The 123,301-nt window shown below is 50.8% G+C and overlaps 5 protein-coding genes, 1 non-coding gene and 1 pseudogene across 12 annotated transcripts; 2 read left to right on the top strand and 5 right to left on the bottom strand.

Moving 5' to 3' along the window:
- Positions 1-21,576: 21,576 nt before the first annotated feature.
- Positions 21,577-22,161, bottom strand: LOC101289582 (60S ribosomal protein L14-like; annotated as a pseudogene).
- Positions 22,162-32,624: 10,463 nt separating this feature from the next.
- CERS4 (ceramide synthase 4) lies at positions 32,625-64,000 on the top strand. 3 transcript variants are annotated; one of them, XR_007476245.1, is made up of 12 exons: positions 32,625-32,784; positions 55,989-56,162; positions 58,370-58,487; positions 58,774-58,892; positions 58,989-59,046; positions 59,446-59,496; positions 59,853-59,945; positions 60,166-60,294; positions 60,545-60,651; positions 60,986-61,032; positions 62,389-62,545; positions 62,834-62,984. XR_007476245.1 is itself a non-coding variant. In XM_004277312.4 (11 exons), the coding sequence occupies exons 2-11, from the start codon at positions 55,990-55,992 to the stop codon at positions 63,008-63,010; spliced, it is 1,182 nt and encodes a 393-aa protein (XP_004277360.1). In that variant the 5' UTR covers positions 32,626-32,784; position 55,989; the 3' UTR covers positions 63,011-64,000. The 3 variants fall into 3 exon arrangements, 2 of the variants coding, with proteins under 2 accessions (XP_004277360.1, XP_033256881.1); XM_004277312.4 differs by lacking the exon at positions 60,986-61,032 and having other exon boundaries at positions 32,626-32,784; positions 62,834-64,000; XM_033400990.2 differs by lacking the exons at positions 32,625-32,784; positions 60,986-61,032 and adding an exon at positions 42,049-42,215 and having other exon boundaries at positions 62,834-64,000.
- Positions 64,001-81,634: 17,634 nt separating this feature from the next.
- CD320 (CD320 molecule) lies at positions 81,635-91,554 on the bottom strand. The gene is given in 8 exon segments (XM_049707318.1): positions 81,635-85,735; positions 85,811-86,182; positions 86,342-86,411; positions 86,414-86,500; positions 86,781-87,014; positions 87,378-87,503; positions 91,444-91,476; positions 91,518-91,554. Coding segments are annotated over 7 exon segments (867 nt in total). The 3' UTR covers positions 81,635-85,735; positions 85,811-85,902.
- On the bottom strand, positions 90,341-98,593 carry NDUFA7 (NADH:ubiquinone oxidoreductase subunit A7). 2 transcript variants are annotated; one of them, XM_049707349.1, is made up of 4 exons: positions 98,471-98,593; positions 97,966-98,015; positions 94,562-94,711; positions 90,341-91,621 (listed from the first exon to the last, which is right to left on the bottom strand). In XM_049707349.1, exons 1-4 carry the CDS (start codon positions 98,519-98,521, stop codon positions 91,567-91,569), a joined length of 306 nt encoding a protein of 101 aa, XP_049563306.1. In that variant the 5' UTR covers positions 98,522-98,593; the 3' UTR covers positions 90,341-91,566. The 2 variants fall into 2 exon arrangements, with proteins under 2 accessions (XP_049563306.1, XP_004277362.1); XM_004277314.3 differs by lacking the exon at positions 90,341-91,621 and adding an exon at positions 92,965-93,183.
- Positions 98,594-98,624: 31 nt separating this feature from the next.
- Positions 98,625-99,767, top strand: RPS28 (ribosomal protein S28). The gene is made up of 4 exons (XM_012535828.3): positions 98,625-98,726; positions 98,821-98,868; positions 99,355-99,488; positions 99,694-99,767. The coding sequence occupies exons 1-3, from the start codon at positions 98,688-98,690 to the stop codon at positions 99,475-99,477; spliced, it is 210 nt and encodes a 69-aa protein (XP_012391282.1). The 5' UTR covers positions 98,625-98,687; the 3' UTR covers positions 99,478-99,488; positions 99,694-99,767.
- A 181-nt stretch (positions 99,768-99,948) lies between these two features.
- Positions 99,949-113,250, bottom strand: KANK3 (KN motif and ankyrin repeat domains 3). 4 transcript variants are annotated; one of them, XM_033400988.2, is made up of 11 exons: positions 113,143-113,250; positions 109,262-109,378; positions 107,195-108,475; positions 107,011-107,110; positions 106,610-106,807; positions 106,414-106,501; positions 105,717-105,933; positions 101,646-101,788; positions 101,315-101,515; positions 101,144-101,242; positions 99,949-100,214 (listed from the first exon to the last, which is right to left on the bottom strand). In XM_033400988.2, exons 2-11 carry the CDS (start codon positions 109,293-109,295, stop codon positions 100,137-100,139), a joined length of 2,439 nt encoding a protein of 812 aa, XP_033256879.1. In that variant the 5' UTR covers positions 109,296-109,378; positions 113,143-113,250; the 3' UTR covers positions 99,949-100,136. The 4 variants fall into 4 exon arrangements, with proteins under 4 accessions (XP_033256879.1, XP_049563305.1, XP_004277363.1 ...); XM_049707348.1 differs by lacking the exon at positions 113,143-113,250 and adding an exon at positions 109,886-112,141; XM_004277315.3 differs by lacking the exon at positions 113,143-113,250 and having other exon boundaries at positions 106,414-106,498; positions 109,262-112,141.
- Positions 113,251-123,177: 9,927 nt separating this feature from the next.
- Positions 123,178-123,294, bottom strand: LOC117195764 (small nucleolar RNA SNORA40). The gene has a single exon (XR_004475586.1). It is a non-coding gene; the product is annotated as a small nucleolar RNA SNORA40 (small nucleolar RNA).
- Between the last annotated feature and the right edge of the window lie 7 nt (positions 123,295-123,301).

Below are 123,301 nucleotides of genomic sequence, written 5' to 3' on the forward strand. Positions count from 1 at the left end.
TTTTGCCAGTTTGAGAAAGTGGCATCTCACCATTGTCTCAATTTGCATGTCCTGACCCCCGGCCCATCTGAGCATCTTTTCATCTGATTTTGGTGACTTGGATTTGCTTTTTTTTTTTTTTTTTTGCGGTACACGGGCCTCTCACCGTTGTGGCCTCTCCCGTTGCGGAGCACAGGTTCCGGACGCACAGGCTCAGCGGCCATGGCTCACGGGCCCAGCCGCTCCGCGGCATGTGGGATCTTCCCGGACCGGGGCACGAACCCGAGTCCCCTGCATCGGCAGGCGGACTCTCAACCACTGCGCCACCAGGGAAGCCCGGATTTGCTTTTTTGTGTACTGCTTATTCATACTGTTTAACCTTTATTTCCTTTTGGATTGACTTCTTCTCAATTTGTACATGCTGTTTGTCAGCTGAATTATTGATTTCAAAATTTTATGGTATCTTTTGTCATCCAGAGTTTCCAGTCTTGCCTAGGGAAGTCTCTTTTGTCCTCAGATCACATATATAGCTACTTAGATTTCCTAACCACGTTCTTATTTTTTGTATGTGAGTACTGAATCTATCTGGAACATATTTTTGTTTATTGTATCAGCTGAGGGTCTACCTGTTTTTTTTCAGACGGTTTGATAGCAGTGTACCAAAGTGTATTCAAGATTGGGTCAATACCATTTAAAAAATAAATCACGCTATTCCCTGGGAATTAAAATGCCACCTTTTTCATGTATGTTGCGACACCTTCCTGAATTTTCGTGATTTTTTTTCCTACTCATCTATTTAATTAGTTCCATTTTAACTATTTCAATTGAAGTATCCCCCTATTTTTTTTTACATTTGTGTTGGCTGGTCTTCCGTATAATTTTTATCCAATTCAGGAAAAATAATTATGCTTTCCACACTGGGATGCTGAATGTAATCGCATTAAGTTTATAATTTTTGGATAACGTATTTTATCGATATTGACCCATCAAAGAAATGCTATGTCTTTCCATTACTTCAGATCTTGCTTTATCTTCTTTAATGAGATTTTATGATTTTTTTATACAGTATCATATATACTAAATATAGTACAATATTTACTGTTGATTTTAGGGTAATTGCTTTTATTATATTTAAGCAATTTCTTTTTTTTTTTAACTGTTACTTCACTTTCACTAAAAAAGACTGCTGAATTTTATCAAATGTTTCTTAGTACATATTAATAGGATCTTGTGGGTTTTCTTGTTTAATTTGATAGAGTGCTTTTTATTGGAACTCTCTGGAATTCCGGAGATAAAGCTGACTATATCAGACTGTAGCTTCTCTTTTGGACAAATGACAATGTTTGATAACATTTAGAATTTTTCTGTGTTCTTAGGTGAGATTGATCTGTATTTTTCCATCCTGTCATTATGGTTTTGGAACTGAAGCTGTGAAATGCATTCATAAAATGAGGTCATAGATTTACTGGGTGAGTTTTCTGTATTCTTCTATGGAATAGGTTGAATAATTTGGATTATGATTATGATTATTTAGAGAAACTTTCTTAATAATCACCTTTCTATAATATCTTTTATGTTCATTGACCTAATCAGATGTTCCACTTGGGCCAGTGAGCAGAATGTGCATTTTTCTCAGAAATCATTGATTTCCTCTAGGTTTTCCAGAAAGTTGCCCGAGCGGCATATAGAATCCTCTTATTTGACTGTTTGCATCTATGCTGACACCTTATCTCCTTAGAGATCCCTAATCGTGTTTATTACCTCCCCCCACGCCACCCCACCCCACCCCCGCTCTGATTTTTACAAATTAATCAGGCTTGTGAGAGGTTGTCTATTTCATTGGTTTTTGTTTGTTTGTTTGTTTTTGCGGTACGCGGGCCTCTCACTGCTGTGGCCTCTCCCGTTGCAGTGCACAGGCTCCGGACGCGCAGGCTCAGCGGCCATGGCTCACGGGCCCAGCTGCTCCGCGGCATGTGGGATCTTCCCGGACCGGGGCACGAACCCATGTCCCCTGCATCGGCAGGCGGACTCTCAACCACTGCGCCACCATGGAAGCCCTATTTCATTGGTTTTTAAAGAATCCACTTCCTTTCTCACCCTGTTTGACCTTCCTCCCCATTTGATTCATTTCCGTTTTTCCTCTCTATCTATTCCATCTTCCTAAGTTCTTTTTGTTCTTAGTCTAATTTGTTAAAACAGTTCCATCATTTTTGTTTTCTTTTCCTCTCTCTCTCTCTCTTTTTTTTTTTTTTTTCTTTTGCTGATCTTAGTTCCCGGATTGGGGATCAAGCCCGGGCCAAAGTAGTGAAAGCGCAGAGTCCTAACCACTGGACCGCCAGGGAATTCCCACATCTTTGATTTCTTTAACAATGGGATAATTAAGGCTCTGAGCATTTCTCCAAGATCAGTTTTATCTCTTTCAGGGATTTTGATATAAAATGTTACTTTCACTGTTTTCTGAATAGTTTACCAGTTCCCTTTTGGCTTCCTTTGTCATTCAAGGCATTGTCCTTTGTCACTGCTGATCTGTTTGGGGCAAGGAGGGTGACAGGAGGGTATGGGGTGGAAGGGTGGGCTTATGAGAGAGCTTATGGGGGATCTTTGCCCACTTCTTTCTTTTACTTCCATTCTAGAATGTTACCCATCCTAGAGAGTTTAGTGTGTGTCGTTTTCTTTGTTTCTGATTCTGCAAGATGTATATTGAGCTATGTGCCTGTGTTTTACATTTGATGTAAAATGATGCTGTGCTCTCTCATTCGCTCTCTCTCTTTCTCCCTCTCTTTCTCATATCTTCCCTTCTCTATTGGCATTTTATTTTCTGATTAAATCAGAATCTGCATTTTTTTTCCTTGAGATATCTTTCACGTACTATAAAATTCACCCCTTTTAAAGTGCACAATTCCGTGGTTTTTTATTATATTTGCAAGGTTGTGCAACCATCACCACAATCTAATTCCAGAACGTTTTCATCACCCCAAAAAGAAACCTCATACCTCTTGGCAGTCACCCCTCATCCCCTCTCCCCATTGCCTCAGGCAACCATGAATCTACCTTCTGTCTCTGTGGATTTGCTTGTGTGGACATGTCATATCAATGGAATCACAACATGTGAATTTCGTATCTGGCTTCTTTTACTCACCGTAATGTCCTGAGGTTCGTCCATGTTATACTGTGTATCAACACTTCATGGCTGGCTCATGTGTCATTGTATGGAAGGATGGATCACATTTTATTACCCTTTCATATTTGATAGACTTTTGGGTCGTTCCCACTTCCTGGCTATTAGGAGGCACTTTGTTAGGAAGGTTTATCCAGGTTGCTTCATGTGAGGCGTGTCTGTTAACTCCAGCTACATTCAGGACTTCTGGCTGTGCATCTCCCAGCTTCACCATCCATCTACTCCCCCAGCAATGGACCCCAGACCCCTTCAAATCTCTACCAAGCAAAACAAGTATGTGATGAACTTGATTATTCCTCTTTTTTATTTTTTAAAACAGCAATCTGCTGTGTTATTGGTCTACTCAGTATATCTTCTGCTATTTCTCTGAAGATAATAATTCAGTGGGGTTGTGTTGTGCTTTTTTTTCTCCTTCAATTGTTTTTATTTTCCTGAGTTTGTTTATTTTTCCTGTGTTTATTCTGGTCTCTACCTTTCATTTTGGAGGTTTCCTTAAATCTTATATTTGAATGTGAGGTCCAGCAGCTGAAATGGTAGGGGGTTCATGTCAGTGGGGAGTTTCATTGAAGGCAAACTTTCCCAGAGGTCCCCCCACAAACGTCAGTCGCTATAGGTCTTTTCTCTGAAGCCATTTGGTTTCTCCAGAGAAGACTCACAGTCTCCTGTGTGTGTGGGTAGGAGGTGGGAGGGAGTACCCTTGGCTTTCTTGCGGCCCAGCAGGGAAGCGCTTGTGATCTTCTCCAGTATGGAAGCTGTTAACCTAAAACAATAAAACAGCCAGTTATTTTACAAGCAAAATGGGTTTATTCAAGAGCAGCAAAGAATTGCAATTCGGGACATGCAACTATGATGAACCACATGCAACTCCAGTAAAACAAAGGACACTCTTTTATAGAGGAGAAGGGGAAGTTGGGAGGGAATATTGTAAATAAAAAGGCCATTGGAGGAAACTGGGATTAGAAGTATAGTGGCTTTTCATTGGCTGAGCTGTTGCCAGGCAAGGAGAAATCTTTCTTCTCCCTGCTGGGTAGTAAAGTAGTGTCACTTCCTGCCAGAGATGCAAAGTATCTCTTCCTGCTGGAATTTGTATTGATACATGTGCATGGGAGCGCCCCCTTCTGGCCTCCCACTTCTATTTTAGTGAGGTTTCCCATCATTAATTTTCACAAAGTTTTCACCCCATCCCTTGCTTAAACATGGTTCCTTTTCTTCCCTCCTCACGCCTGGTACCTCCCATTTGGGAGCTAATTTCACAAGAGAATCAATTTCCTACCCCTCAGGAAATTCCTACCATTATTTCTTCAAATATTGTTCTTATTGATAACAGCTATTTATTGCGCACCATTCTAGGTCCTGGCAATATAACACTGAGCAAATCAGACGATTTATACCACTTGGAGCTTGCCCGTTCTAGTTCCTTGTGGAACCTTCTCTGTTGGAATACCTGGATTTATCCTCCATGTCCCTTAAAATTTTTCCTGTGGTTCCCATTTCTCATTAACTAGCCTTATCTATAATGGGTTATTTTTCTAACCATCTGTTTTGTTTCATAATGGACATTTTTCCATGTCCATAAATTTAGACCTCATTTTAAAATTTTTCTCATTTTTTTAAATTGACCGTATAGTATTCTATTATGTGGCCGTAGCATTATATACTTAGCCAATATTCTATCGATATTATTGGACATTTAGGTTGCTTCTAATTACTTACTCTTATGATAACATATATACTTATATACATATAACTATATTGCATAAGTATACATTATATATAGATATATATTACATACATCTATATTATATAACTATATGTAATATATAATGTATAAATATAATTGTATATGTATATAATTTATATATATAACTATATGTTTATGTAATATACATATATTATATATATATATAACTTTTATTAAGTCTTTAATAATTTTCTTAAGATTGAATCCTAAACGTTGAATTTCTGGGTCAAAGGCCGTTTATTCAACTTTTGGATACGTGTGGTCACTCACCTTGCAGAAACGTCCGTCCACCAAATAGGCAAAGTAGGGACTCCAGTGAATGACACCCCCCCCGCAGATTCCTGGAAAACAAGCACCATTCTGGGGAGATAAATTAATGGAAAAATTCATGTTCAGTGGCCAGAATGGCCATGAGAATAGCCCAGGCCCTGGAGACACTGTCCACAGCTCCAGACGGGAAGGATGGGGCTGGTGGGATTGGAAAATGGTTGTGCCTTGCTGGGTAAGGGACACAAGAAAGCATCTTCCTAGAACCCAGTCAAAGAGAAAAGAACTGTAGCTGGAATTAGGGGGCTTAGCCATGGCCGGAGAATCCGCTCTGGTGAACTCTGCCCTTCTTGTGCCATTCACAGACCAGATGCCTGGCTTCCCCTCCACGTCTGGGGCTTTGATCCAGGACAAGGAGAAGGCCTCTGAGTCTGGGGCAATGGGCAGGCTGGATGAAATCCCCACTCATTACTCTATAGCTCTAGGCTCTCAGGTTCAATCTTCATGACTCTTGATCTCCCATCTGGAAGATGCAAATAATAATAATCCCTAGGGTCCCCATAGGGATTCGAGGTTACATTTGAGTGTCAAACATCATACATCAACAATAACAGTCATGAAGTAATACTTAAGAGTCAGAATGTACTTTTCCTGTGCCAGGCGCTGCCTTTCTTCTTTATGTATATTATCCAACTCACGCGACAGCCCCTCACAACTGGTGTTGCTGTCATGCCCATCTTGCACAAGAGTAAACTTTGCGTTTGAAAGAGGTTGAATAATTCACTGGCAGAGCTGGAATTTGAACTCTGTCCTGCAATTCCACAGCCCACACTCTGATTCCTGTGTGCTCTTGCCTCTTAGAGGGCACACTTTGTTTTTGCAATCTACACAAAGACAGCCTGTGCCCTGGCTAGGGCTTCCTGCCTCTTCCATGGGGAAGCTTAGACACATTGTAACTAATTATAATCATGATCATCAACCGCTACTATGTCTAAACTTCAGTGGGCCCTGAGAAGATCCAGCTTGTGGGCGTGCAAAGCTGATGCCTTTTCTGATCTCTAGGAACCTCTGGGAGGTTGGTCTTTCCACATTGCAGCCCCTGCCCTGCCCACCTGCTCACCTGTGCCTGCAGTTTGTGGTTCGGCATTGATTTCCCACTAAAAGTGCCCTTTAAAGATGTGGTACAGGGCTTCCCTGGTGGCGCAGTGGTTGAGAGTCCGCCTGCCGATGCAGGGGACACGGGTTCGTGCCCCGGTCCAGGAAGATCCCACATGCCACGGAGCGGCTGGGCCCGTGAGCCATGGCCGCTGAGCCTGTGCGTCCGGAGCCTGTGCTCCGCAACGGGAGAGGCTGCAACAGTGAGAGGCCCGCGTACCGCAAAAAAAAAAAAAAAAAAATGATGTGGTACATATATACAATAGAATACTACTCAGCCATAAAAAAGAACGAAATAATGCCATTTGCAGCAATGTGGTTGCAACTGGAGATTATCATACTAAGTGAAGTAAGTCAGAAAGAGAAAGACAAATACCATATGGTATCACTAATATGTGGACTCTAAAATATAACACAAATGAGCCTATCTATGAAACAGAAACAGACCCACAGACATAGAGAACAGACTTGTGGTTGCCAAGGGGTGGGGGGTGAGGGAGGGATGGAGTGGGAGGTTGGAGTTAGTAGATGTAAGCTTTCATATATAGAATGGATAAACAAGGTCCTACTGTATAGCACAGGGAACTATATTCAATATCCTATGATAAACCATAATGGAAAAGACTATGAAAAAGAATGTATACATATATGTGTAACTGAATCACTTTGCTGTACAGCAGAAATGAACACAATATTGTAAATCAACTGTACTTCAATTTAAAAAAAATGTTTTTAAGTCTCTTTAATCTGCCTGGGAAAAGATGAGGGGAGGGCGAGGATGGGAGAGGGGCCCTTGCAGGCAAAACTCCTCCCTTCCCTCCCTTCCCAGGTCCCCTGCCCTGAATCTATTCTCTGACCAGGTAACCTTACACCCTCTTTTGGGAAAAACTATCTGCCTCCTCTTTACCCTGTTCCCAGCTAGCCAGATACTGAGGTTTCTCTGACATGGAGAGCCTCTGTGATCTGGGTGCCAGCCGAGTTGCATAAACTCAGGTATCTTGGAAATCAGCCCCAGCCATGCCCAGCCCCCTGGGCAGATCCATTTATCTGCCGATGGACACTCGGGTTGCTTCCACCTTTTCGGCTACTGTGGATAATGCTGCTATCAACATGGTGTACAAATATCTCTTGGAGGCGTGTTTCTGTTTAATTCTTCTCCTAAATACTAGCATTTTACAAAACCGTTCCGTGCTTTTGAAACGAACGGTGGAAGTTGGACACCTTTACAAATTCACTGAGGTGTGCTAACTCAGAGATTAGCATTGTGGACTGCCCAGATTCAGCTCCTGGTTCTGTCACTTCTTCTGTGACTCCAGGCAGATCATTTAACCCTTCAATGCCACCTCAGCTTCCCTCCTCATCCGTAAAATGGGGGAGAATTACAACAGCTGGTTTCCAGATCTAAACGTGGTGTTTCAGTACATGCCAAGAAAAAACACAAACACAGATAAAGCACTCATCATAGTGCATGCATCTAAGCCGCTTCTATTAGTGTGTCCCGACCTGCTTCCTCCCACGTGGCAGCTACACAGGGTCCCATATCGTGGAGGGGCCCTTGTTTTTATTTAACTGGACCACAGTGGGCAAACATTCATGTTTTCCTACCACAAATTATGTAGCAAGGAATCTCTTCTCGAATTTCCTTGCACATGCAAGTTTATTTGCAGGATGCATTCCCAGAAATGGGATGGCTGGGCTTCCCTGGTGGCGCAGTGGTTGAGAGTCCGCCTGCCGATGCAGGGGACACGGGTTCGTGCCCCGGCCCGGGAAGATCCCACATGCCGCGGAGCGGCTGGGCCTGTGAGCCATGGCCGCTGAGCCTGCGCGTCTGGAGCCTGTGCTCCGCAACGGGAGAGGCCAGAACAGTGAGAGGCCCGCGTACCGCACAAAAAAAAAAAAAAAAAAAAAGTGGGATGGCTGAGCCGAAGGGCATGTGCATTTCACAGTTTTATAGCTGGCCTCTGATTGCCCTCCTCCGAGGCTGTGCCCGGGGCTGGGTCACCCCTGCAATGACTGACGGGCTGGGTCCCCACAGTTCAGCCCACACCTTGTCTTCTCAAACTTTGCTCTTTGCCCATCTGATACCAGAGAGGCTTAAGAGAGCATGTGAACGGGCCTGGGGACAAGTGAGACTCTGATGTCCTGGGGGAGCAGGCGCATGCGCGCGCACTCGTGTGTGTGTGTGTGTGTGTGTGTGTGTGTGTGGTGATCAGTGCCTAAGACCAAAAGGAAGGAATGAGTGAATCACCCCGAAGCCCAGCGAGTTCAGCTTGCAAAGTGCTCTACGTCCCCAGCTAAGAAGCGTGAGCTCTTTTCCGGGCTCTAGGACAGCTCTGGGGGATTCTAAGTGGGGATGAGGGATGCCATCCTGTGTCTCTCAAAGCCATCTCTCTAGCTGCTGGTGGCTGGTGGGCATGGGGCTGGGCTGAGTCAGGAGCACCAGGCAGGAAGCTGGTTGAAAAGCAGAAACAGGGGTCAAGTGTCTGGATCCCTGGGGCAGGGACCCTGTCTGTCCCGGCCATTGCAGTGGCTCCAGGAACCTACGGCCCGTTGCACGAAGGGGCTGATACGCACTTGTTGATGGAATGAAGCCAAGCGTCGCTGGTGGAGTGAAGAGGGGACATCTCCATAGAGCTGGATGGTCAACCGGCGGCAGGGGATGAGGGAGAAGTTGCCATTTAGGAGGATGCTTGGGCCCTTACCTGGGTCGGTGGACAACGTTGAGATGGGTTCTGGGGACATATCTGGGAGGGCGAAGGACATGTGGGTCTCAGGCTCCCTGAGAGACTTGTGCTGCTGTGGAGACAGGAGGGAAACAGAAGACACAGGACACACGTGCTAGCTCAGGACCAGGGAACAGGTGTAGCGATACAGGGGTAAAGGTAAGTGGAGTCACAATGTGAAAGACCATATTCATCATGCGTTTGCACGTTCTGTATTTTTTGATGCTTTGACATCCGGGGGCCCTGCTGATCCTGGAGACAGGCTCCTCCCGAGATTAGCTAATTCCTAGAGATAGTGAACAGCTGCCTCGGAGAGCACACCTTTCTTTCCTTTGCAAACCAGCCAGTGCAAAACTCATAAACACAACCACGTCCTTACTGGGCTCTCCACTCTGAGCCAACATTCCCCTGCTCCAGTCACCCTGAGGCTAAGTGCCAGGCGACTAGGGAGAGCCCCTATGCCACAGAGTTGGCTGAAATTATTCAAATAAGTCAATCCTGAATCTTACCCTGCTCCGCCTTGCCTTTCCCTTAGAAACCAAAATAAGGGGGGTGGGGAGGGGAATGGGAAGATGATGTTGGTCAAAGGGTACAAACATCTAGTTATAAGATTAAAAGGTTTGGGATCTAACGTCTGGCATGGTGATTATAGCTAATAATACTGTATCACATACTTGAAAGTTGCTAAGAGAGTAGATCTTAAATGTTCTCATCACGAAAAAGAAATGGTAACTATGTGACAGGATGGCTATGGTGGTAATGGTTTTGCAGTTTACAAGTGTATTGAATCAACATATCATATACCTTAAATGTACACAGTTACGTACCAGTTGGATCTCAATAAAGCTGGGGAGGAAAAAAATTCCCTGAGGGCAGCTGCAGAGCCTAAAACGAAGTGCAAGTTTCTTCTGAGCATGCGGCTCTGGGCAACTGCACAAAGCTGGTCTTGGAGCTGCATTTTACACACGGCAAAGCAAGGAAGCAATTTGGCTTGAGTGTGCCCAGCTGGGCAGCAGCAGAATCACCAACACTTCCCTCTCGACACGGCATCGGGCTGCATCGTAGAGGCTTGAATGAGCTTCTGCAGTTCGGTCCTGGGCGTCCAGGTCTCCACTGACAAACTCCATAATTACAACTTGCTGTGCTACAACTTGGACTTCCGTTTTGTAAGTCACCTGGTTGGAATTGATCAAGAGGCGCTGGAGGTTGGGGTAACCCAGAAGCGTTTGTTCACACGTGGTTTCTTTCCTAGCACTTTTTGTAAAGAGAAAGTCTTAACGACATAAATAAGAAAAATCTTATTTAAAAAGAAAAAACTGAAGAGCTACAAAAATGTCTCCCTTCAGGGTGAGTAGTTGCTGGGTTCCATGCCTGAGTTTTGTGGCTGGGTTCTGTGGCTGGGTTTCATGTTGGGTTCTGTGGCTGGGTCCTGTGGCTTCATTCTATAGTGGGGGTTTGTGATTGGGTTCTGTGGTTGAATTCTGTGACTGAGTTTTCTGTTGGATTCTGTGGCTGGGTTCCACTGTTGAGTTTGTGGCTGGGTTCTGTGGCTGGGTTTTATGTTGGGTTCTGTGGCCAGGTTTTATGGCTGGCTTTTATGTTGAGTTCCACAACTGCATTTCATGGTTGTGGGGTGTGTGTGTGTGGTTAATCTTACATTTGTTTACTTCTTTTTTATTTTTATTCATGGTTGTGTTTTGTTGCTGGGCTCTGTGGCTGATTTAGGGCCTCAAGAACCTCTACAGCTTCTGCTCTCTTACCTGGGAATGTTTCAAGTTCAGGTGAAGACACTGCAAAGACATTTTCCCCCTAGTTTGAAGAAATAAATTAATGAAGACATCCACAGGCTGGATCAGATTTGAACTAGGTTAAAAGTGACCTCTCTTAGGAGCAAATGTTTTCATCTCAAAGGAAAAGGCAGGTACCCTGAGTTTGAGGCCAGAGACTGGGCACAGAAACCAGGAGAGGTTTACCTGGGGTAGGGATTGGACCAGGATGAGTACTGGCTTTTATTTTAATTAATTAATCAATTTATTTGGCTTCATTGGGTCTTTGTTGCTGCGTGTGGGCTTTCTCTAGTTGCAGTGAGTGGAAACTATTCTTCGTTGCGGTACATGGGCTTCTCATGGCAGTGGAGCACAGGCTCCAGGCGTGCGGGCTTCAGTAGTTCTGGCTCACAGGCTCAGTAGTTGTGGCTCACAGCTCTAGAGCACAGGCTCTGTAGTTGTGGCACACAGGCTAAGTTGCTCCGTGGCATGTGGGGTCTTCCCGGACCAGGGCTCGAACCCGTGTCCCCTGCTTTGGCAGGCGGATTCTCAACCACTGCGCCACCAGGGAAGTCCTGACTACTGGCTTTATTAGCACTCTGGGTACAAAGTGCTGTGGGTTTTGCTGTCCTGCCCTCAACCCTATTTTTGCCCAAATATTTTTATTATTAAATATAATATTTAACTTACATTTAATATATTATTATAATTAATATCCTAAGATAAACCATACATTATTTATATATTTTAATACATAAATATATAAATAATATCCTGTTATTTTGAAGGTGTGACTTTTCAGAACATGGGATTTTTCAGAAAAAAATTCCTGATGTATGAGCACCTACTGTGTGCCAGGCACTTTCTAGGCACAAGGACCCTGCTCTCCTGGATGTGACTGACACTCCAGGGGGATGGGGCGGATTGCATCCTTCAAAAACAGGAGTAACAATCTCTCCCATGCCACTTGCTCTTCTTTAGTGTGAACTTGACACCCCTGGACAAGAAGTGGGGTCTAGGTCTCCTCTTGACCCTGGGCAGAACTCTGTGTCCATCTTAACCAATAGAGAGTGGTGGAAGTGACAGTACACCACAAGGCTAGGTCATACATGGCAATGAGGCTCCTTCCTGGGATGCTCCCTTTTGGAACCAGCCTCCATCATGTGAGGAAGCCCAAGCCACATGGAAAGGCCATGGGTACGTGTTGCAGTTGACAACCTCAGCTGAGCTCCCGGCCGGCAGCCAGCATCAATCACCAGACAGGAGATCCAGGAACCTGGAAGTGACCCCAATCCCAGCCTGCCTGTGACCCACTGAGAAACCTTGAGCAACAACCAGCCAGCTTGAACAATCATCTACAGGAAGACACTGGAACTCACCAAAAGATATACCCCACATCCAAAGACAAAGGAGAAGCCACAATGAGATGGTAGGAGGGGCGCAATCACAATAAAATCAAATCCCATAATCGCTGGGTGGGTGACTCACAAACTGGAGAACACTTATACCACAGAAGTCCACCCACTGGAGTGAAGGTTCTTAGCCCCACGTCAGGCTTCCCAACCTGGGGGTCCAGCAATGGGAGGAGGAATTCCCAGAGAATCAGATTTTGAAGGCTAGCGGGATTTGACTGCAGGACTTCGACAGGACTGGGGGAAACAGAGACTCCACTCTTAGAGGGCACACACAAAGTAGTGTGCGCATCTGGACCCAGGGGAAGGAGCAGTGACCCCATGGGAGACTGAGCCAGACCCACCTGCTAGTCCTATACACTAATGATGAAAAATCTGAAAGAGAAATTAAGGAAACAATCCCATTTACCATTGCAACAAAAAGAATAAAATATCTAGGAATAAACCTAATTAAGGAGACAAAAGACCTGTATGCAGAAAACTATAAGCCACCGATGAAAGAAATTAAAGATGATACAAACAGATGGAGAGATATACCATGTTCTTGGATTGGAAGAATCAACATTGTGGAAATGACTATACTACCCAAAGCAATCTACAAGTTCAATGCAATCTCTATCAAACTACCAATGGCATTTTTCACAGAACTAGAACAAAAAATCTCACAATTTGTATAGAAACGCAAAAGACCCCAAATAGCCAAAGCAATCTTGAGAAAGAAAAACGGAGCTGGAGGAATCAGGCTCCCTGACTTCAGACTATACTACAAAGCTACAGTAATCAAGACAGTATGGTACTGGCACAAAAACAGAACTATAGATCAATGGAACAGGATAGAAAGCCCAGAGATAAACCCATGTACATATGGTCACCTTATTTTTGATAAAGGAGACAAGAATATACAATGGAGAAAAGACAGTCTCTTCAATAAGTGGTGTTGGGAAAACTGGACAGCTACATGTAAAAGAATGAAATTAGAACACTCCCTAACACCACACAAAGATAAACTCAAAATGGGTTAAAGACCTAAATGTAGGGCCAGACACTATAAAACTCTTAGAGGAGGGCTCCCCTGGTGGCGCAGTGGTTAAGAACCCATCTGCCAATGCAGGGGACACGGGTTCAATCCCACGTCTGGGAAGATCCCACATGCCGCGGAGCAACTGAGCCCATGTGCCACAGCTACTGGGCCTGCGCTCTGGAGCCCGCAAGCCACAACTGCTGAAGCCCACGTTCCTGGAGCCCGTGCTCCACAATGAGAAGCCCGCACACCACAACAAAGACCCAACACAGCCAATAAGTAAATAAATTTAAAAAAAAAAAAAGAAAAAAGAAAGAGGAGCATTGTGTGCAAAAAATGTAGAAATGTCAGGGTTTTCCTTTCTAATAAGGAAAACAATAGCTTTTCAGAAGCTTACCATCAATGTCCACTTCCATCTCATTGGCCACACATGGGTCACATGACCACTTCAAGCTCCAAGGAAATCTAAGGACATTTGCATTTTAAACTGAGCATACTGTTGTCCCAGACAAAATCAATGTTCTTTAGGAATTAAGAAGGAAAAATGAATTGCAGGCAGGCAGCCCAGCATCTTTGCAAAAATAACTGCAAACAAATTTCAGGGGTGTGGCAGTCAGCCTCTAAGATAGGCCCCCTGTGACCCTCACCTCCTGGTATTCAAGTCCCCCCCCCCATATTAAAGCAGAGGTGGGATGATCTGTGTGACCAGTGGAATTCTGTAGGACAGTCATATATGGCTAGGTCATAAATGACATTGCAGCTTCCACCTTGGTCTTTTGTAGGGGTTGGCAGGGTTTCTTCTGTAAAGAGCTAGATAGTAAGTATTTTGTATAGCAAGGGCCATGCAATCTTTGTTGCAACGACTAGACTTGCTGTTGTAAAAGCAGCCATAGACAACATTTAAGCAAACGATCATTTGTGCCAATAATGGAAGTTTATGTATAAAAACAGGCAGTGGGCCAGATTTGACCTGCAGGCTGTCGTGTGACCACCCCTGGTCTTTTGGATTGCTTGATCTGGTGGAAGCCAGCTGCCATATTGTGAGGATGTTCAAGCAGCCTTGTGGAGAGGCCCAGGTGGTGAGGAGCTGAGGCCTCCCACCAACAGCCAGCACCAACTCTCCAGTCACATGAGTGAGCCACCTTCAAAGTGAATCCAGTCAAGCTTTTAGATGATGACATCTCTGATTACAACCTCCTGAGAACCGCCTCGCCAGACCCTCCGAGCCAAACTGGATCAGGAAACTCCCAGACTCCTGATCCACGGAAATTGGAAAGATAAGAAATATTTATTGCTTCTTTCAGCCACTATGTTTTGGGATAATTTGTTACACAACAATTGCTAATGAATACAAAGTGATCTGAAGAGTTAAATATCTAAAAATCGAACTACACATTTTCATGGGACTAAAAAAAATTAAGGAAATAAAAGTAAATGGATTTCAAATCTCTGAGGTTTCAAATCTCTTTCTAAGCTTAAGAGTAGTGGGAGAAATGGGAAAGGAATGTACTGGGTTATCTCTCTTTAAAATGTAAAGAGCTTGGGACTTCCCAGCTGGTCCAGTAGTTAAGAATTTGCCTTCCAGGGACTTCCCTGGTGGCACAGTGGTTAAGAATGTGCCTGCCAATGCAGGGGACACGGGTTCGATCCCTGGTCCGGAAAGATCCCACACGCCTCAGAGCAACTAAGCCTGTGTGCCACAACTACTGAGTCCGCGTGCCACAGCTACTGAAGCACACGTGCCTAGAGACTGTGCTCGGCAACAAGAGAAGCCACTGCAATGAGAAGCCCGTGCACCGCAACAAAGAGTAGTCCCTGCTCACTGCAACTAGAGAAAGCCCGTGTGCAGCAACGAAGACCCAACACAGCCAAAATTAAATAAATAAATACATTTATAAAAAATGAAGAGAGGATTTGCCTTCCAGTGCAGGGGACACGGGTTTGATCCCTGGTCGGGGAACTAAGATCCCACATGCCACAGGGCAACTAAGCCCCCACGCTGCAACTACTGAGCCCACGTGCTCTGGAGCCTGTGCGCCACAACTAGAGAGAAGCCCACACACCACAAAGAAGAGACTGTGCCACAAAGAAAGATCCCGCATGCTGCAACGAAGATCCCGCATGCCACAACTAAGACCCAACACAGCCAAATAAATAAATAAAAGAAAAAAATATCTAGTATATAACCAAACATATTTAAAAATAAAATAAAATAAAATGTAAATAGCTTATATGAATCGATTTTGATGAATCGTCCAACCAAGAGATGGAGAAGATGAACAGAGAAATCACAAGTATCCTGGTGAAAAAAGCCAAACAGCGGTGCTGATACACCAAGGAAAAGACAGTCAACTTTGGGAATTCTCAAAGATACTCATTGCTGATTAAAAATGCAACATCTTTTTGTCTGTTTAAACCGTGACTTTTAAAAAAAATTGCAGAATATTGCTTTGGCTTGCAGCTTTCAGTATAAATGACAGCCTTCTGGAGAGCATTTGGCAACATGAACCAAGAATCATAAAGTGTTTGTCTTTTTCAAGCCAGTATTTCCACTTCTGAGAATTCATCCTGAAGAAATAACGAGAAGTAGGCAAGTATTTACACATAACCATACTCATGGTAGCGCTTTTTTTAAAATTTATTTTACTGAGTTACAGTTGATTTACAATGTTGTGTTAATTTGTGTTACACAGCAAAGTGATTCAGATATATATATAAATATATATTCTTTTTCATATTCTTTTCCATTACGGTTTATCACACAATATTGAATGTAGTTCCCTGTGCTATACAGTAGAATCTTGTTGTTTATCCATTCTGTATGTATTAGTTTGCATCTGCTAATCCCAAACTCCCAATCCACCCCTCCCTCATCCCCGGTAGCATTATTTTAATATTCACTTAGCACAAAGCTTACAGTGCACAGTTAAGTAAACTGCAATATAATAACGTGATCAAATCGGCTAGGCAGTCATTAAAAATGTGTTTAATGCTTTTAAGTATACGGAAAGATTATTCTAATGACACAGATTTTTTTTAACAATATGGAAAGTGTTTTCAGACAGTATTCTAAGAAAAAACGATGCATGCAGGTGGAACCCAATATTTTTTTCTAGATTTTTTTGTGATTAAAAATCCCATTGCCAGGACTTTCCTGGCGGTCCAGTGGTTAAGACTCTGTGCTTCCACTGCAAGGCGGCATGGGTTGGATCCCTGGTCGAGGAACTAAGATCCCACGTGCCGAACAGCACGGCCAAAAAGAAAAAAAGTGATCCCAATCCCTGTGAAGCAACAGGAATTCTCACTCAGTGCTGGTGGGAAGGCAAAATGATCCAGCCACTTTGGAAGATGGTTTGGCAGGTTTTTATAAAACTAAACATACCCTTACTATATGATCCAACAGTCACCATCCTTGATACTTACCCAAGTGAGTTGAAAGCTCTGTCCACACAAAACCTGCACACAGATGTTTGCAGGTTTATTCATAATTGTCAAAATGTAGAAGCAACCAAGATGTCCTTCAGTAGGCGAGTGGATAAATAAACTGTGATATATCCAGACAAGGAAATATTGTTCATCGTGAAAAAGAAATGAACTACCAAGCTATGACAAGACATGGAAGGATTAATTATATTTTAGGAGAAAGAAATTTTTTAACTCATTCTATTTTCAATATAATGGAAACAATAAAATATTCAGGAGTAAATTTAACAGAAGTGTAAAACTTACATTCTGAAAACGGCAAAATATTGTTGAAAAAATTAAAGAAGAGACATACCATGGGTAAAAAAAGACAAAACATGGAGGAAACTTAAACGTAAAAGAAGCCAATCTGAAAAGGCTACATTCTGCACGATTCTAACTCTATGACGTGGAAAAGGCAAAACTATAGAAAGAGTGAAAAGATCAGTGGTTCCCAGAGGTTGAGGGGTAAGGAGGGATGAAGAAGTGGAGTGCAGGGGATTTTTAGGACAGCGGAACTACTCTGTATGATGCTATAATGGTGGGTGCATGTCATTATACATTTGTACCCATAGAATGAACGATACCAAGAGTGAACCCTAAAGTCACCTAGGGACTTGGGATGGTTATGATGTGTCAATGTAGGTTCATTGATTGTAACAAAGGTACTTCTTCAGTGCCATGTTGGGAGTGGAGGAGGCTGGTCGCGTGGGGCTGGGTACAGGGAGTATATGGGAACTACCTGTACTTCCTACTCAGTTTTGCTGTGAACCTACGATTGCCCTAATAAATAAAGTCTATTAAAAAAAATAAAATCCTACGGGGCTTCCCTGGTGGCGCAGTGGTTAAGAATCCACCTGCCGATGCAAGGGACAGAGGTTCGAGCCCTGGTCCAGGAAGATCCCACATGCCTCGGAGCAACTAGGCCCATGCACCACAACTACTGAGCCTGTGCTCTAGAGCCCGCGAGCCACAACTACTGAAGCCTGTGCGCCTAGAGCCCGTGCTCCGCAACAAGAGAAGCCACCACAGTGAGAAGCCTGCGCAGCGCAACGAAGAGCAGCCCCCGCTCGCCGCAACTAGAGAAAGCCCGCACAGCAACGAAGACCCAACGCAGCCAAAAATTAATTAATTAACTTTTTAAAAAAGGGAGCAGTGCAAGGGAATTTTGTCAAGTGATGGAACTGTTCTATATCCTGACTGTGGTGATGGTTATACACATGTTAATATGCACAGAGCTACATAACAAAGGAAAAAGTCAATTCTGCTTTACAATAAGTTAAAAAATTTTAATGCAAATAAAGAAAATCCTGTTGCCAGATCCTCAGCTGTCCTCAGTTGGCCCATAAGACCCTGTTGTGTTTGGGGCTCTGAATCAACGTGTTATGTCTGGACCTGCTCCAAGCTAGAGGTTCTCAGAAAAATGCAAAAGACTGAGTATCTTGCAAATGATTTCTGAGGTCTGAAGCCCACCCAGGGGCCCTTCCTTTTGGAGCTCCACTTTGTCCATGGGACCCCAGGTCAAAATCTAGTGACTCTTCAGATCCACCAGCACCTTATTCACCTGTGGCTCTTCCCATGATTCCACCTCAGCAATGACCCCCTCAGTCACCCTGACACTTAGCCAGAAATTGGTACATCTTTCTCTACTCCTTCTTCCAATCAGTCACCTAGATCTGTTGGCCTTACCTCCTGAATGCCTCCCAAAACTTCTTCCAAAATATCTGCCCCAGAAATATAGCTGACAAAGGACCCATGGTTCAGCATATATAAAAAGCTCCTACAAATCAACAAGAAAAAGGCAGAAACCCCAAGGGGGAAATGGGCCCCTCACAAAAGGTCATCTCCAAATGGCCAATCAATTGAACCATTTCTTGTGGAGGCAGCAGGAAAAGTGGAGAGTGGGTTTTAAAAGGAAATAACTTTCTGAGAAGTACCAAGGAACCAGCTATAAGGACTTTGTTGAAGTTCATAAGAGTGGAAACTTAGAAGCCACTAGAATGTCCATTTGTGGGGGAGTAGAGAAATGGAAAGAAAAATAGTCCTGTGATGGAATATTATGCACAAGTGAAAAGGGGAAAAATATCTCCTCTCATCTCTGTCGCTACATAAGTGGATCTCAGAAAGATACTGCTGAGAGACTTCCCTGGTGGCACAGTGGTTCAGAATCCACCTGCCAATGCAGGGGACATGGGTTCGAGCCCTGGTCCAGGAAGATCCCACATGCTGTGAGCAACTAAGCCCATGCTCCATGACTACTGAGCCTGCGTGCTGCAACTACTAAAGCCCACATGCCTAGAGTCCGTGCTCTGCAACAAGAGAAGCCACTGCAATGAGAAGCCCGCGCACTGCAACGAAGAGTAACCCCCGCTCGCCACAACTAGAGAAAGCCTGCGTGCAGCAACAAAGACCCAACACAGCCTAATTAATTAATTAATTTTTAAAAAATGAAAAGAAAATACTCCTGAGTGAAAACAAAAAATAAGTTGTGTGATGATAGTACAGTGTGATACTATTTATATAAATTAAACACACACGTGTGTTGTTTCCAGATACATCTCTGTCTGTGGAAGTAAATACACATTATGGAAGTGGTTGTCCCTGCTGGGAGTGCAGTGATTTTATTCTAGGTACTTGTGTCTTTCAAGTGTGTCTCCCCCACAGTGGTCAGAGAGATCATGTCACTGTAGATCCAGAGTAGAATGTAACCTGATGATCAATGCAGCCAGGCACATCAGTGTGATGGAGGTGGCCAAAAGGACCAGAGGGACTAGAGTGAAGATGGCCCTGATGCCACTATATGTCCAGCATATATAAAGAGCTCTTACAAATCAACAAGAAAAAGGCAGAAATGTCATAGGAAAAATGGGCCTTTCACAAAAGGTAATCTCCAAATGGCCAATAAATAAAAAGATGCTTGACATCATGAGTCATCAGGGAAACGCCAGTTAAAACCAAAATGTCATGACACCTACTAGAATGGCTAACGTGAGAAAGACCATACCAAGTGACGCTTCTGCACTGCTGGTAGGGGAGTAAAACGACACAACCACTTTGGAAAACTGGCAGGATCCACAAAGCTGAATCAACATCTACCCTATGGCTTCTAGGAATAAAGTCAAAGGAAATGTGGACTTACCTTCACTGAAAAACCTACGAGAATATTCCTAACACCTCTGCTTGTAATAACCCCAAACTGGAAACCATCTAAATGCTCAATAAAAGGATGTGTCAATAAACTGTGATGATTTCACAAAATGGAATACTATATCGCAGTGATTCTCAACCCGGGGTGATTTTTACCCCTAATGGGCCATTTGGCCACATCTAGAGACATTTTTGGTAGTCAGAACTTGGGGGGAGGGGCACGTGTTACAGTCATCCCGTGTGTAGAAGCCAGGGATACTGCACAACATCCTACAATGCATGGGACACACCAAGAAGCATTCAGACTCAGGTATTAGTAGTGGTTGAGAGACTCTACAACAATGAACAAGAACTATCACCCAGGGCTTCCCTGGTGGCGCAGTGGTTGAGAGTCCGCCTGCCGATGCAGGGGACGCGGGTTCGTGCCCCGGTCCAGGAAGATCCCACATGCCGCGGAGCGGCTGGGCCCGTGAGCCATGGCCGCTGAGCCTGCACGTCCGGAGCCTGTGCTCCGCAACGGGAGAGGCCACAACAGTGAGAGGCCCGCGTACCGCAAAAACAAAAAAAAAGAATTATCACCCTGCCTGAAAGAAGCCATAAAGTCCAGCCTCTATGGGAAAAGAATCTAAAAAAAGAGTGGATATATGTGTATGTATAACGGATTCACTGTGCCGTACACCTGAAACTAACACAACATTGTAATTCAACTATACTCCAATAAAAAAAATTAAATAAATAAGTAAAATAAAATTGGATACCCAACCTCAAAAAAAAAAAAGTCCAAAAGACAAGCAAAGTGATTCTATGCTATTCAAAGTCAAGTTAGGGGTTACCCTAGTGGTGGAGGGGCGCAGCGGGCAGAGGGAGTGACAGAAGAAGACACGGCAGAGGCTTCAGAGGGCCGGTGATGTTCTGTCCTCGATCGGGGTGCTATACAAACATGTTCATGTTGTGAAAACTTGGCAACGTACATTTGTGACCTGTGCATTTCTTTTTGGCATGTGTGCTATATTTGAATAAAAAGTTCTAATAGTTAAAAATCCCCTCCTTCCTTCCACCCCGCTGCCCTATTCAGGTCTTATCAACTTTGTACTAGGTGATTGCCCCTACCTCTCCCCTCTTCCCCAGCCCGTCCTCCAGACAGCAGCCAGGGGAGTTCCTAGGACACACTTATAAGACCATGTCCCTCCCTGCTTTAAACCCTTCCATGACTCCCTATTGCTCCCAAGACTAGATCCAAGCCTTTAAGGACTTTCTTGGCGCCAGCTCTGCTTCTTCTGCAGTCTCGTATCTACCTGCCCTCTCTGCTCCTTGCACCATTAACGAGCATCTCAGAACATGCTGCTTCAAACCTCCAAGTCTTTGCACGCACTGTCCTCTGCCTGACAGCCTGACTGCCCCGACACACTCTTGCCCTCCAAGGTTCAGCTCTGATGGCCCTGCTCATACCTAGGGGTCACGAGGCTTTTAGATCAGAGATGATTTTCGGGGTTTTGGGGTTTTTTTTTTTTTCAGTTTTTCCTTTGTCTTTTTTTTTTTAACATCTTTATTGGAGTATAATTGCTTTACAATGATGTGTTAGTTTCTGCTGTATAACAAAGTGAATCAGCTATACATATACATATATCCCCATATCTCCTCCCTCTTGCGTCTCCCTCCCACGCTCCCTATTCCACCCCTCATTTTTTTTTTTTTTTTCAAAAAGAACCTTTATTCTGTTTATAACAGCCTCGTATGCTCTCATGCTTTCTTGCCAGATACCTTTGGAGCAGGTGACTTCTTACCCGTAGCGGTCATCTTTTTTGCTGGAACCTTTGCAGCAGCTGCCGTAGCTGCCTCCTTAGCAACAAGTGCTTTCTTGGGAGAAGTCTTCAGGGGAGCTGCCCTTTGAAGTTTCTTAACTTCAAGCTTGATTAGTCTGTTCCTCATTTTCCTCGCCTTCGTGACTTTATAGCGATCAAAGTCTGTCATCCTGGCTTTCTTTTCTCTGGCTTCAATCTTCTTGGCCCACCTTGTGGCTGCCCACTTTGCCTTGTTATCTGCCTTCTCCCAGGCTTCTCGACAGACTTCTGCCGGGCACTGTGTGGGAACTTGAGGGGGCAGTCAGTGAGCTGCAATGCAGTTGAAAGGCATAGCCTGTCTCCTTACTTGAGTTCAAGGTCCATCCACCAAAGCCCTGTTCTGATCAATAATATCTACAATCGCGACCAGCCTCCCGGCATGAGACCCAAAGGAGACGTAGGCCACCCGGCCAACCTCCACGAAGCGCCTGAAACACCATATTGACAGCATTCGGCGAAAAGGAAAGACCACCCCATATTTTTGTTTTGTTTGTTTGTTTGTTTTGGGTTTTTTGCCAGACTTTTGGGATCCTACATCCCTGACCAGGGATCGAACCTGTGCCTCCTGAAGTGGAAGCACAGAATCCTAACCGCTGGACCACCAGGGAAGTCCCCTGAGATGATTTTCTTCTAGTCAACACACACACACACACACACACACACACACACACACACACACACACACGATTTGTAAAATACAAGAGAAGGCATTGAGTACTACACAAAAGCTTGATCGCTCACCTCAGGACCTGTTTCTCCCTCTGGGACACCCCAGGGCACTCCTAGACTGGGAAGAACTGAGAAATCCTGGGCTTTGAACAAAGACTGCCCCTCTCCCAGTGGGTAAGGGTGAGGCAGGGACCCCAAAGGTCCCAAGCTTGAGCCCTGCCCCTCTTCTTTACCTGCAGCCCCAGTCCCCACCCCTCCTCTGCCCAGCCAGCTCTCAGCTCCCTCCTCCCACCACCATTTCCGGAGGATTCCCCACCCCCACTCTGTAGAGTAGCAAAAGGGGAAGTGGGGTTGGATGGGGAACTTTCCAGGGAGGCGAATTTAGGTCAGTCCCACCAGCAGGTCACACCACCAGTGCTCCCACAGACCCCTGGGAGACTCAACCAAGCCTGTCTCCTGCTACCCCTGCCTCTCAGCCCATAGCCTCACCGGAACAGACACCAGGCAGGCTCACTGCCAGCAGAGCACATCACCCAGGTTCCAGCCCCAGCTCAGCCATTCACAGGCTGTGTGACCTTGGGCAAGTGCCCTAACCTCTCTGTGCCTCAGGTTCCTCGCTTGCAAAAGCACAGGAGTACGCATCTCACGGGGCTGTTGAGGGATCAGATGAGTTCATTTAAAATAATGACTGGGGCTTCCCTGGTGGCACAGTGGTTAAGAATCCACCTGCCAATGCAGGGGACACGGGTTCGAACCCTGGTCCGGGAAGATCCCACATGCCGCGGAGCAGCTAAGCCTGTGCACCGCAACTACTGAGCCTGCGCTCTAGAGCCGCCGAGCCACAACTACTGAGCCTGCGTGCCTAGAGCCCGTGCTCCGCAGCAAGAGAAGCCACTGTGATGAGAAGCCCGCGTGCAGCAACGCAGCCAAAAATAAATAAATAAATTTATTTTAAAAAATAAAATAAAATAATGTCTGCCATGTAAATTCCCCGTGATGGTTTCTGGCTAATGTTATTATTTTGAATAGGCGAGAAACGGAGGACAAGGCCTGCATTTGAGAAATAATCAGTAAATGCAATTTTCCCCTCCCCAGTCCTCCTCTTTTTCCTCTCGCTGCTCCTGCCCCAGCAAGCTCTGGAGGCCAAGCTCAAGGTCTGAATTAATCCTTCACCTGCTGACCTTCAGCCCCATCTGTCCAGCAAAGTTGCACAGCGGCCTCCCTTGCTTGGGTGCTGAGGGCGGTCCCTGCCGTTTGGGGGCCCATCCCCCCTCCTCTTGCCCTCGTCCACAGAGGCGGGCAGCCACGGGGCCTCCTACCACCCCACAGCTCTACCCTGGGCTGACACTAGGGACACGCAGACAGACACAAGGAATCTCCAGTGCATGCCTCCCACGGACACCTGGACATCTCCTGTCCAATCCAGCCCCTTCCCTCCCAACCTGCTGGTGTCCTGCGCTCCCCACTCAGGGACACCCAGCTGGCTACCAGGCCACAGAGGGACATCGTGCTAGGTGCACAGTCAAAGCCTGTCCTGCAATCTCCCTCCCACCCCTCTCTCTTTCCTTTCCCCAGTCCCTCCAGTATCCAGACACCCTCCTCTCAGAAAACAGGCCCCTTTCACTCTGTTCTCTCCGTGCACTGCCCATGCTGAGCCCCGTGACCCTCCAGATTGCTAATCAGAGCATGATACCCTCCTATGAAAACCGACTGTGGCTCCAGGAAGTCTGAGCCCCAGGGCCCCTAGGCCTGAGTGGACAGCCTCCCCCAGGCTGTCCCCTTGGGTCACACTGGGCTTTTGTTTTCAGTGGAACCCCCTCTTGCCCAGCCCTCTGCATCCCTGCCCACCTGTCCCTTCAGCTGAGGGACATTCAGTCCTTGGGAAGGTTATCCCGACCTCCTACCACATCCTGGACATCCTGCTCTCACCCCCGCCACACACACACACACACACACACACACACACGCCATGTTGACCTGGAATTACCAAGGGGTCTCCTCATAAGCTTCAGCTCACAGGCCCCAGAGAAAAGACCCTGCAATTAACACTGGCACCAAAACCCCAGAGCGAGGAAATAAAAGGGTTGATTGGAACGAACCATAACTTTCAAAACAGAGTCCAAATTATGACAAGGAATTCATTCACTTTATAGTGAACAAGATGTGGGTTATAACTGAAACTACAGGTAACTCTTGAAACAAATTCATTGGGTGCTTTTTTATGGAGGGTGGGGCATTCCCCCCCATGAATTTGTATTTAATAATTCACATGTAATCTTCCAATAGCATTCTGGAAAGAGTCATTTTGGGGGACAGACAGACACACACACACACAAAGAAAACAAAACATAAAAAGTGGGAGGGTATGGTGAGTTGAATTGTGTCCCCCCCTCAAAAGATAGGCTGAAATCTTAACCTCCAGTACCTGTGAATGTGACCTTATTTGGAAATAGGGTCTTTTAAAAAGATATTTATTTATTTCTTTGGTTGCGTTGGGTCTTAGTTGCGGCTCGTGGGCTCCTTAGTTGTGGCATGCAAACTCTTAGTTGCAGCATGCATGTGAGGTCTAGTTCCCTGACCAGGAATCAAACCTGGGCCCCCTGCATCAGGAGCGCGGAGTCCTAACTAATGCACCACCAGGGAAGTCCCTGGAAATAGAGTCTTTGCAGATGTAATCAAGCTACAATGAGGTCATCTTGGGGTAGAGCGGGCCCTAAATCCAATGACTGGTGTACTTATAAGAGAAATTTGGAGAGAGCAAAACACACACACAGAGAAGTGAAGACAGGCAGAAACGAGCGATGCTGCTGCAAGCCGAGGAACGCCGAGGAGTGCCGGCAGCCACCAGAAACTAGGCAGAGGGAGGAAAGATTCTTCCCTAGAGCCTTTGGAGGAAGCGTGTCCCTGCCAACACCTTGATTTTGTCTGTTTGTTTGTTTGTTTTAGCCGCACGGTGAGGCTTGCAGGATCTTAGTTCCCTGACCGGGGATTGAACCCATGTCCCCTGCAGTGGAAGCACAGAGTCCTAACCACTGGACCGCCAGGGAAGTCCCTTGATTTTTGGATTTTGAACTTTCAGAACTATGAGAGAATATGTTTCTATCTTTAAGCCAACCAGTTCACGATAGCGTGTTACCACAGCCCCAGGCAAACCACACACAGGTCCCAGGGTCTGATTCATTTTGCATTTGAGTCATGCTCCCTGGAGCAACCAATCCTGCCTTTGCCAATGGCCCCCTTCTCCATGTTTAATTATGTCTTGGACTGACCACCAAGTCTTTCTTTGTCAATGACTTATCAGCGTTTTTGGTCCCTCTCTATAGCCTCTTCTGTCTACCGATTGGAATCTCACCAGGTTGCAAGATTTGTCATATCATTTTGCGATCGACTTGCAGTGTGTTAGCATTGTGTTTTTGTGGAATGTTTATAATATCCCACAAGCAGAGAATGACTGATTCCCACCCTACCCCCCCCAAAAGTCATGTCCCATGGGTGTGGCTCAGTTCTGGGAAAAAACTTGGAGGTTTGAGTGGGGACCAATTTCCTAAATTATCAATTTAGTAGGAAACAGTTTTCATATTGTGACAGTTCTAATGTCTCTCCATATTTCAAAACTATCCTCCTTGAAGATGTGACAGCTCTAGGGATCTCCCCAAAACTGCATCTAAAAAGATGGATGACGCAAGTGCTCTTGGGACAACTGGGAACACAAACCTGGATCCCTACTTCACACCACGCCTCAACATAAATTCCTGATGGATCAAAGTTTTACATGGGAAAAATCAGATCATAAAAGCACTATGAAGAAAACACATGGGGACTTTTTTAAAATAATAATTTGAGAGTAGGTAAGGCTTTTTTTTTTTTTTTTTGGCTGTGCTGCAAGGCACGTGGGATCTTAGTTCCCCGACCGGGGACTGAACCCAGGTCCTTGGCAGTGAAAGTGCTGAGTCCTAACCACTGGACTGCAGGGAATTCCCTGTTAGGCCTTTCTAAGAAAAATAAATGAAACATAAAAACCGCAAAAGAGGGTTTCCCTGGTGGCGCAGTGGCTGAGAGTCCGCCTGCCGATGCAGGGAACGTGAGTTCGTGCCCCGGTCCGGGAAGATCCCACATGCCGCGGAGCAGCTGGGCCCGTGAGCCATGGCCGCTGAGCCTGCGCGTCCGGAGCCTGTGCTCCGCAACGGGAGAGGCCACAACAGTGAGAGGCCCGCATAGTGCAAAAAAAAAAAAAAAAAAAGTTCACATAGAGTTACCATGTGACCCAGCAATTCCTCTTCTGGGTCTATACCCAAAGGAATTGAAAGCAGACACTCAATGAGATAGTTGTACACCCATGTTCATAGCAGCATACTTTACAACAGCCAAAAGGTGGAAGCAACCCCAGTGTCCATCAACAGATGAGTGGATAAACAAAATGTGGTCCATCCGTGCAATGGAACAGCCCGGATGAACCTTGAGAACGTGATGCTCAGTGAAGTAAGCCAGACACCAAAGGACAAATACTGTCTGATTCCACTTCTAGGAGGTCCCTAGAGGAGTCAGATCCATGGAGACAGAAAGTAGATGGTGGGGGCCAGAGGCTGGGGGAGGGGGATGGGGAGAGTGTTTAATGGGGACAGAGTTTCAGTTTGGGAAGATGAAAAGTTCTGGAGACGGATGGTGGGGATGCTGTACAACAAAGTAAATGCGCTTAATGCCACTGAACTGGACACTCGAAGTGGTTAAAATCGTACATTTTATGTTACGTCTATTTTAACATCCATTTGAAAATATCAAGATGCAAAAGAATGAATAAGGTGCAAGTTATTCTTTCAAAATAAAGAAAGAAAAGAAAAGAAGATGTTCATTTCTACACAGAGACTCTTTCAGGAAGCTGAACCCGTGAATTGAGCTGCTGGGGGCCTGGGAGACAAACATGGTGGGAGAAATTTGACTGTTATAGGAAAGCCTTGGGCAGCTTTTGAATGGTAGATATTTACTGTTCCAAAGCGGAAACGTTTTAATCAGAGATTGTCATCTCCTATTTGAAAAACGCTTTTAAAATAGTACTCCTGGGCTTCCCTGGTGGCGCAGTGGTTGAGAGTCCGCCTGCCGATGCAGGGGACGCAGGTTCGTGCCCCGGTCCGGGAGGATCCCACATGCTGCGGAGCGGCTGGGCCCGTGAGCCATGGCCGCTGAGCCTGCGCGTCCGGAGCCTGTGCTCCGCAACGGGAGAGGCCACAACAGTGAGAGGCCCACATACCGCAAAAAAAAAAAAAAAAAAATAGTACTCCTGGGAATCCCCTGGAGGTCCAGTGGTTAGGGCTCCAGGCTGTCACTGCCCAGGGCCCGAGTTCGATCCCTGCTCGGGATCCCGCAAGCCGAGCGGTGCAGCCAAAAGATAAATGAAATGAAATAAAATAGGACCCCCAAGTTCCTCCTAATCAAGTCTAAGAGAGGGGATGGTGTCTTCGATCGGTGGGTATCGGCATGAGGGCTCCCATCCTGGCTACGTCACCGCGGGCAAATCATCTCCCCTCCCAGAAAGATGATCAACCACCACGTTTTCCTCGGGACCATCCTGGTTTGAGTCCAGGCACCAGGTGGTTGGTCCCAGTACCTCAGGGCTCAGAGGTTTTTATCTGCTGAATCGCACAGAACTTGCGGGCATGCAGGTGAGGATGAGGGGAAATGGCAGGCTTCTCAGATGCTCTCAGGGTGTCGGAGCACCGGGCAGGAGTCAGGAACCAGGGCTTCCCGTGAGCCGGAAGGTAAGGGTGAGTGGTGAGTGGTGCACACGCAATAGGTACGGGGGTCCTTTCCCTTGTCTCACCGACGGCGGGCCAGGCCAGCCCTGACCTCCCCAGGGACAGAGATGAAGGGGGAAGGAGAGAACCAGCCCTGGGGGAATGGGTGAGTGGAGAGTCTGAGTGAAGGAAGATGAGGGTCCTCTGTGCCCCCACCCACCCAGCAAAGGGAAAGAAAGCTGACAGAGAATAAGAGATCTGAAGGAGCTGGCTTCCAAGACAACTCCTCCCCGCGGCTGTGTGGTCTAGGGCAGCTTCCTGCACCCCTCTGGGCTCGAGTCCTCATCTGTGAAATGGGAATTTTCACTGCACTTGCTTCACGGACATGGCTGCATAGGTTCATTTCTGTAAACCTCTCAGCACAGCGCCTGGCATCAACCTGACCGTGGAACTCAAACCTGGTTATAGCCTCTGGGACTCCGGGAGCTGAGAGAGGGCTAGACTGGTGGCAGAGGGAAGCTGGGTGCTCTGAGCACCTACTCTGGGCAGGTGAGGACACAGGCATGGAGCCAGGAGGGCACTGGGGTGGGGGTAGAGGGGAAGCAGCGGGATTAGAGAGGAGCTGGACGCTGTTCTGGGGGGGAAGAGGGTGAGATCCAGCACCTGCTGGGCAGGGGAAGCTAAGGCTGCGGTCTGTCCCTGCTCAGATGCATGTACACAGGCACCCACAGAAACCTAGACAGACAATGGACACACAGACACCCCCAAAGACGGACTGACACACAGATGGACACACACACACCTAGACACACACCCAGACAAATACACAGAGACACACAGAGACAGACATACACATACACTCCCAGATACACAAGAAAACACAGAGAAACACACAGAGATTTAGATGGACATAGAGACACACAGACACATCCAGACAGGCACACCCAGCAAGCGCTCTTTCTAAGCCTTTTCTCAGGCAAACTCCACTTCTTGCCTTGCCTCCCTCCATCCTCTCTGCCTTTAATGAACATTTATGAAGCACCACTGTATGCCGGGCCGTGTTCTAGGTGGCACAGGGTGGGTTTGATTAAGAACCAAAAGGCCACATGGACACACAGGAAGAGTATTTCAGCAGAGGGAACAGCCAGTGCAAAGGCCTCTCCTGTCCCCCATCCTCCCCCATCCCATCCCGTCCCCCAGCCCTGACTCAAGCCATTTGGAATGGGAGGAAATACGGAGAGAGTGGTCCCTGTAGGATCCCCCTACCCCAGTTGGCCTGGTTATCTTCCATTCCATAGAAGAGGATGCCACGGGGTTCAGAGAGGCTGTGTCATATACCCGAGGTCACACAGCACAAATGTGGGCTCAGAGCTGCCGGAATTGAGGGCCTCTGTCCAGCCACGGGCCTGAGACAGCAGACACCTGCCCAGTGTGAGGGGCTGGAGTGAGAGTCACTAAGGTGGACACTCCAGGGCACGGAGAGGCAGTGACAGACAGAGAGACATCTGGGACTTCAGTCCCTACCCCACCAGAACAGGGGAGCAGCAGCCCCTGACACCACTAGAGGGGGCAAAGGGTCCCAAGGAGTGGGTGATGGGGACACATAGCAGGGGTTGTGGGTCTGACCTGGATGGGTCCTCAGGATGCTGATTTGGAAACAGCGTCAAGATAGGAGGGGGTCTGACCGTGCAAGCAGGTCTCTGGATGGGAGGTTGGGGCTCTGTCTGAGTCTCCTATTGCTACAGTAACAAATCATCACAACATGGTGGCTTAAAACAATACACATTTTACCTGACAGTTCTGGAGGTCAGAACAAAAATGGGTCTCACTGGGCTAAAATGAAGGTGTCAGCAGGGCTGGATTCCTTCTGGAAGCTCTTGGTGAGAATCTGTTTCCTGGCCTTTTCCAGTTTCTAGAGGCTGCCTGCATCCATTGGCTCGTGGTCCCATCAGCCATGTTCAAAATCAACAGTATAGCATCTTCCAATCTGTCTTTCTCTGACTCTCCTCCCTCTCTCTTATAAAGACCCTTGTGATGACATTGGATCATTCCCCCCCCCCCCCAGTCTCCAGATCCTTTAACTTAATCACGCAGGCAAAGTGCCTTTTGCCTTGTAAGGTCACATATTCACAGGTTCCAGGGGTTAGGATGTGTGGGCATCATTATTCCACCTAGCACAGGGCCCATCGTCCAAGGTCCAGGGTCCAGCCTCCAGTCCTGGCCATGATGGCCCCGGGGTCTGGAAAAGGCCAACGTGCTTGGGACCAGCCATCTGACTAGGGGTGCAGAAGGGACAAAGAAGCCCTCAGCTTATTACCTGGATCAGGGCTTATCAGCCTCCCCAGTCCTACTTTCCTGTCCCACACTCAAGCACAGAGGGTATGAAGGTGTGGAGGGGAGGAGGACGCAAGGGGCTCCCCCCGCCTCCCTAGGATCCCCCTTCCCACCACCCAGACACCCTACATTGGACTCACCAGCTTAGAAATGGCTCCATCTCCCCACTCCCCACAACCAGGCCCTGGCTCCTCTGATTCCCACAAACCCTGGCGATTTTACCACTTAATCCCTCCAGAGTTCCTCCCTTCACTCCTGTCTGCAACTCCCAGACCACAACCCAGCCACTCCTGCTGCCGTCTCATTTTAAATCTGATTGTGCCTCTCCTCAGAGAACCCTGGAGGGCCTTTAGTGACTGGTCCTGCCCTACTGTCCTCTCATGACTCACCGTTGGACCCTAACTCAGCTAAATCCCCCACCCACTCATCTCTCAGGTTACAGATGTCATCTCCTCCTGGAAGCCTGCCCTGAACACTCCATGCACACAGATGGAGTGGGCTGGGGGGTGGGGCCAGAAGGGCATGGAGTAGCCCAGAAGCAGCCCATCTGCAGAAGGTTCGGCCTGCATCTCTTCCTGCCAAGCTGAGCCCTTCCTCCAGCCTCCCCACCTTTGCCCATGCTGTACCTCCCACCTGAAATCTCTCCCTGACCCCGGCCCACCCAAATCCCCTATTGAGGGCCTCCCCTCCACGTCTCCAGGAATCTCCTGCTTCTCCTCTGGGGTCTGGACCACCCCATTCCACCATGTCTCTGGTGTCACTATTAATCCAAATGGCTGCCACGTTCTGAGCACCCCCAGGTGCAAGGCGCCGTATACCACAGTCCTAGTCACAACGCTGAGAAAAGAGGCTTTATCATCTGCCTTTTCCCTATGTGCAAAGGAGCTCTTGGAGGGCCGGGAAGAAAATAAAAGGGTGAACGTGGACAGAGGGGTTCTGAGCGCCAGGCTGACAGCTGAGCGAGAAGGACGCACACATTTGAAAAGAGAAGGAATAGCCCAGCAGAGGGAATAGCAAGTGCAAACACTGGGAAACTGGATCAAGATGGACAGCTTCATCCACACTTGCAGCAGAGGTCTCTGCTGCCCTCCCCCTTTCTATGTGTGGAAATCAAATCTCAGAGATGTGAAGCAACTTGCCTAGCCAAAAAAAGCCCGGGCTTCCCCCACCTTGCCCTGGGTCTGCTTCAGGGAGAGACATTGTCCAAAGGTGAAGCCACTTGCCCAGACGACGTGGGGTTGGCCAGCGGCTCTGGAACCCCCTTCCCTTCAACTGGCGACAGCTGGACCACGAGTCCCTTAGGTGCTGCTCAGGTGCTCACAGACCACCTCTGCTTGATGCGGGATTGTCCTGCGTTCATGGCTCGCCCAGACTCCCCGCCCCTGTGCGCTGGAATCACCTTCTGTTCCCCCCGACCAGAGGGAGCCTGGGGCTTCGCCACCCCCCACTCCGGCCTATCTCCCAGCCTTATCGTCCCAGCTCTGCAGCCTGCCCCCTGCCCCCCCACCGAACCGCACCCTTTGCCCAGCTGCCCTCCACGCCTCCCAACTCCCAGGGTGGTTCCTTGGGTTCCCAACTCTGAGGTTGGACCCATGAACCACGAATTGGACCAGCTTGACCTGAAAGCTGGGACAGGTCCCCAGACTTGGGGCACCGGGGGTGGCCTCTGAGGCCTGGAGCGGAGTCCGGGCCTCCGCCACAACGACCAGCGGTGCGCTCGGGCGGATCAGGGCGTCCGTGGTGTGTTGGCAGATGCGCGGTTGGATCAGAGCCGCGCCAGAAGAGGGGACCCGGGAGGGGGCTGGGGAGGACCTGCAGCGAACGGAAGAGAAACCGGGGCTGACTGAGCGCTCAGCGGATGGTGGTAGGTTCAAAGGCAAGAGATAAAGCACAGGAAAGAAACCTGCGGCTGGATTCCTCCAGAGAGCTCAGCGGATGGTGCCAGGTTCAAAGGCAAGAGATAAAGCACAGGCAAGAAACCTGCGGCTGGATTCCCCCAAGGCGCGCCTCGGTTGCGGGGGTGGGGGCGGGCGGGGCTGGAGGCGGGGCCCTGTAGCGCAGGCAGCGGGGTCCAGGAAGCGGCCTAGTCGCACGGAAGGGGCCGAGCTCCGTTAGGACCCCGCGCCCCGCTGGGCTCAACCGGTCCCCGCCCCGGCCCCGCCCTCCAGGCCCCGCCCCCGATCCCGCCCCGCGCTCCCCTAAAGCCTGCTTCCCCGCCCCCGGCCGAGGCGGTGCCCGGAGCAGAGTCCGGCTGCGTCGTGCGGGCGATACGCGTCTCCTTCTCCTCTGCATCTGCGCCAGGCGCGCTCTCTCCCGCCCCGCCGCCGGCCCCTGGTGCTCCCGGCAGCCTGAGCCCCCAGGTAAGCGAACCCCCTGCGCCCCGAACGCGGACCGGAACGCCACTCTCGCGGAGAGCTCCGGCCCCGCCTCCAAGGCCATGGCGCCCGCGGCGGCCCCCAGACGCATGCAGTCTCCCATCAACTCGCCCGGGACGGCCTCTCGGGGCTTCCCATCTGGTCCCAGGCCCGGGCCGCCTCCCCGATAGAGCCCAGCTCCCCCGAGGGCCCGGGCGCCGCGAGCGCCCGAGGACGGGGCTGCGTAACGGGCGGGCCGGAGTGGGGACGAGCCTAGCACGGTGACGCGGGGGAATCCGGATGTGTGAACGCGAGGACCGCGACGGGGGTTGTCGGTCCGTCACCAGAGAATCCATACCTAAGGGGTGCCACCGACGTGCCAGGTCTGGGGATGCAGCCGGGGCCGTGGCCTCGGAGCCCGCAGCGCGGCCGCGTAGACGGCTGCGACCCGCGGAAACAGACACAGATCATTCCAGACATGCTAAGTGCGGGGAAGACAACACATCTGCGAGATGGGTTAGGGTCAGGGAGGCATTCTCGGAGAAGGTGTCATCCGGGCCTGAGGGGACCAGCCAGCGAGGGGTTTTTAGGCCCAGAAAACAGCAAAAGATTCTGAGGCAGGGCCCAGACTGGTGTGTTTGCTGAGCGGAAAAGAGGCCAGCGTGGCTGAAGTGCAGTTTGCTGGGGATCCGAGGTGAGAGGAGGTTGGCCCCCGGGGCCACGAAGATAAGAGGCGGATGTGGATTCCGTTCTCAAGTCTGTGATGACCACGTAGGCTTAGAACAAAGTGAGTGACCGGATCCACTTGTGTCTTAAGAAGACCCAGCAGCTGCTGTGGCCAAAAGAGACCGGAGGAAACCCTGGAGGAGGCTGCTGGTTTGGACCGGACAGGAAGGGGGGGATGGAAAGTGGGTGAATTTGGGTTCTTTTTGTCAGAAGAACACTGCCTGTATTCCCTGCCTGCTCAAAAGTGGGGCAGGAAGGAAAGTGCATGGAAGAGATTTCTGGCACCGGCAGCTGGGAGTGTGGAAGGATAGGAAAACTGAGGGAGAAACACATCTGAGGGTGTGAAGCTGTTGTGACTGAGTCCGATTTCCAAAACCTGTGAGATACCACCTGAGGGGGAAGGTGCCTGAGGACCTGACTCTGAACCCAGGCCAAGTCCAACGTGACTGAGTGCAAGGGGGCAACCTGGATCTGTTGTATGGGGCCACCTGAAATAGAAATTCTGGAGGGTAGGGTTGTCTTTGAAGCCCCCCGACCCCACCCCAAGTCCCTAGCCTCAACTCAGCCCCCTTCCAGAAGGAGCTGCTGTGAATAAACTTGACAGTGGTGGGAGTGCCCAGAGCCTCACTCAGCGCAGCTGGGTCCCTGTAGGCCCAGCCAGGCTGCAGGGAGGAGGCAGTTGGGACCTTCCTTGCCTGCCCTCCCAGCTCACCTACTCCCAGCTGGGAGCCTTGGTCATTGAATTGGCCTTGGGGCCCCAGAGAAAGTTTTTTGGACTTCAGTTTTCCCATCTATAAAATGGTTCAATAGTACCTGTATCTGGGAGTGTTGTTCTGATCAATGGAAGTCTCAGCTTTGAAATAGGAAAGGACTTGGCCAATCCCAGGGCCAGCCTTACGCCTCGGGGGATGGAGGAGGGCTGCAGCACTGGTGGGAGTTCTGGGCCCGGTGAGCCTCCATTTCCTGCTCTGAGAAATGGGAGGAAGGCATAAGGGCGTCCACCTCCAGAACCCACAGTCTGCAGACTGAGTTAGGCGTGTAAAGTGTTCAGTTGGCCGAGCGCCTGGTGTGATATGGTCACTGGGCACAGGAGCCGCTGGGATGAGTGTAGCTGGCCGTGGGGAGCTGGCTAGGGCTCACTCCTCCCACCACCCCTGGGATGCCCACAGGAAAGCAGGCACCAGGGGGCACGCTCCTCTCTTATCTGGGTACCACAGGGTTTCCCCTTTCCGGCTGTCGGGAAGCTGCCTCTGACCTTGTCCTGCCGGTTTGAATGTAGTGCTCTCAGGCTAGTGACTTCACCTCCTGGTTCAATTTCTTTACCTATAACATGGGAATAATAGCAGTCATCACCTGAGAGGTGTCCGGCTGGTAATAAGCACCTGTGAAAGCAGAGGGGATGCCCGGGTGGAAGCAGGGGGAGCCCCGAGAAGTGACCTGATTCAGCCTCTGGAAGGGTGGGGGAAGCCTTCTTGTAGGAGGTGACCATCTGCCAGGTTACTGAGGATTTTTAAGAGTTCATGGGCAGAGAGACCAGTGAACAAAGATGTGGAGGGGAAGCACCACAGCATGCATGGGAGGAGCTGCAGGCAGGAGCCAGGAACTCGGCATGGGAGTGACTGCACTGGTCCAGACCCTGACGAGGCTGGACCAGGTGCAGGTGTGGATGAGAGAAGTGGGTGCATCCTGGATAGACTTGAAGTTGAGGATGGGGTGGGGATGGAGTAGCCACTGATGGGTAAGCAGGTTCAGGCGCAAGTCAGCAGTCTATTTCCCAGCATCTGGAAATTGTGATGCCGCTAGACACCCAGGTGGAGACCAGGTTGCGGGGGGGGGGGGGGGCGCTAGAGCTTGGGAGACATCCCCACCCTGGTGGGATGGATTGGAGAGAGGGTGGAAGGAAAGAAACCAGGAGTGGGTGTCAAACCAGAAGCCAAGGGAGCAAGGCCTTCAAAGTGGAAGATGAGATCAGTCTCTGAATCCCCTGCTTGAATAATTTCTCCCCATGGCAGGGGTCTTACTCCCTTATTTGGTTGCCGTTCCTTCCCCAATGCCCAAGCCATTCAGACTGGGCTTCTTTTTGCTATCCGTGAATCGGCCCCTCAGACCCAGCCTGGCTCTGACCAGATTGACACAGAGGAGGCCTTTCTCCTCCGTCAGTCTGGCCTTTGTACCTTTGTTAATATGATCCTGTCGCACCAGTTCTCCACACTGAACCAGCAGGATCTCACCTCTCTCGCCGCTTCCTCCTAGGCTCCCCAAACCATATTTTGCTTCAGGGCCCCATGACTGTATCCAAGGAGGGGTCAGGCCCCTGCCAGCGACCCCCTGAGGATCCCCCCCACTACCCTGTGCTTGGCCCCAGCTCCCTCCCACCCTGTCATTGATTCATTCAGCACGTACTTCTGAAGCACCTGTGCTGGGAGGCACTGGGAACTAGCAGTGAACAAAATGAAGCTTCCCTGCCGCCCTCCACCCCCCCCCCACCTCATGGATGGAGCCGACGTTCTGGGAGGGGGGCAGCCGGGAGAGGGAAGAAACCTGAAGGATGAGAAGGAGCCAGCCAGGTGGACATCTGGAGGAAGAGCATTTCAGGCAGAGGGACTAGCATGTGCAAGGGTCCTGAGGCACGACCTGGCCTGGCATGTTGGCGGTATAGCCGAGTGGCCACTGTGGCTGGAGCAGAGTGAGCCATGGGGAGAGTGAGGAGAGGGGCAGATGAAGAGACTGAGGGTCCTCAGGGCCCCTCAATCCAGCAATTGCAGACCCTGGTTGGGCCCTTGCTTGAGGGGTGCAAGGTTGTTGGGCCCCACTGCTGTGCAGTTTGCAGGGGTGTTGCTTTGGTGTGTTGTCCCCTGTGTGGAGTGGTCAGTGCACCCTGAAGGCGGAGGAGGCTGGCAGGAGGAAGGAAGAGGAGGCCAGCCCTTTCCTGGTGGGCAAAGCTTCTCCCCTTCCTCCTGCACGTGGCGGGGGGCTCAGCTGACCTGGGAGAATCCCTGGAGGGGCTGGAGGGAATGGAAGGAAGTAGCCAGGGAGAGGGTGCTGATGGAGACAGAGAAGGGGGCCAGGGAGGCGGAGGAGGTGCAGAGCCCAGAGCTGGGTGTTGGGGCAGGATGTTCTCAGGGAGGTGACCGGAGATGGTAGGCAGGGGCCTGGCTGGGCCTTGAAGATGAGCAGCAGAAACCAGAGCAGGTGTGTTTTGAGGATGGCCCCCTCCACCAGCCTGCTGTCACTCCCCTTCCAGGTGTAGGAGAAAAGACTCAGCATCCCTCCTCATCCCACCCCCCACGCCCGTGGACAAGGACCTGGTCACCTGGGCCTGCTCACCCTTCCCACCCATCCCCCATCCAGGTATGCACCAACCCCTCCAGTTTCAAAGGCTTCACAGAGGGGATTCGGACACTTGGGTGCCAGCATCTAGATCAGTGGTTCTGTGGAGCCCAGACGCTGTGGCCTGGACCGTTCCCCGACCCCCTCCAAATTGGGGATGGGTGCACCTAAGGGCACCTCCCTTTGGCCCTGGCTCAGCATTTTTTTTTTTTTTTAGGCTGCGCTGCCCATGGCATGCGGGATCTTAGTTCCCCAACCAGGGATCGAACCTGTGGCCCCTGCTTTGGGAGCGCCGAGTCTTAACCACTGGACTTGCCAGGGAAGTCCTCTTGGCTCAGCTTTGACCGTGATCCTGGCAGGAGTGATGGGGCCACAGCTGGATCAAGGCTAACCTATCAGGAGATGGCAGGGGACAAGGGCAGTGACAGGAGGGGAGAGCAAGCAGGACGAGCTCTGGAAACGTCAGCCTCTGGGTGTCATTTCTCCATCTGAGCTGTTGGCTAGGGCAGGTCTAAATATAAGGTTGTCACCTCCCTGCCCTCACCTCTCTTCACTCCCCGCTCTGTTCCAGCCCCAGGGGCCTCATCTTCTATGCCTTGAATCAACCAGTCTTGGTCCTGCCTCAGGGCCTTTGCACAGGCTGTTCCCGCTTCTTAGAATGCTCTGTCCCCACGGCCTCCTCCCTCATCTCTCTTTTTTTTAAAAAAATAAATAAATTTATTTATTTATTTTTGGTTGCTTGGGTCTTTGTTGCTGCGCGCAGGCTTTCTCTAGTTGCGGCGAGCGGGGGCTACTCTTTGTTGCCGTGCGTGGGCTTCTTCTTGCGGTGGCTTCTCTTGTTATGGAGCACGGGCTCTAAGCGCACGGGCTTCAGTAGCTGTGGCACACAGGCTCAGTAGTTGTGGCTCGCGGGCTTAGTTGCTCCGTGGCATGTGGGATCTTCCCGGACCAGGGCTCGAACCCATGTCCACTGCATGGGCAGGCAGATTCTTAACCACTGCACCACCAGGCAAGTCCCTGGGCCACAGATTTTAAGGCAGTTCTTGGAGGAGGTATCAGGCTGTCCTCAGGTGTCTGCTTCCTCTAACGTTGTTCTTCTCACTGGCAAAGTAGTGACTCTGAATTCTGAAATGGTCGCCTTTTTTATACAACCAAATTCACGTGACTCTATAGACATGTTGCAGTTTATGGAATAGGATGCATTTATTTGACCTCAGAGCCTGTATGAAGAGCCCAGGGAGCAAACCTGAGTTGTGGGTCCTGGCTTCGGTGAAGTTGACTCTGAGGGTTAAGGATTTTCAGGATCTTTTCCAGGGGTACAGCATGAAAGTCTCGGTGATTGAGTTGAAAGAATTAGGCAGATGCTTGCGGTGACTTCTGCTAGCCAAATAGGCTGCAGGTGCTTGCCTGTTTCAACCTGTTTCAACCTATGACAGCATTCAGCCAGGACTCTGAGATGAACCAACTGAAATTTTGGAATTCGCTGAAAAGTCATGACTTCGGACCTTGGGAAGTCTAAAAAGGACACAAGATGGCTTCCCTGGTGGCACAGTGGTGGCCAGTGCAGGGGACATGGGTTCGAGCCCTGGTCCAGGAAGATCCCACATGCCGCGGAGCAACTAAACCCGTGCACCACAACTACTGAGCCTGCGCTCTAGAGCCCACGAGCCACAACTACAGAGCCTGCGAGCCACAACTACTGAAGCCCACGTGCCTAGAGCCCATGCTCCGCAACAAGAGAAGCCCCCGCAACGAGAAGCCCGCACACCACAAGAGTAGCCCCCGCTCGCCGCAACTAGAGAAAAGCCCACGCACAGCAACGAAGACCCAACGCAGCCAAAAGCAAATAAAATAAATAAATGTATAAAAAAATAAAAAGGACATGAGGCATTTGCATACAAGGCTTGCTCATACATTACCTAGAGATTGGTCACAGAATATTTAGAAACCATCACTGCAGCCATGGCTTTCATTCAGAGTAGTTCTTTACAGAGAAACAGAGGCTAGCTGTCTCTCTCTGATTACTGAAATATTCTCTGATCACTCCCCTTTGTAAATGTTACCAGCATTTGTTTGTATTTTGCCTAGACATTCTCCACTGCCTTACCCATGCTGATTTAACTTGGCTGCTCTGAGGAGGTAATTTTTGAGCTCGAGGCTTGAGTTGGAGCTGGTGGTAGACACCCACAGGAAGTGGAATTTGTTGATTGCCTCCCCTCCAGATCCCTCTCTCCACTGGGGAGACAGACACATCCCTGGGCAGTTACAATGCAGAATAACCTGGGCCAAACAGAGGGACCACAGGCTCTCTGACCCAGCCTGGCAGTCCTGGAAGACTTCCTGGAAGCAGTGACAGGCAAGCTGCTTACTTGAAAGGTTAGGGGAAGGTGAATAGTGATCCAGGTGGAGGAAACAGCCTAGACAAAAGCTATTGCATTGGCAGTTCCCTGCCGGTCCGGTGGTTGGGACTCCACACTTTCATTCCCGAGGGCCTGGGTTCGATCCCTGGTCGGGGAACTTCGATCCTGCAAGCTGAGCAGCATGGCCAAAAAAAAAAAAAGAAAAGAAAAAATTAGGCATCTGGGTACTGCATTACAGCGATGTTTCTGAGATATGAACAGACCCTGGGAATCAGGCCATGGACACTAGGCTGAGAACCAGGGAGTCTGGTAGCTGCAGGAGGTCAGCAGGGTAGAGGGGGCGTGGGCAGGGCCAGATCACAAAGACCTTGGTGATGAGTGCCAGGCGCAGACGGAGGGGTGCCCCCCATGTGGGCCCCCTCTCCAGGGCTGGAGAGGGACAGGCCTGTAGAGTGAGCCTCTGTGGGGTTGCTGAGAGAGTGATGGATGGGAAAGAGGAAGTGCTTAGTCTCCAGTTACACAAACACCCCTGGTTCTTTTTTTTTTTTTTTTAACACCCCTGGTTCTTAAAGGGCCCACGGACAGACTCCCCTGGGAACCTTTCCCTGCACCACCCCTGATGAGCCATCTCACACGTGCCCTGCTTGGCTCCCCGCCCTACCTAGGTGGGCAGGCAGGCACTGGGGTGATAACTCCTTCAGTGAAGGCGCTGCTAGCCTGAGGCCACCCGCCAGGAGCAGATCCTCCCAAGCTGGCTTACTCTGAAGTTCACGGTTAGCCTCTGTCCTCTGGGACCCTGACAGGTCTGCAGGCCCCTGTTCAGCTGTATGTCAAGTCAGGGGGTACTGGGGCTCCCAGCTCTTGAGGCCACACCCTCTCCCCATCCATCCTCACCACTCTTCCTTCTAAAATGATGCCTTCTCCGAGTCCCCCATGCAGAATTTGCCCAAAAAGATCTTCTGGTCCTGTCCCACCCCTGGGCTGTGTGTCCCCAAATTCCTGCCCAAGCCAGTAGTTCCCAGATCAGGCTGCCCACCCCAACATGCTCTAGCCCCACCCCCTGAAGACACCCCTACCCAGCCGTGCTTCCCAGCCCCCATCACCTCTCAGACGCCAGCCACTGGTGACCTCTTGGGGGCAGAACTTCGCTAATCTGAAATCCCAAGGACAGCCCACGTGCCGGGGTTGTTCACAGGAGAATCACCCCCTTCTGTGGACATCGAGGCCCAAGGCTCCCATTGCTGCCCCTGTGTCTTTAAGGCTCAGGTGACAGGCACTTGTCAACTTTCCCTTGAACAAGGAGGGCTCAGACCTGGGCTGGCAGGCTCACCAGAGTTCAGTACCAGCCAGGACCGAATGTCATCTTCTTTTCCTCGTGTTTGTTTTATGGCCACTGTCTGCACGTGATGCTGAGAAGCTGGCTTTCTCTTTCTCTTTTTTTTTTTTTTCCATTATAGTTTATTGCAAGATATTGAATATAGTTTCCTGTGCTATACAGTAGGTCTTTGTTGTTTATCTACATATAGTAGTTTGTATCTAAGTTCAAACTCCTGATTTATACCTCCCCCCACCCCTTCCCCCTTTGGTAACTAAATTTGTTTTCTATGCGTGTGTCTGTTTCTGTTTTGTAAATAAGTTTCATCTGTATCATGTTTTTTAGATTCCACACATAAGTGATATCATAAAATATTTGTCTTTGTCTGACTTCACTTAGTGTGATAATCTAAGTGCCATCCACGTTGCTGCAAATGGCAGTGTTTCATTCTTTTTCATGGCTGAGTAATATTCCATTGTATATATGTACGGCATCTTCTTTATCCATTCATCTGTCGATGGACACTTAGGTTGCTTCCATGTCTTGGCTATTGTGAATAGAGCTGCTGTGAACATAGGGGTGCATGTATCTTTTTGAATTATAGTTTTGTCCAGATATATGCCCAGGAGTGGGATTGCTGGGTCATATGGCAGCTCTATGTTTAGTTTTTTGAGGAACCTCCCTACCTGTTCTCCATAGTGGCTGCACCAATTCACATGCCCACCGACAGCGTAGGAGGGTTCCCTTTTCTCCACGCCCTCTCCAACGCTGGCTTTCTCTTTCGGGGAAGGAGATGTGGATGGAGGGAGGCAGCCTGGGCAAAACCCGGAGGCAGAGAGACCAGGGCAGAGGTGGCCACAATGATTGAGATGAGAGACGGGGCCTCGTCGGCGGGAATCGAGCAGAGAAGGGGGGACTCGCTTGATTGTTACGGGGGAAATGGATGCAATTGTGGGACCTGGTGAGTAGCTGAGTGTCCAGGGTGATGGGGGGTGGTGAGGAGGGATTGGGATGACTCCCAGATTCCTGTCCCCGAAGACTGGGTGCATGGTGGGATCTTAGCCAAGAAGCGTGCTCAGGGTGGAGGATAACTTGCGTGTGATACATCTGGGCGAAGCGTAGCCAGGCGGTGTTGGGTTAGCCGGTTTGGCATCGGGGGAGAAACCTGGCAGCTGCAGGAATCTGGAAAACCAGAGCACAGGCACACCGATTGTGGCTTCCGGGTGGGTGAGATTTCCCAGGGAGAAAAGCTGGTATGAGAGGGTACAGGACTGGCATCATTTAGGGCCAAAGGAGAAGAAAAACATCTTGCGTTAGGTTAGGCAGGCTGCCACGGTTGTTAGGAGAGCCAGACAGGGGGGCAGATATACTACTAGGAGGTCAGGAATCCACGGACAGAGAGTTGACCACTGGGATTGGCCTGGGCCAGGGGGCGGTCACCGGCGACCCAGGCAAAGTCCAAAGTAGCGAAGCAGAGATGGGGAGAATCACAGGCATAAAGGCAGCAGGTCCCGTTTTCCAAGAATGCGTAGGCTGCCGCTGCTGGGCTGAGGTTCCGTGAGCCCGTGTTCATCTAGAACGCTGGGTGGTATTGAGCTGAGTTCACATGCAGCCTGGCCGTTTACCAACCGTGTGACCCTGGGATGATAAGTCAGTTCATCCGTGCCATGGGGACAGTAACCGCATCTCCCCTGGAGTGCAGGAAGGTGGGCGCTTGGGGCAGTTGGCGCGGGGCCTTCCTGGAGCTAGCGTCCTTGGCAACACCTGGGGTGGTACCAACACCGGTGTGTTGAGCAGTCGCTGCTATGGGTGTGAACAAGGCCTGCTGTCCCAGGAAGCAGTTTGGCTTTTGCTCCTACTTCATTCTACCTGAAACGACCTCCATGAATGCTGTCATCTGGGGGCAGCAGAGGGGCCCAGCAGCCAGCTGGTGGGAGAAGTAGGGCAGGTGTTAGACCAGTTTGGGCAGAGGTGGGATGCCGTCAGAGTGCAACCTGGAGCCCACAGTTCCCTCCGGCCTGGAAGGTGGGTAGCAGCAGCATCTTGGGGGCTGACCTTGACTGGGAATTAGTTTCATAAATGGTGAGCCGGGAGTGGGGGGCTGCTTGCCAGCCGGAAGTGCCCCCTCTGAGCCCCTTTTTCTTCTCTCTTCTGTTTGGTATTTTCTTTTATCTCTCTCCAAACTAGTTAGCTCTGTCTTCTACAATCTCCAAGCAACTATCAACCCCACAGTGGGAAAATTTTTTTTCCCTTTTTCTCTGGATAAATAATGCTTCCTTCTTCTTTTTCCCTTGCACCATGTATATTGCATTTTGTTTATATATTTTTTAAGGTATAGTTGATGTACAATATTGTATATTTAAGGTGTACAACATAGTGATTCACAACTTTTAAAGGTTATACTCCATTTATTCTTATTATAAAATATTGGCTATGTTCCCTGTGTTGTACAATATATCCTTGTAGCTTATTTATTTTATATATAGTAGTTTGTACCTATTAATCCCCTACCCCTGTCTTGCCCCTCCCCCTTCCCTCTCCCCACTGGTAACCACTAGCTTGTTCTCTGTATCTGTGAGTCTGTTTCTTCTGTGTTATATTCACTAGCTTATTTTGTTTTTTAGGTTTCACATATAAGTGATATCATAGAGCATTTGTCTTTGTGTGACTTCACTGAGCATAATACCCTCCAAGTCCATCCATGTTATTGCAAATGGCAACATTTCATTCTTTTTCATGGCTGAGTCCACGGTGAATTTTTTACTTCAAATATTGTATTTTTCAGTTTTAGAATCCCCATTTGGTGCATTTTTATAATTTCTGCTTTTTTTTTTTTTTTTTTTTTTGTGGTACGCGGGCCTCTCACTGTTGTGGCCTCTCCCGTTGCGGAGCACAGGCTCCGGACGCGCAGGCTCAGCGGCCATGGCTCACGGGCCCAGCCGCTCCGTGGCATGTGGGATCTCCCCGGACCGGGGCACGAACCCGTGTCCCCTGCATCGGCAGGCGGACTCTCAACCACTGCGCCACCAGGGAAGCCCCCTTGAGTATATTTATAATAGCTGCTTCAAAGTCCTTATCTGCTCATTCCAACATCTGGGTCACCTCAAGGTCAGTCCCCATTAATCTCCTTCTTTCTTGAGTATGGGTCATGTTTTCCCGTTTCTTCACATGTCAAGTAATTTTGGATTGGATTGTATGCTGGACATTGTGAAAGATAAATTGTAGACACTCTGGATTCTGTTGTGCTCCTCTGAGGAACATTGATTCTTTTTTTTTCATAGGCAGTTAAACTGTCTGGACTCAAGTTCCAAAGTCTGTTTTCCTGTAGTGAGAGGCAGGTGTTATCTTACTTTTAGCTTTAGCCGGGCTGGTGGGAGTCTGCCTTGCACATGGTTTAAGGGTTAGCAAGAGACTTGCACAGCATTTTTGGATAGAATTTGGACTCTTTTTTTTTTTCTTTTTTTGGCTTTTTCCTTTCCTGCATGTTCTACTCCATTGTTGAACTGTTGTGGTCTCTTTGGGCTCTGTCGTCTCATTTTTCAATCTAGTTTCTATTTCCGGTAAATAACAGTGAAAAATGGGAAACTCGTCCCGTGCTGTTCCCTTATGCCAGGTATAGACTCCCCTCCAACTTCTGCCTATCTTTGGTCACTCTCTAGAGCAGTACTGCCCAGTAGAATTTTCTGCAATGATGGAAATGTTCCGTATCGACACCAATAGCGCCCAATATGGTAGCCACAAGCCACACGTGACTATTGAGTGTAGAAATGTTGCTGATACAACTGAAGAACAGAATTTTAAATTGTATTTAATTTTAATTAATTGAACTTTAAATGGCCACATGTGGCTAATGGATACCATATGGCAGCACCAGAGCTTTCAGGTAGGTTTTTAGTATGTAGTCCGGAGTTTATCATTGTTATCTCTGAGAGGGCGGTTCTGATGCAGCTAACTCCGCTATTACCAAAGACAGAACTCTTTTGGTGGTTTTCCATTTACATGAGTTACATATGAGGCCATTAGTGTCTGTCTGCATTTTGCTTTCATTTTTTTCCACTCAGTGATCCTCCCAAGTCCGTGAACATAGAGCTTTTCCTCCTCCCCTCGTCCCAATTTGATATTTTCTTAATTGAAAAAAATTTTTAACTGTGGTAAAACACATATAACAAAAAGTTTATCATCTGGACCATTTTTAAGTGCACAGTTCAGTATTGTTAAGTATATTCACATTGTGGTGTAACCAATCTCCACGACTTTTTCATATTCCCCAAACAGAAACTCTCTCCCCATTAAACACTTAACTCCCCACCCCCTCCGCCAGCCTCTGGCACCCATCATTCTACTTCCTGTCTCTATAAATTTGACTCCTCTAGGGACCTCCTATAAGTGGAATCAGACAGTATCTGTCTTTTTGAGACTGGTTTATTTCACTGAGCATCATGTCCTCCAGATTTATCTGTATTGTATCTTCTCCTTTTTTTTTTTTTTTGCGGTACGCGGGCCTCTCGCTGTCGTGGCCTCTCCCGTTGCGGAGCACAGGCTCCGGACGCACAGGCTCAGCGGCCATGGCTCACGGGCCCAGCCGCTCCGCAGCATGTGGGATCTTCCCGGACCGGGGCACGAACCCACGTCCCCTGCATCGGCAGGTAGACTCTGAACCACTGCGCCACCAGGGAAACTCTATCTTCTCCTTCTTTTAAACACTTATGTAATATTTCATAGTATGGAATCCTGAGGTTTCTGCTCCCCAGCATTGGACATCCAGGTTGCTTCCAGCTCTCACTGGAAGGGAGAGAGGGGGGAACTCCAAAGGGACATAAGGAAATATGGGGGAGTGACGGATATATATGTTCATTATCTTGATTGAGGTGATGATTTCCACCAGTAGGTACATATGTCAAATGCATTGAATCACACACTTTAGACATGCATGGTTTTTGCATGTCGTTCAATAAAGTCGTGTTGGTTTTGTTTTTGTTCTTTTTTTTTTCAACTGTAATAGCCCGAGCTCCCCTTACACTCCCATCTGTATGCTTTATCCCTCCCAGTCCCGTGCAGGTAACCTATCAGATCCTGCTGCCTCACCCCGGCCTGCCTCTGGGGCTGGGCCTGCTCATTTCCCTCCTCAAACTTCCAGAGACCTGCTCCCCTCTCCTCCCTCAGTCCTTCTTGAAACCTCCCTGACCGAACCCCCAACACACACGCACACTAGGTGATGCTGGGGACCCCAGAGATCTCTTCCTGGTCTGACTCTGCCTCTCTGGTAGTGGGAGAGACTCAACTCTCTAAGCTCCCTGGGGCCAGCCAGGGCTGAACAGAAGCTTTGAAGAAAGACCTAGGGTGGGGTGGGGCAGGGCTACGGAGGGAGCTCTGCTTCCTTAGGGTGGGAGGGGTAGAAAAGGCCTCTTAAGGAGGGAATTGAATCCGACCCAGGTCTTCACTGGCCCAGTGAAGGGGGTGTGGGCACTTCCGGAAAAAGGCACCACCTATGTAAAGGCCTGGACTGCTGGGGGATGCTCTTGGGAACCCTAGCACCTGGGTGTGGGGTAGTGCAGGAGTTATAGGAGGGAGGGAGCAGATTCCAGGAGGTCGGGGACCCCACTGTCAGCCCCCAGGCAGCTGCAAAGCAACCCTCATGGCCCCACTGTTGGCTGCTTTACTGGGGGGCAGTAGGGGGCTGCATCACCAAGGGGTGGCGGTGTAGGCTGTGGTGAGGAGGGGTGGCCAGTGGGCTGCGGATTCTGGGGGACATGGCCTGGCTCACCCAGACCCCTTAGTCTGCCCGGGACAGGGTTGGGGGGTGGTATAGATGTTAAGAAAGCGAAGTTCAATCCTGTGTGAGCTTCTGGGGCCCTGAAAAGGCTCGGGGACAGCTTAGGGGTGGTGGTGGTGTAGGACCTTGTTCCCTGGGAAACCTTGATAGGCAGAGACAGGCCTGTGAGCCCTGAGCTCACTGGTGGGCAGAGCAGCTCCCTCCCCACCCTGGAGAGCTTCTAGCTCTGACTCACTCCCTTGTTGGCTGCGTGACCTGCGTCCAGCTGCTCCTTGCTTTGAGCCTCTGGCTTCCCAGTTCTGAAACGAGGAGGCAGTGGACCTACACCATGGGGATCAAGCTAACCTTGCCCAATAAAGCAGGTGGTTTCTTTTCCTAGAAGGTTTGACCACCTGAGCCAGAGTCCTCCCATCCACCCACCTGTCCATGTGTCTGTTCTACCTGCTTTTTCATCCACTTAGCAAACATTTAGTTGGTACTTACCATCGTCCTGGGCCCTGAGGATACAGCAGTGACTAAACAACATTCTTGCCTTCCTGAGGCTTATGTCTTGGGATGAGGCAGACAAACAAGTGAATAAGAAAACAGATCAAGTGGGGGGAGGGGGCTGAAGCAACAAAATAGGGTAAGAAGATGGTAGAATATGGTGGCTTCTTTGGTAGTGATCTGAGAAGGCTTCCTGAGGAGGTAATTCTGAACTGAGATGTGAATGATGAGACAGAGGTTGTGTGGGAGGACAGCACATGCAAAGGCCCTGAAGCAGGAATGAGCTTGATGAATTGGAATCCCACCAAGCAGCCATTACAGTAAATTGAGCTAGTGTGGGGGAGGTGGGGGTGGGGTGGGGATACTAACAGGGCCAGAGTGTGGAGGGCAGGAGTGTGTCTAAATATGAGGGGCCGAGTCGAGGCAGAGCCCTGGACTTGGGGCCCTCCTTAGGGTCCTTGAAGGTGGTTTCTCCTGGACTGGCTGCATCTCTGGTCATTAGCACCCCGCAGGGACCCTGCTCAGAGAGGCCAGAGTGGAGGAGCCAGGGCCCAGTGCAGGGGCGGCTGTGGTTATCTACAAATAACCCCCACTTAGTCCATCATGTGTTCCCTGCCTGGGCCTCCAGCCGAAGGAGTCAGGTGACCCCGGGCAGCAGGCGAGGCTGCAGGGGCCGGGTGAGTGTGCATGTGTGTGTCTGTTCTTCCCTGGGCAACCCAGACATCTGGCGTATGAATTGATTTCCTTCTTTCACAACCCGGGCAAGTCCTACACTTCCAGCTAGATTTAAAATAAAACCAACCTTTGTGCACAGCCCTGCTGTGCTGGGCAGTGCTGGGGCCTTTGGGGGTCCAGGGGAGCGACCGGGATCCTGTGCTCATTGCCCCCTCCACGTGTCAGCACAAAGCCCTGCTCGCGCTCTCTCTCTCTCTCTCTCTCTCTCTCTCTTCCCCAATCTGGGGATATTTTTAGCCACTAAGAAGGATTATCAGAGTCTGGCTCCCAGGTGGCAGGGGCAGGGCTGGGAGTGGGACCAAAGTGCCTTTAAGAAGCAGCGGGGCTGGGAGACCCGGCTGGGGAGAGGGGGCAGGGTGCGGTGAGGAGGAGGAAGCCTCAGGCTGGTTAGGCTAGACCGGCCACCCATTTGGCGATTCTCCAAGTGACTCCTCAGCAGCCCTGGGTGAGCCAGCGCGGGCTCATTCATTCGCTACAGCTTTAAGGAAAGGCTGCAGAGGCCGGGGTGGGCGTTGGGGGAGGGGCGGTGGGGTGTGTGTCCAGGAAGAACCACTGGGAACCTGCGCAGACCAGCACCCTCCTTTCCAGACTGCTCCCCATTGCCCCCTCCTCTCTACTGCTAATTGTAACTGTGTTATACTTAGTGCTCGCTCCACCCCAGGCATTATTCCCAATCCCTTCCGTGTGGAGGCAGGGGGCATTGTTATTCCCATTTTACAGATGAGGGAACTGAAACACTGAGTGGCAAGGTCAATGACAAGGTCAATGATGGGTAAATGGCAGGAATCAAATCCACTGCAACAGCAGCATGGAGCATTCACAAACTGCTTAGCTTCCTGAGCCCCCACAACGGTGCAGTAAAGCAGAAGATCTGGCTGTACCCATTTTTCAGATGGGGCAGCTGAGGCCCAAGGAGGCAGAGTGTCACAGGGAATGAGCAGTGGAGCCGGGGTCCAAAAGAGGAAAAATGAAAGTTGAGGAGGAGTGCCTCCCTGACCCTCGTTTCTGCCTGCCCGTCGGGAGGAGGGCATCTGTCAGGGGCAGGAGTGGAAGAGAAGTTTGAACCTTGCTGGTCATGGATGCCTGGTTACAGCCGTACCTGAGCCCCTTCTGTGTGCCGGACACTGCCCATGTGTTCCACATGCAGGCTCACTGGCCTGCTCGACCACAATGCAAGGAAATGGGTGACTTCTCAAACCTCAGAGTCCCTTCTTTATCAAGAGGGCAAAGGGGGTGGGCAAACAGACAGACACAGGTTACAGAAAGGGTAGGAGGTCCAAGGCCAAGACCTCTGCAGTTAGGTTGTGTCAGTCTGAAGCCCCCTTGGAAGGCTCGCAGGTTTGGAAAGTGCATTTCTGTTTTGCCCTTCTGACTTGAGGACCAGAAAGGACGATGCCTGCTTCAGCTGAGGGGACTGGGGTTTGAGGCTGGTCATGCTTCCTTCCTTTTCCACCCTCCCCCCCACCAAAAAGACTGCCTGGCCAGCTTCCAATGTCACAGTGAATGAGGCAGAGCTGGCAGAGGGTGCTTTAACTGGATCTGAAGTAGGGGCAATCAGGAGGTGCCTCCAGGAGGAAGTGGCAACTGAATTGGGTTTTGCAGGATGCATAGGAGTTTGCCAGACAGACATGAGGGCTGAGACCTTGCCAGCTTTCCCCACCATTTTATGTCCTCAGCACCCAGCATGGGACAATAAATATTAGATGGGCATTCTAGGCAGAGGACAGTATTTGTAAAGGCTGGGGTGTGTGAAATCATACAGTGTGTGTGATTGTATCAGAGTGTGTCAAACAGTGAATAGTGGGCTTTGAGGCTGGGGACATGGGCAGAGGCCTGGGATTACGAGATGCCATTGCTCTTGTGTGTTCTCACTTGTCCCCAAAGCTCATCATGACATGCTAGCACCATGGCTGTGGTGGACCCGATCTTGGGTGGGGGGAAGAACATGGGGCTGGGGGCTTGGACCCCTGGGTTCTGGCTCCAGCTCTAGCTGGCTGGGGGCCTTCCCAGGATGCCCAGCCCACTTATATCTGCACTGGGCATCTGCACTGCCCACTTGTATCTCTAGCTGGCTGGGGGTCTTCAGATGGGTGGGAGGGCCCCTCAGGAGAAGGCTATAGATGCCCTGTGGTGGGTGTGGCTCCTGCTAGGAGGCTGTAGAGAGTGAGGCCAGGAATTACGGGCTGGGTGTGTGCAGTTATGCCCCAGTGGGTGCATGGGATCAAGCGAAATTTGCCTGTTAGTGAAGTTGGTTTCTTTTTTTTTTTAAACCATTTAAAAAAAATTGAAATATAGTCAATTTACAATGTTGTGTTAGTTTCAGGTGTACAGCACAGTGATTCAGTTATGTGTGTGTTTGTGTGTGCGTGTGTGTGTGTATATATATATATATATTTTTTTCAGATTCTTTTCCATTATAGGTTATTACAAGATACTGAGTATAGTTCCCTGTGCTATACAGTAGGTCCTTGTTGTTTATCATTTTATACATGGTAGTGTGTATATGTTAATCCCAAACTCCTAATTTATCTCTTTTTAGAGCGATCAACCACCTGGGCAGAAGTTCCCCCATCCACCTGTCCAACTGTCTATTCTGTCCGGGCCTCCTGAGCCTTGTGGGTCTAAACTAGCTACTGTCACACGCCTGTCTTTTTTTTTTTTTTTTAACATTTTTTTAAACTATCTATTTGCAGATGATATAATCTTCTTTTTTTTTCTTTATTTTTTTTGGCTGTGTCAGGTCTTAGTTGCGACACACAGGATCTTCGTTGAGGCACGCGGGATCTTTTCATTGCGGCCCAAGGGCTCTTGCGGCGTGCGCGCTTCTCTCTAGTTGTGGCGTGTGGGCTCCAGAGCGCGTGGGCTTTGTAGTTTGCGGCTCGTGGGCTCTCTGGTTGAGGCGCCCAAGCTCAATAGTTGTGGCACACGGGCTTAGTTGCCCCGTGGCATGTGGGAATCTTAGTTCCCTGACCAGGGATCAGACCCGCATCCCCTGCATTGGAAGGCGGATTCTTTACCACTGGACCACCAGGGAATTCCCCGCACACCTGTCTTAAAGAAAAATGCACAACAGGAGCGCTGTGAGTTTACGTTTTGTTGGGTCTTTACTGGGGACTATAGCCCTGAAGAAGGCCACTCAGTAGCTCTAGGGAACTGCTCCAGAGAGGTAAGGGAGGAGCCCGGATATATACAGGGGTTTTTGCAACAAAGACCAGGTAGTCAGAACATCAGAAGATTACTGTTAATTAAAAGAAAACCAGATAGCTCAAGTTAAGGAATTCTGGGCTTTTCTCTGTATGGGAAGATGCAAGAATCTGGGCTTACTGAATTCATTTCCTTGATATGCACCTCAGCTGTCCGGGCCAGTAATCTGTGCTTTCTCATCCTGAGTCTCCTCGGGGTGCACTGTCGTGGGTGGGTGTAGCTAGATGGCAGGCATCCTGCTTCCATCCTGAGTTCCCTCAGGACTCACCGTGGGGGGAAGGGGGACAGCAGCTGTAATGTGGCTTGTTGGCTGCAACATCCTTTGCTTACTGATACAGCAGGCAATATTTTTTCATTGACACATCCCCCCAACTTGTCTTGTCCAACACCAAACCCACCTCCTGCCCCCAAATCCATTCACCATCCTGGTTCACCCAGTTCCTCAGACTCTTGAGAATGTTTCTTTTTCTGTATTTGACTGGTGATATTGTGATTTATAATAAGAAGTAGATATTTGGCCTTCCTCGGTTCCTGGCACAGAGCTTTTAAAACCCTGAGAATTTCCTAAGCGATAAGAGGAATAAAGGTGCCTTTTGTTATGTTAATGAGGCGACTATTGGAAAGCCCCCCACTCAGGTCACCTAAGGATGGGACTGGTTGCCAGGGGAACCAACCTCTTGATGAAGGGGTTGGAACTTTCATTCCCACCCCTGGACCTCCAGTGGCCAAGGATTTAATTACTGCGACTATGTAATGAAGCCACCATAAAAACCCTTAAGGATGGGGGTTCGGAAAGCTTCCAGGTTGATGAACGCGAGATTTGTGGAGACGTGCAGGGACTGGTGCATCTGGGGAGGGCGTGGGAGCTCCGCCCCCTTCCGCATACCTTGCCCTATGATTCTTTCCATCTGACTATGCCTGAGTTATATATCCTTATATAATAAATCGGTCATCTAGGAAGTAAACTGTTTGTGTCCTGTGAGCTGCTGTAGAAAATTAATCAAACCAAGGAGGGCTCGTGGGGACCTCCATCTATGGCCAGTTGGTCAGAAGCTTGGCGTCTGAAGTGGGATGGGTACAGCCTTGTGCGACTGAGCCCTCAACTGGTGTATCTCCAGGTAGATGGTGTCAGAGTTGAGTTGAATTGTAGGATACACAGCTGGTGTCAGAGGTGATGTGGGGAAAAAACCCACCTGTCGGAATTGAAATCAGAATCATCGACCTTTTTTTTTTTTACGTATTTTATTGAAGTATAGTTGCTTTACAATGTTGTGTCAATTTCTGCTGTACAGCAAAGTGATCCAGTTATATATATATACACACACATTCTTTTTCATATTCTCTTCCATTATGGTTTATCACAGGACATTGAATATAGTTAACTGTGCTATACAGTAGCACCTTGTTGTTTATCCATTCTATATGTAATAGTTTGTATCTGCTAACCCCAAACTCCCACTCCATCCCTTCCCCACCCCGCCTCCCCTTGGCAACCACAAGCCTGTTCTCTATGTCTGTGAGTCTGTTTCATAGATGAGTTCATTTGTGTCATATTTTAGCAGAATCATAGACTTTTTCAAGGCAAACATTTTTTTTTTTGAGGGATAGGAGTTTATTAATTAATTTATTTATTTTTGCTGTGTTGGGTCTTCGTTTCTGTGCGAGGGCTTTCTCTAGTTGTGGCAAGCGGGGGCACTCTTCATCGCGGTGCGCGGGCCTCTCACTGTCGCGGCCTCTCACGTTGCGGAGCACAGGCTCCAGACGCGCAGGCTCTGTAGTTGTGGCTCACGGGCCTAGTTGCTCCGCGGCATGTGGGATCCTCCCAGACCAGGGCTCGAACCCGTGTCCCCTGCATTAGCAGGCAGATTCTCAACCACTGCGCCACCAGGGAAGCCCCAAGGCAGACATTTTAATCTGCACAGAGAAAGGGCCCACAACATAGATGCACAACTCAGTGAATTTTCTCAATAATAATGCACCCTTAATGGTGTCCACATCCTAATCCTGGAACCTGGGGATACGCTACCTAACGTGGCAAAGGGAAAGTGAGGTTGCAGATGGAACTAAGGTTGCTAATCGGCTGACCTTGAGATGGGGGGAACGATCTTGGATTATCTCGGTGGGCCCCCATTCTGGCCTCCAAGGCCACTTCCTGTATGGCAACCAACCCACCCACCCCCCCGCTTGCCATCTCACCTAAAATAAAAACACGGGCCATAGAACTCCCAGACTGCACGAAATGGAGTGTAAAATGGTACAGCCGCCCCAGAGCACAGTTGCTTATGAAGGAAAACATGCAGAATGACCCAGCAATTCCACTCCTCCGGATGGACCCAGGAGACAGGAAAACTTCTGTTCACACAAGACTCGGATGTGAATGCTCTGAACAGCTTTGCTCGTAATTCCCCAACGCTGAATGCATCCCAAACACCCAGCAACAAGCAAGTGATAACCAATCGTCGTATATTCATTTGGTACCAAAGATCAGGGAATAAGAAAAAAAAGAAGCTCAGGACTTCCCTGGTGGTCCAGCGGTTAAGAATCCACCTTCCAATGCAGGGGTCACGGGTTCGATCCCTGGTCGGGGAACTAAGATCCCACACGCTGCAGGGCAACTAAACCCGCATGCCACAACTACTGAGCCCCAGCGTGTGCGCTCTAGAGCCCACACGCCACAACCAGAGAGAAGCCTGCATGCCGCAACTAAGACCCAGCGCAGCCAAATAAATAAATTTTTTTTTTTTTAAAAAAAGAAGGAAGCTACTGATCTTGGAACAATAGGGATGAATCTCGAAAATATTACACAAGTGAGAGAAGCTAGACAGAAAGACGGGGTTTGTGATTCCATTTATATGAAGTTCTGGAACAGACAAAAGTAATCCCTGATGGAAAAAAAAACGGGAGCAGACGTTAGCTTTGGACAGTAGAGATGGAGGCTGACTGGGAAGGGGCCCAAGAGAGAACCTTGTGGAGGGATGGGAGTGTTTGTGGCCGGAGGTTGGCTTACACAGGTGCGTGTATTTGTCAAAACTCAGCAACTGTACAGTTAACATGAATGCGTTTTGCTCTAGTAAATTTTACCTTGGAAAAAAAAAACACATTCGTCAATATCGAGCTCTCCTTAATGATCTGCAGGGTGAAAATATGTAGGGGTGATGTGACTTGATGTCTGCTGCTTTTTAAATTTTTTTTCTTGAAATATCGTTGATGTACAATGTTGTGTTAGTTTCAGGTGTACAGCAAAGTGATTCAGTTATATATATACACATATATATATTTATTTTTTAGATTCTTTTCCATTATACGTTATTACAAGATATTGAGTGTAGTTCCCTGTGCTATACAGTAGGTCCTTGTTGATTATCTATTTTGTATATAATAGTGTGTATATTTTAATCCTAAACTCCTTATTTATCCCTCCCCCCACCCCAGCTGCTTATTTTGAAATGCACCGAGAAATGCACTGGTGGGTGGATAGAGGGATGGATGGATACATGGGCAGATGTGTGATGAAGCAATAGACCAAAACGTGAATGGGAGAGTCTGGTGGTGGGTATATAGATGTTCACTGTAAATTCACCTTTTCTGTGGGTTTGAAATTTTTCATCATAAAATGTTGGAGGAGATCATCCAAATTCCACAGGTCCTGCATGACCTGCCCCGTCCCCTCCCCCGGCTCTCCCCTTGCTCACTCTGCTCCAGACACACAGGAATCCTCACTGGTCCTCCAACACTCCGTTTTACTCAGTCCTGCCTCAGGGCCTTTGTACCTGCTGCTCATTTCTCTGCAAAGCCCCTCCCAGCCCCCTTTGCAGGACCACTACCTTCTTCTGCACAAACCCAGGCCCTCCTCACCTCTAGGTCTCAGCTCAGAGGGTGTATGAGCTGAGACCTAGCTCAGACCTTCCTTGATACATCGCACCACCCTGTTTCTTTTCTACCAGGCCCATCGCACTGTGTTATTTATTTAGGAATCCGTTTACTTGTGTATTGGTTGCCTCCCCCTGCTGGGCTGTGAGCTTCATGGTGACAGGAATGTGTCTGCTCTGTTCCCTGCTTGTGTCCCCAACATCCAGCCCCAGGCTGGCATGTACAGGCCACTCAGAGGATATCTCGTGGATGGATGGATGGATGAGTGGATGGGTGGGTGGATGAACAGATGGATGGACAGATGGCTGTACGCATAGAGGTACAGGTGGGCAGGCAGATGGCTGGCTGGATGAGCAGATGAACAGGTGGATGGATGGACGGATGGATGGATGAGTAGATGGACAGTGGGTGGGTGGATGGATGGATGGACAGACAGGGAGATGGATGGATGGATAGGCGGATGGATGGATGGGAAGATGGACAGGTAGGTGGGTGGGTGGATAGATGGCAGCCTGGCTGGCTGGCTGGCTGGGTAGGTGTACAGGTGGGCAAGCAGACGGTACGGCTGAATGGACGAACAGATGAATAGGTGGACTGATGAACAGATGAGCAGATGGACAGTGGGTGGGTGGGTGGATGGATGGACAAACAAATGAATGAACAAACTTTGCAAGTGGGCACCAGTGTGGGGTTGGGGCACTTAGTCTTAAATCTTGGGAACAGGAGAAGCTATGTGGGCTCCTCGGGACAGCTGGGCCCCACTGCAGCTCCCCAGCAGCTCTTGGTGGAAAGTTGGCCCACCTTGGCCACTGCTTCAGTATCTGGCAGCAAGCTCGATCACGCAGTAGGCTGTCTCGCCCAGCTGCAGCCGGGCTCGTGGGATAGCGAGCGAGAGAGCCGACATTCACACCTCAGGGGGAGTCCGTGTGCGGACGGTCGGCCAGGGAGAGAATTGTGGATTTCCTTAAATCCTTCGTCTTTGGGCTGTATCAGAGGCACCTTCCCACAGTGGCAGAAAACCTTCCCGGACATTTTGAGAACTCCAGTTCGTGACCCCGAGCGGCCACTCCCTTGATTCTGGCCAACGTTCTCTTGTCTGTAGAGTACAGAATAATAACTCCTGTCATGAGCTATATTTAAGGGTCAGTAAGCACTGGGCTAAGCACTTCGTGTGCCGTAGCAGGCTGGGCTGACAGGTGGGTATTACTGTCCCTATTTTACAGATGAACTTGAGATTCAGAGAGGTCAGGTCATTTGCCTGAGGACACCCAGCCCAAGTCTGTCCTGAACACTGGCTCTAATAAACTTCAGGTTGCTAGGCGCTGGGGGGTGTGAGGGCGAGGTGCTGGGCCCTCCCACTCTACCTGTCCTGTGTGCAGAGTTCTCCATTAACTGGACCCTGTGTCCACAGTATGTGGTCCAGCCTGAATGAGTGGCTATGGCAGGAGAGGTTCTGGCTACCACCCAACAACTCATGGGCTGTACTGGAGGACCGCGATGGCCTGGTCTACGCCCACCCCCGGGACATGCTGATGGCCCTGCCCCTGGCTCTGGCCCTGGTGGCCGTGCGCTTCACCTTCGAGAGGTGAGTGTCCGCTGTGCCCTGGCAGGTTGACCCCGTCATCACTCGTGTGTGCGCAGCACCCGCCCTGCGCTCTCCCATCTGTGTGATTTCATCCTCATGTGTCCCCGGACGGAGCCTGGCTTTGAGTCAGAGTGCTTTTCTGGGCTTCATCCTGCCCCCAGCTGCCGCCACCCCCACTCCGATGGTCTCTGATGCCTGGAATGCTGGCGGCAGCTCAGGTCTGGGTGTGCTAGCATCTTCAGAAAACAAGTGGGGGCCCTGGAGGGGATGTGCCTGCTTGGCTGACCTAGGATGGGTCTGCAGAGGCCAGTGAGTCAGCGAAGGAACTCCTGCCCACTCCCTCCTCCCTCTGCCCTGTACGGGCACCTCTCCCCCATCCCCACCTCCTGTCCTCTCCCTTACCACCTTTTTCTCCCGCTCCCCTTTCTAGCCAAAGGAAGGGGCATAGGCACTCCAGCCCCCCCCCCCCGCTTTGGGGCCCCCCTCCACTCACCCCCAGCCTCCTGCAGCCTGGCACCCGGCCCCCGAGTGTATGCCGCCTGCCCGTTCCCAGCGCCCTCCTGGCTGCCAGACCCCGTGGATTTTTAGTCATTTCTCATGTGACCCAAACGCTGCCCCGAACTGGAGTTCCTCCTCCTTCTCTGGCTGTCCAGCTCTTGGGTCCCTTTCCTCTGACCTAGGTGGTCCCACCCTTTTCTACCTGACTAATGCTGCGGCCACAGCTCCCAGACCTGCCTTGCCCCCATGGCCTACCCCCACCGGGCCTGCCCCCGCTTCCCCCGGCTTCCCCCTCCATGCCTGAGGGCCCCTCCCCCTCCCCTTCCTCCAGGTCCCCCACCTTCTTTGCGACCCTCTGGCCTTTGCACTCACTCCCCTGCAGTTCCTTCAAGGCTGGGTTCCAGGGAAGCCTGCCCTGACCCTCTCCCCACAAAGCCCTTAACCCCCTCTGGCCCTCACTTCGGGTCCTTCCCTCTGTCCCACTCTTTGACCACAGGGACGTGCGAGCGTTCTACACTTTGCTTTGACTCTCCCACTCACGAGGAGCTTCCTAGGGTCTGGGCTCCCAGGACACAGGCTGGACATGGGGAACCCAGGGCATGTCCACTGACACTGCATTTACCAGACACACTTTGGGTTCTTCCTCGGTGCCACCCATTGCTCTGAGCAGTTTGTTTGTCTTAACTCAGCCCTCATGCAGTGAGGTGGTACTGTTATTATCCCCATTTTACAGAAGAGGAAATGGAGGCACAGAGAGGTCAAATGACCTGCCTGAGGTCACACAGCAGGTAGTTCAGCAAGGATCGAGGCTTTGCCTGAGGGATTCTGGGAGGCCCAATTCAGCCAGGCCTTGAAGGCTGGGTCTATTTTCCCACCTGTTTAGCCAGTGGCTCCAGCTGAGATGGCAGTGTTAACTCCTCCCAAAGGCATCCCTTGCCTTTCTAAAGGGCAGTGGGGTTGGAAGTAGCTTTTCTGGGGTCAAACAAAGGCAGAGGTTTTCCCTGTTAAGGGAAAATGAATCCTGGGTTTGCCATTCACTTGCTGTGTCACCTTGAGCGTGTTTCTGGCCTCTCTGAGCCTCAGTTTGCCCATCAGGACAATGGGGACAATAATAGTGTTAAGTGAGCCAGCACACGAGGTGGACTTGGACACATGCTTGGCAGATCCTAAGTAAATGGCAGTCATGTCCCAACCCCACCCCCACCTGCCCCCCACCACAATTGAGTCTGGAATAATTTCCTTGCTGGGCTGCTCTGAGCCTCAGTTTCCCCCAGTGAAAGGTGATATTAGGATGGTGGACATGCAGTTTGGTCCCGACCCCTGGTCTTGAGGGCCCCTCTGTGGGCAATGTGGTAATTGACTCACCAGGGTCCCGGCTCCTCCAAGTATGCACAAGGGAGGGGGGGGATGCTGGGTGGAGGGAGGCCTGAGAAGCAGCAGACCTGCTTCTGCCCATGCGGGGGGGCCCCCAGCCTGGTGGAGGGGCAGATCAGGACCCAGGCCATCATGAGACAGGCATCGAGGTTTGGGATGGAGTGAAGGTGCCTGGGTACCGCCAAAGTTGTTCATCCCCCACCTTGAAGACCAGTCCAGCTTCCTCTCTGGGCGCAGTGCAACAGCTAGGCTACCACCTCCAGGGTCCTAAAATGCGGCCCAGCGAGCCCCGTTTCCCCACCTGGACTGACAAGCTGTGTCTCCCCTACACCCAGATTCATAGGCCTGCCCCTGAGCCGGTGGCTGGGTGTGCGGAACCAGACCAGGAGGCCGGTGAAGCCCAATGCCACGCTGGAGAAACACTTCCTTATGGAAGGGCAGAGACCCACAGAGGTGAGATCCCCGACCCCCTCCTCCCTCCCCATTGGCCTGCTTGGGTCCCCTGGGGGAGGTTCTAGAGGGGGTGTTTGTGAGCAGAGCTGGGTTTTTATAAGGCCTCTTTCTGGGGAGACCCCCACCCTGTGAAACCCCCTACTCCCCCATCTCCAAAGGTAGAGCACCCCACAGGCGAGGTCTGGGGCTATAGGGGAGGGGGGGGAGCAGAGCTGGGTCCTGCCTGTCCTGGGACAGGGGCGGGAGGCCACCTCTGTGACCCTGGCCCCCATCACTCCCTCCCCAGCCCCAGATGAGCCTCCTGGCGACCCAGTGTGGGCTCACCCTGCGACAGACCCAACACTGGTTCCGGAGACGCCGGAACCAGGACCGGCCCTGCCTGACCAAGAAGTTCTGTGAGGCCAGGTAAGCCCAGGGTGGGGCCGGGAAGGGGGAGTCTGGGGGTGCGGCGGGGGGCCTGGCCCTTTGGCAGCTGCCTCAGGGCTCCCTCCCCACCTGCAGCTGGAGGCTCGCCTTCTATCTGTGCTCCTTCCTCGGTGGAATCTCGGTTCTTTACCACGTGAGTGTACCTGACAGCTCACCTGCCCTATCCCTCAAGCACCTAGTATGCGCTGGGCCTGGACTGGACTGGGAAGGGGTGTGTGGGGTTCGGGCGGAGGGGGAAGCGTGTGCCAAGGCACAGAGAGGGAGGGTGGAGGGAATGAGGCCAGGTCGTGGTGAATGTTCGCTCCATGGGTGCCTGTTGAGAGGACCTACTGTGTGTCGGGGCTGGGGATTCTGAATCAGCCCCTGGTCTACAGTGAGAGCGGAGTTGCAACCAGGCAGGAAACAGCCGGCCTGAGTGACAGCAGCATGTCAAGGGCCAGGGAGGCCTGAGGAGGCCCCAGGCCTGGGGTTGGGGGGTTGGGGGGGCTGGGTTCTAACCTCTGGACAACTTCAGACTCCCGTGTCCCTGCAGGAATCGTGGCTGTGGACGCCGGTAATGTGCTGGGACAGTTACCCACAGCAGGTGAGTGGGAGGGGTGGTGTTTGGAGGCTAGTGGGAGGATCAGGGCAGAGTTCCTGTGGCCACAGGCAAGAGCGCCAAAGCTGGACATCACACCATCATTCCCCCCCCTGAATCCCACTCTATTCTTTGGCTCCCGTGTGGAATGGAGAGGGGCCAGGAGTCAGGACACGCTGGAAGCAGGAGCTGCCACAAAACCACTGCCCTTGATTACCTCTAAGGATGGGGAGCTCATGCCTTCCTCACTCATTGGGATTCATGTGTCATGGGTTTGAGCAAATGGGGAGGGCCCTACCCCATGCCCCATGTCCCGTGGGAACCTCCACTCCCCACAGCTAACCCTGCACTCCCTGCCACAGCCCCTGAAGCCGGCCCTGTACCACTGGTATCTCCTGGAGCTGAGTTTCTACGTCTCTCTGCTGATCACGCTGCCCTTCGACACCAAGCGCAAGGTGAGGCCAGGCCAAGAGTCTGGCCTGGGGCGGTCGTGACCCAGTTCCAGGAGGAGAGGGGTGGCCTCACCCCACTCCCAGAGACCCTTGGTGTCTCAGGCAGGAGGCGTAGGGTCCACATGCCAAGCAACCCCCTGGGAGGGCCTGCTCCCAGCCCTGCGGGGTGGGGCCGCTCCGGCCCCCCAGCCTCATCCCGGCTATGACCCTCCGTCTCCCGCAGGATTTCAAGGAGCAGGTGGCACATCACTTTGTGACCATCACCCTGATCGTCTTCTCCTACAGCACGAATCTGCTGCGCATCGGCTCTCTGGTGCTGCTATTGCACGACTCCTCCGACTACCTGCTGGAGGTGCGCCTGGCGCAGCCCGACCCCTCCCAGCCCCCCGCCCTCCCAGGTGCCCCTGGTGTTGAGGCCCACCCCCTGTCAGTCTTCCTGGGAGGTGAGGCCCAACCCCCATCATCCGCAGACCACGCACCCCAACTCACTTGGCCCAGGCAGAGGCACCTTTTCCCTGGGAAGAGGCCCCGCCCTTTCTCGGCCCCGCCCCGCCCTTCCCGCGTGCTTCCCCAGGTTTATTTCTCTCTGCTGTCCCCTCCAGGCCTGTAAGTTGTTCAACTACACGCACTGGCGGCGCGTGTGCGACGCTCTCTTCATCATCTTCTCGTTGGTCTTCTTCTACACTCGCCTCGTGCTCTTCCCCACCCAGTGAGTCAGCCCTCCCGCCGGGGGTTGGGGAGGTGGGGGGCGGCGGTAAGGCGGAGATCAAAGCCCGCCTCACCCTTCGTTTCTCGGTTCGGTTCCCGGGTTCCCCGATCCAGATAGCTGGGGTGTGGGCTGGGAGGTTTCCAGGAGGAGGCAAGGAAGGGTGTCCCCGGCACAGGGCGCAGCATATGCAAAGGCCCAGAGGTAAGAGAAACAGAAAACTGGGCTTAGTCATCATCCCCTGCCGCGTGCCTGGAACATGGGTTGGGAGACAGCGTCGGGCCCCACGCGCTAAAGTCTTTGCCCGGCAATTTGATGAGCCTGTTGCAACAAGCAGAGGGAACAACGTGAAGGTCCCTGCTCACCTGGAGCTGACACTGGCAGGTGGGGAAATATAATAAGGCAAACAAGTAGACTGCAGAATATGTGAGGCAGTGATCGTGCTAAAGAGAAAAAACGTTGGGAAGGTCACAGGAACTGTGTGGATAGCTGGAAACAGGGTGGTCGGAGAAGGCCTCACTGACAGCGTTCATATAGAGACTGCAGGGAGGTGAGGGAGAAAACTACTGATCACAGTGGGAAGAGCACCTGCAAAGGCCCTGAGGCAGGACCATGCCCAGCATGTCGGAGGAACAAAGAGGAGGCCCGTGTGGCAGGACCAGAGTGAGCAAGAGGGAGAGAGCGAGGGGAGAGCACAGAGCTGACGGGAGAGAGTATGCAAGGTCTTATAGGCCTTGGGGAGAAGTTGGGCTTTTATCCCAAGCCAGGTGGGAGCCCTGGAGGGTTCTGAGCAGGGGATGGGGGGAACCTGACTCGAGTACTCACAGGCTCCCTCTGGTGGCTCCGGGGGGAATAGCTGGTAAGAGTTTGGAGCAGGAGCTGGGGGACCAGGGAGGAGGCGACAGCACTGGTCCAGGTGGGCAATGTTGGGGCTCGACCAATGCAGTCGAGAGAAGTGGGTGGACTCGGGGATGACTCAAGGATCATGAGATGGGAACGGGCTCAGAGTTACTGCTTGAGGATCAGGAGCTTAGCTCTGGCTGCGCCGGGTTTGAGGGGTCTGCAACATGCCCCTCAGGCACCACCACCGAAAAGTGGAGGAAGCAGTCGACACCAGCCTGGGGTTCTGGGAGAGACGTCCGTGTCCAGTGTTTGCAGTCGCGAGACTGGACAGGGTCACCGAAGACCAGGTGTGGACAGAGAGGCCCAGTCCTGGGGCCCCCTGATGTTTGCAGGTCGGGGGAGCCTGCAGAGGAGATGGAGAGGGAGAAGCCATGAAGTGGGCGCATGGGAGTGTGGGTCCCTGCAGGCACGTGAGGAAAGAGCATGAGGAGGAGGGAGGCCAGCTGGGTGCCTGCTGTCTGATCAAGGCGGGTCACTGATGACCCTACAGCTGATCTGGGTGAAGGTGGTAGTGGGAGGGAAGGGGGAGGGATCTGAGAAGGTGTGAAAGGACCACCCAGGAGAGCTGCTGGGACACTAAGCACCCCCTTGGGGTTTACAGTCACGACCGGCCAGTTGTCCAGCTTGTTCATTCTTTGAATTTAACACAACCAGGTGAGGGGGGGGGTACTTAAATGCCCAGCTGAAGGGCACAGGTATCATTCTTTGGGGGTGGGTAATGGGGAGCTATAGAAGGTTCTGGAGCAGGGAAGGTCACGCAAGTTAGAGATTCCTAGGACTGGGGGCAACAGCAGCCAGTGAACCCCTGCCTCTCTCCCTCCTGCCGACCCACCGTAGGATCCTCTATACCACATACTACGAGTCCATTGCCAACTCGGGCCCCTTCTTCGGCTACTACTTTTTCAACGTGCTTCTGATGACGCTACAGCTGCTGCACGTGTTCTGGTCTTGCCTTATCCTTCGCATGATCTACAGCTTCATAAAGAAAGGCCAGGTAGGCGGTCTAATGGTTAAGGCTCCCCGCCTTGTCAGTGCAGGGGGTGTGGGTTCGATCCCTGGTCGGGGAACTAAGATCCCACATGCCGTGCATGTAGCCCAAAACTTTTTATAAATAAAATAAATAAATATTAAATAAGTAAATACATATAAAATAATTTTTAAAAAAGAAAGAAAAAGAAAGACCAGGTAGGGCCGGGCAAGGGTTGGCTAGCTTGTGCCTCCCTGGAGCCCCCAGCCCAGCCCAGCCCCGCCCCGCGCCTCCTCCCTTCTCCCTGTTCCCCAGATGGAGAAGGATGTTCGCAGCGACGTGGAAGAGTCAGACTCCAGCGATGGGGAGGCAGCCCAGGAGTACCCGCAGCTGAAGAACAGGGCGGCTCACCGGCCCGGAGCAGCCCCCACCGATGGCCCTCGGAGCCGGGCAGCCAGGCGGATGGCCAATGGGCACACACCAGCCACGTAGCCGGCCGAGGACTGACCACAAGGGGCTGCCCCAGCACCCGGCAGCTCGGATTCGTGGGGCGGCTGGACTGGGGACCCTTGGGCCGATTCTGTGGAGACAGGGAGGGCCCCACCCCAGGGGCAGATGATCTGTCTCCAGCCCCTTCCTTCTGCCCACCCTCCCTCCTTCCCTCAGGCAAATGGACAGAGCTGCGGCCGGGGGAGAGAGGGGTACAGGCAGCCCGGCAACTGTGAAGAGCCCCAGGCTGAAAGGGGGTCCAATAAAACTTGACCGGAGCCAACTTCTCTGCCTGAGAGCTTGTGTCCCTGTCACAGCTCCTCATCCATCCCCAGAGGCCCCAAGGCAGCCAGGACTTACATACCTCACCAATGGGTCACTCACTGCCACCCCAAGACACAGGCCCACCCCCAGGGGACCCAGACAGTGAGCAGCGCGTGGGGACCCCCTGGGGTGAGTCCCCGCCTCCCAGCAGAGCCTCAGCCAAGCTACCTCCTTCCACCCCAGGGCAGCCCTTGGTCAGCTACTCACAGACCTTGCGTACAGATGAGCAGGTGCTGGGCTCAGACAGGTGGAGTCCTTTGCCCAAAGTCACACAGGTCCAAACAGAAGGGCGAAGGGGAGACTCACACCTGTTCCTGCAGCCCCTGCTCAAGCCTGGCAGATCCCCGTCCTCAAGGTCCCCAGGACCTCCCTGGAGACAGTGAAATAGGACTTCGTGGGAGGGCAACTTCCTGCAGGCTTCCCAAGGGTTCAGCCGGCTGATTTCACTGTCTCCTCAGGAGCTCTGCAGGAGGGTGCCCCCCACACACACCCCAGAAATCACTGCCACAAGGTCCCACGCAGGGCCAGAATGTGCTGCCTTCAGGGGAACACCAGAGACAGGAGTCGGAGAAGAGAGAGAAAGGGTGGGGGGACGGGTCTCACCTTCTGTGCTTCTCAACAGAGGAGAGGATGGGAGTGGGGAGAGATGGCAGAGAGGAGAAAGGTCCCTGCTGTGTCTCCACTGAGAAACAAGGATGGAGGGAGAGGAAGGTGTTACATGTGATCCAGCAATCCCACTCCTGGGCATATATCTGGACAAAACTATAACTCAAAAAGATACACGCACCCCCCGCCCCATGTTCATAGCAGCACTATTCACAATACCAAGACGTGGAAACAACCTAAATGTCCATCAACAGATGAATGGATAAAGATGTGGCACATATATACAATGGAATGCTACTCAGTCATAAAAAAGAAGGAATAATGCCATTTGCAGCCACGTGGATGGACCTAGAGGTCATCATACGAAGTGAAATAACTAAGAAAAAGACAAATATCATACAATATCACTTACATGTAGACTCTAAAAACAAGGATAGACATGAACTTATCTACAAAACAGTAAGAGACCACAGACATAGAAAAACAAGCCTGTCGTTACCAAAGGTGGGGGGAGGGATAAATTAGGAGTTTGGGATTGGCAGATGCCAGCTGTTATATATAGAATGGGTAAACAACAAGGTCCTACTGTATAGCACAGGGAAGTGTATTCGATATCCTGTGATAAACCATAATGGAAAAGAATATGAAAAAGAATGTATGTGTATGTATAACTGAATCACTTTGCTGTACAACAGAAATTAACACGACATTGTAAACCAACCATACTTCAATAAAATAAAAATGTTTTAAAAAGAGGCAGGTGTTAGAATCACTGGAAAGAGGGACTGGAAAGATGAGAGAGGAGGGAACAATTAGAAGAGCTGAGATGTCATGGGAAGTAGGAAACAAACAGGAAAAGAGAAGGGGCAGTGGGGGAGGTGGAAGAAAAGGCGGCATTGGAGAGACACCGGAGATGAGAGGGGAGAGAGCAGACTAGGAGCTTGGAGGATGTGATGTCAGAAGGTGGTGAGACCTGGAGGGAAGAAAGGGAGAGGAAAGAAGAGAGAGAAACGGGAAAAGAAGAGGAGAATACCGAGGTGTGAAGGGGTTCTCAGACAGAAATGTGAAAGAAGACATGTGAAGAGAGGGAGAAGTAGATCCTCGGAGGAGGAGCGAGGGATGAAAAGATGAGCAGGTGGTCCACGGGAGGGAGATGCGAATGGCTTGGAAGCAGCTAAAAAGATGCTCAGTCTCACTCCATCTGAGCGAAGCGCAAATTAAACCTACAATGAAATGCCAATTCTCCCTGGCTATCCCCAGCAAAAATACAGAGTGACAGCATCCTCTGTCGGTGAGATTTGCAGGGAAAACGCCTCTGTCCTGGAACACGCCCCTCCCACCACCACCACCCTATCCTCTTTATCCCTAAAAATACGTCTAGATCTTCCTAGTACACCTACAACTCAGTAGAAGGACAACCGACCTAAAAATAGGAGCAAAACCCACCATGGACACTTACAGAAGAGAAGATACTTATGGCCAATAAACGTATGAAGACATACTCAAATCTCAGTGATAATCAGGAAAATGCAAAGCAAGGTGGTGAGGTACCATTTTAAGCCCATTCAACTGGCAAAAATAAACTGGCCAGGGAATTCCCTGGAGGTCCACTGGTTAGGACTCCACGCTTCCACTGCAAGGGGCACGGGTTTGATCGCTGGTCGAGGAACCCCGTATGCCACATGGGGTGGCCAAAAAATAATAATAATAATTTTTTAAAAATAATAAATTGGCCAAAGCAAGTATTGGAGAAGATGGGAATCAATAACCTCACATATATTACTGGGGAGGGGGGAGTGTAAATTGCTACAATCATTTTGGAAAACCACTCACCATCATGTCAAATTGTTGACCGTTCTATGAAGTTCAAAAGCAACTCAAACAAGATGATGTATTGTTTAGGCATACACATCTATCTAGAAGAATTATTTCTTTAATAAACAGAAAACATAAACACAAAATTCAGAACTTATCAAAGTTACCTTTGATTTGGGGAGGGGGATGGCACTCAGGTAGATATAAATTACTGTCACTGTTCTAACTTTTGAGGTTGTGAGGTATAGTGACAGATACTCATTTTATTGTTAATAAATACAACTTAAGGGACTTCCCTGGTGGCGCAGTGGTTGGGAATCCACCTGCCAATGCAGGGGACACGGGTTCAATCCCTGGTCTGGGAAGATCCCACATGCTGCACAGCAACTAAGCCCGTGCACCACAACTACTGAGCCTGCACTCTAGAGCCCGCGAGCCACAACTATCAAGCCCACGTGCCACAACTACTGAAGCCCACCCGCCTAGAGTCCGTGCTCTGCAACAAGAGAAGCCACCACAATGAGAAGCCCACACACCACAATGAAGAGTAGCCCCCACTCGCCGCAACTAGAGAAAGCCCACGCGGCAACGAAGACCCAACACAGCCAAAAATAAATAAATGAAATAAATTTAAAATAAATAAATAAATACAACTTAAAAGGGATATGCAAAAATACATGCAGCAGAATGGGAGACACTATTTGCAAACCATATATCTGAAAAGGGTCTAGTACTTAGAATATATAAACACTTAAAAACAACAAAAAAAAATTTTAAAGATGGGCGAAGGACTTCAATTGACATTCCTCCAAAGAAGATATACAGCCGATAAGCACATGAAAAGGTGTCTTAAGGAAATCTAAATCAAAACCACAAGATACCACTTCACACCCATAACCATAAATAGAGCAAAAAATAAAATAATCACTGTTGGTGAGGTTGTGGAAAAATTAGAACAATTCTTGTATGTTGTTGATTGGAATGTAAAATGGTTAATTACTGTGGAACAGCGTTTGGTAGTTCGTTGGAAAGTTAAACAGATTTATCATCTGACCTAGCAATTCTACTCCTAGGTATATACCCAAAGGCTTGAAAACAGGGACCCAAACACATACTTGTATATGAATGTTCATAGCAGCACTGTTCACAATAGCCAAAAGATCAAAACAACACAAATGTCCATCGGTAGGTGAATGGATAAACAAGATGGGATATATCCCAAAACGGAATATTATTCAACCATAAAAGGAAATACTGATACATGCTACAACGTGGATGAACTTCAGGAACTTTATGTTAAGTGAAAGCAGACAGACAAAAGGTCACACATTTTATGACTGCTTTTATACGAAATGTCCAGAATACCTAAACCTATAAAATAGTACAAAAAGAATTTGAAAAGGAACAGATATATGTATTGAATATATGTATAACTGAATCACTTTGTTGTACCCCTGAAACTAACACAACACTGTAAATCAAAAGTAGAGGAAAGGGCTTCCCTGGTGGCGCAGTGGTTGAGAGTCCGCCTGCCGATGCAGGGGACACGGGTTCGTGACCCGGTCCGGGAAGATCCCACATGCCACGGAGCGGCTAGGCCCATGAGCCATGGCCACTGAGCCTGCGCGTCCGGAGACTGTGCTCCCCAACGGAAGAAGTCACAACAGTGAGAGGCCCGCGTACCGCAAAAAAAAAAAAAAGTAGAGGAAAAATGAGAATTTTATCTTCCGGGATGGAAGATAGCTAAGGAGTATCCCTCTCAAAGCAGAGTAAAAAGAGAACTTCTCTCTCAAAGCAGCATAAAGAAGAAATTCTCTTCTTCTTCTTTAAACCACATTGAATATAGATCCCTACAGACCAACATCTGTCTAAAAGTAGTAAAAAGAATTAAGAAACTGAAATAGAAAGGATTATTTGAAAGAAGGAAGGAAGGAAGGCTGGAACATTCCCAAAACTGAAGAAATTCATGAGCCCCCAGATTGAAAGAGCCCACTGTGAGCCAAAGGAAGTGAATTCCTTAAAAATTCCACACTGAAACTTACTGAGAGGAAGTTCCAAGCCATTAAGGATAAAGAACAAAACCCCAAATCTACCAGAGGAAAAAGACAGCTTTTCTATAGGAGATGAGCAGTTGGAGAGCACAATTTTTAATCTGTACAACAGATGCCTGACAATAGAAGTGAATCCTCAGAGCCCACAGTATAAATATCTCAGAACTGAAAATTCCATACCCAGCTAAACTACCACGTTAGGATAAGGGTGCAATAATGACATTTTCAGACAAACAAGATCTCTCATGTTCTCCCCTTAAAAAGTCTTCATATTCCTTAAGCCCTCTCCACTGCCCAGTACCCAGGCATCAGCTCCCAGAGCTCTGGGTTGGACATATAGGCTCTGTGCAACTTTACCTGTTTTTGTTTAATTGTTTTTACTTTTTATTTTGAAATAATTTCAGACACAGAAAAGTTGTGATGATAATATAAAAAAAGTCCCGGCGGGGAGGGGTGGGTGGGATGAACTGGGAGATTGGGATTGACATATATACACTAATATGTATAAAATAGATAACTAATGAGAACCTGCTGTATAGCACAGGGAACTCTACTTCACTTCGCTGTACAGTAGAAACTAACACAACATTGTAAAACAACTATACCCCAATTAAAAAAAGAAAAAGTCCCACATACTCTTCATTCAAATTTCTCTAAGGTTAACATCTCACCACATCTCCATTATCCCCATCATCTCTATTATCTCCAACTCCATCATCTCCATCTCCATCATCATCATCTCCATCTCCTCCATCATCTCCTCCTCTTCCTCCTCCTCCTGCTCTCCTGCTCCTCCCGTCCCATTCATATATATATATATATATATATATATATATATATATATATACACACACACATACTTTCTTCTGAGAGAGTAACTTACAGACATGATGCTCCTTTGCCCCTAAACAGTCAGTGTGTGTTTCCTGAAAAAAGGACATTTCCTTACATAACTACAGTAGAGTTACCAAAGAAGGAAAGTTAGCGCTGTTACAGTACTATTATCCAATATGCAGACCATCAGATTTTTCCATTGTCCCACTCATATGCTGTATAGGATGCAACCCAGGGTCACATGGTGCACTTAGTTATAATTTGTCTCATCAACTCTCTCTTCAGTTTCATTTAACCTGGAACAATTCCTCAGGCTCTACGTCTTGTGTGACTTTGCATCCTGATCAACAGAAGTCAACCCTCTTCGGACACACACTCTTGTCACACCCTAGGTGAATATGCAGTGTCCCACCAGGGTACTCGATCTGGCCACCCGTGTCCCAGGAGAGGTTTTGGCTCATGCGTGGAGGCCAGGGCTGTGTGGAGCCTGCTGGGTGGAGCTGAGGTCTCTGAGAGCCTCCAGTGGAAGCTCAAAGCCCTCAGACCACTAAGAGGAACCCAGGTACATCCAAGGGGAAACTGAAGCATGGAAGTAGTGTTGCAGCTACAGGAACAGAGGGGAAGGACCAGCCTGGACTCCCCTAGGACAAGCTGGTGAACAGGGATCCAGGGCTTCTCACAGATCCAGACAGTCCTGTGTCCCCTCACAAGGAATATTCCCTCTAGTGCTGCCCCCTGCCTCCAGCCAGTTCTCCTTCCTGCGCCAGTGGGCTCCCCCTTTCTCTAAGACATGCAGACACCCTCAGCACCTTCAGCCTCGCCCACCTCGACCAAGGCGGTGAGCACCTCTGCTTCCTGAAACATGATGGTGAAATTCCAGCCACCCTCCCAGAGAGAAACAAGGTTAGGGCATCTGGTCTTTTCTCTGTTCACCCACCTCTGATACAGCACTCCTGGATCTTGCCTGACCTGAAGGTGTCCTGTCCGTCTAGTGCCAGGTGCTCTTAGACCACTAGTCCCTCAGTCTGACATAGGAATTTTGGTAATTTCCATTCACTGAGGCCCACGCTGGTTACATCCTGCAAGTGCTGATGTTTGTTCCCCAGCGTGTGTCTTCATATGTTTTTCTCCACATTCTAGTGACTTAGGCATGCTGTCCTGTGTGTCCTCACGTGTCCTGTGGGCTCATGCATATTACCACGTGTGTGTTTGTCTATAGAGGATATGTGTGCTTCGTCTATAGAGGATATGTTTTATTCTATATAGAAAGTCTGTGCGCATCTTTATTGGGGGCCTATATGGAGGGCCCACGAGCCTTCTCCGAGGTGCTGAAAGTTCACCATTCAAGACCCACATCCACTCAATCTCTCAACCGAGGCAAGGCTTCCTCCTCCAGGAAGCCTTCTCAGATTGCCCCCACCTCCTCTTCAACTATGGGATGCAACATCCATTGCCTATGTCTTCAAGCCCCCAGCCCTTCCCCACCAGCTGGCCCTGCAAAACCTGGCCTCACCTGTGCAGACCCTAGATTCACAACCCAGGACTGAGAGTCCATCAGCCTGGCCAGGACCTACTGACCAGACAACAGGTACCCAGCCAGGCAGTCCCAAGGAGGGAGGCTGCGCTCAGCAGGAGAGGTGACCTGGCACCAGATCAGGAAGTGCACAATAGAATTTTTTTTTTTGGCCAGTTCGTGCGGCATGCGAGATCTTAGTTCCCCAACCAGGGATCGAACCAGTAACCCCTGCATTGAGAGCGCAGAGTCTTAACATTGGACTGCCAGGGAAGTCCTAGGAAGTGCACAATAGAGAAAACCCAATGACACAAGAAAATAAGGAAGTAACACAGATTAAAGAAATCAACAAAACAGAGGGTAAAGGAACAAAAATGGCCGGAATAAAACCAAACTCTGGCTCCTTGGGAACATTAATAAGATAAACCCCTGAGGAGAATGAGCAAGGAGGAAATGAGGAGAGTTTTAAAAATATATATGGGAAGGTTAAGAATAACTCTACGTCAAAAAGACAAGGGATGACAAGTGTCGGTGAGGATGTAGAGAAAATGGAACCGTAGTTGGTGGGAATGTAAATTGGTGCAGCTACTACGGAAAACAGTACAGAGGTTCCCCCCCAAATTAAAAATATGACTACCGTATGATCCAGCAATTCCACTTCTGGGTTTTTATCTGAAGGAAACAAAATCACTATCTTGAAACGATATAGGCACCCCTCATGTTCATAGCAGCATTATTTACGATAGCCAAGATATGGAAACAGTCTAAATGTTCACTGACAGATGAATGGATAAAGAAGACGTGGTATAGGGGACTTCCCTGGTGGTGCAGTGGTTAAGACTCTGCACTCCCAATGCAGGGGGCCCAGGTTAGATCCCAGGTCAGAGAACTAGATCCCACATGTATGCCGCAACTAAGAGTTTGCATGCCACAACTAAGGAGCCCATGTGCCGCAACTAAGGAGCCCGCAAGCCACAACTAAGGATCCTGCCTGCTGCAACTAAGACCCGGAGCAACCAAATAAATTAATTTTAAAAACGAAGAAGATGTGGTATATATACAATGGAGTATTACTCAGCCATAAAAAGGAAAACCTGCCATTTACAACATGGATGGACCTTAAGGGCATTATGCTAAGTGAGGTTAAGTCAGACCGAGAAAGACAAATACTGTATGATCTCACTTACATGTGGAATCTAAAAAAACCCAAACTCATGGATAGAAAGAACAGATTGGTGGGTGCCAGAGGCAGGGCAGGGCATGGGGCAGGCAAAATGGGTGAAGGCGATTTTAAAAAACTATGTGAACTATAGGCTGATAAATTTGAAAATCAAGATGAAATGAATTCATTTATGGGGAAATATAAAATGCAAAAACTGTACCAAGAAGAATCAGAAAACTTGACTAGACCCATAAATGTTAATGAGTTGGAAATAATGGGGGGGGGGAACTCCCTCTACCTAACACACAAAACTTAGAGGATTTTACAATCAAGTTTTATCGCCATTACAAGTAGCGGATAATTCCCATCTTATTCAGATTGATACCAAGAATTAAAAAAAAAAAGGTGGGGGGTAGAGCAGAATACCCAACTTCTCTTAAGAGGATGATATAGGCTACAAACCAAAACCAGATAGGGCTACAACATGGATGAACCTCGAAAACGTTATGCTAAGTGAAAGAAGAAGCCAGACATAAAAGGTTACATATTGTATGATTCTGTTTATATACAATAGCCAGAATAGGTAAATCTACAGAGACAGAAAGCAGATTGGTGGTTACCAGGCAGAGGGGGAGGAGAAGGAATGGGAGCGTATGTTTGAGTACTGGGTTTCCTTTTGGGACCGTGGAAATGTTTTGGAACTAGACAGAGGTGGTGGTTGTGAGTACACAACATTGTGAGTGCACTAAATGCCCCTGAATTGTTCGCTTTCAAAAGGTTAATTTTGTTGATGTGAATTTCACCTCAGTGAAAACAAAAACAGATAAGAATACAGAACAAGGTAGGAAAATTCTGACCAATTTTCAGTGATGACCATAGAAGCAAAAATCCTAAATAAAATACTGCTACCCACAAGATATGGAAGCAACCTAAATGTCCATCAACAGATGAATGGATAAGGAAGATGTGGTACATATATGCAATGGAATATTACTCAGCCATAAAAAAGAATGAAATAATGCCGTTTGTAGCAACGTGGATGGATGTAGGGATTATCACACTAAGTGAAGTAAGTCAGACAAAGACAAATATCATATGATATCACGTATATGTGGAATCTAAAAAAATGATACAGGACTTCTCTGGTGGTCCAATGGTTAAGACCCCATGCTTCCACTGCAGGGGACACAGGTTTGATCCCTGGTCATGGGAAGCTCCACATGCCAACCAAAAATAAAAAGATACAAATGAATTTATTTATAAAACAGAAATAGACTCACAGACATAGAAAACAAACTTATGGTTAAGAAGGGGAAATATATATATATATATATATATATATATATATATATATGAATCACTTTGCTGTACAGCAAGTGTGAAACTAACACATTGTAAATCAATGTTATACTTCAATAAAAATTTAAAAAAAATACTCCTATTCAAATCTCGCAGTGTTGGGAGAAAATTACATCATGACCAAGGACAATTTGGCCAGAAGAGCATAGATGAGTCAGTCTCAGAAAACCAAGGTAACTGATCTCTGTCAGCAGATGGACTTGCTTCTGACATAGGCGCTTGTTTTTGCCGCAGCGTCATATGTGTGTTCTAGGAACTCAGACCTGAGAGCGTATGGCTTATGCAGGCAGAGGGCTGGGACAACCCGCTCAACCTCCTTGCAATCCTGGAAGCAGAGCATTAACAAAAGCAGAAAGGAGCTTAAGAAAAACACTTGCAGGGTTTAAAAGTTACATTTTTAACTGTTACATTTCTAATAAGCATCAAGAAATATAGAAATTCGCCTTTTTAAAAAATTCAGAAATTCTGACATGTGCTACAACATGGATGAACCCTGAGGACATTATGCTGAATGAAAGAAGCCAGTCACAAAAGGACAAATACTGTATGACTCCATTTATGTGAGGTCCCCAGAGGAGTCAAATCCATAGAGACAGAACATAGAATGAGGGGTGCCAGGGGCTGGGGGAGGGAGATGGAGTTTAACGGGGACAGAGTTTCAGTGTTGCAAGATGAAAGGAGTTCGGAAGATGGTTGATGGTGATGGTTGCATGAGATGAATGTACTTAATACCACTGAATTGTGCACTTAAAAATGGTCAAAGTGGTAAATTTTGTGTTATATATATTTTACAATTAAAAACGTACAAAGGAGAAGGAGAAGGTTGCTTAATGGAAAAGAGAGTGAGGAAGGGTCGAGGCAAAAGCGAACGCATAAAGGCTGGGAAGAAGAGCAAAATAAGCACGTGGTCAAAAGGAAACCCTTGGGACTTCCCCGGTGGCGCAGTGGTCAAGAATCCGCCTGCCAATGCAGGGGACACGGGTTCGAGCCCTGGTCCGGGAAGATCCCACATGCCGTGGAGCAACTAAGCCCGTGCGCCACAACTACTGAGCCTGCGCTCTAGATCCTGGGAGCCACAACTAGTGAGCCCACATACCACAACTGCTGAAGCCCTCGCACCTAGAGCCCATGCTCCGCAACAAGAGAAGCCACCGCAATGAGAAGCCCGCGCACCGCAACGAAGAGTAGCCCCTGCTCGTCGCAACTAGAGAAAGCCCACGTGCAGCAACAAAGACCCAACCAAAAATAAACAAATAAATACATAAATTTATTTTTTTTTAAATAGTTTAAAAAAAAAAGGAAACCCACGGGGGGATCAGCATCAAGCGCAGGGAGACAGCGCCACCTACTGGTGGCTTCCTGTGTTCGTCAAGGGGCTGAAAAAACATGCTCAGAATCCACTATTTCCTCCTTGTACTGACATCATTCCCGTTTACCAACAATTTTGTCAGAACAGACAGTATCACTGAGACAATAGAAACCAGCAGGAGAAAAATAACTTCCAAAGCCACCACCCCCTTCCAGCCTGCAGACCTGCATCCAGATTCACGCACCCGCCCAGCTCTCCTTCCTGCTGCTGTGAGTAAACAATTTGCCCTGATCCCAGGCAAACCTAGGCCATCTCCACCAGCTCCCACCCTACCTGCCTATTTAAGGAGCCACCTGAACAGTCTTCCCTCTGAACTAGATTATATCCACAGACATACAAATATGCTGATTCATTTTCCACCTTTTTGTTTTGTTTTATTATTGAGATGAAATCGACATAACATAAATGTGGTTAAGAATCCACCTTCCGGGCTTCCCTGGTGGCGCAGTGGTTGAGAGTCCGCCTGCCGATGCAGGAGACGCGGGTTCGAGACCCGGTCCGGGAAGATCCCACATGCCGCGGAGCGGCTGGGCCCGTGAGCCATGGCCGCCGAGCCTGCGCGTCCGGAGCCTGTGCTCCGCAGCGGGAGAGGCCACAACAGTGAGAGGCCCGCGTACCGCAAAAAAAAAAAAAAAAAAAAAGGAATCCACCTTCCAATGCAGGGGATGCAGGAGGTTTGATCCCTGGTCGGGGAACTAAGATCCCACATGCCGTGGGGCAACTAAACCTGCGTGCTCTAGAGCGCCACAACTAGAGAGCCTGTGCGCTGCAACTACTGAGCCCGCACACTCTGGAGCCCGCACGCCACAACTAGAGAGGAGGCCACACACTGCAAAGAAAGATCCCAGATGCCGCAACAAAGATCCCACATGCTGCAACTAACACCTGACGCAGTCAAGTAAATAAATAAATAAATACCTTTAAAAAATAAAATAAAATTTCAGTGCACTTAGTACATTCATAAAGCTGTGCAACCACTGCCAATATCTAGTTCCGAAACATATTCACAGTGCAAATAAGCACATGAAAAAAGGCTCCACATGTATCATCGGGGAACTGCAAATTAAAACAACCGTGAGAAAACAGTACACACCTATGAGAACGGCCAAAACCGAGAAAACCGATGACACCAATTGCTGGCGAGGATGTGGAGCAACAGGAACGCTCGTTCATTGCTGGTGGGAATGCAAAACGGTCCAGCCACTCTGGAAGGCAGTTTGGCGGCTTCTTAAAAAACTAAACATACTCTCACCATATGATCCAGCAATAGCACTCCTTGGTCCTTACCCAAAGGGGCTGAAAACTTATGTCCACACAAAAACCTGCATATGGATGTATTCATAATTGCCCAAACTTGGAAGCAACCAAGATGTCCTTCAGCACGTGAGTGGACAAACTGTGGTACCTCCAAACGATGGAACGTTATTCACTACTAAAAAGAAACAAGCTATCAGGCCATGAAAAGACATGGAGGAACCTTAAATGCACATGACTAAGTGAAAGACGCCAATCTGGGACTTCCCTCGTGGTCCAGTGGTTAAGATTCCGTGGTCCCAATGAAGGGGACCCAGGTTCAATCCCTGCTCGGTGAACTAGATCCCGCATGCTGCACCTAAGAGTCCGCATGCCGCAACTGAGAAGTCTGTAGCCAAAACAAACAAATAAAAAAATAATAAATATTAAAAAAGAAAAGAAAGAAGCCAATCTGAAAAGACTCCATACTGCATGATTCCATCGCTATGACATTCTGGAAAAAACAAACATATGGAAAGGGTAACAAGATCAGTGGTTTCCAGAGATCAGAGGGGAGGGAGGGATGAAGAGGCAGAGCACAGAGGATTTTTAGGGCAGTGAAAATGCTCTGTATGATACTATAATGGTAGATACATGTCATTATACATTTGTCCAAACCCTCAGAATGTACAACAACAAGAGTGGACTTGAAGGTAAACTATGGACTTCGGGTGATAATGACATGTCATTCATTGTAGGTTCATCAGTGTTAACCAAGGTACCACTCTGGTGGGGGATGTTATATTTATAAGGAGGGAGGCTATGCATGTATGGGGGCAGGGAATATAGGGGAAGTCTCTGTACCTTTCTCTTCATTTTTCTGTGAACCTAAAACGGATCCGAAATATAAAGTTTTTTCTTTTTAGTTCTTTTCCTCACCACTTACTCATTGAGCTGTTGCTTCCCATTTGCCTGCTCCCCCAGCCCCTGGCAACCATTGATCTACTTTCTGTCTCTACGGAGTTACCTATTCCGGACATTTCACACACTAAAGGGACTCATGCGCTCTGACTTTTTCTGTCTGGCTTCTTTCACTTGGCATGTGTATTCAAGGCTCAACCACGCTGTAGTGTGTGTCAGAAATTCCTTCGTTCTTATGACTGGATACTATTCCGTTGTCTGGTTGGACCACATTTTGTGTATCCATTCATCCATGGATGGACACGTGGGCTGTTCCTATGTTTTGGGTAGTGTGAATAACACTGCTATGAACATGCATGTACAAGTATTTGTCTGAATACCTGCTTTCAGTTCTTTCGGGTACATTCCTAGGAGTGGAATTCTGGGCCATGTGGTAATTCTGTGTTTAACTTTTGAGGAAACGCCAAACTCTTTTCCACAGAGGCTGCATCATTTTACATTCCCACCAGCAATGTACAAGGGTTCCAATTTCGCTGCACCCTCGCCATTACTTATTTTCTGGTTTTGCTTCTCTCTCTCTCTCTCTAATTATAGCCATTCTCATGGGCATCTTCCACTTTAAAGGGAAAAAAAGACTGAGCACCCTCCCCGTCTGGCCTCTGCCCTAAGTCTCTGCCTCCGCCCAACCCAACCCCCCCCCAAGCAAAACTGTAGAAAAAGTCATCCATACACCCTTTCTCCTTCACGTTTTATCTTCAACCGGTGGAACTGTTTTTGCCGTCGTCACCAATGACCTCCACGTTATTAAACCCCACGGTCTCCGTCTACGTCCGGTTTTACCTAACGCATCGCAGCCTGTGACGGGATGGCAGACTTTTGCTTAATTCACTCTGTTCTGAACTCTCCTGGTTTCTCTTGCCACCTCTATGGTCGCTCCTTCTTTCCTGATTCTTCCTCAGCCCCCAGAAACCTCTAGATATCAGCCACACTCCCTCCTCCTTTCCAAACCACGGCCACCCACTGGGACAACTCTGAAATTCATCTCTCCAACCCAGACAGTAGGGCCAGGCGCCTTCCCGGTCTCTCCACGTGGGGGCCTCGCAGGTCCAAACTTAGCTCCCAGGGGTCCCCCCCTCCACCCTCGCCCGTCCCCCACCATCCTCCCCATCACGGTCGGCTCCATCCTTCCGCACCTCAGCCCGGATACCTGGGAGGCGCGCTCGTTTCCTCTTTCTCACGGCCACATCGGATGCGCCACCCAATCCTGCAGCTCCGTCGGCTTTTCCTTCGAAACAGATAACAGACTCCGACCACTTCTCACCGCCTGCACGGCCCTACCCCACGAGAGCACCATCATGCCCTCCCTGGACCAGGGTGGTCGCCTCCTCTCTGTAGTCACCCCCAGGCTCCCATCTCTGTGCCTTCCCACCGTATACTGTCCCCCCCCCACTATAATCAGAAACACAGCCCCCACTTTGGGGGACTCTTTTTTATTTATTGCTATATCCCGAGTGCCTAGAACAGTGCCTAATACCTAGCACTATTCCACAATTTCTTTTTCCCACGTGCGCTGCTTTTGGGATCTTAGTTCCCCCACCAAGGATGGAACCCGGGCCCTCTGCCGTGGAGGGGCAGAGTCCTAACCATTGGACCGCCAGGAAATTCCCCAACAAATGTCCTTTTTTTTTTTTAAACATCTTTGTTGGAGTATAATTGCTTTACAATGCTGTGTTAGCTCCTGCTGTATAACAAAGTGAATCAGCTATATGCATACGTATATCCACATATCCCCTCCCTCTTGCGTCTCCCTCCCACCCTCCTTATCCCACCCCTCTAGGTGGTCGCAACTTACGGAGCTGATCTCCCTGTGTCATGCAGCTGCTTCTCACTAGGAATCTATTTTACAAACAAATGTCTTTTTTTTTTTTTTTTTTTTGCGGTACGCGGGCCTCTCACTGTTGTGGCCTCTCCCGTTGCGGAGCACAGGCTCCGGACGCGCAGGCTCAGCGGCCATGGCTCACGGGCCCAGCCGCTCTGCGGCATGTGGGATCTTCCCGGACCGGGTCACGAACCCGTGTCCCCTGCATCCGCAGGCGGCCTCCCAACCATTGCGCCACCAAGGAAGCCCCAAACAAATGTCTTTTTAAACGTGAGATATAATACACGTTTTATTCAGTTAGGGTTGCCCTACCAAAATAATACAGAATGGGGTGGGGCGGGCGGGCGGGGGCTTAAACAACAGAAACTTTTTTTTCCTCACAGCTCTGCAGCCTGGAAGCCCAAGATCAAGGTGTCCGCAGGGCTGGTTTCTTTTGAGGCCTTTCTCCTTGGCTTGCCCTGAGTCCTCATATGGTCTGGCCTCTGGGCCTACATCCCTGGTGTCAGAGTGCGCATATGTCCCCTGCTTATAAGGACACCAGTCAGATTGGATCAGGGCCCACCTGAATGGCTTCGTTTCCATTTAATCACCTCTCTAAAGGTCCTGTCTCCTACTATAGTCACTTTTTGAGGTATTGATGGTTAGGGCTTTGACACATAAATCTGGAGGGGACAAAATTCAGCACCCATAAAAATGTACACACATATCATAAAATTCACCCACTTAAAATGTACAATTCAATGCTTTTTAGTATGCTCCCAGATAATGTGAAGCCATCACCAGAGTCAATCTGAGAGCATTCTCATGACCACAAAAGGAAACCCCATATCCTTTTAGCCATCACCCCCTTTCCCTGCCTATCCCCCAGCCCTATGCAACCACTAATCTCCTTTATGTTTCTATGAACTTACCTATTCTCGATATTTCATATAAATGGAATCATACACCATGTAACGTGTTGCTCCTAGTTTCTTTGACTTAGCATAATGTTTTCAAGATGCGTCCACGGTGCAGCGTGTGTCAGAACTTTATTCCTTTTAGGGATGAATTACAGCTCACGTTATGGTCCTACCACATTGTGTTTATTCATCATCCACTGATGGACATACGGGTTGGTTCCACCTTTTGGCTGTTAGGATTGGACCACTGTGGACATCTATGTACAACAAGTATCTCCTGAAGAAACGAAGAACCTTTCATAACCTAACCCAAAGAACTGCCTAAAAGTAGAAACTTCAGACTGTGACAAGACAGTAGAAGAAAGTATCAGAAAGATCGTTTTTTACCCTAGTTTTTTTTTTTTTTTTGAAGGAGAATGAATCAATAATAATACGAATTAACGTAAGTGTTGTTTCAGAACAAACTGGACCTACAAATTGTTGTTACTAAACCAATTTGGTAAAAATCAAAAACAAAATGCATAGTCTAACTTAAGCCAGAAGGCTTCAAGATTGAACTCGGGCCCAGCAGTGAAAGCCTGAAAGCCTAACCACTAGGCCACCAGGGAACTCCCAGGAGGGATCTTCTTAAACAACAAGGACCTACTGTAGAGCACAGGGAACTGTATTCAATATCTCGTACTAACCTATAATGGAAAAGAATCTGGGGACTTCCCTGCTGGTGCAGTAGTTAAGAATCCGTCTGTCAATGCAGGGGACACAGGTTCGATCCCTGGTCCGGGAAGATCCCACATGCCGCAGAGCAACTAAGCCTGTGTGCCACAACTACTGAGCCTGTGCTCTAGAGTCCAAGAGCCACAACTACCGGGCCTGCATGCCACAACTACTGAAGTCCATGCGGCTAGAGCCCATGCTCCTCAAGCCACTGCAATGAGAAGCCTGCGCACTGCAACAAAGAGTAGCCCCTGCTTGCTGCAACTAGGCAACGAAGACCCAACGCAGCCCAAAATAAATAAATAAATAAATTTATTTTTAAAAAGAATCTGAAGAATATATATATATTACTAAATCACTTTGCTGTACACCTGAAACACTAAATCAACCATACTTCAATTTAAAAAAATAAAAACAGAGGGATCATCTTATTGCCAAAACACCCTTTAAAATCTAAATCAATTATAAATCAACTGTACTTCAATTAAAAAAAAAAAAACTAAATCAGAGAATGGTCACCTCTGCTCAAAACCTCCCAAAGGCTCCCCATCTCACTACATACCCTCTGTGCCTCCCACCCCCCCACCCCGCATTCTCTGCCATCAAATCTTATGACCACCACCACCCTCACTCCCTGCAGACCTACTGTTTCTGGAACGTGTTGCTGTCTCAGGGCCTTTGCACGGGTTGTTCCCACTTCCGAGAATGTTCTTCACCTATACACCTGCACAACTCACCCATCCTCTTACTTCCCTTCAGGTCTCTACTCAAGGGTCTCCATATTCGAGAGGCCTCTCTTGACCATCTAATATAAAAATAGTGACCCTTCTTTGCCCCAACCTGGAATGTCCATCCCTCCTACTCTGGCATTTAGTCCCCAGAACAGAACCGTCTGACATCATGATGTACTGGTTTGTTGGTTGATCCTCTGTCCCCTCCCCCCAACCTCCACATCATGGGGGATGGGGTTTTGCTCTGTTCAAGGCCAAGTCTCCAGGTACCTATAACAATGCCTGGCACCCGGTAGGTGCTCAATGAATGTTTGTCCTCCTGCAAAAATTAACCTTCAAATGCGATGCGATCCCAAAGTCCCAACTAGATCTTTTACCAGGTGCCAAGGAGCTCAGGAAAAGATTCGTGTCCGACTAGCTGCAGGTGATGTACTATGTTATGAATGTGCTGAATGCTGCTGGATTGGTCACTTTAAAATGATTACATTTCGGGAAATGCCCTGGCGGTCTAGCGGTTAGGACTCTGCCCTTCCACTGCAGGGGGCACGGGTTCAATCACTGGTTGGGGAACTAAGATCCCACATGCCGCCCAGTGTGGCCAAGAAAATAAATAAATTAAATAAAAATAAATAAATAAAATGATTACGTTTCCGGGACGAAGCGAGAGAGTGGCATGGCCAGATAAACACTACCAGATAGCTAGTGGGAAGCAGCCGCATGGCACAGGGAGATCAGCTCGGTGCTTTGTGACCACCTAGAGGGGTGGGATAGGGAGGGTGGGAGGGAGACGCACGAGGGAGGCGATATGGGGATATACGTATACGTATACCTGACTCACTTTGTTATACAGCAGGAACTAACACACCATTGTAAAGCAATTATCCTCCAATAAAGATGTATAAAAAAAAAGATTACATTTCTGTTATGTGAATTTCACTTCAATAATAATAATAAAGTACAGCGTAATACCGTCGCACACCTGTGAGAATGGCTAAAATCAAAAAGACTGCCCACATCAGGTCATGCCAAGGCTGCAAGGAGAGGAAAATATAGACATTACTGGGGGCGGGGGAAGGAAAGTAAGGGCACATCCACTTCGGAAAACACGTTGGCGATTTCTTTAGAATTTAAATATACACCTACCATATGATGCAACCACTGCGCTCCTGGGTAGTTTACCCAAAAGAACTAAAAGCAGATGAACGCGCTTACACAGAAATGTTCTCAGCAGCTTTATTTGCAATCATAAAAAACTGGAAACCACCTAGATAGCCATCACCAGAGGAATTAGGTAAATGGATGTGGAACAGCCGTACAGTGGAGTACAGCTCCGCCATAAAAGCGAGCTCACTTTTCCTACATGCAAATCACTTTTCCTACATGCAAATCACTTTTCCTACATGCAAATTATTGTAAAATAATTGTGTCAGGTAAAAACTGCCAGACCAAAAAAAAAAAAAAAAAGGTACATACTCCATGATTCTAGAAATGCAGCTAATCTACAGTGTCAGAGCCAGTTGGTGGTTGCCTGGGTAATGTGGTGGTAGGGGTGGGAGCGGCAAAAAAAGGGACACAAGGAGACTTTTGGGGGAAGAACCTGGCAAACATGATGCTCAGTGAGAGAAGCCAGACACCAAAGGCCACCTATGGTACGATTCCATTTATACAAAATGTCCAGAAGTCCAGAGAGACAGAATGTGGATCTGTGGTTTTTGTGGTTGCCGGGATGGGGGTGGGGGAGAGGAGTGACCGCTAACGGGGAAGGGGTTTCCTTTCGGGGGGGATAAAAATGTCTTGCCACTAGACAGAGGTGAGGGTTACACAACACTGCAAGTGTACTAAATGCATTGCAGGCTTTAAAACAGTTAATGGTTAATTTCATGTTATGTGAGTTTTCCAATTAAAAAAAAAAAAGAGAAATGGTGAGAGATGGATAAAGATACACACACGCACACACACACACCCTGGATCCCCCCTCCCCATCTTCACCACTGCAGCCCACACACATCCCCGCCACTCCATCCCCTCCCTTCTCAGGCCCATCAGAATTTCCCCAGGTACTGGGACCCGTGCCCACTTGACCATGTCCCCCTCCTTGTGGGCTCCCCAAACATCCCTCCCTTTTCAACCTTGACCCTCTCTGGAGTTTCTTGGAAGCCAGTCACTGGGCTTGCTGCCTATAGGATGGGGTGGGCAGCTGGCAGCACAGGGTGACCCTGCTTGAGAGAACAAAGGCAGCTGAAACCCGGCCTGCTCATGCATGAAGGGCGTTTGCACCTGTGGCTGCCCCAATGTGCAGGTGACAAAGCTGGCCCTGAGACAGCAAAGCCACCTGCCCACAGCCAGTCAGCTGGCTCCAGTGGACAGGAGTCGCCCACTCCAGCCTGCCCATTCCCAGCTCGTGCCCTCTGCCCCCGTGGTGGCCCCAATGAACTAGGCCTCCCTGGTGTTCGTGCCCTTGTGTGGCCCCCACCTGTGCCCCCAGCACACACCTGGGCTGACCTGAGACCCTGCTGAAAGCAGCAGGAGCGATGCTGGCCCAGTTCTGGACCTGAGCATTCGAAGCATTAGAAGGGTTTTGGCTCTGCGCTTTGGGGAAACCCGAGTCACCAGAAAAGGGATGCGGCCGTCCTGCTTGGGTGCCCACATGGAAGGGCCATCCAGAGAGGCCACGTAGAGAGGGAGAGGCGTCCCCATCCACCCATGCGCCAGACACGACATTGGCACCATCCAATGACATGGTAACATCCAGCCAGTCCAGCCCCCAGATGCCAGCAGCCATCATTCACGGGGAAACAAAGAGCCGCCAGCCAGGCCAGTCAACGTGGAACCACAAAAGGGAATATGCCGGTGGTTGTGTGGAGCCCGTCAGCGCAGGGTGGTTTGTACCACCGATCACTGAGAATCCAGCTGACACCCGGGAAGATCCAGACCCTAGACCTCAGCTCAGGTGGCGTCTGACACCGGCCTCACCCCCCTAACATGCCCTGTTGGCCCACTGCAGCTGTCCACACCTGAACAAAAATGAAGGGGGAAAAAAATCTAAAAACAAGAAAATGCTACTCTCTGGCATAACTCCCTCCTGCCAACTAGAAGAAGCCCACCAGAGTTCCAGTTCTGCAGCAGGAAACCTCGGCCCAGCTCAGGGGCTGGGAGGTATCCAGCAGGCGCCGGGGGAAGGCCTTGTACCCCAGGCAGCTGGGCACCCTCTGGTCCACCGTCAGTCAAAGTCCCCCAATCCTGGCTGCAGCCCACCTCCCAAGCCCCCACGGCTGCCCGACAGAGAACTCGGGCCCCTCACAGGCTTCCTGAGGCCCAGACTCCAAAGCCCATTGGGAATTCCAGATCCCACAAGACATGCTGCATGGACCAAAACAAACAAACAAACAAACAAACCTCCCGTGGGGGGCGGAGCCCCAATGCTGAACTTTCCCACCCTTCCCACCCCCAGGAAGATCTATCTTCTCCCAGCATGTTGTCATCAGGGACCAGCTGCCTGCTTGCTGGATGTCAAAGCCGCGAGACCCTGTATGGGACCCTGGGTGCTCCCCTGGGCTACCAGGGTCCCGGCCACCGCATTCGGAGATGAAGAAAATGAAGGTCAAAGAAGAGCCATGTCCTCATCACCCAGCAGTTACGGGGTGTATTAACTACACTTTCTGTATTCTTTTTCTGTGGCCGCGCCACACGGCTCGCAGGATCTTAGTTCCCCAACGAGGGATTGAACCCAGGCCCTCGGCAGTGAAAGCGCAGAGTCCTAACCACTGGACCGCCAGGGAATTCCCAGTTTCTGTATTCTTGACACCCTGTCAGCTGAGGCCTCACTGACCAGGAAGGGGCTGTCCCTTGAGGGGTTAGCGAGTTCCTGGAGATGACAAACAAGTAACCAGTGAGTGTACCTCTCCTATGCATACCAGGCAATCCAGAGCCACTGTGCCCCTTCCCTGTTCACCCCAGGGCCACTGTAGTGTGAGTGCCTGACATTAAGCAGGATCTTAGTTCCCCGACCAGGGATTGAACCCGTGCCCCCTCCAAGGGAAGCAGGTGGAGTCCTAACCACTGGACTGCCAGGGAAGTCCCTGACATTAAGCTTTTGATTGCCAACACCCACCATGAACAAACACACAGCTGCATGACACAGCTACTAGCAACACAACCTACCTGGTTATTAGCTACCCCAACCTAGGAAGGTCCCCTTTTCAGAAACCCTAGGCAACCTTGACAAGTGACGCCTTGAACGACCCCACTTTCCCTTTTGGCACCCTAATTCCAGCTCTTATGCTTTATATTCAATAAAGAGTGAATCCAAGACTCCGACCCCCGGACCCTAATAAAGGCAGAGACCCAGGTCTGCGTTCCCTCCCTCTCTCCCCACGATCTTGCTCCGTGGCCCTCAGAGGGGGTGCCTGCTGTGTACCCTCCAGAACCTGTGGGTAACGAATCTTGTTCTGCCAAGTTCCCTGATGGTTTTTCCTGAAGTACGTCCTGTGATCATGATAAGAACCACGAGGGCCGGCCTAGCCACAATGCTGGCTCTAGCTGGGGTAACGTCTGTGAGGGCCTTGCTGTAAGTAGTAGGGACCCAGGTGTCCTCAGATGCTGCTCTCTGAAAGCCTTGCCGTTGATAGGCTGAGATGTACACGATACTCAGTGCCAACACCCCAGAGCCCATGGAAATTACTCAGTCTAGCCAGTTCCAAGCCTGTTTACCCTGCCTCACCCATTCCTTCCAGTGGAAACCACAATAAAAGCTCCTGTCCATGTTGTTCCCTCTCGCTCTGCCTCCTGATGGACCCTGGTGCTTCCCCGTGTGGCTCCACATGGCCTGTTATGCCCTTCCTCTTGGGATCGGTGAGTAACAAAGTGTCTTTTCAGTGGCAGTCATCTGCTGATCTGTTGGCCTTGCCGTAGCTGCATAATAAGAAGACCTACATTTGGAAACAGGGTGGAGACCAACCTGGGGACACCCAGCTTCCATCTCAAAGAGAAGAAGCCATAATGGATGGAGGTCCCCCAGCCCAGGACTCTGGGAGGCACTGCCCAAGGTCTGCTCCATTTGGGGGATGCAAACTGTCCTGCTGCCCCCAGCCCCACTGTCCCCTGCTCTGGATTCCAGGAAGCCAGAGGCAGGGTCCCCAACTCCCACCCTCTCTGGGCTTGGGTGCTCCAGAGGAGGGGCTGCAGCAGAGCCCCCAGGCTGCCCAGGCAGAGGGAGACAGAGGCCCAGAGGCAGGCAGAAGACGTGAAGTAACTTTAATCACCACCCTCAGGAGGGGGCAACAGTAGTATCTGAGCAGGGGGGCCACCCCGGGAATGACCTAGGGCCAGCCCCTCGGCTCTGGCTGTGGCACGTTCCCCGGATATCTGAGCAGGGGGGCCACCCCGGGAACGACCTAGGGCCAGCCCCACGGTTCTGGCTGTGGCACGTTCCCCATCCAGGCTCCTCGAGTCCAGGGGAGGGTCTGGACACTCCCAGCCTCCACGATCACATCTGCAGGAGCTCAGGTACTTGGCGCCACGTGGCCAGAAGAACCCAGGTCTGGGGGCTGGTGTGCCAACAGCCACGCGCGGGTCCCCATACCTGCCATACTCGGGACCATGTGACGTGGCAGCAAGAAATCATCCTCAGAGAACTGAGGCCGTCCTCTCCGACTGCAGAGACCCCTTCACAGACACCAGCAGCCCCAGCGGGGACAGGCGTCCCTGGGCACAGAGCCGTGACCACATGAAGAGGATGGCGGCGGCCAGACCTACACTTAGCACCACTGTGGGGGACAGAAAGACAGGAGTGGGTGAGGGGAGGGGGCGGCAGGAGGCTCACACCCACCGAGCTCCTAACACACTGGAAAGGGGGTTCTGCAGCCTGCCGGCTCCCAGGAGCAGCTGCTCCAAGCCCCAGGGGTGGGAGGACCTGTTTATCTTACCAGCAGCTGCAATGATCCCATAGGCACTTCGGTTTCCAGACTGAACTGAGTCCCGGTCCCCGACAGAGGTGACTGTGGCATTCCTGAGATAAGTGACACTCTCCAGGGTCACAGGGGTCCCCACGGACGTGGCACTCCCTTCTTGGAGGGTCTTGGTTCCTGCAATAAGTCCAGGCATTCAGTAGCTGGGGAGGGGGCACCTGGGGCATGGGGGGATGAACAGATGTTTCTGGTGCCCAGGGGGGACCTTAGGGCTCACCCTCCATCCCAAATTCAGTGAGGTTGGTGAGCCCTGCTGCCCGAGTGCCCTCGTGCAGCCGCCATGGGAATACGGGCACAGGCAGACACACGTGTCCACGCTCCCAGCCTTGTTATACACTGGAAGGTGTCAGGCGTCCTTGTCTACCGACCCACCCTCCCCGCCCCCACAGGCACACACCACAGCCAAGCTCATCGCTGGAGTCGGAACAGTCCGGGTGGCCATCGCAGAGCCACGTGCGTGGGATACAGGAACCGCCCAGCGGGCAGCGCAGCTCTCCCTCCGGGCAGGGCTGGTGCCCGCAGTTGAGAACATTCTTGTTGATGCCATCAGGGCAGTCATCGATGCTGTCACAAGAGCAGGGGCTGCCAGTGGGTGGCTTGCACTGCCCGTCCTGGGCACACGGCTCAGTACCTGGGGTACAGGGTGAGTCAGGTCTCAAACACCCAGCCAAGAGGGCCCAGGTACTCCCCACAGCCCAACCTCCTGCAAGCCCCGCCTTCCGAGAACAATCGACCCTATATGTTTCGCCCATCCCAAAGGCTCCTCCCCCTGCTTCTGTTAGCTCCACCTTCCAAGGACTCGCCTCCCCGCAAGCCCTCCCTCCCGACCCCACTAACTCCGCCCCGCTGCAAACCCACCTCTCCCCAGACCTCCTTCTTTTCAGGCCCCGCCCACCCCAGAGTGCCCTGTCTGAAAGCCACATCCCTTCCACAAGCACCTCTTCCCTGTGGCCCCACCCCTTGCAAGCCCCGCCCCCAGGGCATGGCCACTCACTGCACTCCTCCTCGTCACTGCCATCAAGGCAGTCCTTGTCAACGTCGCAGCGCCAGGTGAGGGGCACGCATAGGCCATCACTCCTGCACTGGAAGTTGGTGGGCGGGCACGAGGCTGCGCTGGGGCCTGAGAGATGCACACAAGTGAGGCCTGGGAGGTCTGGACCCTCCTTTGGAAGCACAGTGTCACAGGCTGCGACCACCAGGAGACAGGCCAGGTCCCAGGAACTACATTGGTGGTCACCCTTTGCTAAGGATGCACTATGTGTGGGCCTTGGAGCTGAGCAGTTCACAGCCTCACCAAGAGCCCTACTGGGCAGATTCTACTCCCATGCCCATTCTACACAAGACACTTAGGAGAGGTAAGGCCTGAGGCTACAAGCTAGTGGCAGAGTCGGGGTTCGAACCCAGGTCTCACTGATCCCGGGGTCTTTACCCGGCTCCAAATGGCCAGATGGTCTCCCCAGGAGTCTCTCCAAGTTCCGTGGTTAAACAGACTGGGGGAGGAGCCATCTCTGAAGCTGGCCTGGCTCAGGCCCACCTGTCAGGGTCAGCAGGGCCCATTATGTCCCAGCTGCTCAGCAAAGGGGAAACTGAGGCCTTGGGTAGAGGACCTGCTTAGTCACTGTGGCTTGTCGACTCACCCACTAAACTCCTCCCAGATCTGACCACTTTCCCCATCCTGAATGTGCCACCACCTCTCCAGATTCCCCACCCCCATCTCCACTCAGACACCAGAGACCTCTCAGCACCACACCATTTGGTCACCCACCCTTGCCCCCCTTTGCTCAAAAACAGCCCTTGATCAGAAATAGAGACACAGATGTAGAGAATAAACGTATGGACACCAAGGGGGGAAAGTGGCAGGGTGGTGGTGGTGGGATGAATTGGGATTGACATATATACACTAATATGTATAAAAGATAACTAATAAGAACCTGCTGTATAAAAAAATAAAATAAAATTCAAAAAAACCCAGAAACCCAGCCCTTGGTCCCATGACCCTCTCACAACCAAATTCTACAACTTCCATGTGGCCCGCACGTCCTGACCAGCCCTGAACCCTCCCTGGACATCCCACTTTCCCCCCCTTCATCAAGCTCCCTCTGACCCGGCCACCTTGATGCTTCTGCAAGAGGCCTGGCCTCGTTTTCCCCCTCAGGGCTTTTGCCCATGCTGTTCCCTGGCCCAGTTTGCCCTCTCCTCCCTCCTCTCTGCACCTCGTGATTTCCTCCTCAGACTTCACAGTCTCAGCTTATTTCCTGGGAGGGGCCTCAGGCCCCTCTCAGAGACCCCTGAAGCTCAGCCTCCCACTTAGAACAATGGCCCTTGAACTGGCACCCGTGTAGACTGGACACTTAGTGGTGGTCAGGGCAGTGACCTTTTGACTGTAAACCCGGGGCAGCGCCTAGTGATAAGTGGACACAGGTCACACAATGGTCCGGGCTGAGTCCAGCTGAGATGTGAGCCTTCCTGGACCCAGAGCAGGATGAACACAGAAGGGCCTGGAAGCGGGGCCATCAGGCGGGAGTCCAAGGGACAGAGGAAGGGAGTGGGCTTTATGGTTTCCTCCTGGGTGCAGCAGGGAGGGTGGCAGATACCTGGCTTGGCCCCAGCCTAGTCCCCCTCCATACAATCCTGGTCCTCTTGTCCCTTCCACCTTTACTCACGAGGGCCTGTGCCTCCAAGCCCCCACTCCCCACAGCCAGCCCCTCCGCAGGCCGGCCTCCAGGCCCAACTGTACTTGTGGGCCACACAGTCCCTAAGCTCTGTGGAGCCAACTGCAGCTGACTTCCTTCCCTGCCCATGGGGGTCTGGCAACCTAAAGCTTCCTCCCCAGGTCTTGCCACTCTCCCTAGCAACCTCTGACCTCCTTCCTCGGCCTGCTGGAGCATGTGTCCTTCTGTAAAGTGGGTGGGCAGCAGAGCAGAGTGGACCTGGCTTCACAGGGCTTTGGTTTGGAGCAACCAGTGGTTGCACCTCCCAGCCTCAGTTTCCCCACCTGTAAAAGGGGCACGCTAGGAGTCCCTACCACAGTGTGCTAAAGAGAAGAGACTGCTTGCGTGTAGAGTGTGGTACTTGGTTAACGTGAGTCCTGATCCTTGAAGGAACCAGGAACATTTAGCCTGAAAAGGCAGGGGCTTTGGGGTGAGATGAGGAACCAGATAAGACGGTGTGTGAACCTGAGTCACAGCTGAAAGTCAGGGGCACCTGTGAGCACAAAGAGGTCACTCTAACCTGCCCAGCTGCCTCTGGGTACCTCTGAGAGGGCCACCAACATCATTTAGGCCAAGGCAAACGTGTCCAAGGGCCTGGGGTCACAGGGAAGACCTTTTTTTCTCTAAGGCCGGAGAAGGAAGGTGCAGAGATTGGGAGGGCGGGAAACGGTCGCCGAGCAAACTCAGCCACATGGCCCTAGGCGCCAGGGTATGGAAGCCGCAGCTGCTGCAGAAGGCGCCAGGTGACCAGCTCCGTAAGGTTGGAAGTCGGAGAAGCAGAGCCTGTAAAGAACTTTCCTGCCCACGCTGGAGTGAAGGGTCGCTTAGAGGTGACACCGGGGCTTGACAAAGCAAAGCGAGTTTAAGCAGGGCCGAAGCAGGGTAGTTAAAGGCTGGCAGAGCAAACCAGGCGGAGGGTCCCTCACTGGGGAAGGCTCATTCAAGGGCCTGGGTCCCCTAGAGCCACGTGCAGGGGGGAGTGACCGGGACAGACGCGCGGCGCAGCCAACGGTAAGGCGCTGCTGGCGGGCAGGGGCGGAGCTAAGCTGCAGGCTTGGTGGGCGCCAGGGCTGTACGGAGCACACTCACCTGGGGCCTGGGTCAAGGACCATGTCGGGATCGAGGTCGGGGCGGCCTCCAGGCCCAGCCCGAAGCTGAGCAGTACCCTCAGCGCTAGGCCGAGGGCCGCAGCCCGCTGCGCTCGGCCCCCCGCCATCCAACCGCTCATCGCGCCACCCCTGCCTGACACCGGCTCCGGCCACGACCAGTCTCTGCCTCGCTCTGATCCACGTGCGCGCGTGCGCAAAGATCCGGGGGGCGGGGCCCACGCCCCAGGCGGGTCCCGAGGCGGCCCCGCGTTATGGGTACCGTAAATGTCCGAATGCGAGGGGACCTACTATTTGAGGCTCTTTCCCAGTGTTCCCTGTGACAAGGTATATCGAAAGGTATTGGTCCTATTTGAAATTAGAAACTTCTGGAGGTGCAAACGAACTAGTACCGACAAGTCTTGTCAACTTACAATATTTAACATTCCACATGCACCAAATACTCCTGCCTAATTATCCTAATATGGCAGCCACTTCGCCCAGGAACGCCCTCCTCCTGCTTCTCTCGAGCGCCCGACTTATTTACTTTGGTTTATAGTCTGATTCCCCACCAGAACGTCAGGCCCAGGAGGACAGGAATGCTGTGTTGCTCATTGTATCCCCAGTGCCTGGAACTGAGCCTGACACATAGCAGGCTCTTAAATATTTGCTAAATAAATGAAGGTAATGTTGGTTCTTGGTTTTCATCCTGGGTCCTCTATCCCTTGCACCTGGATGTTCTCACCGACGCTCACTACCTCATTAACCCGCATAGGCTCCTCAAAGGGAGGCGGGTCTTATACTTTACTCTGGGAACAAGACAGCCTGGGCTTTCTCTTCTCACGCTCACCCAGTAGGCACATAAAATACAAACCTTCTGCAGGTTTTCTATCCAATTGGCTGCTGTGTTTTATCTACAGCTCTGCCCCTAGGAGAAGCAGCGCTACTGCCAGCAGGCCCCCCAGACAAGTCACTGTCCTCAGCGTTGTAACAGCTGTGCAAATTTCCCGTGAAGCAACACAAAAGCACAGAAAGGCCTCTATTTGCAGGTTGATGGCATCCTTATTCAAAACTGTTAGAGATTATAGCTGCATTTGGAGCGTATGTATATATATACATATATATAAATTTTTTCATAATCTCCAATTCCCAGGAGACATGGGGTACGAGGCAAAGGTGCACTGGTGCAGAGGCAGTTGGAAAGGGCAGCAAATAGGACTGCCTGCGGCAGGGGAAGGGAGGGGAGGGGAGCGTCCCACACCACCTGTGAGGCTTGGCTTCTTGGTGAGGTTGGCATCTGGGGTCCAGGGAGAAAAACTGAAGAAATTGTGGATTCACCCAGCTGACAATATGTAGCGGCTGAGTGCAGACTCATCAGCGGCTAGGTTCAGGGCCATCTCTCAGTGAGCCTGAGAGTTCTTTGTCTCTTCACGCCTGTTCTTCTGTTGAGGGTAAAAGGGTTTGACAACAGCTATAACCACAGGCTTGCTCCGGGAAGGAACCAAGATCACAGATATAACGCATTTAGAACGGTACCTGGCATAGAGGAAGTGCTCAAGAGGTGTCAGACCTCTTTCTTACTGCAGTCCCTCACCAAACTTCAAGTCTGGGTCATAAATCTTTTTTTCTTTTTTTTGGCTTATACAGTAAACGACAATTTATTTTCTCACGGTTCTGGAAACTGGGAAGTCCAAGACCGTGGTGCCAGCAGATTTGGTGTCTAGTGAGGGCCCGCATCCTCACTGACAACCATCTTTTCACTGCTACCTCACTTGGCAGAAGGGGGCTGGGTCATAAAACTTTATTCAGAAACTTTCAATGGCACATCTTGCCTGGGGTCTTTAAAAGCCCCAGCGTTACCCTCCTTGTGGCCTCTGCACACCCTGCCCAGCTCTCCTGATCTTTCTGTAGCTAATTCATCCTTTGTTCCAACCAGAATCCCACCTCCTCCAGGAAGCCTTCCCAGCCTTTTCTTCTCATAAGCATTTAGCATTTGTACCACCCACTCTTGGGGCACTTATACCTCCTCCTGGGACTCTGACCCTTTTCCTGACTTGCTCCAAGCTTCCAAAGGTGGGCCAGCCTCGACACTCTCCTGGCATACAGCTGATGTTCACCTACTGATGGACTTTGGGGTTCTTCCACAGGGTAGCCACAACACTCCCCCACCTGAGGTCACCGCATGGCTCCCCTTCGCTCCTACAACCGAATCAAGGCCATTTCCTTTTCAGCTTTCACTCCCTGCTTATTCCTCCACAGAAAGAAGCCCCTTCCTTTCCTGGGCTGACTCCGCCTCGCGTCCCCCAGGCCCACACAGAAACGTTTCTGGCTCAGGGAGGCCTTTCCCCACTGGCCTAGGTGAGCCTTCCCTGTGAGCCACCTCACTGTCCTCTGCCGTCCCTGCTGAGCGGCAGGGTGGTCAAGGTCAGGCAGGGGCCGCAGTGGGAGCCTGCTGGTGAATGTCTGCACAAGCAATGGCTAGGAGAGCTCTCGGGAGACAAGGAAGCGAGCTGTTTTTGTTCCGCCGCACTGTCCTTTACAGTCAGTGCCCCCAAACACCCAGAGGTCCTGGAACCCGCCCTGACACTCTCAGAGTTAGAGCCAGGCCCTCGTGAAAGGGACGGTGACATCTCTGTGCCCAGTGACAGCACCGTCACCCTGGAGCTCGAGAACCACTATCCTCCCCTGCTCCTGGAGCGTTCATGGGATTAAGAGATTCGGCACCAACTTCAACCTGAAGTTCAAGTAAGCCTGTGTGTCCTTGCAAAAGTAAAAACAGAAGCGATTCTGGAGAGCTCAATATATATTTTTTATAAATTAGGTCACGTTCTCCCCAGAGGGAATCCAAAGTCCAAGGAAGAGGAAGCACTCCAGTGGCCCTGAGGGCTTAGCCAGGCACCCTGGGGCACAGTGTCACAGGTAAGGCTGATCCCTCGACAGCTCCCACCTCTTTATGGGAGGAGCTGGCGTCACAGCCTTCTTCTCAGTGGCTGCTACAGCCGAGCTGGAAGATGAAAACAGACTTGAGTTAGGCCCAGGTTTCAGAGAACAGTGTGGAGGAAGCTGCGGGAGACCCCCCTGCCCCGGCAGGAACACATCTGCTGACACCATGGATCTGGAGGCCAGGGTGCAGGGTGTTTCAGAATGCCCAGAGCCCTCCAATGGGGTCCCCCAAAGGGTGAGCTGACAAGCCCCGAGCCCTGCATGAACCCCTGGTCGGCGTGCCTTGGCTCCTGGTCCCAGAACCAGCATGAATAGCTGGGCTCCTCCTCCAGCACCCCTTCCCACTCGCACCCCACTCCCGCTACCCCAGAACAGGACACTGGCAGAAGGGCCAAGGACCAGCACTGGGGGTCTGGGCAAACTGCTTTGAAATCATGCGTCTACTACCTGCCAGCTGTGTGACCCAGGCAGGGCACTTGGTCTCTCTGTGACTCAATTTCTTCTTCTGCAGCAGGGGCCATCACTGCCTAACTCATGGAGTTATCAGGAGGCAGATATGGCACTGACTCCATTCTTGAGCTTACAGACTTTAATTGTGAGGATTAATCCTCAGAACGACTCTGCTATCGACAGAATGGGTCCCCACAAAATCCATATGTTGAACTCCTACGCCCCAATGTGATGATGTTACGGGGTGGAGCCTTTGGGAGGTGACTAGATCATGAAGGTGAAGCCCTTATGAATGGGGTTAGTGCCCTTATAAGAGACCCTAGAGAGCCCTTACCCCTCCCAACATGTGAGGACATGGCAAAAAGATACCATCTGTGGGGACTTCCCTGGCGGTCCAGTATTAGGACTCAGCGCTTCCACTGCAAGGGGCATGGGTTCGATCCCTGGCTGGGGAACTAAGACCCCACATACTGCATGGTGTGGCAAAAAAAAGGATACCATCTATAAACAAAGAAAGTGCCAGACACCGAATCTACAGGAACCTTGGACTTGGACTCCCAGCTTCCAGAACCAAGAGAAACAATTTTCTATTGTTTTTAAGCCACCCAGTCTTGGGATTCTGTCCCAGCAGAACTCTCTAAAGTAAATAACATTATTGTTCCTGTTTAATTAAGAGACAGTGCCTGATGCCAGGGACCAAAGTGGGTTTTGAGGGGCCTGAGGTTTATACAATTCTCTCTTTAAGAAGAATATAAAATTACAAAAACAACAATCCCTGGGCTTCTTCCAAGGCCCTCGAAGGGCCCTTGGAGCTTCCTCTGCTTTTTGCAGGAAACCCACCCAGGGTGGGTGGGGATTCATGAGCTCCCAGATGAAAAGCCCCCGGCAGTACATTTCCTGCCACAGTTGATGCTCAACAGACTTGGGACCTTGAAAAGCACAAGCAGGAGAGAGGGCTGGTCGCAGGAGGGGTGTTGAGGCATCCTCACCTCTCTGCTGGCTTCCCTGACGCCAGCACCTTCTGTGAGGACATGACGATCGAGGGCGGCGTGGCTTCCCGGCGGCCATCACGTGTACAGTAGTAATTGTTGGAAAGTTTGTGGCTGGGGCCCACGGGGAGCTTGGGAGGAGGCTGAGTTCTGAGGAAAAAGAACATGGGCACTGAAACAAAAATGACAAGTCGTTCTCACTGCGTGGCTGTGCTAGAACATGGGCCCATCACCTCAGTCACAAGGCTTGGGGTCGGCAGCCCCTTGGATGTGCTGCAGGCCAGGGGTATCCCTTGATACACTGCCATGACCATATGCCTGGGGAGGGTCCAATGCCCAGAAGCAGGTGGGAGCCCCTGCATTGGATGTGAAGGTGCTGGAAGGCCAGGCCTGGGTCTGCCCCACCACAGGTCCCCGACCTGCCCCAAACGTGGCAGGTATGGAGGACCCTTTCATGAGGGAGGCCTGTTCCCACCTCTCCATGGCCCAGAGCTTGGCAGCTGGCCTCATTTCCACCACAGGTCCTCGGGAAATGAAGAGGCTGGGGCCTGGGGCTCTGCCCATCACCTACCAAGTAATCGTGGTCAGCAAACGCTTGGGAAACAACCCCAGACTTGGCTCATTCTGAGGGGTTTTGTCCCCAAAGGCCAGGCTGCAGAACCTCTGGGTTTCCACTTCTCTCAGGAACTCTCTGAAGAACTCTACTGGGATCAAGCCATATTACTCAAAGAGCATTTCGTCCTCTGGGGTCTCTGCTGCCACCTCGTGGTCGCTGCCACCAGAGGGGGAGTGAACAGAGCTCTGTCCTCGCTTGACTAAACCCTGGGGTCAATATACAAAGTTTGAGGCCTGAAAACTAATCGCTAACCTCGCTAACAAAAGACACTAACAAAAAACAAAATCACTAACAAAAGATGTGCTTCCCTGGAAACCATTGCAGAGACGGAGGGTAGAAAAGATAGAAAAATCATAAACAGATCAGGTTCTCATTCATCTTTTTTGTTTGTTTGTTTATTTGTCTGCGTTGGGTCTTCTTTGCTGTGTACAGGCTTTCTCTAGTTGTGGTGAGCAGGGGCTACTCTTCGTTGCAGGGCGCGGACTTCTCATCGCGGTGACTTCTCTTGTTGCGGAGCACGGGCTCTAGGTGCGCAGGCTTCAGTAGTTGTGGTGCACGGGCTTAGTTGCTCCGCGGCATGTGGGATCTTCCCGGAGCAGGGCTTGAACCCGTGTCCCCTGCATTGGCAGGAGGATTCTTAACTACTGCACCACCAGGGAAGTCCCTCATCTGGGTTTTTAACCAATTTTTTTCTGATAATCATTTTGCCAGGACTTAAGTTTTTCTTAAAACAAGTGATAGTCATTGTACCAAGGAGAAAAAAAGAAATACAGATAAAAACAAAGTTTTAAAACTTAATATTAAAAGCAGTATCCTAATTCCCTGGCAGTCCAGGGGTTAGGACTCGGTGCTTTCACTGCTATGGCCCGGGTTTGATCCTGGTCAGGAAACTAAGATCCCACAAGCTGTGCGGCACGGCCAAAAAAATTTTTTTAATAAATAAAAAATAAATTAGGGACTTCCCTGGTAGCACAATGGTTAAGAATCCACCTGCCCATGCAGGGGACATGGGTTCGAGCCCTGATCTGGGAGGATCCCACATGCTGCGGAGCAACTAAGCCCATGTGCCATAACCACTGAGCCGGAGTGCCACAACTACTGAAGCCCGAGCGCCTAGAGCCCGTGCTCTGCAACAAGAGAAGCCATCACAATGAGAAGCCTGCACACCGCAACGAAGAGTGGCCCCTGCTCGCCGCAACTAGAGAAAGCCCACGCACAGCAACGAAGACCCAATGCAGCCAAAAATAAATAAATATATTTTTTAAAAATTAAAAAAAAATAAAATAGGACTTCCCGGTGCCGCAGTGATTAAGAATCTGCCTGCCAATGCAGGGGACACGGGTTCGAGCCCTGGTCCAGGAAGATCCCAACATGCTACAGAGCAACGAAGCCCATGCGCTGCAACTACGGAGCCTGAGCTCTAGAGCCCGTGAGCCACAGCTACTGAAGCCCGCGCGCCTAGAGCCCATGCTCCGCAACAAGAGAAGCCACCGCAATGAGAAGCCCACGCACTGCAAAGAAGAGTAGCCCCCGCTCGCCGCAACTAGAGAAAGCCCGCGCACAGCAATGAAGACCCAACGCAGCCAAAAATAAATAAATAAATAAAATTTTAAAAATAATTAAAATAAAATAAATAAAGGCAATATCCTGTGTTGAAGTTAGAATCTGCTTAACCCCTGGAGTGCAGAGATGACCCTCTGTTGGCCAGGGACCAACAGAAAACGAGCACACAAAGGATAAAAAGAACCAGCGCCCAACGGAAAGGCCTAAATGAATCACTAGGGGGCGCCATTACCCTTTAAAAAAAAAAGTTGAAAATTTTACAAAACTGTTTCCTCAACTGTATCAACTACCCTGGATGGAAAAGCAATTTAAAACTTTTGATATTTGGAATCAGTCACAACATGCAGGCATTCACACAGACTTGGTTATTTTAATGTTATTGTTCTTCTTTTCATGCTAACCCTCCATGGCTGCCTTACCTTTGCCTGCCACTCATATATATATCGCTATTCCCCATTCCTCAGAGTGTTTCAGCCACACTAGCCTCCTTCCTACTTCTGGCTCTGTCGGGCTGCACAGCCTTGGCACTTACTGCTTCCTCTGCCCGGAATGTTTTAATAACTATCCTTTGACATTTCAGGTGACTCAAATGTCAACCCCTGAGGCCTTTCCTGATTACCTGATCTGAGGCACCCTCCAGCTTATTCACTTTGTTTTGTCTTCAGAGCATTCTAGAACAATGTTTTTTACTTGCTGCGTTTATTTCCCTATGTTATGTTTCTCCCTCCTCCCCAGGATATGAGCTCCATGAATGGAATGAGAATTTTTTTTGTTAGCACTGGTATACCAGAGGGCTAAGGACACAGCAGGGGTTTGTAAATGTCAAGTAATTTTTGGACTCAGATGAGTCTGAAATCAAGACACTTCTGGGTTCAAATCCCAGCTGTTACTTGCTGGCTTCTGAGTGATTTTAAGCAAATGATTTAGTCTCTCCGAGCCTCAAATATTTTCATGTGTAGCTTGGGGATGATAACACTAACAGGGCCACACTTAGGACTGCAAATCACACTGAGGATTCCCACTCATAATTCAAGCCCCATCTGGTTGTTCCACGAGTACCACTCTCAGACATAGTCCAGCAAGATTAAAGGCAAACCTCTGCCTCCACTAGAGGCGGCTAGAGGCAGGATTTCGGCCCAGTGTTTCAGGGGTCTAAAAGAACAGGAGTTTTGTTTTTGATGGAAGGACAGGATTGCAGTCCGGGCAGCGAGCGGGGCTTGCTCACCGCTTGGAGATCTCCTGGTAACGCAGCTGCAGCTTCGCCTGCAAGTCTTGCTGTGGGAGAAAGAGAGGAAGGAGGTCAGCCCGCAGGGCACCCCAGAAGAGAAGGCCAGCGAACGTGGGGCAGTCCAGGGCTGGACAAATGAAGGGAAGGCGGGAGATGGGCATTTGGCGACAAGGATTATGGGCCCTGGAGGTGAACAGGAAAGCTGGACGCCGGGGCCACAAGATCCAAAGTTAAGAAGGACTAGGTAAATCCCAGGCCTGAGTGGGACCCCAGCCAAGATAGGGCCAAGGGCTGGAGGTGGAGGTGGGCGTGCCCTGGGCTGGAAAGGTCAAGAGCTGGAGGCTCCGGGCTGAGAGCGGGGTCCCGGCTTATAAGGGGAATCTCGGCACCACTGGCCTCGGCCCCAAAGGTGCAGGAGGGGGGTGAGTAACGGGAGCCTGTCCGGGGCGCACGGAGCCCACAGCCCCACCCTCCCCAGTGCAGCCCTTCCCGCCCCGCGCACCCCGGATGCCCAGTTCCGCAGCCGCTGGATGAAACGAGTAGCAGACGCCATCTTTCAACCCTGCACTGAAGGGCGCCGGTGACGTCTCTACCAGGGCTGCTGGGAACATGGAGTATGTTCTCGCGAGAACGGGAGTGGGCGGGGCTAGGACGCCTTATAAACGTTCTCTCCGAAGCACGTGACTCCTCTCCGCCCGATCAGTCGCCGTGCCGCCATTATGGATACGAGTCGCGTGCAGCCCATCAAGCTTGCCAGGGTGAGGCGGAAGCCCGGGTTTGAGGGCCCGGATGAGGGAGGAAAGAGTAGGGGAACCGGGTGGTCCAGATCTGATCCCAGCTTCTTTACCCCAGGTAACCAAGGTGCTGGGCAGGACCGGTTCGCAGGGACAGTGCACGCAGGTGAGCTGGAGAGACGAGGAGGCGGGGTCTGGGGTCTTGAGTCTCCGATGATGACTTCTGTGCCCTGCTATCTGAGAACCGATACGTACCCTTTTTCGGAAAGCTCGCGGACGGTCCGAGCCTTTGCCGAGGCCTTGCCCCTCATTCCTTGGGCTCTGACATACCTCGTTCTCCTGGCTCAGCCAATCCCAACGACCACTGTGTAGCTCCACGCCCTCACGATTGTGCTCCCGTCCCCGACGGGCCCAGAGCGGCAGTTGTCCCCCACCAGTGGCTTTTTCTGGCGCTCGAGAGCTTTGTTCTCCACGCTTCGGCCCCTCTCCGGCTTCTCTCCCGGCCCAGACCTACTTCCCAGGCTCAGCCCCCTTTTTAAGTGTGTCTAAGCAGGCACGTTCTCTGAATCCAAGTCAGCTGGCTATCCCACGGTGCCAGTTTGTGGCCGACACTGACTTCTTCCCGGTCCCCCACCCCCCGTCAACCCCATAGGTGCGCGTAGAATTCATGGACGACACGAGCCGTTCCATCATCCGAAACGTGAAAGGCCCCGTGCGCGAGGGCGACGTGCTCACCCTATTGGAGTCAGAGCGAGAGGCTCGGAGGCTGCGCTGAACTTGGGACTGGTGAGTGCACAACTGGAGTGGGAAACAGTAGACCTTTGGCTGGTGGTAGGGAGGTTTCGCCAAGCATACGGATGAGGGGCTCTTGCAGGGGCTCTTGGTGGCGGGGTGTGAAGAAAGGGTTTGCTGAGATTGGCAAGACGGGGGAGGGAGTTTGCCACTTGCTGAGAGGGACCTGTCAGCATCTCATACTTGGGTTTGTTTACAGGGTCCTGGATGTATGGGTCGACTACCTGGCGCACGAGGATGATCTGTTAATAAAGCGTTTATATTCTGTGTAAACTTGGGTTTTTGTCTCAGTTGCCACTAAGCTTATAAAACCCTCCCATGGGACCCTCAGATGGTCTGCACTGACCCACTGCACTCTGGAAGGGGGGTGGGGGAGTTGTCTTCCCCAACAACGCGTTTTCTTTTTGAGGAGGGAGAAGCACGTGTCTGTGTGTATCTCCAAAACAAGACAAGCTGAGTTAGGAATGTTTTATTAAGGAAAAAGTTTGGAGAAGTGAGTGGACCAGAGTGCCTCAGGTCCCACCTCACCCTGCAGAGTTCAAGCTGAGCCCCTCCCTGTGGACCCTGACCCTTGCTGTGCCCCGAGGTTGAGGTGGGCGAGGGAAAGCTCTCCCCCAATCCAGGTCCAGTGTGTCAGGCCAGTCACTGAGGTGGGGGGTCCTCTCCACCGTCACTGCAGCCTCCTTCACTAGGCTTGGCCGTGGGGCGGTCAGAGGGCAGCTGGTGAGAGAGGTTGAGGGGGGCTGTCAGTCTCCTGTAGGCACGACACTGGCTTTCAGCCCCCTTAGACTCAGGGCTGCTTAGCCTAGTGGAGGTCTTGCCTCTGTCCACTGGGCTTGCCTAAGCAGGAACCCCACCTTTTACAGCAGAGCCAGAGCACCTGGCTTTGAATCCTGCCTCTGTCCCACGTGACCTGGAAGAGGCACTTGGCCTCCCTGGCTCCTTTCCCCCATCTCTACAGGAGAGTGCGGGATGGCTAGGCTCACAGCATGAGTTGGTGTTTTGCTTCGTTTTGTGTTATTTGGTCACGCTATGAGGCATGCGGGATCTTAGTTCCCTGACCAGGGATTGAACCCGTGCCCCCTGCAATGGAAGCGTGGAGTCCTAGCCACTGGTCTGCCAGGGAGTTCCCAGGATGATGTTTAATTATGGAAGTGCTGAGAACAGCCTGGCACTTGCCTTTTGAACATAAGCCTCTGCCCCCAAACCAGCCCTTCCTGCCTGCTGCTGGCAAACTCATTGTCTCCAACCCTGAAGCTCTGACTTGTGGGGAGCTTGCACCCCCCTCCCCTGCCCCCTCGACCTAAAGGGCCCCTTATTCCTTTGCTGTGAGCCTGGGGGCAGTAACAGGAGTCCCCTGACACGACATGGTCTGACCTAGGTCTGACAGCTCTACTCTGATCTTAATGGCATGTCTCCTCTGGAGGCCTCAGGTTCATGACCTGTAAAGTGAAGGTGTGTCTAGCCCTTGGGTGTTCTGCAGGTTGAACATCAAATCCCAGCCACAGAGAATTCAGACGCAGGTTCCCCACCCCTGGTACTACCCTGGGGTGCATGAAGAGAAGCCACCTTTCTGGGGCTCACTGGGGATCCTTGAGCTGTGCAGCTGGGAAACTGTCTCTTAGGGCTGGGGCTGGGGCTGGACTCACCGGGGGACTGGGCTGGCCTGAGCTCAGGTGGGCATGCAGCAGGGCGGCCACCTCATCCTGCTCAGCCTCCAGGGCAATGGCCAGGGCACTGGTGCCCTCCTGAGGGATGATAGGGACAGTCAGGTCCCTGAACCAAGGTGTGACTACCCCACCAGCCCCATGGTGGCTCACGTTGTCCAGGAGGGCGGGGTCACAGCCTGGCTGGGCCAGGAGCAACCGGACAGTGTCCAGGCGCCCATACTCGCTGGCGCACATCAGCGCTGTGGCCCCATCTGCATCCTGCACGTTCACATCTGCCCCACACGCCAGCAGGGCTGCTACCGTGTCCTGGCGGCCGTGGCTGATGGCCAGCATGAGGGCTGTCTGTCCCGTCTGGGGAATGGGAAAGAAGGGGACAGGGCTGGTGTGGGCTCCGGGGGAAAGAGGGGGGGGTCACAGACATTTGGCTCCAAAAGTGGAAAAGACCCCTGGACTCCGAGCCAGGGAGGAGATATCTACGCACCTGGCTGGCCTTGGCATTAACGCTGCCCATGCGGAAGAGTCTCTGGACCACGGCCATGTCCTCCTCTCGCCCCACAGAGGTGAGTGCAGCCAGCATGAGGGCGGAGTAGCCAGCTCGATTCTGGTGGTCAATCTTGCAGACCCCTGGGAGAGAGAAGAGGGGTCAGTCCACCAAGAAGCCGACACCCGCTAGTCCACTCGCCTCCCTCCAAGCCTCAGGTTCATTTGTTCAGTCAGGTTGGTCACTGAGGGTCATGCGTGATTTTCCTGTTCCCTCTGCCTACAAGGCTCTCCCCACAAGATCCACATGGCTCCTCCCTTACCTTCAGGGTTCTGCTCGCATCTCACCTCAGTGAAGAGTTTCCTCACCTTCCTATTTCAAACTGTGTTGGGGGCTTCGTTCTGTCTGCTGCTGTATCCCCCAGTACCTAGAGTAATACCTGCCACCTAGTAGCTGCTCAATGAAAGATAAACGGACGTTTCTATTTTCACAGCTACTACCCACCAAGCCACCACTGTTGCTCCCCCAGAGAAATGCCAGCCGGGCCCCCCTGGTGTCCAAGTCCACTCCAGTTTCCATGCAGCAGCCAGAAAGAGATCAAAAGAAATTCGGCCCCATCACCTATTTAGAGCCTTCCTGTGTCTCCCCACTGCACCTGGAATACAGGCCGTTGTTCACCACCGCCTCCGAGGCTCTGTTATCAACTTCTGTCCCTTCCTCTGGAGTTGGCCTTTCTCCCACAAGCCTATGTTACAGATTGAATTGTGTCCCCCCCCCCCCGCCGCCATTGCCCCACCAAAAGATATGTTGAACTCCTAACACCCAGTACCTGTGAATGTGGCCTTAATTGGAAATAAGATCTTTGCAAACCATAATCAAGTTAAGATGAGGTCATTATGGTAGGCCCTAATTCCATATGACTGGTATCCTCGGAAGAAGCAAAGACAAAGAGCTATGTGATGCAGAAGGCTGAGAAGACAAGCTGCCTTAAGCCGCGGAACGCTGCGGGTTGCTGGCAGCCACCAGAAGCTTGGAGAAAGGCACAGAACAGATTCTCCCTCTGAGCCCTTAAGAAGGAAACAGCCCTGCCAACACCTTGATTTTGGACTTCTGGACTCCTGAACTGCAAGAAAATGAATTTCTCTTTTCAACCACCCACGTTGTGGTACTTTGTGGCACTTTTTTACAGCAGCCCTAGGAAACTAACAGCCTGGTACTGCTGCCCATCCTTCCGAACTGAACACAGACATCAGCTCCATTTCCTCTGGGGTCAGTTCTGTTACCATCCTGGCCCTCTTCCTCACAGCACAGCACCTACTTCTGGACCTCATTCCCCAGAATGTTTACCGCTCGTGTACCCCACCATTCTGAAAGCTCCACAAGTCTAGGGACAGTCTGCAGAGATGAATGGGTGGGAGAGGTTTGGGGAAAGGAGTGGATCAGGGTCATGGAGAGGGTGCCCTAGTGAGAGGGGATCTGAGACAACCGGCTGGGGAGTAAAAGGGCTAAGTCAGGATTAAGGGCGTTCCCTAGTTGTGTGGCATACTCTCTAGGTGTCCATTCCATCCACAAGCTTCTGTGACCCTGGTGGAGGGTGTTGGGCGCAGAAGGGGGCTCAGAGAAATAACCAAAGTGGGGTCTCTGCAGTTAGCCAGGGAACCCACCTATTTTCCCTCTCCCTTTCCCTTCCCTGAGGCCTTGCTAAGCTAAAGGATCACACTGTTTCTTGATTCCCTCCCCTGGTTTTATTTTGTCATGGCCCTTACCCCTATTGGAAATTATGTTTACTTGATAATTATCGAGTAAAATTGATAATTATCTCCGCTCCCCACACACACACACCCAGAGCCCCTGCTCATGAAAGCTTATTCATTCATTCAACAAACACTTGAGGGTCTACTGTGTGCCCCACTGGGGTCTGCCAGGCAAGTAGGGTGAGGTGAGGGAGGGGTATGGGGATGGGTTTGAAAGGGTACCTAAAGGAGTAGTTAATGATAGGCCAGGAGGCAAGGAGACAGAACAGTGAAATGTGGTGGGAGCAATGGATACTGGTCCCATGAGGTTCAAGGACTGTGGGAGTTGGGCAACAGGAGACAGTGAGCTGAGATGTTGGACGGTGAGAGTTCAGGAGAGAATGCTAGGAAGTGAGATTATGGAGGGGGCATAGTTACTGATGACATCAAGGTGTCGTGGTGACCTTACAAGTGTAAGGCTGATGTCAGGGTGAAGGGAGAGGAGTAGGTCAAGGAACTGCGAAGGGACTTCCCTGGCGGTCCAGGGGTTAAAACTCCACGCTTCCACTGCAGGGGGTGCAGGTTCGATCCCTGGTCGGGGAACTAAGATCCCACATGCCTTGTGGCATAGCCAGAAAAAAAAAAAAAAAAAAAAAAGGAACTGAGAAGCCAGGAAGTGGGAGGGGTCATCCATCAGGAAACTGATATTGGTGAGGATTAGGCTGGAGAGGAGGAGAACCAGCCAGGAGCTAAGATTCAAGAAATGAAGAGTGACGAGGTGAGAGGGAGAAGTCAGAAGGGGCGGAGGGAGTAGTGGTCTGATCAATTAGAGGCTCCAAGATGGGACTAAAGGAGGAAGGGGAAACGGTCTGGAAGTGGAGATAAAGAACAAGGAGGACACAGCCATGTCCAGGCCCTTCATTCCAGGGAGATGAGAGGAAACAGCCCCCGCGTGAAGGGTGCACTGTGGGCTCTGGGTCCTGGGGGAGGGGAGGGCCAGAGGGGCTGACTCATGTGAGAACCAGAAGGCCCACGGCAAGGTCTGGAAAGTTGGAGCTGAAGGGGGGGGTTTCAAATGCAGGAAATAAGAGGATCCAAGGAGCCTCGGGCCTTGCAACCAAGATGACTGCCTTGCCACCCTCCATAACCCCAGTCCTCAGCCCCCTTTAAGACAGGAGCTGCCCAGGAAATACCTTTTTTTTTTTTTTTTTTTTGGCCGCGATGCGCAGCATGTGGGATCTTAGTTCCCTGACCAGGGATCGAACCCACACCCCCTGCATTGGAAGTGTGGAGTCTTAACCACTGGACCGCCGGGGAAGTCCCAGAAAATACCTTTTGAATTCATGCATTGTCCCTTCCTCCCAAGCCCCAGCTCCTTGTCCAGCCCAGAGTAGCTGTGCCCTTCCCCCCGGTCACCAAGACCTGCAGAAATGGGATGGATCTGTGTATTTAGGGGGTGGCATGCAGGATGGGACAGCAGGACCTGCCTCAGCCTGCAGTGAGAAGGAGAGGCAGGGCAGGCCCCAGAGGATACTGGACCTGAAGGAGGACACCCAGGAGAGCTCTTGGTGGGCAATCAGTTTGTCTACTGTCCACTGTCCCCTCTGCTGTGAGTCCCATGGGGGTGGCCCACCCCCATCCTGGCACTGCACTGGTGCCTGGAAGGCTCTCAATATATGTCTGTGGACTCAGCAACACCTGGATGTGTGTCTCTCTGCTCCAGAGGGGGAAACGTTGAGACAGATGATAGAAATGTGTGTGAGATGGGGCCAACGCAGGACCTGGTGGTGGAGGACTGCAGGCCCAGTGTCCCAGCCCGGGAGGCAGTCACAGCCCTGACCAGTCAGTACCTCCCCTGGAGGCTGAAGAGGCAGTGGATGGATACTGGGGCTCAGGAACAAGGTGAACGCCAAGGCTGGAGATTCAGGGACAGAAGGCAGGGGGACCATTGACTGACCTGCGTGCCTCGTGCTGTTCTACGTGTGTGTTATCACAATTGCCCAGGGAGGGAGGCGCTGCATCCCCCGTTTCACAAAGGAGGAAGCTAAAGCTGGTGAAATGAAGTAATTTCTCTACATTTAGGTCTACCCAATCCCAAAGCCCAGAATACCCTCCTCCTGCAAAGTGAGAGGCAGGTCAGGGCAGAGCTCACAGCTCAGAGAGGTCAATCTATCCACAACGGGTCATGTAACCTCCAGAGAAGGGCCAGTGGTGCCCTCTGCCTGGCCAGCCCTTCTCTGCATCCTTCTCTAGGTCCTCCCAGCCAGGACCTGCCCAGATTCTCCCTTCCCTGGCTCCCTATTCCCTGGTGCCCTCCCCACCCCTCCTCAATGCTAACCTGTATCCAGCAGCAAGCTCGCGATGGCCAGGTTCCCATGGGACACGCTGTAGTGCAGGGCTGTGTTCCCGTTGCCATCCGTCAGGTTCACCACGTGTTCCAGCAGCTCACGTCCCAGGCGCACCACCGCGCCCAGCACCCCGGCCACGGGCTCCGCTTGAGAGCGCCGCTGGCTCGACACTCGAAACCACTCCTGGGCCACCAGGCGCGCCGCGCCCTGCCAGGACGGGGGAAAGACTTCGGCGAGGGTCCAGGAAGGGGTGGCAGGGAGGGTGTGGGGGCGGGACTGGGAACCCAGGCAGGGGAGGATGGTCACTCCTAGGGCCACACCCCTTTCGAGGAGGGAGTGCAGTTAGTGTGGGTATCCGGCTCGAGGGGGCTGGGATGCTCCCCTTCTGAGGAAGAGCCTGGGGAAGAAGCTGAAGTGGCGGAAGGCGGTGAGCGCTTGTCTTTGGGGAGTCCGGGAGTGGGGCTGGGGCTTGGGGCGGACCCCTTTTAGGAAATCAGGGAAAGATCAGCCCTGTCCTGGGGCGAAGAGCCCTTTGGAGAGCTTGGGATCCGTGCAGGGCCCTGGCGCGAGGTGACGGAACTTGGGACCCTCCTAACTCTAAAGACCCCGATGCTCTTCCCTAGGTAGGCGTCAGAGGAGGTCCCTGGCGGGCCTATGACTCCTGCGAAGGCCTCTCCCCGCACTCACACTGTCGCGGGCGACTCCGCGGGGCCGGCTCAGCTGCCGTTGCAGCGCTGCGCACGCCTCCCTCAAACGCGGGCTCAGCTCGCACCTACTGCCGAGGAGACGCAGACAGGGAGAGGCTAAGGAGGGGTTGGGATGGGGAGTGGGGAGACGGGAAAGAAAGCAGCCGTTCCTATTACGTGTCCGCGGCGCTGCTCACCTCCCCTGCGCGGCCGGCTGAGGCTCTGGCTCTGCCTCCGGCTCGGGGTCCCGGGCCTCCCCGCCGCTGGGAGGGCCATGGGTCCCGGAGTCGGATCCCCCGCCGCTGTCGTCTCCTGAGCCCGACGAACTGCTCCTCGGGAGCTCGGCAGCGCCGTCCTCGCTGTCGCTGTCGCCCTCGCTGGATGAGCTCTCGTACCTGGAGGCAGGGTGAGAGGCATCTGCTGAGCCTCCCCTGGGGGCTCATGCTGGAGTCCTGCGAGGTGGGAGTGGCTGTTCCCATCTTACAGATGAGGACACTGAGGCTTGCCAAGACCACGCCGCGAGCGAGGGGCAGAGCTGGGATTCAAACCCCATTCCAGTCCCAGAAGATGCTGCCATGGGGAGAGGGAAAGTGCTCACTCTCCGTTGAGGACCCCAACAAACTGCAGGCTCTTGGGTCCGGGGCTGGGTTGGGCGCCAGGTGTACCGTCTCTCCTCTTCATAATGGATTTGAGAGTGCCTGGCGGAGATCAGATGAAGACAGTGAGTTAGAATTCGGTGGCCAGCAAACCAGGGCTCAGCGAGGGACGGGGACGGGACTCACCCGCGGGTGCCACTGCCCTGTCCCCATCCATGGGTCCGGGCAGGTTCTCCTGCGTCGGGGCAGGGGCCTCCACAGCGGGCTCGGTCTGCGTGGCCCTCTCGGCACAACCCCACGGGGTCTGGGTGGCAGCCTCGCACGGCTGGGGCTGGGCCGCCACCGCTGCCTGTGCCTCCTCGGCCTCGGCAGCCTCGCGGGCCTCCTCCAGCTCGCACATGCGACCCCGCAGGAGCTCGCTCACCCCGCGCTGATGCTCCAGGCTGGCGCGAAGCAGCTCCAGCTCGCGCTCGGCGGCCGCGGGCAGCCCCAGCAGAGCCTCCGTCACCCACACTTCCGCCTCGAGGGTCTCGGGAGCTGCCCCCACGCCGGCCTCCTGGGTCTCCGGCAACGCCTGGGCTCCCGCCTCTTGAGTCTCCGGCACGGTCTGGGTGCCTGTATCCCGCGTCTGGGGCGCCCCATCGAGGACCTGCAGCGCACCCTCACTGAGGCTAGAAGCCGACCCGTCGGGGCCATCAGCCCCGGGGCTGGCCCTGGCGCGAACGCCGCGCTCAGAGGTGGCCAGGCGCTCGGTGAGCCGCCGCAGCTGAGCAAGCTTGTCCGGGCGCGCCTCGGCCTCCCGGTCGGGCTCGGGCTGCCGGCGCCCGGCAAGCAACCGCGCCTTCTCGGCGCGCAGCGCGCGCACCTGCTCCTGCAGCTCGGGCAGCGCGCGCGCCTGCTCCTCGAGCTCGCGCAGGCGCCTCAGCGCCGCTGCCATCTGCTCGCGCACCAGCTGCAGTTGCGCGGGGCCGGGCGAGGCCAGGGCCGGGTTGGGGGCGGGACTGCTGTGGCCGGACCCGCGCGGGCTGCGCGGGATCGTGCGGCCGGGGCTGGGCACGCACTCGTGCGCCTGCGCTAGCTCCAACCGCCGGCTGGTCTCCAGGAGCGTGTGCTCGACGCGCGGATTGCGCACGGGTGCGCGCGGCGATAGCGGCAGCAGCATGAGCCCCGACGGTGCGCCCGGGGAAAGAGCGCCCGGTGCTCCGCCATCGTCGCTGGCCAGGGACTCGCAGGATGTCCAGGCGCCTGGGCTGCGCGCGCCTGCGAGGCCGGCCCGTGGCGCGCGGGGGCGGCGCGCGGGCTGGGGGCCCGGGGCGCGGCGGGCGGCGGGGCCGCGCTCCAGCTCCTCCACGTACTTGAGGAAGTCCAGGTCCAGGTGGAAGCCATAGGGCGTCTCCACCGAGTAGGGCGAACTCGGGCTGCGAGCTCCCCCAGTCACGCTGGGGCACAGGCGAGGGCCGCCCAGGTCTGTGGGCATGACAGGGGCGTGGAGGGGCGTTAAGCCGGAGAGACCCGGAGAACGCGTCCCCACTGCCCCACGACACGCCTGCACGACTCCACCTGCACCAAACCCTGCACACCTGGATTGCACACCCAAGGCTTAAACGCCTCTCTGCTCCCAAAAAGTCGAGGGTTCACGCGTTAATTGAGCACCTACTATGTACCACTTTTCTAGGTGCTGCGGACATAGCAGTGAACAAGACAAGCATCCCTGCCCTCTTATAGGAGACAGATAAACACAATCGTTCCAAATGGTGCTTAGGGCAATAATAATAATTCCAAGATGAAACAGAGAATAACTGACAGACGTGGGCTCTGGCTGTCAGGGCAGATTTCCTGAGGAGGGGACTTACAAGCTGAGCCCTGAATGAGGGAGAGGAAGCAGCTGAGACAGGAGGTTCCTAAAAGAAAACAGCCCATGCAGAGGCCCTGGGGTGGAATGACCAGGGTGGGCCTGAGTAAGAGCCGGTGGAGGTGAGGATGTGCAGAGCAGAGTGAAGGAAGGGAGGGGGTAGAGGAGTAGAAGAGGTGGGCTCGGACCAGATTGTGGGGAACCTTCTGGGCCACCGTGAGGAGATGGAGTTTTATTCCACCTGTGACAGGGCACCAGAGGCAGATTTTAAGCCATGATATTATCCACCTTTATAAAGGGCCCTCTGGCCACTCTGCAAAGGAGGGAGCTGCAGGGCTGTGTCTGCATCTGGGTGCCAAGTGTGGATCTGTACACATGTAAAGCCCATTTTGCACACTTACCAGGCAGGTTCTGATTCAGGGCAAACTTGGCCATGTTTCCTGGAGTAGCCCCCAGAGGGGGTGAGAGTGGGGCTGGGCCCTGTCCCTCTGGCTGTGCCTCTGGGGTCAGTCCGGACTCTGAGTGAGTAAACAGACCCAATAGGTCCTCTCCACCACCACCCCAACACCCCCACACACAGGCCCTCTCCTCCCTCCTCCCTCAAGTGGCCTTGAAAGTTTGGAATGGGGACTTCCCTGGTGGCGCAGTGGTTAAGAATCCGCCTGCCAATGCAGAGGACACAGGTTCGAGCACTGGTCCAGGAAGATCCCACATGCCGCGAAGCAATTAAGCCCGTGCACCACAGCTACTGAGCCTGTGCTCTAGACCCCATGAGCCACAACTACTGAGCCCTTGTGCCACAACTACTGAAGCCTGTGCGCCTAGAGCCCGTGCTCTGAAACAAGAGAAGCCACCGCAATGAGAAGCCCGCACACCGCAATGAAGAGTAGCCCCCGCTCACCGCAACTAGAGAGAGCTCGCGTGCAGCAATGAAGACCCAACGCAGCCAAAGATAAATAAATTAAATAAATAAATTTATATATAAAAAAAGAAAGTTTGGAATGAATGACTGTGGGGACCCTCACATGCCAGGCCTCAGCCTGCTGGGCAGGAGGAGGCAGGAAGGGCATCAAAAGGAGAAGAGAGGGGAACTCCCTGGTGGTCCAGTGGTTAGGAATCCGTGCTTCCATGGCAAGGGCAAGGGTTCGATCCCTGGTTGGGGAACTAGGATCCTGCATGCCACATGGCGTGGCAAAAAAAAAAAAAAAAAAAGAAAAAGAGGATGATGATCAAGAGAACGAGAGCAGCCGGGGCGGGGGCAGAGTGAGGTGCATTCCAGACCTGCTGAGTTTTCTTCGGTCCCTGGGGAAAATTAGAAATTGAGGGCTTCCCTGGTGGCGCAGTGGTTGAGAGTCCGCCTGCCGATGCAGGGGACGCGGGTTCGTGCCCCGGTCTGGGAAGATCCCACATGCCGCGGAGCGGCTGGGCCCGTGAGCCATGGCCGCTGAGCCTGCACGTCCGGAGCCTGTGCTCCGCAGTGGGAGAGGCCACAACAGTGAGAGGCCCGCGTACCAAAAAAAAAAAAAGAAAGAAAGAAATTGATGCTCAAAGGGGTGGAGTGTGAACATTCAGAAGAGGAAGGCGAAGGCTGGAAGCCCTTCGAGGGCTCACGTACATCTGAATTTATACCAGGGTCACTTGTGAGATCCTTTAGGAATGATGGAGAGCTGTGGGCCAGGTGCACCAAGGATGCAAATCAATGGATACCAGTCTTCCTGGGATGTCTCTACTGGAGTGCCACAGGGCTCTGCCCTTGGCTTGTAAGAGATTGTAGTGGAACCACAAGCACCCAGGTTGTCAGAGCTGTGGCTAGGGAATTCCCTGGTCGTCCAGTGGTTAGGATTCGGTGCTTTCACCGCTGAGGGCCCGGGTACAATCCCTGGTCAGGGAACTAAGATCCCACAAGCCGTGCCATGTGTTGAGGCCAAAAACAAGAAAACAAAACAAAAACAAACAAACAAAAAACTCGGAGCTGTGGCTATGCTTAGGGCTAAAGGGATACAGACACTTCAGGTGATGTGATGGAGGCGCTAAGAAACTGGGGAGATTGGGCCACATCTAATAATGTGATATTTAACAAGGACAAATATTGAGTCCAGAAATTTGATTCAGAGGGTATAGGGCAGGAAAGATGGGGCTTTGAAGAGCTCACGTGAAAAACCCTGAGGGAAGGGAAAGCAGTTTGTATCCAGTGCCTACTCTATGCCTGGCCTGACTAAATGTAAACCCCCCCCCCACAAGTATAATCCTGCAAGGTAGGATGCTTCCCCCTTTTCCAGATGGGGGATATGAAGGCATAAAGCAGTAAAGTCAATTGCCTATGGGAAATGCCCTCAGGCTGGGCTTTCATCTTCTGGCGGGGACCTCTTGTCTGCCCAGTCCTCCACCAGCAGGTGCCTGCCAGACCCGATCTGTACTCTTCCTGACCTACTGCCCATCTGTGCTAACCACCTGGCAACCTTCCCAGTCACCCCTTCTGGTCTCTTGCACTCCGGATGACCACCTGCGTGCCTAATACCCACCAGCAACTGAGCACCCATTGGTCTACCGGACTCATTCTGCTCCACAGCTGGGAGAACCCTCCCACTCACCACTCTGTCCAGCCTGGGTTCCTGACACCTCCCCCAACCCACCCCAAGGAGGGAGAGTGACGGGGAACTTCCAGTCCTGAAGCAGCTGTTTCCCGTCCCCTCACACTGGCTGCAAGGGGCCGGCCAGCAGGGCAACACGGAGGACAGCCAGTGCCTCTCAGGACTTGTTTTCAGGAAACTGCCAGGGAAGAGCTGGGTCATGGAAAAAACCTGGGCTGGGGCTTAGGGGTCTGGGCTTGCCTCACACACAGCTGGCCGTGTGACTCCGTGGGGTCAGCCCCCCCACTCCGGGGACCTGGTTACACCCAAATCTGAGACCCTGGGAATTCAAAAAAACAGCTGTGAGTCATTCCTAAGCCCCAAACCAGCTGGAGCAGCCAGACCCAGAGACTGACCTGAAAAATGGGTGGATGCCCCAAGAATGGTAAATAAAAATATGCCAATGACTTTTGCCATTTACTATGGGCTAGCCTCTATTCTAAGCAATTTATGGGTAACTCAAAAAAAAAATCCTAGGTAAACCCTTTGAGGTAGGTTATTCTTTCCCCCTATTGTGCAGATGGAGAAACTGAGACACAGGGATTAAGTGGCCCAGCCAAAGTCGGACATGGGCAGAAGCAGGATTTGAACCCTGCAGCTTTGCCAGTGTTTCTGCATTGACCCCTCCACTTGACGGCTTTCTATAAACAGCCCTCCCCTCCCCAGGAGGGGCAAAGAGCCAGAGGGGGTCGGCCCTCCCAGCCTGCACTCCTGCCTGTCCCCTGCGTGTGTCCCCAATGGGAAGAGCAGGCCCAAACCGTGGCGGCTCCAGGGGCTGCAGCCTCACCGGAGTGGAGGCGTGCAACTGCCCTCCCCTCTCCTCCGCTCCCTGCCCGAGCTGGCAAGCTTAGATCCGGATCCTCTGCCTGAGACCCCCTTATTAGGCCGTCAGAGCCGACGCCACACGCCCCCACTCCCGCCCCAGGGACTATTTTGGGACTCAGAGCTGTGCTCACAAAACCTGAGGGGTGGGATACGAGGCGGGCAGTGCAGATCCCGGTCTTGGGGAGGGGGCGTCTTCCCGGACTGAGGCTCTGGGTGGTGGCACCCCCTAACTTTGGGGCGGGACTCTCAGACCCCTGAAGTGGGAGTGGAGGCTGATGATGGGGGGAGGGGGAGGTCCTGAGGTCAGCACCCCCCACCCCCGTGTCCCCTCAGGACGGCCTCACGGAGACAGAGCAGTTTCCTACAGGAAACGCCGCCGGGCGGTTCCATCCGTTGTCCATTGTCTGCCGGCCCGGGGGCCATCCGTCCCTCCCCCCAACACCGTTTCCGAATCACCCCCCATCACACACACACACACACACACACTCAGGTCCAGCGCGAGGGAATGGACCCGGGTCCCCAAGCTGTCCAGGAGCGACTCTGTGAAAGCATCCCGAAGTCGGTTGCGGCGCCAGGGGGCGAACAAAGCCCCCCACTTCGCTCCTGAAGGGCGGGAAGTAGGAGACCTCAAGAATCCAGAGCCCCCCGACTCTGCTCGCCGCCCACCCGGGACTCCCAGTGTGGGAGGGGTCCCAGCCAGAGGACACAGCGCCCGCCCCGTCGCAGCGCGCTGAGCCCGCAAAGGGGCTAGAAGCGCAGCGCCCCGTCCCGCTGCGTACCCTGATCCCCCCAGGACCCCATCGGTGCCCCGAAAGCTGGCGCTTTACCTGAAGCCGCAGCCGCAGCCGCGCCCGCACCCGAGCCCGCCCCCTCGAAGCTCGGGGACCGGTTATCAAGGCCTTGACCCTAACTGACGGCCACGTTAGCCAACCAGCCTTCCATGCTCTCCGAAACTGTCCAATGGTGAGGCGGGGTGGACCGCCCTGTCCCGGCGCTGAGGGTGTGGGCAGTGGCTTGGGGTGGGGCCTGGAGTGACTGCCCTTGAGGGCGTTCGGGTCCGTAGTGGGGAGAGCAGAGGCCGAGTGGTGCCCAGCTCAGGGCTAAAGGGCTTCGATATGATCCACAGGGGACAGGGAGCCTCGGGAACACTCTAAGCAGGACAGTTACCCGGTGGGATTCGTGTATTTGGAAGATACCTTGGGTGGAAGCTGACGCTCCTGTCCCAGTGTCTGGGTGAGGGACCTGGACCCTGGATCCTTCCCACCGCAGCGCCTTTGCGCATGCTGCTCAATCTTCCTGAACTGTTCTTCCCTGCACCTGTTCACTTGGCCACCTTCTCCTACCTTTGGGGGCTCAACCTGTGTGTTCCAGTCCCCTAAAGGCCTAACGTGGACCTTCTCCAGTCACCATCTTTCCAGTCACTCTGTTTTATGAATCTAATAGCTATATACTTTCAATATCTGAAAAAAATCTATTATTTATTTGTTTCTTTGTTTGCCATCTGTCTCCCCATAAGGACAGGGAACTGATTGATTTTGGACACTGTTTCATCCAGTGCCCCAAGCACACAGTAGGTACTTAATAAATGTTTGTTGAAGAAACAGACTCACAGACATAGAGAGCAGACTTGTGGTTGCCAAGGGGGAGGAGGGGTGGGGGAGGGAAGGATTGGGAGTTTGGGATTAGCAGGTGCAAACTATTATATATAGAATGGGTAAACAACAAGGTTGTACTATATAGCACAGGGAACTATTTCAATATCCTGTGATAAACCATAATGGAAAAGAATATGAAAAAGAATATATATATATATATATATATGAATCACTTTGCCGTGCAGCAGAAATTAACACAACATTGTAAATCAACTATACCTCAATAAATTTTTTAAAAAATAAATTTAGTTATTTATTTTTGGCTGTGTTGGATCTTTGTTGCTGTACGCGAGCTTTCTCTAGCTGCGGCAAGTGGGGGCTACTCTTCATCGCAGTGCACCGGCTTCTCATTGCGGTGGCTTCTCTTGTTGCGGAGCACGGGCTCTAGGCGTGCGGGCTTTAGTAGTTGCGGCACGCGGGCTCTAGAGCGCAGGCTCAGTAGTTGTGGCGCACGGGCTTTGTTGCTCCATGGCATGTGGGATCTTCCGGGACCAGGGCTCGAACCCGTGTCCCCTGCATTGGCAGGCGGATTCTTAACCACCAGGGAAGTCCTACCTCAATAAAATTTTTTTAAAATGTTTGTTTAAAGAATGATTTGAAATTACATTGAACTCTTTAACCCATTTGGAAAATATTATGATCGAAAGTGAATCTACAGATTTTTCCCCTATTAATTTAGCATTTATTGAGCACCTACGGTGTTCCAGGCACTGTGCAGGTCCTTGAGGGGAACATAATCCCTGCCATCCTGGGCCTCAAAGCTGAGAGGAGGAGACAGATTTTCAAGCTATGGTTTATGGTCAGGGAGTAACAGGGATGGGAGCTGGAGTCTATGGAAAGAGAAAAGGGGACACATCATTGTCGTAGAGGATCTGGGGAGACAGCCTGTAGGGATGACACTTAAGGAAACGTACTCCAGACAGGAGAAAATGCACATGCAAAGGAAGATATGGTGAACTTTGACCAAGTCAAGATGTTGGTGGGAGGGGAGCTGGAGGGACAGGCAGAAGGGTGTGTCTGAAGCAGCTCAGACTTTATCTGATAAAATGGGGCCCATTGGAGGCAAGTTACTTTATTCCAAAGATTCATCTCTCTATTTGTCCCAGTGCCGCTCTGTTTTAACTACAGTAGCTTTAGAATATATTTTAATATCTGATACTCCACTTTTTGCACAATTCCTGGGCTATTTTCACTGTCTTTTTCTTTTTCTTCCCAATAAACTGTAGAATCCTGTCAAGTTTCCCCCATAAAAACTATAGTGGAATTAAAAAAAATTTTTTTAAATGAAATAAAATGCATTACAAAACAGAAACAGGGACTTCCCTGTTGGTCCAGCAGTCAAGACTCCACGCTCCCAATGCAGGGGGCCCGGGTTTGATCCCTGGTCAGGGAACTAGATCCCACACATGACAACTAAAAGTTCCCACATGCCGCAATTTAAAAAAAGAAAAAAAATCCCACAGTCCTCAATGACGATCCTGCAGGCGGCAACGAAGATTCTGTGTGCCACAACTAAAGACCAGGCTCAGCCAAATAAATAAATAAATATTAAAACAACAACAACAACAGAAACAGACTCACAGTCTTCAAAAACAAACTTATGGTTACCAAATGGGAAAGGTGGGGGGGAAGGGATAAATTAGGAGTTTGAGATTAACATATACACACTACTATGTATAAAATAGATAAGCAACAAGGACCTACCCTGTATAGCACAGGGAATGCTACTCAATATTCTGTAATAAACTATATGGGAAAAGAATCTGAAAAAGAATGGATACATGTATATGTATAACTGAATCACTTTGCTGTATACCTGAAACTAACACAACATTGTAAATTGACTATAATATGTAATAAAAATTAAATTAAAAAAATTTAAAAATGCACACACACACAGAGTTAGATCCAAGAAACCACATAAAAATAAATGTATAACTTAAGGAGATCCTAAGGGGCAGTTCTCAACCAGGGGCGATTTTGTCCCTTGGGAGATATTCAGCAATAACTGGAGACATGTTGATTGTCAGGATGGAGTGGGGGGAAGGGCTGTCCTTGGTCTCTAGTGGGTGGAGGCCAGGGATGTTGCTAAACATCCCGCAATGTACGGGGTATTCTCCCACAACCAAGAATCATCTGGCCTGAATGTTGATAGCGCTGAGTGTGAGAAACTCAGCTGGAAGGCAAACATCATTTTAACCCCCACCCAGGTCAACAAAGAGCATGTCACCAGCGACCCCAGAAGCCCCTCCAACAGGCTGCATCCCAATCACAGTGCCTCCTCGCTCCGCAAAGGAACCACTGTTGTGACTTGTGTGATAGTCACTGCCTGGCATTTCTGAATAGTTTATCATGGACGTTTGAATCTCTAGACACTGTGGTTTAGTCTTGCACATGCAAAAAATATATATATATATATTTATCTTTTAAGTCTCTTAATTCGTGGGTTCCCCTCTATCCCTTCCCTGCCTTGCAATAAATCGATTGCACAACTCAGGCTGTTTCCCACGGTCTGGGTGGTTCTGATCCCATCCTCGTGGTGCACGCTGGCATGGTTCTCTGTCCTTCATCTTCCAGGCAAATTTGCAGTTGTTTCCAGAACTGGGATTAGACTAGGGTGTGATGCCTTTGGCCCGATTGTGGGTGCTGTTCGTCCCATCAACATCAGGCTCACACTCTCTGTCTCTCCTTGCATGAGGCCAGCAGCCATTGAGAACTAACTTGGTGGTGAGTGCAGAATAGCGATGTCCTCCTCCTCGAATTCCGTCCTTGTTTATTAGCTAAAATTCTTCCCTTGCAGATGTTTCCCTTAGGCTCCATTTGGTTACCTAGTGGCACGTTCATGTAGGAGTGCTTGATGCTTTCCCTTTAGGGACCACTTACCGAGATAGTGAATTAATTCCCCCATAATCCTCTGAAAGTGATAAATTAGGCTGGTTCTTTTTTTGATTGAAGCATAGTTGATTTACAATATTGTGTTAGCTTCTGGTGGACAGCAAACCCACACGCACCACAATGAAGAGTATATATATATTCTTTCTCAGTCGTTTTTTTTTTTTTTTTAACCACGCTGCAAGGTTTGTGGGACCTTAGTTCACGGACCAGGGATTGAACCCACACCTTCGGCAATGAAAGTGCGGAGTCCTAACAACTGGACCAGCAGAGAATTCCCCAGATTCTCCTTCCTTACAGGTTTTTACAAGACATTGAATATAGTTCCCTGTGCTATACAGTAAGTCCTTGTTGTTTATCTATCTTATGTATAGCAGTGTGTATCTGTTAACCTCAAACTCCTAATTCACTCCTCCCTTTCCATAGAAAAGTTTGTTTTCTATGTCTGTGAGTCTGTTTCTGTTTTGTAAATAAGTTCATTTGTATTATTTTTTAGATTCCACATATGTGATATCATATAATATTTGTATTTCTCTGTCTAATTTATTTCAATTAGTATGATAATCTCTAGGTCCATCCGTGTTGCTGCAAATGGCAATATATCATTCTTTTTTATGGCTGAGTAATATTCCATTGCATATATGTACCACATCTTTATCCATTCATCTGCTGATGGACACTTAGTATGCTTCCATGTCTTGGCTACTGTAAATAGTACTGCTATGAACATTGAGGTGCATGTATCTTTTGGGTTTTTTTCCTTTTAATATTTATTTATTTTTTATTTTTTGGCTTCATTGGGTCTTAGTTGTGGCATGTGGGATCTTTCCTTGTGGTGCGCAGGCTCAGTAGTTGCGGTGTGCAGGCTCTGTTGTTGTGGCGTGCAGGCTTAGTTGCCTCACGGCAGGTGGGATCTTAGTTCCCCACCAGGGATCGAATGGGTGTCCCCTGCATTGCAAGACGGATTCTTAACAACTGGACCACCAGGGAAGTCCCACATGTATCTTTTTTGAATTAGAGTTTTCGTCTTTTCCAGATATATTCCCAGGACTGCTGGATCACATGATAAACCTATTTTTAGTTTTTTTAGGAACCTCCATACTGTTCTCCATAGTGGCTGCACCAATTTACATTCTCACCAGCAGTGTAGGAGGGTTCCCTTTTCTCCACGCCCTCTCCAGAGTTTATTATTTGTAGACTTCTTTTTTGGCTGCCTTTTGTCTTCATTGCTGCGCACAGGCTTTCTCTAGTTGCGGTGAGCGGGGAACTACTCTTCGTTGCGGTGGGTGTTGGCTTCTCTTATTGCCGAGCACGGGCTCTAGGCGCACGGGCTTCAGTAGTTGTGACTTTCAGGCTCTAGAGCCCAGGCTCAGTAACTGTGGCGCAGGGTTGCTCCGCGGCGTGTGGGATCTTCCTGGACCGGGGCTCAAAGTCGTGTCCCCTGCATTGGCAGACGGATTCTTAACCACTGAGCCACCAGGGAAACCCTATTTGTAGACTTTTTGATGATGGTCATTCTGACCAGTGTGAGGTGACACCTCATTGTAGTTTTGGTTTACATTTCTCTAATAATTATAGGCTGGCTATTTCTTTAAGTAGTTATGAGCTTATGGATTTAAATATGTTGTGCTCCAATCCTTTATCCTCACTGGTGGGCCCACCTGGCCAGTGGGAGCCTCTACTGGTTGGAACTTTTTGGAGCAACTCTGATAGTTTTCTTGCTGTCTCCTATGACCAGATGTTCCAGGCACATCTTGGACATTTCCTGTCCCAGACCTGGCATCAGCCAGAAACTCTGGGGGCTTTTTTTGGTGGCAAAATTATATTCGTTTGGGTGTTAGAAATGCTCATTTGCTATTGGGTTGGCCATGTGTCTAGACTTTCTTGGTCAAAAGAGCTAAAAGGGGGCTTCCCTGGTGGCACAGTTGTTGGGAGTCCACCTGCCGATGCAGGGGACACGGGTTCGTGACCTGGTCCGGGAGGATCCCGCGTGCTGCGGAGCGGCTGGGCCTGTGAGCTATGGCCGCTGGGCCTGGGGAGAGACCACAGCGGTGAGAGCCCCGTGTACCGCCAAAAAAAAAAAAAAAAAAAGAGCTAAAAGGAGGGGAATATATATATTATATAATATCTGTATATATAATACAGAGAGAACATATAATATATTGTCCTATAATATAACACACAATTATATGTCATGATATAATCTGTATATAATATATTATAATGTGTATGTAATATATTATCATGTACATTTATGCATATACATATGATATATATGTCCATATTCTATTATGTACAATACTTTATGAATTCATTCTCATATTTCCAGTTCAATTTCAGGACTACATGATTTTTACTCAACCTCTCTCTGGTTGGTAGAATAACATCTCCCCAAAGATGTCCATATACTAACCTCTGCCACCTATGAAAATGGTACCTTACATGGCAAAAGGGACTTGCAGATGTGATTATGTTAAGAATCTTGAGATGGGGAGATTGTCCTGGATTCTCCAGTGGGCCCAATGTCATCGTAAAAGTCCTTATAATTGTTGGCAGGAGGGTCAGAGTCAGAGAAAGAGATGTGAAGACAGAAGCAGAGGTGAGAGTGTTGTGATTGCTGGAAGGGGGGCCACCAGCTGAGGATTGCAGGTGGCCTCTACAAGCTAGAAAAGTCAGGGATATGGACTCTCCCCAAGAGACTCCAGAAGGAATGCAACCCTGAGGACACCTGGATTTTTAGCCTGGTGAGACCCATGTTGGACTTTTGAACTCCAGGACTGTAAGATAATCAATTAGTATTTTGAGCCACTAAATTTGTGGTAATTTGTTACAGCAGCAATAGGATACTAATACTATCTGTTTCTTCTTTCTTCCATAAAAATCCTGGTTCTTAAGAACACAGATGAAAACATAATTACAATGTCTCAGAATCATTCATTTGCTTTAATGAACACTGCTCACACAGTGGTCTCAAAAAACAATGCAAATACTACCATCAATATGTTACTAAAACTGTTCTAAAGTATCTCTTGCATATACTCTCCCCTTTTGCCATCATATGGATATATTTGTACTGCATCTACACTGAGAGAACATTTATCCATTACATACATCACCCTTCTTTGTTTAGTGCCCTTCGGTCTTAGGTTTACAAGTAATGTTATGTTTCACACTCTTTGCAGTCATAAACACATGTCTTTCTAGACATTTGTTTATCTGAAATGTAATCCTCAAGACCTCATGGAAACCATCTTCCCTTAGCTCTCACATGTTGATAACAGTCTATATCCTTTATATGTGAAAGTCAATTTTGCTGGATATAAAATCCTTGGCTCCCATTTTCTTTGCTAGACTATCTTTAAACATGTCACTCCATTTTCTTCTTGCATTAAAGCATTGCTCTCAAAAGTCTGATGAGAGGGACTTCCCTGGTGGTCCAGTGATTAAGAATCCGCCTTCCAATACAGGGGACGTGGGTTCGATCCCTTGTTGGGGAACTAAGATCCCACAGCAGAGGGGCAAGCCCGCATGCCTCATCTACTGAGCTCCCGCGCCTCAATGAGAGAGCCCGCCTGCCGCAAAATACAGAGCCCACGTGCTCTGGAGCCTGCGCACCACAACTAGAGAGACAAAGCTTGCACGCCACAACTAGAGAGAAGCCCACATGCCTCAACACGTGCTGCAACTAAAACCCAATGCAACCAAAAAACAAAACAAAACAAAACCTGTATATTAATTTAGATATAATTGACATTATAAAATAAAATTCAGTCATTTCATCCATAAACATGACATATCAGTTAATTAATCCAAGTCTTATTTTAACCTCCTAGTAAAGTTTTAGAGTTTTCTTGAAACAGACCACACCCTCCTCCTTAAGGTTATTCTCTTTGGGGGAGAAAGATGGCTGCTTTTTTCTTTTTAATATTTAGGCTGCGCTGAGTCTTAGTTGCTGCACATGGAATCTTTAGTTGCGGCATGTGGAATCTGAATTGCGGCATGCATGTGGGACCTAGTTCCCCAACCAGGGATCGAACCCAGGCCCCCTGCATTGGGAGTGTGGAGTCTTACCCACTGGACCACCAGGGAAGTCCCAAAGATGGCTGCTTTTGTAGATAGAAGCTCTGTTTCTTATCTTTTCCTACTTGGATGCTTTCACCATATTGGAATGCTATTGGTATTGTGTATTTGTGTTCATTTGTTGTGTCCTATCTTTCCTAGAAACACTGAACGAGATAAAAATGGGGATGTGAGAGACAGATGGAGCTGGAGGTGGAAGGGGAGCCAGATGGAGGTGAGACTTGGGAGGTGAGAAAGACAGGGCTTCAGCCTGGGTGGAACTATAACCAGGTCGAAAGATGGAGGGACCAGTTTGGGGGCATAGGCATTATCCCTCCTCTGTACAAACCCTCTCATGGCTCCCATCTCACAGAATGTAAGAACTAAAATCCTTAGAGTGGCCCACAATGCCCTGCATGACCCGTTTCTATCACCTCTTGACTTCCTCTCTCCTCCCACTCACTCTCCTGCTCACTCCTTCTGCTCCACTAGGCACAGTTCTGCCTCAGGGCCTTTGCACCTGCTGCTCCATCTTCCTGGAATGCTCTTCCCATAGATGTCCACACAGCTTCTGCCTCACCTCTTTTGATCTCTGTTCAAATATCACAATGAGGCTCCCCTGGCCACCTTCCCACGCTTTCTCCACTCAAGACACCTCTTTGGCCTGCACTAATTATTTTCCCTAGCACTTATCACCTTCTTATACATGTCTATCTGTTCCTCACTGGAATGTCAGTCCCATATGAGCCAGAACTTTTCTGTCTGTCTTCTACACTGCCTGCTCCCCAGAGCCTCAAACAATGCTTGGCACACAGAAGGTGCTCTAAAAATACTTGTTTGCTGAATGAAAGGAACGAAAGGTGAATTTAGACTCCATGTGGACCAAGGATATCCGAGCAGCATTGGAAGAATGTCCCAGCCTCTCCAGCTAGTGTGGAAGTATGTAACAGGGAGAAGGCACTTTGATTGGGTGGATGAAGGGGAAAGATGCAATTATCTTTGATCTCTCTCTCTCTTTTTTTTTTGCACAAAGTGTAAAGGTTTTTTTTTTAATGTGTAACATAGGCAAAATTATTTGTCAATAATTTTTTAAGGAATTTCACATGTTCTGATTCTTTCCCCTGCCAATCACCTTAGTGCCTCCAAAGTCATAATCTTCAAGATAAGACAGCCCTTTCAAAAAGAAGTTTTGCTCAGTCCACAGTTGTCATGTCAGTTGGTCCACAATTCTTTTAGTTGGGCTTCTTTGATCTCCAATGCAATATGGACACACTTCAAAATTCCCCACCTGTAATCTTTGGGATCCAATTTCCTCAAGCAAGTTACTTTAGGACCACGGTTAGGGTCAGGAGATGGATCTGCCTGGTTCTGAATTTGACACTCTAAAAAGGCATTATGTTCAAATTATACTCACTTCTAAGCTATCACACCCTAGAACAGTACAGATCTTTGGGATGTGCCAATAACTTTTTAAAGTCCAGACACTGTGTTCTGAAGGTAAAAGCCTTAATGAAAAAGCCATTTCAGGGACTTCCCTGGTGGTCCAGTGGTAAAGAATCCACCTTACAATGCAGAGACTCCAGGTTCGATCCCTGGTCGGGGAACTAAGATCCCACATGCCGCAGGGCAACTAAGCCTCCAGGCCACAACTACCGAGCTCGCGCACCTCAACGAGAGAGCCCGTGTGCAGCAAATTACAGAGCCCTGGGGCCGGCTCACCACAACTAGAGAGGAAGCCCGTGCACCACAACCAGAGAGAAGCCCATGTGCCACAACAAAAAGAGCCCTTTGCTGCAAAGAAAGTTCCCGCACACCTCAATGAAGACCCCGCGAGCCACAACTAAGACCTGACGCAGCCAAAAAAATAAACAAAATAAATAAAATTTTTAAAAAGCCATCTTTCTTTCATGTCAACATTAAAAATAGAGCACTAGGGGCTTCCCTGGTGGCGCAGTGGTTGGGAGTCCGCCTGCCGATGCAGGGGACACGGGTTTGTGCCCCAGTCCGGGAAGATCCCACATGCCGCGGAGCGGCTAGGCCCCTGAGCCATGGCCGCTGGGCCTGCGGGAGAGGCCACAGCAGTGAGAGGCCCGCGTACCACAAAAAATAAATAAATAAAAAATAAAAATAGAACATTAAATGAATGTATCTGATAATTTCCCTCATATCTTAAGCTTTCAAATTATCAACTCTACAGTGCCAGAAGCAATCTTTGTTTACCAATACACCCCCATCACTTGAATCTGTTTTAAGTATCATGTTCCTTCTTATCTGTATCAAAACTCATACCGAACAATGTGTTCTGGGTCTCAAAAGAGGATTAGATCTCTTAAATAACCTTTTGTTTTCCTCCAGATTCCTAAGACCATTGATAGAACAT

This window comes from Orcinus orca, chromosome 3 (genome assembly GCF_937001465.1).
Source record: "Orcinus orca chromosome 3, mOrcOrc1.1, whole genome shotgun sequence".
NCBI classification, from domain to species: Eukaryota; Metazoa; Chordata; class Mammalia; order Artiodactyla; family Delphinidae; genus Orcinus; species Orcinus orca.

What these genes read in the sequence shown, in the direction of transcription:
- CERS4 (XM_004277312.4), top strand. Translation starts at nt 55,990, where the DNA reads ATGTGGTCCAGCCTGAATGAGTGGCTATGGCAGGAGAGGTTCTGGCTA. An exon ending in GTGCGCTTCACCTTCGAGAG is followed by an intron (nt 56,163 to 58,369) that starts GTGAGTGTCCGC and finishes CCCTACACCCAG; the next exon opens with ATTCATAGGCCTGCCCCTGA. An exon ending in GAATCTCGGTTCTTTACCAC is followed by an intron (nt 59,047 to 59,445) that starts GTGAGTGTACCT and finishes GTGTCCCTGCAG; the next exon opens with GAATCGTGGCTGTGGACGCC.
- RPS28 (XM_012535828.3), top strand. Translation starts at nt 98,688, where the DNA reads ATGGATACGAGTCGCGTGCAGCCCATCAAGCTTGCCAGG. An exon ending in AGCCCATCAAGCTTGCCAGG is followed by an intron (nt 98,727 to 98,820) that starts GTGAGGCGGAAG and finishes TCTTTACCCCAG; the next exon opens with GTAACCAAGGTGCTGGGCAG. An exon ending in CGCAGGGACAGTGCACGCAG is followed by an intron (nt 98,869 to 99,354) that starts GTGAGCTGGAGA and finishes TCAACCCCATAG; the next exon opens with GTGCGCGTAGAATTCATGGA.
- KANK3 (XM_033400988.2), bottom strand. Translation starts at nt 109,295, where the DNA reads ATGGCCAAGTTTGCCCTGAATCAGAACCTGCCTG. An exon ending in CAGCCGGCCGCGCAGGGGAG is followed by an intron (nt 106,502 to 106,609) that starts GTGAGCAGCGCC and finishes TCTCCTCGGCAG; the next exon opens with TAGGTGCGAGCTGAGCCCGC. An exon ending in GAGCTTGCTGCTGGATACAG is followed by an intron (nt 101,789 to 105,716) that starts GTTAGCATTGAG and finishes TCTCTCTCCCAG; the next exon opens with GGGTCTGCAAGATTGACCAC.
- NDUFA7 (XM_004277314.3), bottom strand. Translation starts at nt 98,521, where the DNA reads ATGGCGTCTGCTACTCGTTTCATCCAGCGGCTGCGGAACTGGGCATCC. An exon ending in TGCGGAACTGGGCATCCGGG is followed by an intron (nt 98,016 to 98,470) that starts GTGCGCGGGGCG and finishes TTTCTCCCACAG; the next exon opens with CAAGACTTGCAGGCGAAGCT. An exon ending in TACCAGGAGATCTCCAAGCG is followed by an intron (nt 94,712 to 97,965) that starts GTGAGCAAGCCC and finishes CTTTTTCCTCAG; the next exon opens with AACTCAGCCTCCTCCCAAGC.